At 42.1% G+C, this 144,179-nt stretch overlaps 3 protein-coding genes across 4 annotated transcripts in view; 1 reads left to right on the top strand and 2 right to left on the bottom strand.

Moving 5' to 3' along the window:
* LOC124119582 overlaps positions 1 to 3,743 on the top strand; it is a 7,646-nt gene extending 3,903 nt beyond the window's left edge. The window contains exon 2 of the mRNA XM_046482137.2: positions 2,864 to 3,743. Within this exon, the coding sequence (XP_046338093.2) occupies positions 2,864 to 3,171 (308 nt within the window). The 3' untranslated portion in view covers positions 3,172 to 3,743. The remainder of the gene's footprint in view (positions 1 to 2,863) is intronic.
* Positions 3,744 to 12,996: 9,253 nt separating this feature from the next.
* Positions 12,997 to 16,856, bottom strand: LOC124119580. Its single transcript, XM_046482134.2, has one exon. The coding sequence runs from the start codon at positions 15,650 to 15,652 to the stop codon at positions 14,687 to 14,689; it is 966 nt and encodes a 321-aa protein (XP_046338090.2). The 5' UTR covers positions 15,653 to 16,856; the 3' UTR covers positions 12,997 to 14,686.
* Positions 16,857 to 76,840: 59,984 nt separating this feature from the next.
* LOC124119575 lies at positions 76,841 to 132,811 on the bottom strand. 2 transcript variants are annotated; one of them, XM_048393379.1, is made up of 3 exons: positions 132,197 to 132,811; positions 81,211 to 81,413; positions 76,841 to 80,130 (listed from the first exon to the last, which is right to left on the bottom strand). In XM_048393379.1, exons 2-3 carry the CDS (start codon positions 81,396 to 81,398, stop codon positions 79,482 to 79,484), a joined length of 837 nt encoding a protein of 278 aa, XP_048249336.1. In that variant the 5' UTR covers positions 81,399 to 81,413; positions 132,197 to 132,811; the 3' UTR covers positions 76,841 to 79,481. The 2 variants fall into 2 exon arrangements, with proteins under 2 accessions (XP_048249336.1, XP_046338084.2); XM_046482128.2 differs by lacking the exon at positions 132,197 to 132,811 and adding an exon at positions 93,861 to 94,088.
* Between the last annotated feature and the right edge of the window lie 11,368 nt (positions 132,812 to 144,179).

Genomic DNA, 144,179 nt, shown 5'->3' with positions numbered 1-144,179 from the left:
AATATGTCTAAATCTCAGTATGCACACACTGCTTTAAATCTTCAAAACAAGATCAGCTGCCTTAGCTTATGAAAATGTTGGCCAACATCTTTCAACAAACACCTTTCCCTTGCAAACTCCTCATAAGTATCATCATTCCGGGGGGCACGGGTGGCCCAGTCGTCTAAGGCGCCGCGATTCGCTGTGCAGAGTTGCGTCCCTTGGGCACGCCAGAAACCTATGAATGTGGGTTCGAATCCCGGTTCGCCCCGATTATGTTTCTAAGTTTGTCAGCACCATACCCGTGCTCGTGGGTTTCACCGAAGTGATAAACGTCCGAGACCTGCATCACTTCGGGCCTACCTCCCACATTAAGCTGACACGCCGCGATATAACTGGAATACTGTTAAAAGCGGCGTTAAACCCAACTCACTCATTCACTCATCATTCCGTTTTACCTATATGCCTCAGGCATAAACCTTCAATATGGCCATTTCCACTTCATCACAGTTTGAACTAACTGGTAGTACTGTATAAACTGCCAAACACTTTGCATTAACATTACCCAATGCTACTCTGGCCATTTCAAATTTGTTGAAACCTTCTTAAAGGTTGAAAAGGAGGGACCAATCTGACATTTGTTGTCATATCAAAGTATTTTTGATCATGTTGAGGGGTATTATTTCTATTTTGCAATTCAAATTCCCTTCATTTGAACTCTCTCTTTTAGTTCTCTCTGAACAGCTTTGGAGTTCCTTCTAGCAGCAACGCCAAAGCAGATTCACTTAAAAGTTCCTCCTCAACCATATATTCTAAAAGTTCACCTTTTTTATTGGTAATCAAGGCAAGAACTCTTAGCTGCAGCTAACAATTCCGGTTTGCGGACTGAACAAAAGTCTCAACCTTAGACTCCATGTTACATTCCTTAAAGCAATGAAGATAGATATAATACGGGAAGATAGATATAATTTAGTGCTGGCGAATGCTTTCGTAACAAATTTAGGATTCTCAGTAAATTTAATTCAGATACTGGATGAGGCCCCAATTTCTGAGTTAATTTCCAAGTTACGCGAAGGTTAACCCAGAAAACGGTTCGTACAGAACGTAATTGTGAAATCAGTTAATAGCCAGACAAGATCAATCAACACTCAACAAATTATATTGAAACAGGATTAGGTTTACAATCACAAAAAGGCAATACAATGGGTAAAAAATGTGGCAGCAACAATAATGAACAGGCCCGATTACATAAGTCTGTCCACTCACGAATGTCCAGAATTTGTTACAGTCGAATGTCTTAAATGAAGCACGTGCCCCGTTCTTGAATACAGTGTTGGAAGCAGGCAGAAAAATCAGTGTTTTCAGATAGGTATCCTATACGCATTGGGCAAGTAGAGGAGTTGCAGGTCCTATCGTAGAAGGCCTCGAATAGCCCTCGTTTCACTCATAAAAAAGGTACAGCCAGCCTTCTAGAAACTCTTACCTCAAGAATCTCTCGAATGGAGTGGTCAATCCCGGAAGTAAAATGACAACTGTAAACAAGCTTCCACAGTTGGGTTCTTTACACCGGGAGGTCACAGAATGTCACGTGACAATGGTACATTTAGAAGGCACAGAATATCACGTGACAATGGTACATTTAGAAGGCAGAGGATATCACATGACAATCGTAAACTTAGAAGACACAGATCATCACGTGACAATCGTACATTTAGAAGGCACAGACCATCATGACAATGGTACATTTAGAAGGCACAGAATATCACGTGACAATGGTACATTTAGAAGGCAGAGGATATCACATGACAATCGTACATTTAGAAGACACAGATCATCACGTGACAATCGTACATTTAGAAGGCACAGACCATCATGACAATGGTACATTTTGAAGGCAAAGAATATCACGTGACAATGGTACATGTAGAAGGTACAGATCATCACGTTGCAATTGTACATTTAGAAGCCACGGAATATCACGAGACAATGGTACATTTAGAAGGTACAGATCATCACGTGGCAATTGTACATTTAGAAGCCACAGAATATCACGTGACAATGGTACATTTAGAAGGTACAGATAATCACGTGGCGATGGTACATTTAGAAGACACAGAATATCGCGTGACAATGGTACATTTCGAAGGTACAGATCATCACGTGACAATGGTACATTTAGAAAGCCAGGAACATCATGTGACAATGATTCATTTAGGAGGCACAGAATATCACGTGACAAACGTACATTTAGAAGGCAGAGAATATCACACGATAATGGTACATTTGGAAGCCACAGGATATCACGTGACAATCGTACACTTAGGAGGTACAGATAATCACGTGGCTATGGTACATTTAGAAAACACAGAATATCGCGTGACAATCGTACATTTAGAAGGTACAGATCATCCCGTGGCAATGGTACATTTAGAAGCCACAGAATATCGCGTGACAGTGGTACATTTCGAAGGTACAGATCATCACGTGACAATGGTACATTTAGAAATCAAAGAACATCATGTGACAATGATACATTAAGGAGGCACAGAACATCATATGAGTGATACTTGATGATGGTACGTCAATATCACAGCTGGCAATGAGACTTTACACAGTCACACTGCGTTGTTAAATTTCTTTTAAATTGTCTAAAATGTATATAACCGGATATCTGAAACATAAAAAAATAAGAGGTGGATTTCTGTGTTATAGCGTACAACTGTACATCACAAAGTAGAACATAAAATAGTAACATTTATCATAATAAGCAGCTGAAAGGTTAGCATTTGAGCTCTACCTGGGTATACATGACATTTGTAGCTTATATTGTTAAGGTCGTGGTTTCAAATACACTTGTTAAGACTCGTTTAACTTCATGTTCCAGGTGTGGCACAATTCCTGGTCCCACAGTGTGGAGAACATAACACAAGCACCCGTTCCCCGGATAGTATACACGCCGTTCAAACTGAAGACGAGCAATGCACCGGAAATGACGACACAAAGACAAAGATCACGTGTTCCGGCCTCACACAGGAAGTGCTAACCTCTGGGTTGTATAGTAATTCGGCACGAAAGGAGGACCGGGTTTTTGATTGGTTGGCAGAATGTGATAGTGAACTTGTACCCGCATCGCTTCCAACCCACTTGCCTGAAATAAACAGACAAAAACGCTACAACCCTTCTATTGGATAAACAAAGTAACTCAATTATGAAACCTCTGTCCATAAAGATAATAAATTACGTTAGTTGTTTCAATTCTCAAACTCGGTATTCTTAAAAAAATCGATTGTACAGCAAACCTTTTACAAATTCTAAACCGTTACATTTACCAAAGAAACTGTGTGTTTTTTAGAGAAAATATGAAGATGAAAAAAATAACGTTTCTGTTTCTCATTTATATTTGTTCCATGTGTTTCCGTGTTTTTTCCCCATATGAACAATTGACTTGCCTTTGCATGTGTTTACGACGGAGGCCACGAACATCTGGTATCATAACTATTTGACAGCGATTCATAAATACGTGCTTATGATATAGTCGGAATCGTACAATGCACTCTGCTTTTTTGTCGCTTGTTTATTTATTTCCTTTGAGACTTACAATGCCATGTGTGATTGAAAAGAACTGTTTTTATGATATTCCTCCACTGCTGGAAGGATTGTATTGTTTGTTTGTTTGTTTGTTTGTTGTTTAACGCCGCACTCAACAATATTCCAGCTATGTGGCGGCAGTCTGTAAATAGTCGAGTCTGGACCAGACAATTCAGTGATTGACATCATAAGCATCGATCCACGCAAATGGGATCGATGACAGGCATCAACCAAATCAGCGAGCCTGACCACCCGATCCCGTTAGTCGCCTCTTACTACGGCAAGCATTGGTTGCTGAAGACCTATTCTATCCTGGATCTTCACGGGTCGGAAGGATTGTAATTGAATCGTATGAAGATGTTCTGTGGCAAGATGTATCGCTCGTTATGTTACTATTTTACGACCGCTTCACACCTGAATTATTTTTAACATATTTGATATGTGTTACGTATATAACACTACCAATAGGCACAGCTTGTTTAACACCACTCATACCATGCAGGCTGGTAGTGAACTAAGGAATGTTTACCAATGTTTGTTATAACAATAGGCTAGTTATATAACGCCTTACACCCCTTATAGTACAGATACCATCAATCAAAGGATTCTTTGTCAAGTTCACTGTTCTTGCTCAATAATGTCAAAAAATGTCTAAACGGAAATTTTGAATAACATTAAACTTGTTTCATATTTTCGAACTTTACACGCTCGGGTTTACTTATGTCTCATGCCTTTAGAAACGTTTTGATAAACAAAAGAATAAGTCAGTAGTAGCAAGAAAGATACTAGTCCCGTTAACAACGCTTCCCTAAGCTTAGTTGATTTATCAATTATAGCAGTTAATGATTACCCCTTGTGCAGATAGACAATGCATCTGTTTTACAAGGAAACTAATTTCTACGTCTCGACCTGATTGGAAATAAGTGCCTGACTTTGGTCTCTTGGTCGCAGAAAAAAAATCCCAGCGGCTGCTCTACCATCATGTCTCTCCGCGATCTCTATTAAGGAGACAGGAGTTCTCCCCCTTCGTATTTTACAGATTATTTAATTTTCTTTGCGGTTGAAGGTATCTATTAGTTTTTAAAGTCTTAAGTAATGTAAATCACGGCGAAGTGTTCGACTTTTTGGCTAGGGAAACGTTATTCGTTTAACTATGGGAGCCATGTAAACTGATGTTTGAATTGTTGGAAGGGGCTGTAAAATCTCATTGCAAATTGTTCAGAGATGTCGAGAAGCGTTATCGGTGTTTGTCATAATAAACTGTGTTTTTGTGGCTTTGTGTTATCTTGTGTCACGTACTGGTTCATCTAGAATGCGGACTAGTAAAATCTCTGTTTATATAGAGAGATCGTGGGCGCTTTACAGCGTCGCTTTACCAGTATAGCCGTGGTATCACGGTGTGTCAGCATAATGTTAAGGTAGGCAGAAAGTGGGTTTGTTTACGTTTTCTGCTGTGGTCAAATCCCCGATGACAGGTGCTGACGGATGAATGATTGTTATCGGTGGGAATCTATAAGCCAGTTGTCCGTATCCACCTTTAATGTATATAGTCATGGATCAGACTAGTTTCAAATTCCCAACGTGTACGACACTACAATAAAGACTTTTTGCCCGAAGCCTGTCTTCTTATGTCACAGTCAAAGCTACACCAGCTCTATTTCAACAGCAGGTAAATATTTGGAAGGCATGTATTGGTTCACAGCCCGTTATGTCATGATGTCACACAATAACAACTTACCACACACACACACACACACACACACACACACACACACACACACACACACACACACACACACACACACACACATACGTCGCTATAAGTGCAATAATCTAGGACGCGACGTTAAACCCCATTTCACCTCACCTAAACCATATTGCACCTCACCTCATAAGGTGTCACGACAAACATTATGTATCCCACATGGTAACCACCCAACCTTAGCGTTTCATGTTTTGCAGAGCATATCTATGTTATATAATATTCTAACAGTTGTTGACTGCGCTGTTATAGAATGATATGAAATACACAGCAATCCAAGCAGCTAAGTTATTCACCGCGTCATCATAACTGATACGTGTAAATATATTGTGTAATTTGATCTTTATCCTATTGATTTGGTTGACAAACTCCATTAAAACATAGCCGGGTCCCCACTCGTCGTCAACAGTAGTGTCCCACTCAGTAAATATTTAGATCCCCTGCGAAGGCAATCTTGGACGTTTATGGTTTCTGTGTTGAAAAGGATTACCAACAACTTCTTACAACTTTTTTTTTACAAAGCCCATTTCAAGTGTATATATTCCAACAATGCAAGGGCGAAAAATGTGACGATTATTCATGAGACATTTTACTATCGTAAAGCAACAACTATGGAGCTTATATATATACCGATGCGTTTTGTTTGATATGGGATATGTGTTGATTGGAAATAGCCCCGGCACCTGGCAGCACTCGCGCGAGGATACAATGCACTCACTTCACAGCCGTGCAGGAGTTATCTCCCGTGTATTTCACAAGCTGTGGTGTGATCCAACGATGTCTGTTAACTTCGAAACTCTCTGTGGTAATTGTTTATTACAGCTGGTTAAAGGGGTTTCATATGTGATACACTTGAACTGAAAAATACTAATAAAATAAATAAGGATCATGTCACAGTTATCTGTTCAGTGATGATATAGTAGATTTCTTAGTGTTTACTATTTTAAGGTTTCAAACGTAGATTGTAAACCTGTTAATGTTTGAATTTGAACGTGACTCGTCAGAAAATAATATGCTAAATGGGTTTGTTATTATTGCGTTAAAAAATTGGTATTTTTATATTATTTCGATATTATCGACATTTGAAATTATAATTCAGTATAAACTGCCGGGCCAAAAAATGTGTGATTTTGAAAATTGGATTTGACCAAAAATCTACACACGTTATCAAAACGTCAATAGGCTGAAAACACTTAAACAATCGCCAAAACACTTAAAACTGTGTCCAAAACACAACCAGTATCAAATACATCAGAATCGAATAGCGATTTCTTTTTTATTGCATTCTTAGCCAACAACAAACATGCATGGGGGTGTATACTTTCTTTACGTCAGCTGTTTGACCTGGTCACTGTTATCTTCATATACATGTAGGTAGCGGGTCAAATAAGTGATCTCATGAGGATCACACACAATTTGATGTCAGCGACACCGACGAAACGGCTCGTTGCTCATGAATTCAATCACTGGGTTGTCTGGTCCCTTGTGATAGTACCGTAGTATTAATCCACTTAGTGAACACGTCGGTCGGGGAGATCGGATTTTTCAGGACCGCCTCCCTGGTTTAGTGGTAGAGCGTCCGCCCGGAGAACGGAAGGTCGGGGGTTCGATCCCCGACGGCGTCATACCAAAAGACGTTTAAAGATGGTACTTGTTGTTACCCTGTCTGGCGCTCGGCATTAGGGGGCTAAAACAAGGACTGGTCGGCTTGGAGTCTGAATACTGTGTCTGAGTGGGGTATTCATGTTAATGGTATCTCAGTTAGCTAGCACTATAAATCGGCATCAGTCCGGACTAGTACGAGCAGCCACACAAACACACACACGTACATGCACGTCGCTATATAAGTGCAATAATCTTGGACGCGACGTTAAACCCCATTTCACCTCACCGCACCTCGGAGTTTTCAGTCAGGGTAGTGGGACGTGGTTTGTGCCGCTTTTAGTCACATCATTTCCGTGGATATCAAGAACATTATTAAGCACACTGCCTCGTGTCGTGAATGGAGCCCCCGTCTCATGAGGACGATCGTGTCCGCATTGTGAAGAAGAATATCAAACATGTTTTAATGTTTCTGGGTTATCATGACCCCAACATTAATGTCACGCTGACCAGACGTGTCGGTACTTAATCTCCGTGTGTATAGCGATATGAAACATTCGGTGAACAACAAACTATTTCCCCAAAGACAGGAAAGCAGCCTGTTTATTTCCTTACAAGGCGGCCTCCAGGCACTTCATGGGCTGTTTCTCAAGTAGCAGAGGTGAGGTAAGGTGAAACGGGGTTTAACGTCGCGTTCAGGCTTATTGCACTTATGTACATGCACGTGTGTGCGTGTGCGCGTGCGTGCTTGAGTGTGTGTTTTATGTGCGTGTGCGTGTGTGTGGTGCTGCTTGTACAAATCCATACTAATGCCGGTTTTATAGTGCTAGCCTACTGAGATACCATGCCGCAGTTTAACATAGATACCTCACTCAGACATAGCTTACTGACTCCGAGACCAGTCCTTGTTTTAGCCCCTTAATGCCGAACGCCGGTCAGGGTAAAAAGTATCCTCATTTGTCGTCTTTTGGTGTTCGAACCATCAAACTTCCGCTCTCCGGGCAGACACACCATCCACTATACCTGCTTCGGGCAGCAGAGGGTCGTTGAGGGATAGATGGTGAGTAGGTTTGATACCCTCCATGGAACCACACACCAGTAGGTGTAGATACCAGGTACTCCTACATGCTGATATCAACACAAATACATCACACTTACGGATGGGAGGTCGTGGAATGAGTTTTGTATGTCCTGGGACGCATTGGTATTCAAGAAATAAGTATAATATGTCCTGGGATGGATTGGTAGTCAAGAAATGAGTATAATATGTCCTAGGGTGGATTGGTAGTCAAGAAATGAGTATTGTATGTCCTTGGGTGGGTTGGTAGTCAAGAAAGGAGCATTGTACGTCCTAGGGTGGATTGGTAGTCAAGAAATGAGTATAATATGTCCTGGGATGGATTGGTAGTCAAGAAATGAGAATAATATGTCCTGGGGTGGATTGGTAGTCAAGAAATGAGTATAATATGTCCTGGGGTGGATTGGTAGTCAAGAAATGAGTATAATATGTCCTGGGGTGGATTGGTAGTCAAGAAATGAGTATAATATGTCCTCGGGTGGATTGGTAGTCAAGAAAGGAGTGTTGTATGCCATGGGGTGGATTGGTAGTCAAGAAATGAGTATAATATGTCCTGGGGTGGATTGGTAGTCAAGAAATGAGTATTGTATGTCCTGGGGTGGGTTGGTAGTCCAGAAAAGAGCATTTTACGTACTAGGGTGGATTGGTAGTCAAGAAATGAGTATTGTATGTCCTGGGGTGGATTGGTAGTTACGAAATGAGTATTGTATGTCCTGGGGTGGATTGGTAGTCAAGAAATGAGTATAATATGTCCTGGGGTGGATCGGTAGTCAAGTAATGAGTATTGTATGTCCTGGGGTTGGTATTCAAGAAATGAGTATTGTATGTCCTGGGGTGGATTGGTAGTCAAGACATGAGTATAATATGTCCTGGGGTGGATCGGTAGTCAAGTAATGAATATTGTATGTCCTGGGGTTGGTAGTCAAGAAATGAGTATTGTATGTCCTGGGGTGGATTGGTAGTTACGAAATGAGTATAATATGTCCTGGGGTGGATTGGTAGTCAAGACATGAGTATAATATGTCCTGGGGTGGGTTGGTAGTCAAGAAATGAGTATTGTATGTCCTAGGGTGGATTGGTAGTCCAGAAATGAGTATTGTATGTCCATGGGTTGGTTGGTAGTCAAGAAATGAGCATTGTACGTCCTAGGATGGATTGGTAGTTACGAAATGAGTATTGTATGTCCTGGGGTTGGTATTCAAGAAATTAGTATAATATGTCCTGGGGTGGATTGGTAGTCAAGAAATGAGTATTGTATGTCCTGGGGTGGGTTGGTAGTCAAGAAAGGAGAATTGTATGTCCTAGGGTTGATTGGTAGTCCAGAAATGAGTATTGTATGTCCATGGGTTGGTTGGGAGTTACGAAATGAGTATTGTACGTCCTGGGTTAGTTTGGTAGTTAAGTAATGAGTATAATATGTCCAGGGTTGGGTTGGTAGTCAAGAAAGGATCATTGTATCTCCTGGGGTGGATTGGTAGTCCAGAAATGAGTATTGTATGTCCTGGGGTGGATTGGTAGTCAAGAAAGGAGCATTGTACGTCCTAGGGTGGATTGGTAGTCAAGAAATGAGTATTGTATGTCCTAGGGTGGGTTGGTAGTTACGAAATGAGTATTGTATGTCCTGGGGATGGTTGGTAGTCACGAAAGGAGTAATGTATGTCCTGGGTTGGGTTGGTAGTTAAACGGTGAGTATTGTATGTCCTGGGGTGGATTGGTAGTTAAGAAATGAGTATTGTATGTCCTAGGGTGGGTTGGTAGTTACGAAATGAGTATTGTATGTCCTGGGGATGGTTGGTAGTCACGAAAGGAGTATTGTATGTCCTGGGGTGGATTGGTAGTTACGAAATGAGTATTGTATGTCCTGGGGTTGGTATTCAAGAAATGAGTATTGTATGTCCTGGGGATGGTTGGTAGTCACGAAAGGAGTAATGTATGTCCTGGGTTGGGTTGGTAGTTAAACGGTGAGTATTGTATGTCCTGGGGTGGATTGGTAGTTAAGAAATGAGTATTGTATGTCCTGGGGTGGATTGGTAGTCCAGAAATGAGTATTGTATGTCCTGGGGTGGATTGGTAGTTAAGAAATGAGTATTGTATGTCCTAGGGTGGATTGGTAGTTAAGAAATGAACATTGTATGTCCATGGGTGGGTTGGTAGTTACGAAATGAGTATTGTATGTTCTGGGGTTGGTTGGTAGTCAAGAAAGGAGTATTGTATGTCTTGGGGTGGATTGGTAGTCAAGAAAGGAGTATAATATGTCCTAGGGTGGATTGGTAGTCAAGAAATGAGTATTGTATGTCCTTGGGTGGGTTGGTAGTCAAGAAAGGAGCATTGTACGTCCTAGGGTGGATTGGTAGTCAAGAAATGAGTATAATATGTCCTGGGGTGGATTCGTAGTCAAGAAATGAGTATAATATGTCCTGGGATGGATTGGTAGTCAAGAAATGAGAATAATATGTCCTGGGGTGGATTGGTAGTCAAGAAATGAGTATAATATGTCCTGGGGTGGATTGGTAGTCAAGAAATGAGTATAATATGTCCTGGGGTGGATTGGTAGTCAAGAAATGAGTATAATATGTCCTGGGGTGGATTGGTAGTCAAGAAAGGAGTGTTGTATGCCATGGGGTGGATTGGTAGTCAAGAAATGAGTATAATATGTCCTGGGGTGGATTGGTAGTCAAGAAATGAGTATTGTATGTCCTGGGGTGGGTTGGTAGTCCAGAAAAGAGCATTTTACGTACTAGGGTGGATTGGTAGTCAAGAAATGAGTATTGTATGTCCTGGGGTGGATTGGTAGTTACGAAATGAGTATTGTATGTCCTGGGGTGGATTGGTAGTCAAGAAATGAGTATAATATGTCCTGGGGTGGATCGGTAGTCAAGTAATGAGTATTGTATGTCCTGGGGTTGGTATTCAAGAAATGAGTATTGTATGTCCTGGGGTGGATTGGTAGTCAAGACATGAGTATAATATGTCCTGGGGTGGATCGGTAGTCAAGTAATGAATATTGTATGTCCTGGGGTTGGTAGTCAAGAAATGAGTATTGTATGTCCTGGGGTGGATTGGTAGTTACGAAATGAGTATAATATGTCCTGGGGTGGATTGGTAGTCAAGACATGAGTATAATATGTCCTGGGGTGGGTTGGTAGTCAAGAAATGAGTATTGTATGTCCTAGGGTGGATTGGTAGTCCAGAAATGAGTATTGTATGTCCATGGGTTGGTTGGTAGTCAAGAAATGAGCATTGTACGTCCTAGGATGGATTGGTAGTTACGAAATGAGTATTGTATGTCCTGGGGTTGGTATTCAAGAAATTAGTATAATATGTCCTGGGGTGGATTGGTAGTCAAGAAATGAGTATTGTATGTCCTGGGGTGGGTTGGTAGTCAAGAAAGGAGAATTGTATGTCCAAGGGTTGATTGGTAGTCCAGAAATGAGTATTGTATGTCCATGGGTTGGTTGGGAGTTACGAAATGAGTATTGTACGTCCTGGGTTAGTTTGGTAGTTAAGTAATGAGTATAATATGTCCAGGGTTGGGTTGGTAGTCAAGAAAGGATCATTGTATCTCCTGGGGTGGATTGGTAGTCCAGAAATGAGTATTGTATGTCCTGGGGTGGATTGGTAGTCAAGAAAGGAGCATTGTACGTCCTAGGGTGGATTGGTAGTCAAGAAATGAGTATTGTATGTCCTAGGGTGGGTTGGTAGTTACGAAATGAGTATTGTATGTCCTGGGGATGGTTGGTAGTCACGAAAGGAGTAATGTATGTCCTGGGTTGGGTTGGTAGTTAAACGGTGAGTATTGTATGTCCTGGGGTGGATTGGTAGTTAAGAAATGAGTATTGTATGTCCTAGGGTGGGTTGGTAGTTACGAAATGAGTATTGTATGTCCTGGGGATGGTTGGTAGTCACGAAAGGAGTATTGTATGTCCTGGGGTGGATTGGTAGTTAAGAAAGGAGTATTGTATGTCCTGGGGTTGGTATTCAAGAAATGAGTATTGTATGTCCTGGGGTGGATTGGTAGTTACGAAATGAGTATTGTATGTCCTGGGGTTGGTATTCAAGAAATGAGTATTGTATGTCCTGGGGATGGTTGGTAGTCACGAAAGGAGTAATGTATGTCCTGGGTTGGGTTGGTAGTTAAACGGTGAGTATTGTATGTCCTGGGGTGGATTGGTAGTTAAGAAATGAGTATTGTATGTCCTGGGGTGGATTGGTAGTCCAGAAATGAGTATTGTATGTCCTGGGGTGGATTGGTAGTTAAGAAATGAGTATTGTATGTCCTAGGGTGGATTGGTAGTTAAGAAATGAACATTGTATGTCCATGGGTGGGTTGGTAGTTACGAAATGAGTATTGTATGTTCTGGGGTTGGTTGGTAGTCAAGAAAGGAGTATTGTATGTCTTGGGGTGGATTGGTAGTCAAGAAAGGAGTATTGTATCTCCTGGGGTGGATTGGTAGTCAAAAAAGGAGCATTGTATGTCTTGGGGTGGGTTGGTAGTTAAAAAATGAGTATTGTATGTCCTGGGGTGGATTGGTAGTTAAGAAATGAGAATTGTATGTCCTGGGGTGGGTTGGTAGTTACAAAATGAGTATTGCATGTCTTGGAATGGATTGGTAGTCAAGAAAGGAGTATTGCATGTGTGTGTGTGTGTGTGTGTGGGGGGGGGGGGGGGGGGGGGGGGGGGGTTCGGGAGTCAAGAAATGAGTATTGTATGTCTTGGGGTGGATAAGTTGTCAATTAATTAGTTGTGTCCGTCCCGGGACAGATTGGTACACAGGAAATGACTATCGTATATCCCGGGACGGATTGGTGTGTATTGAGATGACTTGTCAGTGCAGTGAATATAGATGCAATTTGTCCCGAGTTGGATGAGTCATCATTTGAATGAACATTCATTTTTCGAGATGTATCTAGAATCCATCTGGTTGTCGCAGAATTGAATTGAAAGCCACGAGTTGACGTCGGTCTGGTTTGATATATTGCACACGTCTCTCAGATAATGCAGTAAGAAGGATTTATTTGAATATTTGCCTTTTTATCGTTTCAATCAAAAACACATATTCAAAATCTTCAGACACATTTACATCTCAAACAAGAAAGATAGGAAGTCCATTTAACATCATCGTAAATTCATGATGCCTAACCGAAATATTTGTAAAGCAGCTACTAATTCCATGATAGATGCATAAACATTCAAAATAGCCGTAATAATTTGTACTCGCCGGACGGTTACTCTGTGGTTCCAGGAACCTGCACTGTCACGTCGGGCCACTGTCGGGGAAGTCGACACATGGTACCATCTGGTTAAGTCGTACGTCCCCCACACCAAGGTTAAACTTTCCGCAGGGTACATTGTGACAAAACCCATGACATGAATATTGCAGAAAAACGGCTGAAGGCTAACATACTCACTCACTGATTTTAAAGGAATCGAAGGGCCGCTATCGTTCTTGGATTGGTCGTTTGTGGTTTCCAATCTCAGTCTCGCCTGTTTATGACGATTGGTTGGTCGTTGATTATATTATGGTGAAAAACGTCGACAATCTGCGTCACTTTACGTCGGCTTTCATTATTACACGCCATTATATTGGACATAATGTTCAAAGCGGCGTAAAACCCAGCTCACTCACTCACACATTCGTCCACTTCATGTTGAAAGGATCCCAATTATGGACGCGCCTTGACACGGATCGTGCTCGTGATGAAACAAAGATAGTTACAACTTATAGCTGCGTGTCGTCACTTCCGCTCCTGAAGGAAGTGGTTGAACTGCGTGTTCCTTCTTCAGTTTTGGAGATCAACCAATTAATTCCCTTGATAAATGGTAAATGAACACATCATATATGAGGCACACGGTTGTGAGTATTCAACCAGTATTAATACTTTGTACGGTAGTAGTTCACTCATAGGATACATAAATCATTTCTATACATGCATCTAATATCAAGCGATGCAGCAAAACCTTTTGCTTGTTTTTTCACGCCACACTCAGCAATATTCCAGCTATATGACGGCTGTCAGTAAATAATCAAGTCTGGACCAGTCAATCCAGTGATTGATATCATGAGCATCGACCTACGCAATTGGGATACGATGATATACATCGAACAAATCAGCTTCCTGATCACCCGATCAGTCGCGTCTTACAACAAGCAGGGTTGCTGAAGACCTATTCTGATCCGGATGTGGAGCCAATCACTCCGATGTTATATTTCACATGCATGATAGCAATGTTGGTTGATTCCAGGAACTATAACCTCATTCAACCATGTCATGGTTGCTTCAGTTCAACACAGTCACGAGAGGGGGTAACGTAAACCATGGTCAGGCCCTTCCAAGACATTAAGACAGAAGGTCATTACCGTTCCCAATCCAGTATATCCAGTCAGGTATTGTCTAGAGGATTAAGAAAAAGTCTTTTACGGAGCTTCTATCCCATCATCAACACGCCAACACTTCCCTTGAATCCACTTAGTACTACTGTGAGGTTATGACGATGCGTTTGGCCGAAAATAGGCTCTACATTAACCAGTTTAAATCAGGAAGTAAAGCGAAATTCCCATACTTGCGTCCGATTGTTTGAATCGTGGGAGTATGTATACATCTGTGTCTCTTGAGTTGTACGTGCACGACATCCGCTTGCTGTAGAGATAATAAAAGGTCCCACACGCACAACATCCTCAACCACACACTGACAGGAAGTACTCAAAGTCGTTCAGCGCATCCCCGTCATGTAACCAGTCCCAAATGTCCTGGTTCTTCTCGTCCGACAAGAACTGTGACTTGAAGGCACCGGGGATGACAATCCGTGGAGGTTTAGCCGTCCGCAACTCCTCATAGGAGTTGAAGTGTTGTTTCCCGTAGGGCGAATTTTGACACTTCAATGCCAGATTTGACATGCTTTGGATGCCTTCCATCACCATGGTGTCGTCAAGGACGAGCGTTTTTCTCCTGTCTGGAACAGTCGTATCTTGCAGGTGGTCCTCGTGCAGAGCATTTTCAGATTCGTCATATTCACCGTCATCCTCTTGCACACACTTGATGATTTGCTCTACTTCCTTTCTGATTTTAATGGCTTCCGGTGGAATCCGTGCCTTAATAGGCAGGTATAGGTTTGACCTGTTTCTTAACTTACCAGGGTCGATACCCATCCTTCTACTTGCAGTAGCACTGGAGGGAGCAGACCGAGTATACAACTTCCGGACCTGCTCAGAATTAGCATTAAGTTCAACCGGAAGTGATCGTAAGTGATCTTGTGTCCATTTAGTGTCAGCTGTATTTGATGTGAAGTGAACCTTGGCACTAAGTTTAACTCTGCCGTCATCATATTTTAGATCATCACTTGCATATGGCTCCTGAAACATGGCTCTCAGGTCCGTCCTGAAATGACTGTTGATGGAGTTTTTACCCTTGTCTACCGGAAGTAGATATGTAATGCCGTTGCTGACTCGCCTTCTCGTAATGGCATCCTTCATATTGGGGATGGGCGGCAGGTCAGGCCACTCATACTCCAGAAGTTCTATCTCATACTCTCCCGGTCGGGCCTCTTCCCTCCCAACCGCCTGACGGGCACTCAACCTCCCCGCAGAGCTCTGGGTGGTGCGGGGTCGCGAAGAGGACAAACGTCGACTCGCAGACGTTGGCATTATAATGATTTGCAAAATCAAATGTTCAGATACTTCTTTCCTTTTCGTCCTAGCAAGACATGCCTCTTCGGAAGCCTGTCAACATTAATCCTCCTTCTTGTCAAGCGTTTGCCTGAGGATGTTTGTACAAAGCACTTGGTGACCGGTAAACAAGGATTATCACATGGACCCACACCCACAATACAGTCTTCGTGTTTAGTTTACTGGCGTGTCTTGAGCTAATGTGTAATGGCTTGAATAATCCCTGACATAAATCCGGTGACTAGTGACGAATACATGTTTCCCTCACACTCCAGTGAATACAGAAATACCGCCTCAAATAGGTTCCACTTCCTTGTTGGTCAACTGGTCAGTAAGCATTTCACACACACTCTCATGCAATTTCCAGTCCTCTTCTGTGTCCAGACATACCGATATATATGAACCTTTCCTATGGACTTGTCAGTTAGTTATCTCTGTTGTTTTCAATGTTGTAGGGGTTACAGGAGCATAGGTATACATGTAGAAAGTGTACACTTGGCATCAGCGTCAGTAACTGGTGTAGCTCCTCTGGTTCCAAGCCTATAACTGCAAGACGACACAACATTGCAAGGTGGCGGATAAATATAACCTGATATAATGTTACCAGGACCTTGTTCCATTGAATACAACGTTAGCATCAGTGACACGTGTCCTTGTCAAAGTTGTAAACACCTATTGCCAGAAACGTCATTTCCTCTGAAGTATTGTCCCTCAACAATGCACCGCACATTATAGGGCAGGATCCCACACCCTTCACTGATGCTATCTCGCACGTGTTACACTCTGCTTGGGAGAGAGATGGCCCATCTGCCCCGGAACACGTACACCCCTCGTGTGTCCAATACGTTGTATGACTGCCCCTCTAGGCAACAGGGTCGGAGCAAATCTAATCTGGCGAGTTCATTAATCTCCATACAATGTGGTTCCTGCGCCTGCGATAGAGGTGTGGTAGCTGGCCGATCTGCTCGCCTCCCGCACACGCCATATTAATGGTGGGGAATTAATGCCGCAGATTAAGACCTCCATGTTACGATTCCGTGCCTCTTAGTTGTATTTCTCGCCAGCTGAACAATACGTTCTGTAGTGTATCGACATATAAGTACTCCCGTGGTCGTGTAACTTAGTCAAGCTGACGAGAATATCTGATCGTGCATTGTGTTAAATCGTCCATGGCATCAGCCATATTGTGTCCCTATCTAGCCTCGGTTTGGCGGACTGGCTATCGACTTGAATATAAGACCCAGGGCTTACAGCTTATCTCAGATTATCGGCGGTACTTATATGTAATATGTAGCAACATAGAGATCGGTGATATAAAATACCTACAACTGTGATGTGTTTGTGAACTATTGTAAATAACAGCAACAGATTGAACGGGTTGTACCAGAGTCGGAGGGACAATCTAATCTGAAGTGTTGTATGCACTCGCATATTATACACATGTATATCAACATGGATCTGTGTACTATCTATAAGCATTGGAGCGACGCCTTCACAGATCGATGTCTACTGGGCAATGTTTCAAGATATCCATTATATGTTCTTTTAGAATATTAAAACATCCGATAGTGTATGGAGCTTATCTTAAACAACACCACATACGGACTAAGATCTCTCGTTCATGTTGACATTTAATAGGCACAGATTCGAGACACGATCCTGCATTACTACATGTATAATGAGATTACGTGATGTGTCAAAAGCTTCATTTTTACTCCCGTATGTATTATGTCTGAAATATTTATCTAATTAAAGAATGAACACAATTTAAATGATATGTACATGTATATGATTTCGGTGAACTATTATTTGTTTGTTTGTTTGTTGTTTAACGCCGCACTCGGCAATATCCCAGCTATATGACGGCGGTCTGTAAATAATCAAGTCTGGACAAGACAATCCAGTGATTGACACCATGAACATCGATCCAATCGGGGTACGATGACATGCATCAACCAAGTTAGCGAGCCTGACCACCCGATCCTGTTAGTCGCCTCTTACGACAAGCATAGTTGCCTTTGTTGTTTGCCAGTAATTGTGGCTGTGTTGCAATGTTTTGTGTTGAGATTCGGTAGACGCTCGTTGCATTTTGTTTGGACAGTGATCAGTCGTCAGGATGTTACTATATTTGTGCGGTGAGTAAACTTCCGGTCCGGTATACCACCACGGTGATAGTATGTGATGGAAACATGGAGAATGTTTTATGTTGTGATTGCACTATGTGCAACTTTCCAGTAGCTGGTTAGACTGTAAGGGAACAAGAGCGTGTTTACGTATCTCTCACGCATTTTTCACATCGGAACCAGCATTCAGGTGAGGATCACTCATCATCCCTGATTCCCTGCCCAGCCCATCTCGGAAGTTTAACCACTGTCGCCTCTGGGTGAATATATATTATTATCACCACTATCTGGTACTGACCACTGCCATGACTTGCAAACTAAGTTAATTCTGTATTACATTTGTTGATTGTATACCACTTGTTGTTTTGTTCACTGGTTTCACACTAAGTTCTTTTACGTACAGATTTCTGGGTTAACATATTGGTTCAATTTGGGAATCGACACGTAACACTATACGGCTGATCAATGTTACTACCTCTTACCGTCTCCCAGGGAGCGCTGTCCGTGGGCCCCAGTGTCGGGATGTAATGGGGCGTAACAACTCCGCCCTGGGGTGCTACTGGGTGGATCAGGGGGACAATGTGCATGATTGGTATCCATTTACAACCTCAATGGTAAATCCACACAAGGGAATATCACTTGATCTTTCTGTACAAATCGCCGCCATGCGTTTACTCGTTATAGTTAAGCAGTTTCAATGGAAGCACTTGGCTGTGTATTCTCGAGATGTATCTCGTTACAGTGCTCCGGGATCAATCAGCTTTTCTCTCAAAGCGGGATTGAACGAAATCATCCAAACTAAAATCTCCGTGCGGCGCAGTCATATCGAATTCTAAAATGATTCCATTTGAAATGTATATTCATTGTTTAAAAATAGACTTTAATATTGAAACAGCGACATTAAAAAAGTATATCATCATTTGTCAACCTTAAACGGGTGTTGGGGTAACGTAGTGGTTCGCGTTCGCTCTTCACGCAGAAGCCCCGAGTTGGATTCTCCACTAGGGCACGATGTGTCACCCCATTTCTGGTATCCCCTCATTGATATTGCTGCAATATTACAAAGGGCGGCGTAAAATCTAATTCTTTCACTCACTCACCCACTTATAAGTTTACATGTTATGAACCACGTACGTCCTATCAGTTGCAAAAGTTGCACGCATGCTGCAATGTGTGCAACACAATATATCCAGTAGGAGTCGTACCAGCATTGTTCCGTTATAAGCGGAATGAAAGTGTTAGAAAAAGTGTAATAATTAGACAATACAACATGAAGAATGCTTCACTGTATGACGCCGTGTTTATGTTCAGTTAAACCCTGTAACGGTTTAATTAATTTCATCCGGATTAACAGATGTTGAGATTAACGAATAATTTGTGGGGATATAACCGAAAAGGTTATAAATCATGTTAGGATTAGGGTAATCATCATCGCCGAATTAAGGATTATTATAAAATTTGTAAGCAGATCATGACAAGGAAAGACGTGTCCCGAGCGTTGTCACTATAACCAGGACGTTGAAACAACATACCGTGACCGATACTCCATTCCGTGCTGTGTCATCTCCACTTATTATGAACGCCGTGATATGACTGGAATACTGTTAAAAGCGGCGTTAAACCCAACTCACTCACTCACTCACTCACTCCACTTATTATGATGATAAATGCCATGTGTGCGAGAGAAATATCAGAATTTATGGATACGGGAATCTTCCCAAATCGACCTACATGTACCTAACACATTATACAGGCTATTTATCAAAATTGAATGAAAGTGTAATTAGAAAGATTTACCCAATGAGCTGTGGTAGTAGGTCCAGGGTGTTCACCAGCTCGTTGACTTGGTTGATGGATGCGTGGATCGATGCTCATGATGTCAATCACTGGATTCTCCAGTCCAGATTCAATTATTTACAGACTGTCGTCATAAAACTGGAGTACTGCTGAGTGCGGCTTTCAATAACAAACAAACAAACAAACAAACATCATAATAGAATGGAGATATCATACCCTGGATAATCGAGGATGTCGCGTTACGTCATCGTACATAGTGGGCAGGGAAGTAACTTCGGTTGAGCAACTGTTGAAATCTATTCATTTACGTCATGGAAACATTCATCGTATCTCATTTACTCAGATGGCTGTCGAACTTATAGATGCTGGGAAAAATGATGTGTGATGTCATTAAACATTATCTAGATAGGATGATTAGTTTGTTTATTGTTTTTCGCAGCAATGTCACAGCACGTACACAGGGTCGGACAACTCCACCTCATGAGGTCAATCGGGACCACTCGGCTTATTCCGCTTACTATATTCTTCAATACGAGCCGATTGCCAATAAGGTATTTGGCGGCTCTGATGTCATCTTCGTTTGCTGTTTAGGTGTGATTGTCATTTATTGTTTTGACATTTTTTATTGAAAAAGGGTTTGTTTCTTTGTTTGTTTTCTGTTTAACGCCGCTGTATGACGGCGGTCTGGAATGATCAAGTTTGGACCAGACAACCCAGAAATTGACATCATGAGCATCGATCTACGCAATTCGGATACGATGACATGTATTGACCAAGTCAGCGAGCATGACCACCCAATCCCGTTAGTTGCCTCTTACAAGTTGCTGAAGACCAATTGTAACGCGGATCTTCTTTGGGTTTGTGTTTATGCCTAAAGTTGTTGGCCGGTTGTGATTACGGTGCCCCAGTAGATCTCTTGGGATGTAGCTGTAGGCTGACATCATGCGAAATGTCATAATAACTAAAGGTTCAACATCTTTTCTGCACTCTGATAGCTGATAGTTTTGGTCAGAAAATATTTCTGGACCAAAAAGGTATCCTACGTAAGAATAGTTCAGAGACAGCTAAATCGAGGATCGGATGTCCACCAAGTATGACAATTACTTCATTGAGGGAACCGTTACAGAACCAGAATATAGGCTGTTATGATTCATTTAACGTTATAGTTTCCAGTGTCGCTGTGGAAGAAAACTCATGAATTATGCATAATTCAAAACATGCCATGTGAACGTTTTCTTCTTTCAATGTAAGCAATGTCTTTTCGTTTTGTTCGACAAAAGATCCGTTTATAATAGGTTAGGTCAATGTGGGTCAATAAGTTAGGTCAAGAAAGTCCGGACTTTTACCAAATAGTTATATTTATTAAACTTTTGCCGCCATGATCGCATATTATTTTGTTGAACTTATTGCTTCATGAAAACATAAAGGAAAACAAAGATTTGGTGACATTTGCCAATTTGTGAAAAAGGTTCTGATGTGTAAAATCACGGATGGCTTGGGTGACAGGAGTGACCTTGTCGTCTGAGGTGCCACTATTTGCTGTGCAGAGTTGCCTCCCTTGGGCACGCCAGAAACTTACAATTGTGGGTTCGAATCCCGGTTCGTTCCGATTATGTTTTTAGGTTTGTCAGCGGCATACTCGTACTCGTGGGTTTCAGCAGAGTGGTAAGCGTTTAAAACCTGCATCATTTCGGGCTTTCCTCCGAATTCAAGCTGACACGCCGTGATGCTGTAAAAAGGCGTTAAATCCAACTCACTCACTCACTCATTCACTGGCACCAAACATGACTGACATCGTGAAGGCGCACGAAGCAAACATCTCCTCTCACATGTCATACACATATCACACCCTCTTACGTGTTATCAAGCCCGCCTCCTTGGCCTAGTGGTAGAGAGTCCGCCCGGAGAGCGGAAGACCCGGGTACGTCATACCAAAAGACGTTGAAAGATGGTACTTGTTACCCTGTCTGGCAAAAGGTCTTAGCAAAAGGTGGTAATTCGCACGAGGTGCGCCAACATGGCGACGCAGGGATAGCGTGCAAGGAGAGGGGTCATATATGTAGATCAATGCACAAAACTGGATGTCATGGCGAGAACATCACACCAAACTGTTGAAGATTGTAGTGACAGCGGCGCGACACACTGGACATAGCTGTGTTGTCCTATACGGGTGTGTCTCCTGGCTGTTTGACGTTAAGTACAAATGTTAAGTGCGTGCGGTCTTATGGACGGTAAGCCGGTAAACACTGTCTGCATTTTGCTGAGCTCATCAACCCGTATCCTCAGGTTTAGTCTGTGTCTCGATAAGCCTTGATGTCGTTCACGTCTTAAAGGGGCTCTTATCTCCACACGAATTCGACCGGGAATGCTTAATTGATTTGGTTTTCGAGATTATTCTGCATCTAAGTTTGATAACCGTGTTGTGTAGGATGAAGACGGGAATGTGAGGGAGTTTGTTGGATTTAAACCTGCTTTGGTCATTTTTGCAATGTAAACTTAAAGGGTGAGGTGGGGTGATATGGGGTTTAAGTGAGGTGAAATTGGGTTTAACGTCGAGTCCAAGATTATTGCACTTATATAGCGACGTGCAGGCACGTGTGTGGCTGATTGTACTAGTCCGGACTGATGCACATTTAAAGTGCTTGCACACTGAGATACCTTGCCGCAGTTTAACTTGAATATCCCTCTCAGACACACAAACCTGACTCCGAGCCGACCAGTCCTTGTTTTAGCCCCTTAATGTCGAGCGCAAAACAGGTTAACAACAAGTACCATCTTTTAACGTCTTTTGGTATGTCGCGGCCGGGGATCGAACCCCGGACCTTCCGCTCTCCGGGCGACGCTCAACCACTAGACCACGGAGGCGGTCTGTGTGTGCGTGTGTGTGTGTGCTTGTACTAGTCCGGACTGCTGCCGGTTTTAAAGTGCTAGCCAACTGAGATACCATGCCGCATTTTTAACATGAATACCCCACTCGGACACATTATACTGACTCCGAGTTGAAAAGCCCTTGTTTCATCCAGCAGTGAATGGTACCCCGCTGGATGAGATGATAACCTTCTAGCGCATCACGGGCAGCTTGGGTTGTGTACTCCTCCTCATGGAGCTGAGAGTGAAAAGCGAGTGCGCACTAATCCGTTGCCGGTTATAATGTAACGCTTTGAGTATGCTTTAGGGTGTGGATTCTGCGCATTATAAATATGCACGTTTTTCTATTATTACTATAAGTACCAAACAATGTGGTAATAATGAACCACTCGTAATATTGATTGATTGATTGGTTGATTGATTGGTTGGTTGATTGATTGATTGATTGATTGGTTGATTGATTGGTTGATTGATTGGTTGATTGGTTGATTGATTGATTGATTGATTGATTGATAATAGTGTAACGCCTTTTTACCCAATATTCCAGCAATGTCACGAAAGGAGATACAATGCAGGCTTCACACATTGCTCCCATATAGGGAATCGAGCTCACGCCTTCAGAGTGGCTAACGGATGCCTTTCAAAGCGCTAGACCACCTCCTCGTTGTCTTTGGAGCTGAGTACATCATGATGGTATATTAACTACTATGTGTGTTGACTTCTATTTCAGACACAAGACGGATGACATGACACATCGGTCACTGTGACATCGAGACGGGAAGTCGATCATTACCACTCTTGAGCGTTCCAGAAATACATCTGGAGGCCAATGTCACAGTGAAATGTCACAGTTAATTTCAATTATTGCTACAGGGTGCGGAGATTTAGACCACGTGGCCAATTAGATGTCCATTGTCAACAAGCGAACAGACCTAGTTTTGAAAAAAATTGCATAACTGTCGTACATTGAGGTTACAACAAATTGATTTGTTTATTAAGATTGATAAAACATATTTGATGGCGAATTATTGTGGGGCTTAAGATTGATTTAATCGAGCTACAAGATTGCCTCTGGGGACATAAAAGGTTCGGAAGACACTAAAAGTAGTGAATGTGTGCATCCGTTATATTAGGGATTCTAAATATGACTTTTATCGACGTTTTGGTTCTATGTGGTGTGTCAACGCAATTGCAATATGGAGGAAAGTGAGTGAGTGAGTGAGTGAGTATGGTTTTACGCCGCTTTTAGCAATATTCCAGCAATATCACGGCGGGGGACACCAGAAATGGGCTTCACACATTGTACCCATGTCGGGAATCGAACCCGGGTCTTCGGCGTGACGAGCGAACGCTTTAACCACTAGGCTACCCGACCGCCCTATGGAGGAAAGCACGAATTAATGAAGGTCTTAGGCGTTTATCAGTTTGGTGAAAATCTACGAGCATATGGTGATAACAAACCAAGAAACATATTTCAGGCCATTGCAGCTTCCTGGCACGCCCAAGGGGCGCAACTCTGTAAGTAAACATCGTCAGGCAATGTGTAACGACTGGATCATACATAATGATTATAATACGAATACACCAACCGTAGAATGACATATTTCTAAACACCTTGTCAATTAACAAATATATACTCACCGCCAAAAGAAACGCGAACCATAAAAACATATAGAGAAGTATGTACGTTAAGAAGAGATGTTTCCACTTAACGACAAAATTAACAATCAATCCACATCGTGTCTTTATTCTTATCATGAACATGCTGAACGTGATTTCCAAACTTTACACGCTAATCCTGCACGAGACAAATGGTGCATCTCGAGTAATGGATCTATGAAGTCACATGTGATTCGTTCACGTGCCTCGGTTCACACAACATACCAGAATGTTCGTTTGTGCATCGAACCAATCTAATATTTCCTTGATATGAGTTATTCTTCATATTTTTATCAATAGGTGTGGTAGTCGCGTTTCTCTTGGTGGTGAGTATATAAAAAACATGCAAGTCGCATCCAGCTTCTCACTAGGAACCAAACAATCCAGTGAACAAGTAATCACTTCGTGGTGGCCTGCCGTCATCATTAGTGTTGCGTGACATCCTCCTGCCCGGATGAAGATACTCGGTAGTTAACTTATATCGAGCACGTTTAATTGCTTCCTGAAAATAGTACAGTAATAGGTTAGATCATGCCGTCTTGGAATCAACTTCATCAGGGCATATTTCAGAAGTCCTTCCCATTTTTGGTGCCCCCGCCGTGATATTGCTGGATGTGGCGGTCGGGTAGCCTAGTGGTTAAAGCGTTCGCTCGTCACGCCGAAGACTCGGGTTCGATTCCCGACATGGGTACAATGTGTGAAGCCCATTTCTGGTGTCCCCCGCCGTTATATTGCTGGAATATTGCTAAAAGCGGCGTAAAACCATACTCACTCACTCACTATTGCTGAAATATTGCTAAAAGCGGCCAAAAACCAAACTCACTCACTCATTCCTCAGGCCTGTCGATGCTGTCAAACAGACTTTCACTTAGAACTGTCTCTCTAACTCTATGGTCGACAAAAAAATATTCTCTTTTCACACATGCGGTACCAAAATGTGCAGGTTACACCGGATATTGCGCACTATATTACGTCACAATGTCAGTGATTGGTCAGTCGGATAGTGGCAATGTGAAATATAGTTCCAACTGAAACTTGTTTTTAGATACTGATTTTCGGTATCTTTGACAACTATTTCACACAAGGTATGACGTAACAGTATGTTCCAATGAACGATGGGAAACTATCTACAAAGTTTGTTTTTATTCAAATTACTTGACTAAATTCGTATGCTCGAAGATGAGCGTAGGCGAACGTGGGACAGGTGTTATGTTAGTTAAACGGTGGCGTTCAAGTTGTCTATCATCAGTCTCGTCGATCTGAACCCAAAGTGACTTCTTAATTGAACTTAATTCCCTGTAATTTGTCCAGAACTCCGATGGTCAATTCGGACACGATCGCCCGCAGACAAATACCTCTCCCTGTTTATTTGATTTAAGTACACTGACAGTTCTGCTTACTTGACCTCTCTAATTTGCATATTTATCCATAGATTACCGCAACGGATACCGTTTACATCCGTCAAATATATTCTGCCGAACATCTACCCATTATATTATTAAAAAATACATGGCTATAAAAGTGTTGGATTATTTTCCTTTATATGACGCAAATAGAAAGTGAAAATATTTATGAATTAAAACACATCTGTGACGTCATTCTATTGTTTGAACGCTCCATTTTTTCAGGAATGGAGAGTTGCTTGTCAACTGTACATTTTCTTGAAGCAGCATTTGAATTTTTCAAATATTTTCAACTACAGAATATTTTGTCAAAGTGTAAAAGTAGGGAGGAGTTTTAAGTGGGGGAATATCCTCGTAACTCTCCATTCCTTAAAAATAATGGGCCTCGGCCCCTGCGGGGCCTTTGCTCCATTATTTTTAAGGAATGGAGAGTTACTCGGACATTCCCCTCTACGTATGGACACTCAAGCCATTTTGGAAGGGTCATCTTTCTGATGATGTAAAACACATCTTCTTAACCAGACAATTGTATCCTGTAAGAAGACGGTCTTGATTCGTCATATGTGCTTGACATCAATGATGTATATCGCTGCAGCTTTATCCTACATATGTTAGAGTACGGAAAAGTCGAACTCGTGGGACCGATAAGAATTGTTCGTTTTATGAGGTATTCGTTTCAGTATTTTCAGAGTAAGACATACTCTATGGCGCATGAAATGTAGGTTTTAGAAGAGCGCAATCTTTAATTTTAGTTAATCCACATTCGCTTTAGGTTATTTCACACTTTTTTCTACAGCTCTGTTGATTATTCCTTCTTTGAAGAAAACTTGAGCATGCAATTTGTAAAAAAAACAACCTGATGTAATTATGTATGACACACGGAATCTTCACCGAGGCTGTTTGAAAATAGAACAGACACGCAATGTTGTTGAGATGGGGATGATAAACTATTTATAAATGTCTAAGTAAGAAAATACCAACTCGTCGATCTCGACTTTCATGCTGCTTCTGTGCCATCCTCTGTCTTAACCCGTGAGGTTTCTCGGACGCAAACAGTATACGATACAGGGGAGAGCACTCCTGTCGGATTTGTTACAATTCGCACTAGGCCACAACCCGCAATTGATTGTACTCCTGCGCGGAAGCCCCGTGTTGTTGGACAGAAAATTCGGAAATAAAATTCACTCAGGGGTGATTTACTTCTCGCGGTCTCCCTCCAAAATAAGCACTTAAAACATCACAGCGCCAATTTATGTGACAGAAGTGCAGGTTAAGAAAGCCTCTGTAAAGAGGGCGATTTTCTCATTATGCTTTCCCGGTCTGACTGCAGTAAAACTGCTAGCTTGTGCGTGCACATCTCAAATCTCCATCTCCAAACGTAAACAGCCGAAGGACGGCCCCTGAACACTTAAAGCTGTTTCTCAATGACCTGGTTACCCCGTTGCACTGTCCTCGAGAAACCTGTTGTTCCATCTTGAGCAATCAAACTGGAATAGTGTTCTCAGAGAGGGTACCATCTTTCTCGATCACTTCACTTCGAGACCCGTGAAGACCCGGGGTAGAATAGGTCTTCAGCAACCCATGCTTGCCGTAAAAGGTGACTATGCTTGTCGTAAAAGGCGACTAACGGGATCGGGTGGTCAGGCTCGCTGACTTGGTTGATGCATGTCATCGATCCCAATTGCGTGGATCGATGCTCATGATATTAATCACTGGGTTGTCTGGTCCAGACTTGATTATTTACAGACCGCCGTCATATAGCTGGAATATTGCTGAGTGCGGCGTTAACCAACCAACCAACCAACCAACCAACTTCACTTCGTACGCTTTGCCTGTCAGCGATGTTATTTCTGCTTTTCTGTCTCTGGTACCATTTCTTTAAGTTATTACATGAAGGGGAGACATTAATATATTCAGATAGTCAAGTAATCCACAAAGGGCAAGTTTGTTTGTTTGTTGTTTTAGGCCGCACTCACCACATTCTAGCTATCCAGTGATTAATACCATAAACATCGATCAACGCAAATGATACGACGACATGCGTCAAACAGGCCTGACCACCCGATCCCGTTAGTCGCCTCTGTCGACAAACATGGGTTGCTGAAGACCAATTTTAACCCAGATCTTCAAGGGGAAATGGCCAAGTTGTTGATATCGCCGTTCGTTTTCCGCGTCGTGATCCGATGATCGGGGTTTGATTCTGAGACTCACCCCCCATTATGCTCCTTGGTCAGCCTCGTGGTAGTGAGGGACGCCAAAGCAGGGATCACGTGCGGCCTGTTTCACTTTGGACCTTTAGGCTATAACGGAAGTACTGTTGAAAGCAGCGATAAAATCACTTACTCTGTTTGTTGAATACAAAAGAATACGATGTAAGGTTAAGTTGCTCACTCACCAAGTATTTATACAAGTGTAGAACAAAATGAAAATAAAACGAAAATAAACTATTTGCATGCTCTAACGTTCAATTACATCTTTGAGGCAAAAATATGCATAATCCAAAAAATAAATAAAAAATAGAAATATACTACTACTACCACCACCACCACCACTACTACTACTCACTACTACTACTACTACTACTACTACTACTACTACTTCTACTACTACACACCAAGCGCTAAATCAATGCTTTTAGCGTCTGAAGGATACGCATGGACTGAATTTTCTTGAAGTGCGCTAAAATTTGAAATAACGCGAAAAACATTAAACTCGTTCAAAAATGCCTTTAGTTTTAACAGAGACCATATATGGTCTCTGGTTTTAACCCCTTCAAAATATTCCGATTAACGTACAAGAAATTAGTTAAGAACTTAAGTATTTTTCTGCCTTCTGTTAAACCTTCGATGCATTGGGATAGACATGGCTTCAAGACAACACAAGCCGCATCGTTAAAATAGAAACGTACAATGTGGAATTTGTTTTGTGTAAGCTTTCTCTTGAACGAATTCAGCAACAGGAATCGGAATGGTAAACAGTGCCATCATAAGTTGTTGCGTAACACTTAGAGAGTTGAAACAGGCAGCTATAACGCCAAACGATGTTTCGAAATAGGCGTCACTTCAGCTACGTGTGAAGCGAAGAGGTATACTCGCTATCGCTGTTTCCAGACAAGACGTAAACACAGGCTCCAAGAGCGGGGGTACACACGTCACTATTCTGTTCACGTCACCCCTTCTTCTTATCTTGTACTATCACAACAACGAAGACAGACATGATATTTTCCGGTAAAATAAACAACATTAATTTGGTCTTGATTACACCAACTGGCGCCCAATCGTCATGTTTAGAAACAGGTAAACAAAAATTAGAAAAATAATCTCGGGGTTTCTGAGGATAATGACGCAATAGCTCTGTTTTAATGACCAAATGATGTAGTTAGTATGAGTTTTGATCATCAACATCGTAAATCAGAAGGAACACGTTTATTTGTTCTGTAAGGCCACATTGAGCAGTAGTCCAGCTATATGACGGTGGTCTGTAAATAATCGAGTCTTTAACAGACAATCCAGCGATTGACATCATGAGCATCAATCTACACAATTGGGATACGATCACATCAAACAAGTCAGCGAGCGTGACCAACCGACCCCGTTAGTTGCCTCTTATCACAATCATATGTTTCTGGAAGCCTATCTCCTAACCATGAATCCTTTTTAATGTTAAACTATTTGACAATAATAGTGAAGTCTGATGGCTTACTTACTGGGAGCAGGGGGCACGGGTGGCCCAGTCGTCTAAGGCGCCGCGATTCGCTGTGCAGAGTTGCGTCCCTTGGGCAGACCAGAAACTATGATTGTGGGTTCGAATCTCGGTTCGCCCCGATTATGTTTCTAGGTTTGTCAGCACCATACCCGTACTCGTGGGTTTCACCGAAGTGGTAAACGTCTGAGACCTGCATCACTTCGGGCTTTCCTCCCACATTAAGCTGACACGCCGTGATATAACTGGAATACTGTTAAAAGCGGCGTTAAACCCAACTCACTCACTCACTCTTACTGGGAGCATGCTTTGTCGTTTCTGTGGTTTGAAAATAATGTCGAAATTTAATACATTTACACAGTAAAGGTATACCGTATAAGAAATGGAATGGAAAATTGTCAAGTACTTCCTACGTAATACTTTAACGTAATGTGTTTATCGGAACCTGTTACGTACATATAGAATTATCATTCCGTATGTTGTTTAAATTCTGTTGCTTTTCTTTCAATGTGAAGATTCTGGCGCTCCGATAGTCTGTGTTAATATTTACAAATCTCAACTGAAGGCAAGTAAAAATCACTTTAACTTTTGCCCCGTCATAGCACCAGTAAATAATACAGTTTCCTTCCTATCTATTCCTCTCTGTCAAATGCCATTTTGTATGTCAGTCATTTATCATCAAGAACATAGTAAGTACATGTGTATTGTATATTACATCAGGGCCCACTTGCACAAAGTGATCTTTGTGCTAAGATGATCGTAACTCCCATATTTTAACATAGTCTTACTATAGTCGTAGCGCTAAGATCGCTTTGTGCAAGTGGACCCTGAACAGAAATCCTCCAGGGTGTTCCTGCACACCCATTCGGTGCAGTTGTTGCCTTTGGTTCATGGGGATCTTCCTTTCAATTAAATATCGGTCTATTGTTTTCATCCACTGCTGTGTTACTTGTGGAATACTGTGAGATGTAATTTCAGGCCTTTACTGAATTGTTCTGTCATGTTGAAGAGAGGATATGTAGATCTACCCCTTTGGTGAATTGTTCTGTTATGTTGAAGAGAGGATATCTAGATCCACCCCTTTGGTGAATTGTTCTGTTATGTTGAAGAGAGGATATCTAGATCCACCCCTTTAGTGAATTGTTCTGTAAAGATAAAGAGAGGATATCTAGATTCACCCCTTTAGTGAATAGTTCTGTTATGTTGAAGAGAGGATATCCAGATCAACCCCTTTGGTGATTTGTTCTGTTTTGTTGAAGAGAGGATATCTAGATCCACCCCTTTAGTGAATAGTTCTGTTATGTTGAAGAGAGGATATCCAGATCAACCCCTTTGGTGATTTGTTCTGTTTTGTTGAAGAGAGGATATCTAGATCCACCCCTTGGGTGAATCGTTCTATTATGTTGAAGAGAGGATATCTAGATCCACCTCTTTGGTGAATTGTTCTGTTATTTTGAAGAGAGGATATCCAGATCCACCCTTTTACTGAATTGTTCTGTTATGCTGAAGAGAGGATATGTAGATCCACCCCTTTGGTGAATTGTTCTGTCATGTTGAAGAGAGGATATGTAGATCCACCCCTTTGGTGAATTGTTCTATTATGTTGAAGAGAGGATATCTAGATCCACCCCTTTGGTGAATTGTTCTGTTAAGTTGAAGAGAGGATATCTAGATCCACCCCTTTGGTGAATTGTTCTGTTTTGTTGAAGTCAGGATATCTAGATCCACCCCTTTGGTGAAGTGTTCTGTTATGATGAAAACAGGATATCCAGATCAATCCCTTTGGTGAATTGTTCTGTTTTTTGAAGAGAGGATATCAGGATTCGCCCCTTTGGTGAATCGTTCTATTATGTTGAAGAGAGGATATGTAGATCCATCCCTTTGGTGAATCGTTCTGTCATGTTGAAGAGAGGATATCCAGATCCATCCCTTTGGTGAATTGTTCTGTCATGTTGAAGAGGGGATATCTAGATCCACCCCTTTGGTGAATTGTTCTATTATGTTGAAGAGAGGATATGTAGATCCACCCCTTTGGTGAATTGTTCTGTCATGTTGAAGAGAGGATATCCAGATCCACCCCTTTGGTGAATTGTTCTATTATGTTGAAAAGAGGATATCTAGATCCACCCCATTGGTGAATCGTTCTATTATGTTGAAGAGAGGATATCTAGATCCACCCCTTTGGTGAATCGTTCTATTATGTTGAAGAGAGGATATCTAGATCCACCACTTTGGTGAATTGCTCTGTTATGGTGAAGAGAGGATATCTAGATCCACCCCTTTGGTGAATTGTTCTGTTATGTTGAAGAGAGGATATCTAGATCCACCCCTTTGATGAATTATTCTGTTATGGTGAAAACAGGATATCTAGATCCACCCATTTGGTGAATTGTTCTGTTATGGTGAAGAGAGGATATCTAGATCCACCCCTTTGGTGAATTGTTCTGTTATGGTGAAGACAGGATCTCTGTAGCAACTCTTTAAGTGAGTTCTTGTGATACAAGTTCTTTGTCATGAAATTGTGTCGCACTCAGAAATCGGTCTTATTCCGGTGTTCCCAATGTTATGAGTAAGTGAGTGAGTTTGGTTTTACGCCGCTTTTAACAATATTCCAGCAATATCACGGCGGGGAACACCAGAAATGGGCTTCACATATTGTACCCATGTCGGGATTCGAACCCGGGTCTTCGGCATGACGAGCGAACGCTTTAACCACTAGGCTACCCGACCGCCCCCCGAATGTTATGATCCAAAACCGTGAAATGAGTGAGTGAGTGAGTGAGTGAGTGAGTGAGTGAGTGAGTGAGTGAGTGAGTGAGTGAGTGAGTGAGTGAGTGAGTCTTTATCCATATGATCACAGTTAGCGAGTGGCATGTACCCTACTCGTTACCAGCGACACCTGGTCAGACAACTCCAGACATTATTTACAGACCGCAATACAGCTGCAATAATGCTGAGTGCCGCGTTAAACAACAAACAAACAAACAAACAATGGAGCGAACCTCAGATATCAAGCTTGTCCGCCCCCTGCCTTAGTGACGTGAGCTAAAATGTGGTTTAACGTCGCGTTGAAGATTATTATACTTATATAGCGATACACATGACCTCGTATAGTGCTTAGCATATTGGTATACCATGTTAACATGGATTTCCGTCTCAGACACGTTTACTGACCGCCCAGTCCTCGTTTTAGCCCCTTAATGCCGAGCACCAGGCAAGGTAACACCAATTACCATCCTTTAACGTCTTTTGGTATGCCGCGGCCGGGAATCGAACCAAAGACCTTCCGTTCTCCGGACAGACGCGCTATCCATTTGTCCATCGAGGCGGTCTATACAAAACTGACAACTCAATTCAATAACTAATCGAATGGAAGTTGATCTCGTCTTGGTGACAAAGCTCAGTTATTCAAGGCGATAAGTATGGAATCCTAAAAGGGACATTGTCGCGTCGTCGCATTGTTGCATTGACACACTATGGTTAATTTTGACACTTTTTGCATGTTTTTGTAAGGGCGACAACGCGACAATGTCCCGTCTAGGATTCCATAGATAAGACCCTGAAACATTTTTCCTGGTGACTCTGATCTGCATGCTGACAACATGACAAAAACGTACACCGACCGGTTTGACCGGTTAAAACCTTTCATCCGGGGAATTCAGTCTTCATTGCTGAAACATGATCGATATGAAGTTCAACCGAGATTGGTTCTTGTTTAGGTGTTACGACTCTCGAGGATTTCCTGATTGCGTGTTCTATGTTTCTTTATTCGTATCATGTAGTTCCTCTGACATCGGCTAATCCCGTTACATGAAAATAGTCGCAAGAAGGAAGGTCTGTATTGTGAACAACGTCGCTGATATCCCCTGTGTCCGGGCATTCGTTGTGTCTAGTGGCTCTTGTGCTGGAGTGTCTGGAGGGCCCGGGTTTGCTGTTGTCCGGGTGTCTGGGTCCTGTTCCACAACTATAAGCCACAAAACCATCCTCATTAAACATCTCTGCTAAAAGGGGGGCACGGGTGGCCCAGTCGTCTAAGGCGCCGCGATTCGCTGTGCAGAGTTGCGTCCCTTGGGCACGCCAGGAACCTATGATTGTGGGTTCGAATCCCGGTTCGCCCCGATTATGTTTCTAGGTTTGTCAGCACCATACCCGTGCTCGTGGATTTCACCGAAGTGGTAAACGTCTGAGACCTGCATCACTTCGGGCTTTCCTCCCACATTAAGCTGACACGCCGCGATATAACTGGAATACTGTTAAAAGCGGCGTTAAACCCATCTCACTCACTCACTCTCTGCTAAAAGCAGAGTCGACTGTGCGATTCGAGCATGTGTTTATGAACCACTATCAAATAGTGATGACACCAGGTGTTCATTACAAGGTGGGCGTATCTTGCCCCACTGTTGGGACCCGTCACAAGCAGATGCAAGTCAATTGTTCTCCTGAAAAATCATGGGAACATATTACTAGGTCAAATTTGGAATTGCATCGGAAATATTTTTTTATCACTGATGCGTCAAATTTGGAAATGTCCTCAACATGTCTACCATTAAAGTGTTTGAAAGCTTTATTGAGGCAATGAATGTTGTAAACTTGATTAAAAATGAAAGCGATCACCATGAAAGGTGATCGGGGTGAGATGAACTGGGGTCGCGTCCAAGATTATTGCACTTATATTAAGCGACGTGCATGCACGTGTTTGTGTGTGCTGCTGCTTGTGCTAGCACATTGAGATACCATGCCGAAGGTTAACATGAATACACCACTTAGACACAGTATACTGACTCCGACCAGTCCTTGTTTTAGCCCCTTAATGCCAATCGCTAGACAGGGTAACAACAAGTACCATCTTTTAACGTCTTTTGGTATGTCGCGGCCGGGGATCGAACCCCGAACCTTGCGCTCTCCGGGCGGACGCTCTACCACTAGACCACGGAGGCGGTCACAAAGGCGATCGTAAATATCATACCTTACTATTGACGTACGACAGTTGTAGCGCTCCGATCGCTTTGTGGAACGGTGTCACGGGTGTTCCGGATGTTCCTGATATCTGTGTACATGTGTCCATGGTGTTCCGGATGTTCCTGATATCTGTGTACATGTGTCGATGGTGTTCCGGATGTTCCTGATATCTGTGTTCATGTGTCTAGGGTGTCCCGGATGTCCAAGTGTCCATGATGTCGCGGAATAATACAACGTAATATCTTTAATGACAACGTACCATATTGGCAAAATTTCAAAAGCGTCCACGACCCCAGAAAACATAACACCCCCGGCACTGTGCTTAGTGACAATTGATCTGTTGATGGTATTTAATGGCTCAGTTCCGTCCTATTAATGCAATTAGCCATATCTTTAATCTACCACAACGCTACCACATCAACTAATTTGTTTTCTTCAGTACAAGATGATGTTGAGTAAATGATGATAAATGATTATATACATGTATTTCAAGGGACATACATTTTTCGAACTGAGCGTCTGTCTATTAATACATCTCACATGCACGTATAATGACCTTAAACTGGTATACTTCAACAACAGCGCCTCATCGAATGCGTCGTGATGTATGAGAGACACCATATTGTTTCCGGTTCGATGACATGTAGATTAGTGAACATGCTAGAGGGAGACAACATGGCGAGATTCAAGATAATCTGATGTAATGAGTCTCGATGCATCCACACTTGTCGTTTACACCACTCAACATCACCGTCTTATCTGGGAATGCATTAATGATTAGTTCAGCCCTTTGTCTAGGTTAACAGTTGATGCCATTCCAAACCCTATTGTCGCCAGCACTGACCCTCCAACGATGCATAATAAATACTGTAAATAATCCATGTGATAAATGTTTATGTCAAACTACGAGCGCCTCTCAAATGTACAGGGGACCATATGTAAAGATAGCTATCAACAGACATCAAATGTCATCTTTGAATATGGCATGTCCGCCAGACGCCTTCAAACCTGAAGAGATGCCACGGAGAACATCACAAGGATCTAAACAGACGCCATGTCTATTTTAGGACATTCGTCTCTCAATGAGTCTTCTTCTGATCAAAGATAATACAGGCATGTTTATCAATACCTATCAGACCACGCCCGTGTGAGATGCAATTGCAAGACCAACACAGGTCCGGACAAGTGCTTTTTTACCAGTTGTACGCTGTAACGATCGTATTATTGTACGAGACGAGAAGATACATGGTCATGTTGTGATGGACTTGTCAGACAGAATGATACATGGTCATGTTGTGATGGACATGTCAGACAGAATGATACATGGTCATGTTGTGATGGACTTGTCAGACAGGAAGATACATGGTCATGTTGTGATGGACTTGTCAGACAGAATAATACACGGTCATGTTGTGATGGACTTGTCAGACAGAATGGTACATCGTCATGTCGTGATGGACTTGTCAGACAGGAAGATACTCGGTCATGTTGTGATGCACTTGTCAGACAGGAAGATACATAGTCATGTTGTGATGGACTTGTCAGACAGGAAGATACATGGTCATGTCGTGGTGGACTTGTCAGACAGGAAGATACATGGTCATGTTGTGATGGACTTGTCAGACAGAATGATACATTGTCATGTTGTGATGGACTTGTCAGACAGGAAGATACATGGTCATGTTGTGATGGACCTCTCAGACAGGAAGATACATGGTCATGTTGTGATGGACTTGTCAGACAGGAAGATACATGGTCATGTTGTGATGGACTTGTCAGACAGGAAGATACATGGTCATGTCGTGGTGGACTTGTCAGACAGGAAGATACATGGTCATGTTGTGATGGACTTGTCAGACAGGAAGATACATGGTCATGTTGTGATGCACTTGTCAGACAGGAAGATACATGGTCATGTTGAGATGGACTTGTCAGACAGAATGATACATGGTAATGTTGTGATTGACTTGTCAGACAGAATGATACATTGTAATGTTGTGATGGACTTGTCATACAAAATGATACATGGCCATGTTCTGATGGACTTGTCAGATGGGAAGATACATGGTCATGTTGTGATGGACTTGTCAGACAGAATGATACATGGTCATGTTGTGATGGACTTGTCAGACAAAATGATACATGGTCATGTCGTGGTGGACTTGTCAGACAGAATGATACATGGTCATTTTGTGATGGACTTGTCAGACAGAATGATACATGGTCATGTTGTGATGGACTTGTCAGACAGGAAGATACACCGTCATGTCGTGGTGGACTTGTCAGACAGGAAGATACTCGGTCATGTTGTGATGCACTTGTCAGACAGGAAGATACATGGTCATGTTGTGATGGACCTGTCAGACAGGAAGATATATGGTCATGTTGTGATGGACTTGTCAGACAGGAAGATATATGGTCATGTTGTGATGGACTTGTCAGACAGGAAGATACATGGTCATGTTGTGATGGACTTGTCAGACAGGAAGATACATGGTCATGTTGTGATGGACCTCTCAGACAGGAAGATACATGGTCATGTTGTGATGGACTTGTCAGACAGAATGATACATCGTCATATTGTGATGGACCTCTCAGACAGGAAGATACATGGTCATGTCGTGGTGGACTTGTCAGACAGAAGATACATGGTCATGTTGTGATGGACTTGTCAGACAGGAAGATACATGGTCATGTCGTGGTGGACTTGTCAGACAGGAAGATACATGGTCATGTTGTGATGGACCTCTCAGACAGGAAGATACATGGTCATGTTGTGATGGACTTGTCAGACAGGAAGATACATGGTCATGTTGTGATGGACCTCTCAGACAGGAAGATACATGGTCATGTTGTGATGGACTTGTCAGACAGGAAGATACATGGTCATGTTGTGATGGACTTGTCAGACAGAATGATACATGGTAATGTTGTGATTGACTTGTCAGACAGAATGATACATTGTAATGTTGTGATGGACTTGTCAAACAAAATGATACATGGTCATGTTGTGATGGACTTGTCAGATCGGAAGATACATGATCATGTCGTGGTGGACTTGTCAGACGGGAAGATACATGGTCATGTTGTGGTGGACTTGTCAGACAGGAAGATACATGGTCATGTTGTGATGGACTTGTCAGACAGAATGATACATGGTAATGTTGTGATTGACTTGTCAGACAGAATGATACATGGTCATGTTGTGATGGACTTGTCAGACAAAATGATACATGGTCATGTTGTGATGGACTTGTCAGACAGGAAGATACATGGTCATGTCGTGGTGGACTTGTCAGACAGGAAGATACATGGTCATGTTGTGATGGACCTCTCAGACAGGAAGATACATGGTCATGTCGTGGTGGACTTGTCAGACAGAAGATACATGGTCATGTTGTGATGGACTTGTCAGACAGGAAGATACATGGTCATGTCGTGGTGGACTTGTCAGACAGGAAGATACATGGTCATGTTGTGATGGACCTCTCAGACAGGAAGATACTCGGTCATGTCGTGGTGGACTTGTCAGACAGGAAGATACATGGTCATGTTGTGATGGACTTGTCAGACAGGAAGATACATGGTCATGTTGTGATGGACCTCTCAGACAGGAAGATACATGGTCATGTTGTGATGGACTTGTCAGACAGGAAGATACATGGTCATGTTGTGATGGACTTGTCAGACAGAATGATACATGGTAATGTTGTGATTGACTTGTCAGACAGAATGATACATTGTAATGTTGTGATGGACTTGTCAGACAAAATGATACATGGTCATGTTGTGATGGACTTGTCAGATGGGAAGATACATGATCATGTCGTGGTGGACTTGTCAGACGGGAAGATACATGGTCATGTTGTGGTGGACTTGTCAGACGGGAAGATACATGGTCATTTTGTGATGGACTTGTCAGACAGAATGATACATGGTAATGTTGTGATTGACTTGTCAGACAGAATGATACATGGTCATGTTGTGATTGACTTGTCAGACAAAATGATACATGGTCATGTCGTGGTGGACTTGTCAGACAGAATGATACATGGTTATTTTGTGATGGACTTGTCAGACAGAATGATACATCGTCATGTTGTGATGGACTTGTCAGACAGGAAGATACATCGTCATATTGTGATGGACATGTCAGACAGAATGATACATGGTCATGTTGTGATGGACTTGTCAAACAGAAGATACATGGTCATGTTGTGATGGACTTGTCAGACAGAATGATACATGGTCATGTTGTGATGGACATGTCAGACAGAATGATACATGGTCATGTTGTGATGGACTTGTCAGACAGGAAGATACATGGTCATGTTGTGTTGGACTTGTCAGACAGGAAGATACATGGTCATGTTGTGTTGGACTTGTCAGATCGGACGATACATGGTCATGTTGTGTTGGACTTCGCGACATTCAGTCCGTAGGTCATGCAATCGCGACGGCTTGAAACGTGTAAAATTTCAACGATCCTAGAAAGTCTGATTTCCTGTTCTAGTTACACGTCTAAATAGTCGACAGAGTTAGGTGTACAATCTTACACGTCTAAATAGTCGACAGAGCTAGGTGTACAATCTTACACGTCTAAATAGTCGACAGAGTTAGGTGTACAATCTTACACGTCTAAATAGTCGACAGAGTTAGGTGTACAATCTTACACGTCTAAATAATCGACAGAGTTAGGTGTACAATCTTACACGTCTAAATAGTCGACAGAGTTAGGTGTACAATATTACACGTCTAAATAGTCGACAGAGCTAGGTGTACAATCTTACACGTCTAAATAGTCGACAGAGCTAGGTGTACAATCTTACACGTCTAAATAGTCGACAGAGTTAGGTGTACAATCTTACACGTCTAAATAGTCGACAGAGTTAGGTGTACAATCTTACACGTCTAAATAGTCGACAGAGTTAGGTGTACAATCACGGAAAACTGCTTTATCAAAATTACTGTAAATAGGATGTGAGCATGGCACGACAAGTATCATCACGTCTTAAGCTCGAAAACTACTCTACTTGTACTTATAATAAGTGATACATACATCAACATTATCAATTATATAGATAATAAAAAGAAGTAATATTATACTTCCATAATGAATGAGGTAAAAAATCTAATCAGATTCAAAAGAATATACTTTGAAGTTACCCAAGTTGAAAATAGACTCTTTACCAAGGTTGTAACTAAGCAAACGTTTATTTACGAGACAATACACATAGGTTGAGTGAGTGAGTGAGTGAGTGAGTGAGTGAGTTGGGTTTAACGCCGCTTTTAACAGTATTCCAGTTATATCACAGCTTGTCAGCTTAATGTGGGAGGAAAGCCCCAAGTGATGCAGGACTCAGACGTTTACCACTTCGGGGAAACCCACGAGCACGGGTTTGGTGCTAACAAACTTAGAAGCATAATCGGGGAGAACCGGGATTCGAACCCACAATCATAGGTTCCTGGCGTGCCCAAGGGACGCAACTCTGCACAGCGAATCGCGGCGCCTTAGACGACTGGGCCACCCGTGCCCCCAAATAAACATAGGATGCATACATGTGATCAAACTGTTTTTCTATTTGATTTTGAAAAGGAATTGTGTCCTCACGCCTAACCAAAGAACAATGGGAGTTCAATAATGAAAACGTGCCAGGTCCGTATTTTGTCAAATCGACAATGACCTGAAGAAGTCCATCACAACATGACGATGTATCTTCTTGTCTGACCTGAAGAAGCAATGTCCTCAGCACTGTGATAGTCGCAATCGATCTATTGATGGCATTGCCAATGTTTGGCGGACATTCTGGTCAATGCAATTAACACAAATAGACAAATGGTTAATCTAACAATACGCTACCGTGTCAACTGATTGGACTTCTTGAGTACAGGAGACTGATAGTGTTGAATAAATGATAGGTAATTATGTACATGTGTTTATACAACTTTCAGACGACCTACATATTTCGAACTGGGCGTCTGTCTAGTAATACAACCTCTCACATTATGACCTTAAACTGGTTTGCTTATTCTAAACAGCAGATCTGAGGACATCTCCACAAATGTCGCATCAGGTGAACTCTGAGAAAACCTTGTCTACACAATCTACATCAAGGGTGCGTGGGATCTTGTGCTATTAGATGTTTTCTAAAACGATTCTGTTTAATTTAATTACCCGTTCGATTAGAAAATGTCTATCGTGGCTACGAGAAAACATAAGCATAACGCACAAAAAAACGACATGATGTATAAGAAAACATCACAAGAATATAATGGCGCTGCTTTATATATTTACTTTCGGAACTCCCCGATTGTTTTCGTTTTGGATACACACAAATCAGATATGTTTGTCTGAATGACTCACTCACTTGTACCGCGAACTTCGAATCCTGATTAAAAGCTGATTAAATGTCAAAGTTAACCTGACGTGACCTAGTTCCCCGATTGCGATGTGGTCAGATCACGGGGACAGGTATCGTTTTCTCAGAAAACGATCTGATTGTAATGAAACTAAATTTAAAGGGGCTTCACAGTCGACATCCTACACCAACACCACGGCGGGCTGGAATATAACCGCGTCTGGTCTATCCAAACTAGAGATTGACGGTATGAGCACACCACAAACAGGTTACAGATGAGAGTGTCCATTAAGGGCCATGCTTTGATTAATTATTCATATTCAAGATCGATGTCATCCATCCGATCCTCATCGGGTAGGGACGGTCGGGTAGCCTAGTGGTTAAAGCGTTCGCTCGTCACGCCAAAGACCCGGGTTCGATTCCCGACATGGGTACAATGTCTGAATCCCATTTCTGGTGTCACCCGCCGTGATGTTGCTGGAATATTGCTTAAAGCGGCGTAAAACCAAACTCACTCGCTCTCATCCCTTGTGAAAAGCATTGGATACCTCATCAGTCAGATTAGAGCAGTAATGAAGGACGGATGTTCAAGGTACCATAAGGGTTGTCCAGTCACCGGGGGACGAAGGTCACAGACGACCCAAGGGCTTGTCTTGACATTCAGAGTCTATCACTGACTTCTAGGGTGATGGCAGTGTTGTACTTCTGTCTAAAGCCACTTTTCTACGGTTGCTTTTGTACAACTGGGTGTTGTGTAAAGTCTTTCCAGGGGTCCGGGGCAGAAAAGGGTCCTCATATTCCTTTTTAGTCATGGCAGCCCACAACAATAGAGACCGTATGATTGAAATGTGTGATTGAGTGAGTGTGGATTTACGGCGCATTTAGCAATATGCCAGCAATATCATGGCGGGAACACCAGAATGGGCTTCACACAAACCCATTTGGAGAATCTAACTCGGGCCTTCTGCGTAACGAGCCAACACTTTAACCACTAGGCTACCCGTCGCTTTAGATGTAAAAATGTATGACCTGTCATCATGTCATAACGATGTGGAGCGATGCTCATGCAATCAGCCCCAGGTTTATATAGATCGGACTGGATTATTTCCAAGCGGCCTTTATATACAACAGGGCCGGTCGGATAGCCTAGTGGTGAAAGCTTTCGCTCGTCACGCCGAAGACCCGGGTTCGATTCTCGACATAGGTATAATGTGTGAATTTCAGTTGTCCCCCGCCGTGATATTGCTTGAATATTGCTAAAAGCGGCGTAAAACCATACTCACTCACTATATACAATACTGCTTACGGCGAAATACATTCATTCGTTCACCTATCTCTGTGTCTAATATTACCGACGTGGCCTTACAGTCACCTAAAGCGGTTGGAAAGTCCAATGGGATGCAGGTCATAGTCGTTAAAAACCTTCCCGACAACTTCGAATACACCCAGGGATCATGACACATGACACTGACATACCATGCCGCAGTTTAACATGAAAACCCCACTCAGACACAGTATACTGACACCGAGCCGACCTGTACTTGTTTTAGCTCTTTAATGCAGGGTAACTATCTTTTAACGTCTTTTGGTAAGACGCGGCCGGGGATCGAACCCCGGACCTTCCGCTCTCCGGGCGGACGCCCTACCACTAGACCACGGAGGCGGTCTTCAGTACAAGGAAACCTAACTGAATATTGTTTGCTCGTGACTAATTTCCTCAATGCATCTAACGACAAAGTCTGACGTAATTCCTACACATTAACATCAACTATCGATACTCGTGGCATGAAGAATTGGGTCACCTTGGAAACGGTGAATTAAAAATGCTTTTTTAAACGGACATGGGTTTTTTGGTTTTGTTCAGATCACACAAAAAATAATCTTTCTTCTCTTCAGTTGGACCACCGCTTCTAAAGAGGAACACCTCTTCAGAGTTGATTACAGAACAAGCGAAACGTCAGCCAGTATTTTGGAAGTTGCCGAGGGCCCTTGGCGCTGATTACAGGACGGATACGTTAAGCACCCTAGTGCCTGCTCTAGCATTACCTTCGTTTGCTGAAGCGAATGGCATCACTCTAGAAGTCAGTGATGGACTCTGAATGTCAAGACAAGCCCTTGGGTCGTCTGTGACCTTCGTCCCCCGGTGACTGAGCAAGCAAGAAACAGACATTGGGCTGCTGGCTGGACAAGCAGGACAGAGGTAGCTAGCTGGGCAGGCTACACGTCAAAGGTCTTCTGATGACATTTACGACAAAAACCCAGACTGCCTGACTGGACATGTACAAAATAGACACCACCTAGCCGAGGAGACGCGTGTGACAGTGAACCGTAGAAGATCCTTATTATAGTAGACTGACTTGACATACACCGCACCTAGCTGCAGATACCTATGTCTGATATTCATATTGACTGAATGAGAAATATAAACAAATGCCCGCTAGGTTAATGTGGACATATACATGCCTTGCGTCTGAGCGAGAGATATAGAAATATGTTGGTCAATTCAGACATAGGCATATGTACGTCGCTTGACTGTGAAATATAGAAACATGCCTATTCATTGATTGTGAAATATAGACAGATGCCTGTTTATTGAATGTAAAATATATAGAAACATTCTTGTTCATTGATTGTGAAATATAGACAGATGCCTGTTTATTGAAAGTGAAATATAGAAACATGCCTGTTTATTGAAAGTGAAATATAGAAACATGCCTGTTTATTGAATGTGAAATATAAACAGATGCCTGTTTATTGAATGTGAAATATAGAAACATGCCTGTTTATTAAATGTGAAATATAGGAACATGCCTGTTTATTGAATGTGAAATAGACACACGTACGTTGATTGAATGTGAAAATGCATATTGTCTAAATGAAAGCTATAAACACATGTCTGTTCTTTGAATGCGAAATATAGATACATGCCTGTTAATTGAATGTGAAATATAGACAGATGCCTGTTTATTGAATGTGAAATAATAGAAACATGCCTGTTTATTGAATGTGAAATAGACACACGTACGTTGATTGAATGTGAAAATGCATATTGTCTAAATGAAAGATATAAACACATGTCTGTTCTTTGAATGTGAAATATAGATACATGCCTGTTAATTGAATGTGAAGTATAGACAGATGCCTGTTTATTGTATGTGAAATAATAGAAACATGCCTGTTTATTGAATGTGAAATAGACACACGTACGTTGATTGAATGTGAAAATGCATATTGTCTAAATGAAAGATATAAACACATGTCTGTTCCTTGAATGTGAAATATAGATACATGCCTGTTAATTGAATGTGAAGTATAGACAGATGCCTGTTTATTGAATGTGAAATAATAGAAACATGCCTGTTTATTGAATGTGAATTTGACACACGTACGTTGATTGAATGTAGAAATGCATATTGTCTCAATGAAAGATATAAACACATGTCTGTTCTTTGAATGTGAAATATAGATACATGAGTGTTTATTGAATGTGAAATATAGACACATGCCTGTTTATTGAATTGTCGCGCTTTGGTTAATTTTGACACTTTGCTCTTGTAAGGGCGGCAATGCGACAATGTCCCGTCTAGGATTCCATACACAGCAGTATCTTTCCGTCACGACTTCACTGACGCGCTGCACACAGTCGGTGTGTGGTAGGGGGCTACGCGCCCAACCAGGGAGCCTCATAATTAGCAGTGGCATCACCTGTACAAGTGCGCCCCCCCCCCCCCCCCCCCCCCCCCCCCCCTCCACGTGTGGGGCTCAGGTGTATTTCTGTAACGGAGTTTTTTAGGGTCAACATTACTTATGAAGGTATTGGAGAAATACAACTAAAACAGTTAAGGATCACTCGATTCTTTCACATCACTATAATTAATGTTGTCATGAGAGGACAGCTATAGTAATATGAATGAATTGATTGATCCTTACCTTGATATTTGCTGATATTTGAGAAACGCCTTAATTGACCAATTTCAGTCGTTATAATTTCTAATAGGTACTTAACACCTTTATCACATTTATAATTTTAGTGTTATGTTATATATATGCCTACAAAATTATCGCCGTGCAAAATAACCCTTAGCAGGTCGGTATGAAGAGACCATTAAGCTATCCTACTTTTAAATACATTTTAGTGCGTAATTCGGGGAAACTTATCCCTGTTACAGTAAACAGATGTTTACATTGATGCTATTTCCATTATTAATGTGTCAGGTACCAACCAGAAAACGAAGACCAACGTTTCTGACGAACAAATAATCTATTAATTATTGACTGATCCAAATTGAAAGTTTAGTGTTTTGTAGATTACGAATCTTAGTTTTTAGTAATGACTTATGTTGGCCACACTCTACGGAAACCGCAAATTTCAAATTCAATATTCTCTCTGCTCTGACACAGGTGAGGTGGCTCCAAAGGTCTGGTTAGGTTATGACGATTGTAGTTCGAATCCAAGATTCTTTGATTGTGATGCTTGATTTATCAGCCCACACTCAACTCACGTTCTCAGCCGTGATACGACTGAATTTTGTTACAAGCGGCATTAAACCTCGACTCACACACTGTAATGACTCAGCGTCATGCATATCCCATACTTAAACACTGACTATCGAGACACTGGATTGTCTGATCCATCACTTGATTGTCTGGTCAAGACGCGATTGTATACAAGCGCCGTCGTATGTCAGGAGCGCTGCAAGACACTCTTAGCCTTTTCGCGAACACCTGGTGTCACTGCATTCGTGACCAACTCGTGTTATTCCGGGACAAGCCGAAAAGCGACTCGTGCCCATTTTTGCGACTGGGTTCCGTCTAAGCGCAAACGGGCATACCTAAAACAATTGTCAACTCGGTTCACATATATTTCCCCATGCATTATATGTCTTTCAAATGCAATGTAAAGCACATCGTGACATGCGGAATTATACAGTATTATTAAACACATTTAACTGTGTCTTGGGTAGATTTTTAGATGCAAGACATATGTAAAATCAAAATATATTTCTGAGGGATTCTTTGACGAAGAACTTGAAATTATATGCGCATTCTGATTGGTTTGTCGTATTTTCGCATTCATCGATATGGGGGAGGAGTCTTCTTGCAGGTTACGGAAAGGGGCGAGTGGTGACGAATGGTGTCATTACTGACTTCCAGTGATCCATTCATATTATTGTCACCGTTATTTGGCCTTTTACGCCCAATGGAATCTGTTTCGCCAGATAATCGCGACATTCGTGACCAACTCGTGTTATTCCGGGACAAGCCGAATCCAGGTTACGGAAAGGGGCGAGTGGTGACGGAAAGGGGCGAGTGGTGACGAATGGTAATCGAGACTGATTATTCTCTGGCGTTGACGTCCTCTGTTTGCGACAGTCGTAGCGTTAAGATCGCTTTGTGGAATAGATCCTTGTCGTCAACATACTCGAACTACCGCAGGCACTACCAACACACCAATCACACAGGTATTTGAAGCTCATGACGGGGACGTGAGCGCAGCATAATACACAGTGTCAGGCCACGCGGCCAATCAGGTAAAATCAATTCTAAATTAGCGTTATTCATGGTTTAAGCACGCACGTCCACGCGTAATTGACATCGGTTCTATGAGCACTCATTGTGCTTTATGTAGGACTGCAGCAAATTAAAGTTATGTATGCCGCGCTACGTGCAAGCATTAATCAACAGTGGCCCCGACTGTGAATGTGTAGTTTTCAACTTATATCCAGGTTTTATATTTCGTAAATTGACACCAATGCCCTGATGTGAAATATCCGTTCTGAACGAGTATTTCGTAATTCTAACAGTGAGCAAATATTGCCTCAAGGAGTCCGAAATGTAAGTACAGTTAAACCCCAGTAAGTCGAAGTCATAGAGGCCTCGTATTTCGAGACACGCGGATTATTGATAAAGATGTTGTCTGGACCAAATACTAAACGATGAATGGACATCGAATTAACAAGTTAAAATAGAGTTGGTCCCGGGACCCAACAAATAACATCGAGTTATCAGTATTTCGAGACAAATAAAAATGCTGTCTGGACCAAATAGTAAACGATAGGACGAGTAAACGGGCATCGAATTAACGAATGATAATAGTGAAGAATGTACTTAGAGTAATGTTTAATATTTTCATTATTTTTTCCAACGCTCCAATGAATCTTTTGTATCAATGCAAAAATCGTCATGGATCAAAGTTAACCAAGGAAAAATAGTTTTCATTAAAATCTATGGCTTTCAGTGTTTGCATCTTTTACAGCAATGTCAAGTCGATTTCTAAACGTACTGTTTACATAAAGTAAGGTATGGTGTTTCTTGTTCAATAGTAATTGTCAATTTAGAGCAAAGCTTAGTTGACAAATAAACCCTAGATGGGGTCATTATACAATTCTATTTGGGTGTCAAGCCCCTTGCTTTGACGCAGCCACTGCACGTGACAAAATGGTCATGTTGGTATTTCATAATACTTCACGTGACTGAGATCCTGAGACAAGGTAGGTCTTTTTTATGAATGTCAGCGGAGTTCTAAACACAGCAGAAACATTCGAGTGACGTTCTCGAAACGTCTTTTATGGTGTACGACTATGTTTTTCATAAATTCGTATCCTGATACATCTTGACTATTCCTCTGATTGATTTCAAGATATGAACAATCAATGGATTAATGATTTACATGCTGTTTAAATGTTTAATATCCCTTTATTGTTATTTCCCTTTTTGTTGTCATAAAACGAACTTACAAGAGGCTTACGTCATCTACCAGGCGCCGTGTCGCGGCCTGTCGGACGTCCGAGGATGTCACACAAGATATTGACGCCATTACCAGACAAACTTTATTTTAACTCAAGCCATGTACACAAGATACATACATGTAGGATGTCTGGGGTGATGGACATAATTATAATTAAAATACATTATCATATGTACAGAATTAAGTTCAGAACTAGATCGTTGATAAAGAAATATATATATTTAACTTAACTGTTGTTTCTTAATTTTAAAGATTCAAAGATATATTTGGCTAAATTTCTTTGACAACCAACATTATCAGATGTAAATAACTGAACAAATTTGAGTGAGTGAGTGAGTTTAACGCCGCTTTAAACAATATTCCAGTTATGTCGCTGCGTGTCAGCTTAATGTGGAAGAAAAGCCCGAAATGATGCAGGTCTCAGACGTTTACCACTTCGGTGAAACCCACGAGCACGGGTATGGTGCTGACAAACCTAGAAATAAATCGGGGCGAACTGTGATTCGAACCCACAATCATAGGTTTCAGGCGTGCCCAAGGGACGCAACTCTGCACAGCGAATCGCGGGACGACTGGGCCACCCGTGCCCCCGACCAAATTTGAACACTGATGGGTTTACATAATAATATTTCTTAATAAACAAACATAACAATTTCCTATAGAAAGACAAATTAATAGAAGTGAAATTTATCTTCCAAGTCGTTGATATTACATTTTATACAGTTTCTCTCCCCTCGGGGAATTCCTAATGCTGCCATGTCTCCCAGTTTTAATACGAGGGGGGTGAGATGATGCGCAGTGAAAATGTTCAGAAACTATCAGACAATCATCATCTGATTTTATTGTGAAAAGTGACAGTTATAACCTCAGATGTGTTTGATTGCTTTTTGTTAATTCATCCCAAGTGCTATGTCTGTGTTCAATAGCGATTGGTCTTCAAAATACATTTCAAATAAAAAATGTATTCAATTTCTCGTGTTCTTTATAAGTTGTCTATGTCGATTGATATTTTCTTTAGATCAGTAGTTTTATATCCTCCCAACACCGACATTAATGTCAAATAAACTCCCGATGGTCGTCAGATGTGATCCTACATGTATTTATACCTGATGTCGCAAGACCGTGTCACGTTTCATATACCAGATATTAATAAAATCGCAGCGTGATGAGTATGTATCTCAGGTGGCACGGGAAGTGCTAAAAAAATAACATAACTGACATCTTCTGACATTTAGCATTACTTTGACTTCCACTCACAACGGCCAAGTTCCATGGCGCTAGTTCTTCACATCATGTGAACTGAAGCAAATGTGACACATACGGCGTCTCCTTGGGCAAGTGCCTCTGTTCACCCAACAGTGAGTGGGTACCCGGTAGGATGAGATGGCAAAACGGTAGTTAGCGTTCGCGCGCCTAACTGGCAGCTTGGGTTGTATACTCCTCGGGGAGCTGAGAATGATTCTTGAGTGCACATTGACCCAGTGACCAGGGTAATAATACCGCTTTAAGCATGCCCCTGAGATGCAGTGTACCATCATAATATAGAGAACACACGTTTCAACAACCTAATACATGGCTGTACTCCCTAGATGGAGCATTCGCGCCACATATATAGGTACAGGTTCAGTTAGACACGTCCCCTCGCTCTCCGCCCAAGCGGTCAAAGACGCCGCAATTATATGTGTTAGAGTTGCACGTCATGCGTCCTTCTGGTTATTTGGTCGATTTTCTGATTATGACCTTTGGCGTGGCACCCTTGTTTCTGTTTCACTAAACTGGTAACCATTCAACCAATGCCAATCCGACTTTCCTACAACATTAAGCTGACGCTCTGTTATGAAACTGACCTACCTCAAAGCTACTGTTGAACTCAATTCATTCTTAACCCTGAAATACATGATTATTTTTTTAAAGAAACGCACTCTACGTTTTGAGACCAGCCCCGAAGAAAGATAGATCGTCAGGTGGTGTGAGTACCCCACAATAGATGTCAGTGTGCCATGGATGTATCCCTCTGTCTTCTAAGTAAGGATACGGATACTGTAGGTTCAGGAGACACTATGTCTGCTGATGGAAGCCACAGCAGCGAGGCTGATACTTGTACAGGCCATCCGGTCATTATGTGGACATATCGTGCCGGTGATGTATTATATGTGTTTTGTTCGTGCAACGCTGTTCCGTTTCCGTCACTCGCTACAGTCTGAATGGACAAATTCGTCATGGTGATACGGAACCGGAGCATTGAATATTATTTTTTGGATGAATGAATGAATGGGGTTTTACGCTGATTGTTGCAATAGTTTTTACCGATTAATCACAGGCTACTCCATGTTACCTGGATAAAAAGTCGCACTGTGATCGCGTACAGTCATTTTGTGACTTACTGAGCATGAGGTCTCCACCGAGGTGACATAGGAAGTGAAAGAAATAGTTGGTCACAGCTAGGACGGGTGATATAGTTGGTCACAGCTAGGACGGGTGATATAGTTGGTCACAGCTAGGACGGGTGATATAGTTGGTCACAGCTAGGTCGGGTGATATAGTTGGTCACAGCTAGGACGGGTGATATAGTTGGTCACAGCTAGGACGGGTGATATAGTTGGTCACAGCTAGGACGGGTGATATAGTTGGTTACAGCTAGGACGGGTGTTATAGTTGGTCACAGCTAGGACGGATGAAATAGTTGGTTACAGCTAGGACGGGTGATATAGTTGGTCACAGCTAGGACGGGTGATATAGTTGGTCACAGCTAGGTCGGGTGATATAGTTGGTCACAGCTAGGACGGGTGATATAGTTGGTCACAGCTAGGACGGGTGATATAGTTGATCACGGCTAGGACGGGTGATATAGTTGGTTACAGCTAGTACGGCTGATATAGTTGGTTACAGCTAGGACGGGTGATATAGTTGATTACAGCTAGGACGGGTGATATAGTTGGTTACAGCTAGGACGGCTGATACAGTTGGTTACAGCTAGGACGGGTGATTTAGTTGATTACAGCTAGGACGGGTGATATAGTTGGTTACAGCTAGGACGGGTGATATAGTTGGTTACAGCTAGGACGGGTGATATAGTTTGTTACAGCTAGGATGGGTGATATACATGTAGTTGGTGACAGCTAGGACGGGTGAAAGAGTTGGACTCAGCTAGGACGGGTGGTATAGTTGGTGACAGCTAGGACGGGTGATATAGTTGGTCACAGCTAGGACGGGTGATATAGTTGGTCACAGCTAGGACGGGTGATATAGTTGGTCACAGCTAGGACGGGTGACAGAGTTGGACTCAGCTAGGACGGGTGAAAGAGTTAGACTCAGCTAGGAAGGGGGAACTAGTTGGTCACAGCTAGGACGGGTGATATAGTTGGTCACAGCTAGGACGGGTGATATAGTTGGTTACAGCTAGGACGGGTGATATAGTTGGTCACAGCTAGGACGGGTGATACAGTTGATTACAGCTAGGACGGCTGATATAGTTGGTTACAGCTAGGACGGGTGATATAGTTGATTACAGCTAGGACGGGTGATATAGTTGGTTACAGCTAGGACGGGTGATATAGTTGGTCACAGCTAGGACGGGTGATATAGTTGGTTACAGCTAGGACGGGTGGTATAGTTGGTTACAGCTAGGACGGGGAAATTAGTTGGTCACAGCTAGGACGGGTGATATAGTTGGTCTCAGCTAAGATGGTTGGTTTTAGCTAGGACGGGTGATATAGTTGGTCTCAGCTAGGACGGGGGAAATAGTTGGTCACAGCTAGGACGGGTGATATAGTTGGTTACAGCTAGGACGGGTGATATAGTTGGTCACAGCTAGGACGGGTGATATAGTTGGTTACAGCTAGGACGGGTGATATAGTTGGTTACAGCTAGGACGGGTGTAATAGTTGGTCTCAACTAGGACGGGTGAAATAGTTGGTCTCAGCCAGGACGGATGAAATAGTTGGTCACAGCTAGGAAGGAAGATATAGTTGGTCACAGCTAGGTCGGATGATATGGAAGGACACAAGCCGAATGGTATAGGGTCATTGGACGGAAGAGAGAGGAGTGTGTGTATGTGTGGCTACTTGTACTAGTCCGGACAAGGTCGGTGTTATGGTGCCAGCCCACTGAGATACAGTCCGGACACCCTGTACCCCGCCCATGTGCTTTTTGGTTTCATGTTTAGCCTTCATCAAACATGGTCATATATTTTCTTTGATCGACAGTTTAGATATTGAGGAAACACCATATGGGAAAACAATAGGACAAAAAAACCTCTGATGTAAAAAAGCTCATGACTGGGATAATAGAGGTCCCAAGGTATGGGATATAAGAGGAAACGGGACCTGGGTTAAAGGAAACATATATGAGATATACAGACCCAACACTGATGTGAGCACACATGAATGGCGATTTAAGAGTATCCGGGACCGGCGATAAAAACTGACACAGGAAATAAGCGAAGATGAGGCCATATAATAGAGTTGACTGATAGAATGTAATCTACCACTTCATTGACTGGATGCAAATGTCGGCAATTCCTGACATTGCTGTCGCCAATCGTCTTCTGCTCCATTGCCTCTGTGATGTATGAAGACGGTTGCATTACCACTCGATCCTTGAAATAATCGGCAGAATGTTCTTAAGCATGATAATTGCCTAAGACGTACATCAATTTCGGCTGTCCCACTTTAGACAAAGACGTGTGCCGTGAAAGATTGAATAAATCCTCATTCGATGTTTCGACAATATAGAGTCGTACATTTACAGAAAGCTAAAGAAAATGGTCATATGTCTCGTTTCGTTTCCAAAGAGAAATTAAAATATTACCTATGGTGATTTCCAAATTTTACAATACCTCTTAGCCAAACAAATATATCTACAAATTAATAAGTGAATCAGCAACTTCTTATCGTGATATTCCGTCAGTTGGTGAGCTGCCGAGAAAATCGAAATCGTTCATCCTTCAATTATATCCTGATATATTTTATTTAAGAAATAAACGACGCGTGGGAGTTGTTTATTATACAATAAAACTCAGCAGGGAGAATAAACCATGAGGGGCGCAGTATCGTGAAATATGAGAAAGCTCATGGTTTATTCTCCCTGCAGTGTTTTATTGTACGATAAACAGCTTCCACTCGTCGTTTATTTCTTAAATAACCCACACTTCGTTCTTCATTGTTCTTTGCGATTTATCGCGTAGGTATCTTATCTAAATGTTTAATAGAATTGCAAGGCCTTGACATTGGGTGACTTTCTCAGAATCAAAATTCTCTATCTCACAATGACTGTGATCATCGTTGGACGCTATAAACCTGGCTCTGTCTCTACATATCACATGATGAGGAGGCGCGGGGAGAGCCGGAACCAGATTCGTTACAGGTTTATTCCAGGTTGCATCAAACAGGAAGCGAACTGTACCCACAATGCAACACTGAGGGGAACATGTAAAAAGCGGTACATGAAACTATGGCAGCTGGGGTCTGATCGCTGTTTCAAACTAAAAAAGGCCACAAGTACTGACCTGACCAAACGAGAGGACATAAAATAGATTTGAATAATTTCACTTAACTGAGTTTCAGCTACTCTCCTAAAAAAATTGGAGTGGAAATAAATAGGATCGGGACAATTGAACCACAGGTACATGGGAGGCTTAGTCACAAGCAGCTGATTGCGTATAGAAATACCAATTTCTATGTAAATAAGTGGCCCAAATAGAACTTGATCTACATACTCTTCACAAAGGGTACACGGAAATGGAATATCCTCCACGGGATGACTGACAGGTTGAATGTGAAGCAGTGCCCAGTCTAATTCCCTGCACACGACCGGAACATTCACTACCGGAGTCTCTAGCATTGTTAAGCCGTTTCTTGTGAACGGTGTGTGGACAAAGTCAGATCCAAAACGCGCTTTCCCCATTGTCCTATTCTTACTGGGAGCAGCAAGACTAATTGTCAGATCAACATTCACGATTCTTGACGTGTAAATTAAACACCACTGTCAGCTATTCCCACATCTCTTTTACATACATGTGTCCCCATGAATATCCGGGTTAGAATTGGTCTTCAGCAACGGGGGCACGGGTGGTCCAGTCGTCTAAGGCGCCGCGATTCGATGTGCAGAGTTGCGTCCCTTTTGCACGCCAGAAACCTATGATTGTGGGGTCGAATCCCGGTTCGCCCCGATAATGTTTCTAGGTTTGTCAGCACCATACCCGTGCTCGTGGGTTTCCCCGAAGTGGTAAACGCCTGAGACCTGCATCACTTCGGGCTTTCCTCCCACATTAAGCTGACACGCCGTGATATAACTGGAATACTGTTAAAAGCGGCGTTTAACACAACTCACTCACTCACTCTTCAGTTACCCTTGCGTGTCGTAAAAGGCGACTAACGGGATTGAGTGGTCAGGCTGACTTGGTTGATACATCGCTTCGTGTCAATCACTGGATTGTCTGATCCAGATTCGATTATTTACAGACCGCCGTCATATAGCTGGAATATTGCGTCATACAACTCTTGCTCAGAAGTTGTTTGAACAAGGTTACAACGTTCAAGGCTTTCACAGTAAAGCTTTCAAAACGTTTCGTTGTAGACATGTGGAGGAAATTTCCAAAGTTGACACTTCGGTGACAAACAATATGTCTGAAGCAATTCCCTGTTTTGACTCGTACCATATGTTCCATGTTTTCATTCAAGTGAACATTTGACTTGCCTTTGCATGTGTTTGTGATGGGTGCCACCGGTGGGTCAGGATACGCTTACCTTTTCGCGAACACCTGATATCATCACTATTTGATAGTTATATTAATTAAAATATGTTGGTGATATAGTCGGAGTCTCGCAATGGACATCAGCATTATATTTCTTATGATTATGGAAATGATTTTGTTGTTGATATTTACAGAAAGTGGGGTTTCCGGGTGGCGGAGTTTCCCTGTAATGGTAATTAGATTGACGACACCGGGTGTCATTGCATCGATGACAACGTCCAGGGCCCACTTGCACAAAGCGATCTTAGCACTAAGACTATTGAAAGCCTATGTTAAAGTATGGGAGTTAAGATCATCTTAGCGCTAAGATCGCTTTGTGCGAGTGGGTCCAGGACTAACCTGCGCCTACACAAAGTGATCATCACGCTATGTCAAGTATATGTTAAAGTGGAGCCCATGATCGATTTGGGATTGTAGACCACCCTTATCTACAGTCGCTTCCACTATTCAGTAGGATCCAGAATAATATCAACCTCATCATATTCAGATTTTTTCTCAGATTTGACAGCTGCCTCCGCCAAGCTCTGACAACCCCTCCATATGCGATCACGTCGAGTGAACCCAGAGCGCCCAGTAAAAATGAGCAAATCGGCTCAAAGTACGTCACGTCTCTTCCCAGTTATGGGGCATGGGTCTCTATTCGCTCTATCGAGACCAACTCGTGTTATTCCGGGACAAGCCGAACAGGGACTCGTGCCTCTCTTTTTGCGACTGGGTTCCGTCTAAGCGGAAAAAGGCATGGGTAAAAGAATTGTCAACTCGTTGTGTATATATATAATTCCAGATACTATTGAAAACATATCGGGACTAACAGTATTATATGGTATGATTAAACACATTTAACTGTATTTTGGGAATATTTTTAAATGCAAAACATATGTAAAGCCAAACATTATACCTGAGGGATTCTTTGACTGAAGTACTTGAATTCATACGCGCATTCTGATTGGTTTGACGTAGTTTCGCACATAACATTAAACGAAAGGGTGTTGTGTACTGGTTTTCGCACATAACATTCATCGATAGGGGTGTCATGTAGGTTTATCTCGTCTCGGGAGCTCTTCTGATTACGTTTATTCAGCCATGTACCGCCATTGCCCGGTTTCTCCAAAGGTTCGACAGGCAAACTCAACTGATGGGTTATCATTGGTTATAATGAAAGGTGGGAATTGACCGAAATATTTCAAACCCCTTTCCGTTCGCACTTTTGAATAAGCTGGTTATTATGAAAACTTTAGATAACATGTAAATGAGCATTTAACGAAAAAACAGATGAACAACATGGACGGATTTCACCACATGTTTGCGATGGATCTGTTAAAGCCACTGTCTGTATAAAGGTCAGTGTAATGTTCGTTCTTCTGAAAAGAAATAAATTGGCATTGATTCGAAAATGCCCTGTGAAGAGTCTGAAAATATGTACACTGAAAACAGATTCACACAGATTCACACTTTGGCACTGATTTGAAGTCTATGTAACATAGTCTTTGTACTTTGCAGGTGGCACCACTATTCCTGCTCTACCTGTCATCTGTAAGTTGTCTGGCTACTGTAGATCTACTTGCTGACTAATGTTGACTGCAGAATTTTACAAGTTCTCTCCTGTCGTATTGCCTGATGAAGTCTGTGTCTCAGTTCTTTCCATGTCCTCTGCTGCAGCACTCGTTGGTTTCAAGTGGCTCCTGTTTCAGCGGAAGTCACGGCCATCGGGGGTCTCCAGTACATAGGATCGAGTTGTCGCATGGTAACGCATCACCTCTGCACTCACCCACTTCTTATTAACTTTTTCAATAATCACCGGATCCCCCTGGTGTAAGGGAGATAATTCACACTTGCCAGGGTAATGGGAGAGTTGCTTATGTTGCCTTGCTTGTAGTTTCTGCTTCATGTCCTCCAGACCCTGTGGCTTTAACAGAGGTGATATCACAGTCAGTGTAGTGTTCAGTCTCCTACCTAGGATCATCTGTGCCGGGGACTTGTTCAAGCCTTCAAGTGGACTGTCTCTGTAAGTCGTCAATGCTTTGTATAGATCCTTTGCTTTCCGTTACACATTTTGTACCGTCTGTACCATGCGCTCCGCTTGTCCATTTGGCTGGGGGTAATGTGGGTTAGATGTCAGATGCCTGGAACCATATGAACTTGCGAAAACCTTAAAATCAGCATTTGGATACTAAGGTCCATTGTCACTGAAAACAATGTCTGGCATTCCATATTTGGAAAACTGGCTCTTTAATTGGTCGATTACTTGAGAGATTGTGGTTCTTTGGGGCTTAGCGATTTCTGGCAATTTGGAGTAGTAGTGAACAGTCAACAGATATTGGTTGCCATTGAATTCGAACATGTCATTTCCTATTTTGGACCATGGGCGATCAGGCAGTCCAACCTGTATTTGGATTTTCTATCTGATCCTGTGCACACACTGCTCATTTTCCAACAATGTCCTCTATCTGTGAGGCCATTCCACACTAGAACAATACTTCTCTTACATGGCTTTTACATTTTACTATACCAGTATGTGACTCATGGAGCTTCTTCAGCATCACACCCTGAAGAGATTTGGGAACAGTCAGTCTGTGGCCTTTGAAGAGGAGTCCATCTAATCCATGATATTTCTTCCTTGAAGTGTATTGTCTTAAAGCTCTTGAAAGTTTGTCTTTGGTACCTGACAATCCATCCATTACCAAAGGTCGGACTTCTCTTAAACTCTCATCCTCATTCGTAGCTCTTTTGAAGTGGTCATATGTTTCTTCCGTGATTGGCAGGTAGCTGAGCATATCTACCTCCAAGTCTGGTAGCAGCTTATCCTCCATGATTGGGATATATGACAGACCTAGCTGGTCTAAAATATGCATCTCTGATCCTGGCTTGTAGGATACCTCAAGGTCATAACTTTGTAGCACTATCAACAGCTTTTGTAGTCGTAAAGGAGCGTGGTGTAGTGGTTTTCTGAAAATACCCTCGAGGGGCTAATGGTCAGTCTCCGTCTTCACAGCCTAACCACAAGGAGGACGAGTCTTATTGCAAGTTAAGGAAAGGGGCGAGTGGTGACGGATGATAATTCGCTATGCAGAATTGTGCCCCAAAGGTACCTGGATCCACAGGTGTGTTTTCAAATTCGAAATTCGTCTCTATAAGGCTCGTTGGCTGGGCAGATCCAAACTGGCAAACGTATAAATCTTGCATGACTCTTACCATAAACCGACAGACCGTGTTGTAATTGAAATAGCGTTCACAACAGCATTAAATTATTAAACCATCTTTGAGCAGATGCAGTGTGCTTGTGGAAAGTACCAACATTTATTGGGTCGATAAAACAATTTAACGTGTGTTACTGAGGATTTGCTGCCTGGCAATTTATACTTAATATTTCAGCGATACACGCCACGATAATGGACAAACACATTTTCGTACCCCCGATATTGGAAAACGGACAGGTGTGATGAAAGGCCCTATCTGACCCGCTTGAGCTGCCCAATTTCATCACTGTAGAATCGGTGTGTGTTTTTTTGCTTTATAAAACGTTCACTTATTACAACACCAAATCCTAGTAAGTTAATGGTCTTTCTTTGAGCGGTTTGTCTCATTTTCTCATCTTCCCGAGGAAAGGGAGTTAACTGGCTGTAAAAGTCCAGTTTCCACCCTTGCCTAACTAGCTTGGAATTCAATCAATCATTTTATTTCTAATACATGTAGGCCACAGGCCTTTGTGTACAAAAGTTCAGTCCAGACAAGTTTTAAACATTCAGTTTCGCATTTCTTACTTCATTTGCATAATACAGATATTTTGCTAGATTTGTAATAATATAATTATGTATCTGGTGATGACAGAAGCATATTAAATTTATGAACGTTAGGATGACAATAGAACTTTGTTTTGAGATATAGTTGCCGTAACTTGACATACGATGGACAAAAAAGTAGGAAGTGGTACTCGGTTAAAACACAGTCTAATTTACAAAATTTGCATTTTCTTAAAATTCTTGGGATTTTATAATGACGTCCATTCTCAATTTCCAAAGTATGACAACTCAGTCTGAATCTCGTGATGGTTGTTTTCATATTTTGCGAATTCAAGAATGACAAATAAGGTTCACATTTAACATAAGTCTTAAAATAAGCATAATGTGACATTTTTGAACTTGCAAGAAGTTCGCTTTGCCAGATTTGCTGAAAATGGTCTTTCAGACGTTGTTTAAACATATTAAGAAAAACCTTTCGGTTTCCATACATTTGGAACCTCCAAACATCTCCGAAACCAAGTTTGCAAAGGCAATTCCTTAATTTAGCTACCCAATTGACCAGACCATGTTCATCATACAGGTACAATATATTGTAGCACTTTCTTGGTAAACTAAAGTCTAGCATCTTTAGGACCGCCTCCGTGGTCTAGTGGTAGAGCGTCCGCCCGGAGAGCGGAAGGTCCGGGGTTTGATCCCCGGCCGCGTCATACCAAAAGGCGTTAAAAGATGGTACTTGTTGTTACCCTGTCTGGCGCTCGGCATTAAGGGGCTAAAACAAGGACTGGTCGGTTCGGAGTCAGTATACTGTGTCTGAGTGGGTTATTCATGTTAAACTGCGGCATGGTATCTCAGTGAGCTAGCACTATAAATCGGCATCAGTCCGGACTAGTACAAGCAGCCACACACACACATACACGTATATGCACGTCGCTATATAAGAGCAATAATCTTGGACGCGACGTTAAACCCCATTTCACCTCACCTCACCTGGCATCTTTGGTATGTTCAGCCAATATTTCACACATCTGGTCAAAGCAAATACTTGAATAGGGTATCTGCCACACTCGCCCAATACAGCATTGTTTGATGCGGATAACGTTAAACCCCAAAACCGTTTACAAGCATATAACTGCCCAGCTTCCAATTTTTCAACATTTTCAATCCCTAGACCTCGGCACCATACAAAAGCGTTGGCATGATCTTCGCATCGAAACTTTGGAAGTAGAAATCTGGTGAAAAAGGTTGTAGCGAATGTATACCTCTCAGGATAGTTATACATACCCTTTTCGCCTGCAGGGCAATCTTATCAAGAGTTTTAGACCAGTTAAGTCCTATTGTTAAACTACAAACCCAAGTAAGTATAACCGCAAGCAACTTCAACCCTTTTCCCTTTGTAAAACCACTTTTCGAAATGTGACAAACAACCGCCATTTTTTAATACAACTTTTGGTCTTGGACATATTTACTGACATTTTCCGAGTGTTACAAAGTTTTTTAAGGACGCTTAGTTTCTTCTGAAGGTTAGAAACACTATCACCAACGAGTATCAAATCATCTGCAAATAGAAGTAACAGGAAGTGGATAATGTCTGGATGGAGCTGTACACCAAACGGACACTCCTCTTCCATCTTAAGAACTGGAACAAGAATTGGCTAAGTACACAGCCTTGCCTGACACCCAAAGGGAAATCGAATGCCTCAGACATACGATTGTTAGACCTTACACTTGCCTCAACGTCCTTGTAGATTTACTGCAACATTCTACCCATTTTTGTACTTAATCCCCGTTTATAAAGCAAACTCCAAAGAAGGTTACGGTGTGTGGAATCGAACGCCTTAGAGAAGTCAATAAAAGTCACGTAAAACTTACCCCCTTTACGTGAAAGGAATCGTTGTATAAGAGCATTAAGGACGAAACAGTTATCAACAGTGCAATGACCCTTCCGAAAGCCTGACTGGCATTCAGAAATATCACAAAGTGTGTCTGTCCAGAAAACTAATCTCTTGCATAGAATTGAAGTGAATACTTTGCTAAGGAGACTTTGCTAAGAAGGCGTATGGCTCGATAGATATCTGGAACTGTTGCGTTACTTTCTTATGTAATGGAATGATAATTCCTAATGACCAATTGTTCAGAAAAAGCACCATTTTCATACATGCTATTGAATATAATCTCCAAGTGAGGAGAAATAACATCTGATGAGTGTTTTATGTATTCGCTTATGATATGGTCAACTCCAGCTGAAGTCACGAATACTGTCTGTGATTTCTGATCTTGTTATAGGGCAGTAGAATATCTTCTATCAATTCATGAGATTCACATAAGTACAGACTTTTATCGTCACTGTCAAGAGGATCAATATTTGTGTATAATGTTGAGAAATATTTGACTATCCTCAGGTTCGAACGCATCTCCCTTATGACTAATGCTCACACGGATTGGTAAAAAATCACTTTCTGAGCGGGACATTATGCCAAAGTCTGCAATATGTTGAAATATATCTGTTGATGCTAACGCATAGTCTATGACGCTGCATCCCAAATGGCCTATGAAAGTGAAGCCGCCGGAGTTTGCCCCAACCCTTCCATTGTTAATATGGATGTCCAGAAGTGAGCACATTTCCAGGAGAGATCTACCGAACGTATTCACCTTCTGGTCACTAGATATTCGTGGCATGTCGAACTTGGTTAAAAGGTGGGTATAATGTTCATCCCCTTCCACATAGTGAATGATATCATCTCCGACGTAGTTTTGTTCTGTGCCAGTTCTGCTGTTTAAATCCCCGAACAATAAAATGGAAACATCTGGATACTTTTCCAACACACAAAAGTAAGTCAACACCATTGCGACTGTCTTTGTCATCATACCATGACGAGCCTTCTGGCTGAATGTAACTAAAAACACATAAGACATTTAAGTCATAACTTAATATGTCCTTGTCAAACAACACGGTAACTGCATTATCACCAACCTTAAAATCAAGAATGTACCTTGCTAATTGAGCTTTAACTAAAACTAGTATTCCCTCAGAATATCGACCATACTGAGATAACTTATTTAGAGAAATAAGGGAAGTCATGAAAGTGGGTGCCAATGAAGCCGATTTCTGACGTCCTTGTTTCATATATCGGGATGACCTCATGGTTGTATATGAAAGAACAAAAGTCACTATCCTTAAGTTTATTTAGTAAGCCTCCAATATTTATTACTTCAGGAGAGAAATCTATAGGTGTTGGGTAAAGCATCACGGTCACAGACTTGGGTCTAGGGCGTAGCAGGGGTCTCAGTAGGCGGTGGTGATTGTCTGTTATCTGTCGACTGCGCAGTTGGTGACATACCTTCCACCATCAGTTTGCCACCTTTGAAGTAACCTCGCTTGTTATCAGCACGTAGGGCCCGTAATGTTTCCCGCTGACGTAAGGTAAGATAATTTGATACCCCAATGTTTTTTGTAGCAAGTTCAGATCTATTTTTCAATGCCGCTATCTTCTGGTCTGAATCTTTAACTTTAGCGATGAGAGTCTTGATTTCCCCTGAACAGGTTAACGAATTCTATGGGCACGTGCAGTATCAGATACTGTCAACAGTTGTGATGGCGTAGTCGAGTTGAGTGCATCTACAACTTTCTGTTTACAAACATCGCAGGTTCCATTTATGCCTTCCTCAATACCATATATGACTAGATTGCCACGCCTATTAAAGGTCTCGAGCCAAACAACGTCACCCTGAAGTCGTGTGATGAGCTCGTGCAATCCGTGTATTGAGTCCGTAGGCTGGAATTATGGAGTTATATTTTGACTGGACTGTCGAGTCTATGCATAGTCCAATCTAATTCGCGTGAAGAAATCAACATCCGGTGCGTAAACTGCCGTGCAGATTTCGGTCGATTGCAGGATTTGCAAGGCATGTGTACCGTCAACTTAGCATCAACAGATACATCGTTTCATGTTTTTTAATAAATGTGCTCACGTGATTTAAAGCAGTTTTCGAAGAAAATCACGTTTTGTTACAATATAAATCTTGATTATCAATCCTTTCGTCTTCACTTCGCGGCGCCATTTTGTTTCAAGCACATGCAACCGATATCAGAGGTGGAATCTGATTGGTCAATAGGAAGGACATAGAAGGGCCATAACTCGTCATAGCCACTGGTGGCGCTACGATCGAACCCAGAAATGCCGGCCTAGTTCGGCAAGGATGGAAACTGGACTTTAACAGTTAGTTAACTCGGGATGATGCTTTTTCTTTATCAAGGCACATAATTTTAGGAGACTTCATCTGTCATTTGGGGCCACGGACTTTCTCATCGTTATTTGTCATACTTCTATGCTATAAAAAGTGCAAAATTAAATTATAATGCAGAAAATAATATAGTTGTCACAATATTTTGTGAACACCTTATAAAATGTCCTTTTTACTGACTAGAGAGTCTTTATCATACCCAACCCTTGTTGGCATACATAAACGTGATGAACAATGAAAAACTGAAGGGGTCGATGTGTCACAGGTACCTTTCTGTATACTTACCTAAATTGGAATACGCAAATGTACCTACATGTAGCTCGACATTAGGGCTGTGACGAGACTGTTCTATAATACACGAAAACTGGCGTATTTGTTGACGTACTTAGCCAAGGCTTCGAGTTTTACGCATTGTTAAAAGGACATTTAGTGTCAAGTTGTGAGTATCTGTGTACAGTAAATCGAAATTATCGTGGCTTCAAATAGATTTTTGTTCAGGAGAAAATTTGTTGACACATTTTTTTCAAAATATTGTCCTTTAAAATGGCACAGGTTCATTGTCCTGGAAGAGTAGCATCTGAATGGAGTATTCATGTTTTTTCCTTGATAGCTTACCTCAACTGAAACCGAGAATTTGAAAAAGAAAACTTTCAGGCTGGACCCGATAAATAGGGTCGGTCTGTGATCAGAAAAAAATGTAGTCCAAGACTCCTTTATGTAAGGGTCGCATGTGTTCCTCGTGGGGCGGTCGGGAAGCCTAGTGGTTAAAGCGTTCGCTCGTCATGCCGAAGTCTCGGGTTCGACTCCCGACATGTGTAAAGCCCCTTTCTGGTTCCCCCCGCCGTGATATTGCTGGAATATTGCTAAAAGCGGCGTAAAACCATACTCACTCACTCCTCGTGAGTCGTCAAGTAGTACGTCTGTTAGTACAACTAAGAACACAACTCAAACTGAGAGAACTACACAACGCTAACATGTAAATCAACTGTTATCTGTAATTAGCGCTGATAAGCTATTTACAACTCTCGAGTTGCTTCGCTTGTTAAACATGAGTCTTAGCAGAGCATCGCCCATCGACGAGTGATTGTCGGGACCGTAGATGGATAAAGACCTCTTTAGAGAAGCAGGCTGTAAGTAGCGGCCAGATTGTTTTGGAGTATGATCGGTTTTCGATCACCATGGTTGTGATTGATGATGGCGGGGTATTGATTGTGGATTTAGTGGCTAGGTTGATAAACAGACCACGTTGTCAGGAACACAGCGATCAGGGGGAATCGCCACACTACGGTACAGGCCTTGTGTAACGTTTAGATGAAACAACGCCAACCCATGTGGTTTTCAAGGTCATCAGCTGGTCGTTGTATTTCTAAGCCAGTCGGGGGCACGGGTGGCCCAGTCGTCTAAGGCGCCGCGATTCGCTGTGCAGAGTTGCGTCCCTTGGGCACGCCAGAAACCTATGATTGTGGGTTCGAATCCCGGTTCGCCCCGATTATGTTTCTAGGTTTGTCAGCACCATACCCGTGCTCGTGGGTTTCACCGAAGTGGTAAACGTCTGAGACCTGCATCACTTCGGGCTTTCCTCCCACATTAAGCTGACACGCCGCGATATAACTGGAATATTGTTAAAAGCGGCGTTAAACCCAACTCACTCACTCACTCACTCACTCTAAGCCAGTCAGTAATGGGTCAGTACATTCACGCATATTCAATTTCCCCTTTCTTCTCGTTTTACGAAAAATGTAAAAAGACATTTTGAATTATGTGTTTGCCATTTGGGTAGTTCAACGACCTTCTACCTTCAAAATACCTTTCAGGAGAACAGAGCTGTGTATTGTCAGAACTTTTGAACAATCAGACATCTGACGACGAAATGATTGTATTAATTTTGTTTGTTGGCCGTTTTCCGCCTTATTCAGCAATATTCAGCGATCTGTGTAAAGGAAAGTCTGGGCCAGTCTGGGTTGATAAGTTGAGCACCGTACCACGCTGTCGGGGTTTACCAACCACCGAAATCATAGAGCCTGACCTCCTTATCTAATAACGTCGCCTCTCACCACCAGCATGGGCGGAGACATCGAAATAACATACATAGCCCCGTTATCGATACCATGTACTATTTTGGCACAACTCGCCTAACAATCAACAGAAATACACAAAACAAATTCAAATGATCAAGACGACTTTTTAAATACTATTGCAAGTTTGCTTTTTTTCACGCAAAATACAAGGGATAGATAGAGAGAGAATGTCAAAGTTTCCTTACTCCACGAGGGTGGGTGGGTAGCTTGTTGGTTACCGTTTTTCCTTATAGGGCTACAGTTCTAGTTTCGAATTCCTTTGTGGGTATCAGTTGTGTATTCTTGTCGTGCACGATACCAGTGCATCTAGAGTCGCACGATACCAGTATATGGTCAAGAGGGATCTCGGAGCCGAAGTGATCAACGTCGTAAAGAGCGGAGTTACGCCTGACGTACATCGTTGAGCGGGAAGGCCGTTTCAGATTGTGAATCTTGGTAAGTCAACACCATATCCGTTCTCATGGGTTTTACCAAAGTGAGTAAGTGAATATGGTTTTACGCCGCTTTTAGCAATATTCCAGCAAAAGCACGGCGGGGGACACCAGAAATGGGTTTCACACTTTGTACCCATGTCGGAAATCGAACCCTGGTCGAACGAGCTAACGCTTTAACCGCCAGGCTACCCCACCGCCCCTTTTACCAATGTGGTAACATCTAAGAACTTCGTAACCCATGGGAATTCCGGGTGAGAATAGGTCCCCGGCTTGTTGCGGGAGGCGACTAGATTGGCCGGGTGGTCAGGCTGGTGAGTCGGTTTGTAGTGTGTCATCATGCCCCGATAGCATGAGACGCTACACATAATATCTATGACTGGTTTGTCAGGTCCAGACTCGATTATTTACAATCGCCGTCGTATGGACAAAATATTTGCGTTAAACAAACAAACAAACAAACAAACGGACAGCGTTACGTTGGGCTTTGATATGACTGAAATGTTGGATAAATATCAATCACTGGTTTGTCTGGACCTGACTCGATTATTTACAATTCGCCATAATATGGATAAAATATTGACGTTAAACAAACAAACAATCCAACAAACCAACCAACAAACCAACAAACAAACAAACGGACAGCGTTACTTTGGGCTTTGATATGACTTAAATATTGAATTAATATCAATCACAGGTTTGTCTGGTCCAGACTCGATTATTTACAATAGCCATCATATCGATAAACAATTGGCGATAAACAAACAAACAAATAAACAAAAAAACAAAAACAAAACGGACGGCGTTACTTTGGTCTTTGATATGACTGAAACATAGAAAGCGACGTTACCCCAAACACACATAACAAATTAAATCTGTATGTGATGAATAGAAACTTGAATAAATTTTTTATCTTCATACCAGACAAAACACTTTCCGTGAGGAGCAATCTCCCAACTTCACACAGACAGTCAATAACGATTTGCAAAGAATCCTGTGTACTGAATTATTCATATCACTGATTTCAGACCCATTTAACTCTCACATCAGACCTATCTAAGTAAATCGGATCATATCTCACCCCTGATCACCCACTCACTGTCCGCGGTCAGCTTGACCCGACCATGAAGTCATCGCCAAATCTGGTTTCCTTTCCCGCAATGGTAACGTTCTGTCTTGGTCTTGTGAAGTCGATTGGCGGACAAAACCACAAGTTGTCTGGACTATACAATTGCCTAACCATGTTGTGGGCGGAGTTGGACTCAGTTATACATGATTACCCAAGCCGCTGTTTAAATACAATATTGAAAAACGATGACACATCAGTAATAAATCATTTCATGTTTGATCTTGTTTATGATGAACACGTAATTCAGACAATGAAATATAGATTGAACATCTAAACATACAGATTGGAAGGCTGTAGGACCCCCTGCGAATGTTTCGATTATGAGCGTAATTATATTTCGACAATTTCGTTGACATTTATGTGTTGAATTTAATTTCCGGGGTTGGCGTATTTATGAGTTCATGGACAATTCAGTTCGCTATATTTCAATAATGATCGAGTTATACTTGGAAGATGATGTCGTAAGAGGTTTCAAATCGTTCCCGCTAACTCCAAATGATAAATTGTCGGGAGGCCAATCGATGAACTGTTGGTAGTTTTGTCAGATTCGTTCTCATCAATAAAGTCGTGTTCACACTGTGGGATTGGCTATTGTGTCTTTTAGAACTGTATGAAATAAACAAATATCTTGAACAAATCTCTGACTCAGCCATAAAATAACATTAATTACTCACTCCTGAAACTGGGACACGGCCTGTACTTTGGCTAGCATTTCCACAAAGTCAAACTATCCAACACCTTGTACTGCTTTTAGTACTTATGACTTTGTCGCTTTATTTATAGTTAACGTTCCCTTAAAAACTCATGGAAGAAATAATGTTTCAGGACATGTTAAACCCAAGTAGATTAAGAATAAGTCTCTCGTGAAACCTGACACCGAGCACGTCTGTTGTATATAACAGCATGTGGCATACCCCGCGGTAGCCTAGCATGTACGCGTGGATGAAGACATTTCTTCACTGATGAGAGCCAGATAGACGTAGGTATCCTGCAGTATTCCACCTTCCAGTGTGTTCGCCAGGCAATTCATTACACCAGTATTGTGGTTTTATGTGTGAAGAACGCTTCTCCTCGTAACATGCTTGCGCAAGCTCGAAAAACATACGGCGACAAGTGTGTCTTCTTTCCTTCTAATGTTTGCTAAATGTACATTCGTAACAATTTACGTAACGCTACCGTAACCATTATACCACATACACCGTGGTATTTAAGAGAAAAAATATGAGGCACATAGTCTGTTTATTATTAAAGAAGGTATTACTTTCAAGAGAGCAGCTTTGTCTATTATGCTCATAAAGAACACCGTAGGAAGGTAACCTAGCATTAAGGACGCTTGTTTTACGTAATTCCCAGGACATACAACACATAATGGGACATGGTTTCTCTTAACCTAGTCACACCATAAAGCCACACACATTATCAATTCCATTGCTGATGCGTTTCCATAATGTGATTGTGGCCCTAATTCCTCTGAACTTCTGCGTCTGGAACGGGACAGGCTAATGTTATATCACCTGACATATATCACGGTCTGCAAATGCAAATATATAAATATATATATATGAAAGATAAGGGGTGTCATCAATCATATTAACTCCTAATTTCACGTCTCCTGCGTGCATTAATCTTACTGATAAAACCGTGATGGTGTGCGTTAATGTGTGTGAGTTATGGTCGTCGCTTCCAATTGTTAAGCTACTACATGTATGTGTTACTGTTTGAATTTGTTGATCAGTGGGAGTTATATGATCACCTATCAGCTTAATAGAAGACACGTGAAGTGATACTAGATATTTATACATTTTGTGAGGGTGAGGAACAGAGGTTCCAAGGATGATAATCTGTGACAAACTGTAGGAATCTTTATCACTTCTCGTAATAAAATTCAGCTATCTGATTAGCTAGTTACCGTCTTGTAAACACCATACACCGAAAATAATTCTTTGAAACGTGTGAATGATAAACTCGTTACATATGTCAATGAGGTGAGGTGAGGTTTAACGTTGCGTGCAAGATTATTGCAATTGCACTTATATAGCGATGCGCGTGCGTGCGTGCGTGTGTTTATGTGTGTGCGTGTGTGCTTGTACTAGTCCAGACTGATGCCCATTTATAGTGCTAGGCCACTGAGATACTATGCGGCAGCTTAACATGAATGCCCCACTCAGACACAGTGTACTGACTTCGAGCCGACCAGTACTTGTTTTAGTGTTTTATGCCGGGCGCCAGGCAGGGTAACAACAAGTACCATCTTTTTACGTCTTTTGGTATTACACGGCCGGGGATAGAACTCCGGACCTTCCGCTCTCCGGGAGGACGCTTTACCAATAGACCACGAAGGCGGTCGTTACATGTGTCAATAGCGGGTGAACGGGACTCGTAAACCAACATTCGTGCGGAAAGGGGGGTGTTTGGATTAAGGGGATTCTGAGTAACGAGCGTTTACTATACGAATCTGTACAGTTATGGAGTGAGTGAATAGGGTTTACGCTGCTTTTAGCAATATTCCAACAATTTCAAGGCGGGCACCAGATAAAGGCGTCCCATACGGTATTGCAACTAAAACATTATAATTTAAACATTTTTAAGTGCTTGAAGATGGATCCTAAAATAATCCCGCATAAAACGTAAATGAAGAGCATCTAGTTGCCATGCGTCACCGGATTCTGTGCACGTTGTCTGTGTTGTAAGGTTGATTTTAAAATACAAATAACGGCAGAAATTGAAAAGAATGTGTGATAGTGTGCGCCAGAAACTGTAACATTCAACATGCATCTGATACAGGCTCAAGCAGTGCAGTGTGTATATAGCCCACGTAGGCACGTGTTTCACATCGTCATGCAGACGGATGTCTGTAAATTTCAAACTCGGGAATTTGGCCAAGGAATTTAACCTAAGCTTCAGACATATCGATGATTTTACAAGGTTTAATAATTGTTAAAAAGCTTTCACTGATTTACCTCCCTGATCGAACTAGAAATAAAAGAGACCAGTGAGACCGCCTCATCTGTTTCATATTTAGATCTGTGCCTTAAAGATTCAGAGTGACTATAGCATCCACAAGGCTGTATGACAAGAGGGATGATTTCAAGTTTCCAATAGTCAATTTCCCCGTTATGCAGAGCAACATTCCAGTAACTCCAGCCCTTGGAAATGCAGCTGAGGATACTGGCATACGACTCTTGCTCGAGTGGGTGAGTTGGGTTTAACGCCGCTTTTAACAGTATTAATACCCCAGTTATATCACGGCGTGTCAGCTTAATGTTGGAGGAAAGCCCGAAGTGATGCAGGTCTCAAACGTTTACCATTTCGGTGAATCTCACGAGCACGGGTATGTTACTGACATACCTAGAATCATAATCGTGGCGAACTGGGATTCGAACCCGCAATCATAGGTTTCCGGTGTGCGCAAGGCACGCAACTCTGCACAGCGGACCGCGGCGCCTTTGACGACTGGGCCCCCCGTGCCCCCCGACTCTTGCTCGTAAGTTGGTGTCGTTGATGTGTGGAAGAATCTTGTCGCATCAGTGACCAAAACGATGTCCGGTGCAATTCTCTTTTTTGACTCATACCACGTGTTCCATCAGATGAACACTTGACTTACCTTTGCATGTGTTTGTGACGGGTGAGGATTCGCTCATCTTTTTGTGAACATCTGGTACATCGCTATTTGATAATGAATCATAAACCCATGCTTATGATATAGTCTTAATCGTACAACAGACTTTTTAGGCAGAGAATTGTTTTGATAACCGAAATGGTTTTTATTTAAGCGCCAGCTGTATGTCCAATCGGATAAGATTTGTTGGCTAGTAATAGTACCATGCTCCTTGCCTTGTGGGTGTCAACTGTATGATATTCAGCTTATTTGTATCGGTATAGAGACGCGTATACAAACGTCGATCCGTGATAGTTAAATAAGGAAGTTAATACCCCCTCCCCCCCCTGCAGATCCACACAGAGTCTATCATCTATGTCGATATGCACCTGAGTACCAGGTGTTTCCAAGTAAAGTCTCAACGCCTATTAACCAACGCCCTTGTCCTGTTTCAACTTAATCCATGGCCTTATAATTAATATCTGCAGTACAGAATGTTACACACATCGCTGCGATCGCCCTAAATGCACATACACTCTGCAGTAGTTGCACCAAGTACACACGTTAAACACGAACAAACATTGCAACAACAGAATATATTTGGGTAAGATAAGACAACATGAGGTCAGTTTGTTATTTGTTAAACAACACAATATGTAGAGTAGGACATGCTTAAAATACCCTTTACCGATCAGTGATCCATTCATATAATTTTCATCACCATTTTGCCTTTTTTTAAACCCAATTATACCTGTTTCGTCACATACTAGAGAAAGAGTATTCCCTGGCGTTGCCGTGATATTTTTTACAATACACTGGTAATGAATCTATGGACACAGATATGGATTACTATATGTCCCTAGCGTAGATTAGTCAGCATACAAGATGAAGAAGGGTAATGAATCTATGGACACAGATATGGATTACTATATGTCCCTAGCGTAGATTAGTCAGCATACAAGATGAAGAAGGGTAATGAATCTATGGACACAGATATGGATTACTATATGTCCCTAGCGTAGATTAGTCAGCATACAAGATGAAGAAGGGTAATGAATCTATGGACACAGATATGGATTACTATATGTCCCTAGCGTAGATTAGTCAGCATACAAGATGAAGAAGGGTAATGAATCTATGGACACAGATATGGATTACTATATGTCCCTAGCGTAGATTAGTCAGCATACAAGATGAAGAAGGGTAATGAATCTATGGACACAGATATGGATTACTATATGTCCCTAGCGTAGATTAGTCAGCATACAAGATGAAGAAGGGTAATGAATCTATGGACACAGATATGGATTACTATATGTCCCTAGCGTAGATTAGTCAGCATACAAGATGAAGAAGGGTAATGAATCTATGGACACAGATATGGATTACTATATGTCCCTAGCGTAGATTAGTCAGCATACAAGATGAAGAAGGGTAATGAATCTATGGACACAGATATGGAATACTCTATGTCCCTAGCGTAGATTAGTCAGCATACAAGATGAAGAAGGGTAATGAATCTTAGGAATATGACGGCTTGACTTTGACAGCAGCATCTTCCCTGTTCAATAGTGTAAAAGTATAATTTATCCATTGCATTGATGATCCTTGAGACAAACTACATCGGGATATCTCTGAATGACTGTCTCTACCAAGATGTACCTGCTGTTATTAATAGAGACTTTAGTGGTGTGGTAAAATACCATTATCTGAAGTACAAGCAGGCTTTAGGCCCAACGTTTATCTGTTTACCAAATCCTTTGTCTAAGGGCTATGAGATATATCTGTCAAGGACATATGGCAGAATTTACACTGTATGTTTATCGATTTCAGGAAAGCGTTTGATTGTATTAACTATAAAGTTCTTTTTCAAAGTGTAGCAGATAATAACGCATCTGCCCGAGGCAAGGGCGTTAACTGGCTACAAACGTTCCATATAGTCAGTTAACGCCCTTGCCTCGGGCAGATGATAATAACGTTAAAGGCAACTTGTAAAGTTTATTATGTGGCAGTATTCGCCACTCTGCCTGTGTTTTAGCATCGGACACATTGATGACGTTTAGTGATACCCGTCAAGAACGTATCTTGAGCCCACTGATAATGGTCACTTTTATAAACCAGAAAGCTTATTTGCTTGATAGGAATTGATGAAATGCTATTTCCATCTCAACTGATTATCCAATTGTTAGGTCGTTCTCAGTTTCTGGAGGACTCTATACTGCAGTTCAAATACAGACGAAAGTAAGCTTTATTCCTAACTACATTTTTAAAAATACATGGATGAATGTCCAATCTCATTAAAATCAGACCTTAGTTCTCGCTATCGCTAAACATAGATCTGAAGACATCCCATTTGGAGTTACGTCAGAACGACCTTTCATGCGACCAATCAGAGCGTCGCTTACCATATCATGAAAGTGACAGTCGGAATGGGATTTCTAATCATACAACCTCGAAAACTTTAACACGGGGTATTCCGAACGATAGATACGGGTTTAACGATTGAATCCATACAATCTAGATCATCTATTAGCCATTCCAGAATGTTCTTTTGTTCAGGTTTCAAATTTGTAATCGAGAGTTTGTCAAAATATGTAAGTTTCGAAGCGGAGTCGCCAATTTGAAATTAGTGCCGTAAAGCACGAGAAAGCTGCCTTCTGATTGGTTATTCCATTGGTCGGTCAAAGTTCGCGCAAGGTCGGTCTGACGTGACCCGTAATGGGATGTCCTCAGATCTTTGTTTAGCGGTAGCGAGAACTAAGATCTGATTTTAATGAGATTGATGAATGTCATTCTGAACATTTCATACGGATGTATGGAAGCGTCTTGGTGCCACATGGAACAGAGTTTTATCTTTTCCGTAGGAAACCAAAAGCCTACGTGGGACTTTCAGGCTCCATCCTGTGACTTTTTGTATCACCCAAGTAGGACTTTTAATCTCGTACGTAGGGTTTAAATCTCCTAAATAGGAGTTTTATCTCATAAACAGCACGTTTTATCGCCTACGTAGGCTTTTGTATCTCCTAAGTGTAATTCTCTAGCTCCTACGTCGACTTTTTCATGAAGCTGACGATGCCGAAGGCAGGCAGTAATTTGTCTTTCCAAATTACCGCAGGTAAACCTTTGCCACATCTGATGCAGTCACGGTGGTTTGCAATATATAATTCTACCATTTACAATGTCCAAAACGACCAAGGACCACGTTTAAGTTAATTTCTATAGTTGCACGTTTCGTCCAAAGTTTGAACATAAGCTTTAAGTCGACTCGGACATCTTTTCATAACTGAAGACTTCGTTTTTGTATGGGATTTGATATAACGTTATATATTGGCGAATTTAGCAATAAAATAATGGTATGCGAGTTATGAAAATATGTTAACCGCCTCTAAACGAACTCTTTATCACTATGGCTATAATCAGAATGAGATAGGAATGAATAAGAGGCGAAGCGAGCTGAAATTTGGTTTAACGTCGCGTTCAAGATTATTGCACTTATATAGCGACGTGCATGCACGTGTGTTTGTGTGGCTGCTTGTACTAGTCCGGACTGATGCCGATTTATAGTGCTAGCTCACTGAGATACCATGCCGCAGTTTAACATGAATATCCCACTCAGACACAGTATACTGACTCCGAGCCGACCTGTCCTTGTTTTAGCCCTTTAATGCCGAGCGCAAGACAGGGTAACAACAAGTACCATCTTTTAACGTCTTTTGGTATGACGCGGCCGGGGATCGAATCACTAGACCCGTGGGAGGTTGAGTGAATAAGAGAAAACCAGGAACATGACGACATAAATATTTTGTAACATATGGGACAAAACCGATTCAAAATGCTTTGTTTTGCTTGTTTCTTTGTCATGCAGATACCTACATGTACATTAACAATTTGTATCTGTGTTGTCTTAAGACGCGCCATCTTTTTAGAAGAGGCGTTTTCTTTCCAAACCCAGGCCGCTCTGTTCATTCCCGCTTAAGTCATCTGTTAAATGAAACCATACAAATACAACCTTGTGAGCAATTAAACAATGCACGGAAACTTTAATTGTTGTCAGTAATATTTCCCTGTAAGGTTAAAATGCATTAATAGCTCCGCATTATAAGTATATATACCTAAGATATCACAATTAGATTCTATGAGCTGAATATCTATGTTTACCTTAAATATTTTAATATTTTGACATAACTTGCAGCCTTATATTTTCCCCAAAATATTCTGTTTGTTTTTATTATGTTTGTTTAAATGCTTTCTCTCATTTGGCTTTAATTCACTTGAAATATAACAAGCTTCCTCTCAGTAGGTGAGGTGAGGTGAAATGGGGTTTAACGTCGCGTCCAAGATTATTGCACTTATACAGCGACGTGCATGAACGTGTGTGTGTTTGTGTGGCTGCTTGTACTAGTCCGGACTGATGCCGATTTATAGTGCTAGCTCACTGAGATACCATGCCGCAGTTTAACATGAATATCCCACTCAGACACAGTATACTGACACCGAGCGGACCAGTCCTTCTTTTAGCCCCTTAATGCCGAGCGCCAGACAGGATAACAACAAGTACAACCTTTCAACGTCTTTTGGTATGACGCGGCCGGGGATCGAACCCCGGACCTTCCGCTCTCCGGGCGGACGCTCTACCACTAGATCACGGAGGCGGTCCTTCCTCTCAGTAAAATAAAAGCCAAATGAAGTGACATATTACCCTTTCTATACCAAAGACATCTCTGTTAAATGCAGAGTCCATTGTACGATTCCGACTGTACCATTAATATGTCATCATGAATCACTAGCAGGCAGTGATGACACCAGGTGTTCGCGAACAGGTGAGCGCATCCTGCCCAGTGGATTGCACAGGTCACAAATGTATCGGCGTATATATGTGTGTGGAAAGGTATTCTTGTATCTTAACGCTCAAGCACCAAGTTGCGCATTCATCCAGTCAAATGAACTGAAATATTCCCCAAAGCAGCACATTATCAAAACATAATAATTATTATGACGACAATATTATTAACATTTAAGTATGGTGGCAGACCTATGCACATGAACATTTTGTATAAGATCACAGTGTGGACCAGTATGGTTTGGCGTGGTATGGTTATTGTAGTATTAGTGATACAAATACAATTCCTCTTGCTTCTTAAATTCAGAGTATGAAATGGTCTTTTTCAAGAAAGATATTACTCTGTCGATCCTTCATACAAAAGTGTACACGTTATTCTCATTGTAAAGCATTTTTGAATGTTGGAAGACTTTGTCTCATCCATATTTAGACGCCTCCTCTGACATCGTTTAGCTCTATACATATCTCTTTAAATGATACATATCACCATATACGGTACCAAGACCTTGTACGGCAGTACTGTGTAAGGTCGAGTTCGCTACTGTTAACTAAATGTCATGCTAGTCTATAACTATCATGGAATATTGTCTTTTAGGCGTGACGTCATACGAATTTCATCGTTCCAATCAATAATTCTTTTTTAAGTGAAACCAAACCTATCGCATTATTTTCAGGGTTTTCTCAAGCTTTTGAAATATCAGAGTGTCATTGCGAGTCACATGAGGTGAGGTGAGGTGAGGTGAGGTGAGGTGGGGTGAGGTGAGGTGGGGTGAGGTGAGGTGAAATTGGGTTGAACGTCGCGTCCGCGAGTCACATGAAAAATGCTGATACATCTGGATCCCGTGTAACTCATATTCCAGATGTGAGCGCGTGCGTGTGTGTCGGATTAAACGTATTATTTAAGTTATTTTGGGTTTTATTTCGTTTTTAATGTGGGAAGAAAACCCGATGTAATGCAGACGTTCGACCTTTACCACTTTGGGCAAATCCGCGAACACGAACGTGGTGGTACCAAACCAAAAATCATAATCAGAGCGATACTGGATTCGAACCGACAATAATCGAATCCTGACACGACAAAGGGACGCAATTCTTCACAATAAATTGCAGCGGCTAAGGAAGCGGGGCCACCCGTGCACTCTTTTCCTGACGAACATGCGTCAGATATTACGCGGATCTTAATAACGAGAGTCATTTCCTTGTCCGATGTCCAACATACGCGGAATTCTTGTGCCAAGGAAATCCATGTTGTTATTACGGGCTTGAAGGTGCACTGACTATCTGGCTATAGTAAAACATGTCTTTAATAACAAGGGGCGGTCGGGTAGCCTAGTGGTTAAAGCGTTCGTTCGTCACGCCGAAGTCCCGGGCTCGATTCCCGACATGGGTACAATGTGTGAAGCCCATGTGTCCCCCGCCGTGATATTGCTGGAATATTGCTAAAAGCGGCGTAAAAACATACTCATTCACTCACTTTAATGACATTCATCCCGCGTCTTAGCGTGTTATATATCACCTATATATAGAAAAGGGCTATATATAGTCTGTAGCGTGACTGTGAACCACTGGTTTGTTAATGCTGGTTCTCCAGGTCACGCCATAGTCTATTATAGGACGGAGTATCAAAATTAATGTCACACGTAAGCATTATACCAGACTAAGAATGTTCTGATATCCCCTCGTATGTAATTTAAGCACAAAAGGCTTTCGCCGAGTTTCATACGACTTACATGTAATAGTCTGAGCGTGTGCTTCATCCAACTTGTCATAACGTGTTTTATATGTAATAGTAAATACGTACATGTGTATTCTTGAGACATAAGTACGATAAGTGATCAGTTTCTGCTCGCCCTGTTTCAAGCTGCAAAGGCCCCTAATACTCAACACTTCTACCACGCGGAACCTGCATGGGCCTGTTCCAAAAAGCGATATTTGGGCTACAACTGTCGCAAGCCCAGATATATGTTATAGCATGGGAGTTACTGACGAAATGAAAATTTACACAAGTGGCATATATAATCTTCCCGAGGCAATGGAGTTACGTGAGATATAAGTCCAGTTTCCACACTTGCCGAACTAGGATGGACTTGTGGAGATATATCTTGGCTTGACTAACGAGGCTATGTATAGTCCAATCAAAATAGCGTCACGAAATCAACATCCGGTCCAAAGCTGCTGTGCACATTTCGGTCGTTTGCAATATTTGCAAAACATGTGTAACGTCAAAAGATATCCTCCAAATCTCTTCATGTTTTTGATCAAGGTGCTCGCGAAATAAGACCCGTTTTATTACAATATCGATATGGATTATCGATCAGATCGTCTTCACTGGACGCCGCCATTTTGTTTGAAGCAAATGCAAGTGAAATGAGAGGTGGAATCTGATTGGTCAATAGGAGGGACATAGCAGGGAACTCGTAATAGCCACGGGTGGCGCTACGATCGAACCCAGAACTTCCGGCCTAGTTTGGTAAGGGGTGGAAACTGGACTTTCACAGTCAGTTGACACCCTTGCCTCGGTAATATGTATTTATAGTATTATCTACATTTGTGAAGTATAATTATGTATACACACGTATATATTTTCCCACACTAAAGTACTTTGTTCACATAAGTACATAGGTATATAGAGGATTCCTCAACAGCTGCATCAAATATGGGCTCTCCGGGATCATATTTATTCAACTTCTTCAATACTTTCAGTGGAACAATGTTTGAAATAATATGAAAACGTGAGGTCTTTTCATCCATATTTATTCACATAACGTGAATATATTGCATTAACTTACAACATGTGTCAAAGACGCAATACTTTCAATAACAGGTAATAGTTTTGTGAACAAGTGTACGTGCGTACACGTACATCACCAGTGGAGTATGTCACTAAGTAACTGACAATGTAGGGAACATATTTCCATATAGATACATGTAGTACAAGCATAAGGCCACAACAGATTGATTTTTTGTTTGTCTGAGGAAGAATTGGGTTCGTGGAAATGGAAACATTTTGTCACGCTCAACCCTGCTTGAATATTGCTGCTGCGGCGTAAAACAAAATTCGCTCACTCCTCTACTTGAGTTGTTTATGGGCCTTTATATGTTTTTGAAAGCCATTTTTGCACAGGAAGCCCTCCCCAACCTCCCAAAAATGACCACGGTGGAGATTAGAAACATAATACCTTTTTGTGCCTAAGTCATGACTTAGTCAATGCTGTAGCTTATTATTGGTCAGGCTGTACACACAGGGACATGCCAACCTCAATAAATCGTAATGCTTGGTTTCAAAAAGTAGGGAATTTAGGATGCGAATTCGAAAATGTTGTCAAAAGAAAGCATAAAGTCATAGAAATGAATTTACGGGTGCTGGGATATTGTCCAACGGATTTAAACTCGCCCATTCATTATATTTTATTGTTTGTTTGATGGTCAACACCGCAATCAGCAATATTCCAGCTATATGACGGCGGTCAGAAAATAACCCAGTCTGGACCAGACAATCCATTAATTGAACATCGACCTACGCAATTGGGATACGATGATACGCAAGTCAACCGATCCCGTTAATCGCCTCTTACGACAAACATGGGTTGCTGATGATCAATTTTAACCCGGATCTTCTCGGGTTCACCATGTGAAGACATCCAGATACATGAGATATGACACGCGCATACGGAAAACGGTTCCCAAAGGGGCCATTGCTGCACAAGCAGCTCTTAATGGCTCTGGCATAGTAATTCATTTACATCATGTAAAATGTCTTCATGGTAGAGTATAGAAGCAGTCTTAGGCTTCGTCTTACACGAGCTTTCTGAGAAAGATGGCCCCCTGAATGGGTCTTAAATACCTCAATGTCTTAATATAATATGATCAAAGGCGACAATGCATTATAGGGGCATTAGATTTTCTCAATTGAATCAATCGCCTGATATATTTTATTTTAAGACTGATGCCACTACACCATCGTTTAGATTTAGATTCAAATTATGATAAATAGACTACAATTTAAAGTTCACTTGTCAAGCAAATAAAAGTAGCCCTGAGTGAAGGAGCGAGTTAGGGATGAACCGACCGGGAACAATATTTGAGTCATATCACTACACGAAATGATGCAGGTTTACCACTGTGTGAAAACTACGGTGCCGACAGGCAAAGGATCATAATCTAGGATTAAAACCATCGACCAGAGGATCCTGGCACAACTAAGGAACTTAACACCATAAACCATAAACGACTTTTTTGTGTGCACCGAGTTACCTATTATTGCTGTCGAAAGATTGTCATATTCTGTGCGTTTCTATTACAGGCTTTATATAACCTTCCAACAAGTTAAAAACAGCTTATCTTCTGCGAGCGAATACATTCGGTCAAAACAAATACATGAAATTATACAAATCCAACAAATTTAAACAATAAAGTACTGTCGACAAGACAATGATTGTCATGGGTACGGGAGACTTCAACAAAAGCCAGTTTTAAGTGGGTGTTATGCATATGCATCAGGAATTGGGAATTTCAAATGTGAAACGTGAGACCATTCGTGTTTTACAATTCTGTTCTGCGAAGGGATCTCTTGTATGTACAAGGAAAACACATCTAAGTTTGATCTGCTGGGAAATGAATGAAAATGAGTCCATATCGTTTCAGGACATTGCAAGGATGTGGTAAGTGGAAGATGGTGAATTCGGTGGATTGGTTTCAATAAAGACGGCGTCGTAACACCACACGCACTAAAAGTACACTCCAAACGCTACAAAAACACGTGGTTGAGCAATACGGTCGTATCAAGCCAATCGAAACACATCCTTTCATCTTCATCAAAGCTGAACACTGATTATACATCCCCTGATTCACGATGATGCACATAAATAGTTCAGTCATATCCTTTAACCAGGATGATGAATTCGTTATACAGCATGAATATATTCCTGTGCCATACACAAAGATCAGTTAACAGCTTTACACACACACACATATATATATATATATATATATATATATATATATATATATATATATATGGCAACCATCCCTTTCCTTTGTGATAATGCTGCCGATCTGTGATCTGTGATCTGTGATCTGTGAACACCGTACAGTGTTAATCCCCGGTGACGCTACAACTGTGATACAGCGTTAAGCTACACTGCGACATACCAGCAACAACAAAATACTACTACACATATGATGCTGCAGGCACCGTCACGGTCATCACATTCACTGCATCTTCAGTGCATCTTAACTGCATCCTCGGAGTTATCACAGATCAAAGGATAATCCTCCCGCTACATTATCGCTACTCTTCACTCTCCATACAGATACCACACGTTTCAATCATAGGAAGAGATATGAAATTTGGTAACGTGCTTTCTACGCCACGCCGGTCATATAGGTGGCAGTTGGATATGGCTCCGGGATTTGATTCGGTCGGCTCGGGTGATCTTAAGGCTCTGAAGCCAGCGTTGGCACTTGTCGTGGCTGTCGTCGCTAACGGCGTGATGGGAATGATGATGATGGTAACGATGCTGGGCGGAGGAAGGGCGTTCACTGTCCTCGATGTCGCTCAATCTGTCCTCAATGTTTATCTCTGGAGGACCCTCAAACATGTCTGACTGTGGCTTGGAAAATCTATCACTGAAGTCGTCCGACCTCAGGACATTTTCATCTCTGAGTGAGATCTGTACTCCTGTGGAAGAAAAAGACATGTGGTCCTGCGTGGCGCTGTCTCCAGAGGAAGTCCGGCCAACATGCTTAAAGTCACGCATGGAACGCCGGGATAGCTTTGGTGTTGATGTAGGCGACAAACCGGAAACGCGGTTAGAACTTTCCTTCAGAGACAAGTGGCTCCGTCTACTTCCGGGTGTTGATGGAGGGGTAGGCGTGGTTGAGCGTCTGTCGAGGTCCTCTATGTGTAGACGTTGTCGCAAAGTAGGAGAAGCTGTAGCTGCGGCGTCGTCGTCAAGGCTGACGACGTCCATGCCAGGGGATATCTGTTCCTGGGCCACTGCTGCGAGCTGGGGACATGACCGGAACCTACAGGGAGAAAAGCAAGTAAATCAGTCTGGTGGATAAAGTTATGGGCGACCAAAGTTCTACATCTGAAACGACTGAACAGAATTCCTGTACGATACGAATTGCTTAAATGGGGTCAATTTGAACGCCTATTATCCCTGAAAATGAGCAATGACATCGAAATCAGCGAGAAACATTTCAGTAATGTCACGGCTAGTTGTGGGATTGTAGAAAGGGAGTGCTTGAGCTGGGATTAAGGCCGCGATGAACAAAAATACAAAACAATACAAAAATATACCAAGGATCATTATTGAAATGAATGTGGGAATCGAGCCTATGATATGCGGAACCTGGCATATAAGGGACGTAACTCTTTATCTGTTCGTGCTGAAAGATGTCTAGATTGAGCCTACGATATGCGGATCCTGTCATATAAGGGACGTAACTATTTATCTGTTCTTGCTCAAAGATGTCTAGATCGAGCCTGCGATATGCGGATCCTGACATATAAGGTACGTAACTATTTATCTGTTCTTGCTCAAAGATGTCTAGATTGAGCCTGCGATATGCGGATCCTGTCATATAAGGTACGTTACTCTTTATCTGTCCTTGCTCAAAGATGTCTAGATCGAGCCTGCGATATGCGTGTCCTGGCATATAAGGTACGTAACTATTTATCTGTTCTTGCTCAAAGATGTCTATATCGAGCCTGCGATCTGCGGATCCTGTCATATAAGGGACGTAGCTCTTTATCTGTTCGTGCTGAAAGATGTCTAGATTGAGCCTACGATATGCGTGTCCTGGCATATAAAGTACGTAACTTTTTATCAGTTCTTGCTCAAAGATGTCTAGATCGAGCCTGCGATATGCGGATCCTGACATATAAGGGACGTAACTCTTTATCTGTTCTTGCTCAAAGATGTCTAGATGAACGAGAGGTACTTTACCCGTTTCAGTGGTTTGTGTACACAAGCAGTAAATGTCGAAAGGCCCGAAAGCTCGTATATTGGTGTGATTCTATTAATGGCACGTTCCCTATCAGATACTACTCCAGGTTTCTGTTGTCCCCTCAGGTTTCACGCCCAAGCCTAGCTACCTCACCTTGATAGAGAGCAGGTCGACGGTCGCCGTGAGGCGGTGGAACCCTCCTCCAGCATGTCATCATCGTCGTCAGGTTCAAGCAGCTCAAGGCGCATGCCCGACTTTCGTCGACCAATCAGCTGCTTGCTAGACGCCGCCGGGGACTCCAGCGAAAGGTTCTGCTCCCCATGTTTATCTTGTGAAGCCATGATCACTAAGAGGCTCTGAAATAGGAGGGGTGAATGTTATGTTGAGGTACAAATCACCTTGTATAGAATGCTACTTGGACGTTACTCTCCACTCCTCAGATTGTAATGACAGATGTGAGGTCCCGTGAAGATTCCGGGATAAAAGTGGTCTTCAGCAACTCATGCTTGTCGTAAGAGGCGACTAACGGCATCGGATGGTCAGGCTCAGTACATCAACAGCAATATAAAGTTATATTATACACAAATGAACGTACAAGTTTAATAGCGATTGACAATAAACTGTGCACTACGCTCTAGGGGCCAAATATTCGTATCAACAAATGTCGAATAATGCATGGTACAAAGCAGTTTTCCTTTTGCAAAAAACCAACGTTTCCAACACGATTGCCCAATCTTCACGAGGCAAGCGCGTCCACTAGCCTTTTTATCAATGTCTTGTTTCCACCCTTGCCACACCATGCCCACTTTCCTGTGCTAAATATGATTCATCTTCCCGAGGCAAGTCAGTTAACTGACTTTAGTCCAGTTTCCACCCTTGCCGAACCAGGCTGGTATCATGGAGTTAGATTTTGGCCAGACTAACGAGTCTATGCATAGTCCAATCAAAATTTGCCCAACGAAATCGAAATCCGGTTCGTAAAATGTCATGCAGATTTTAGGTCGATTGCAGGATTTGCAAAGCATGTGCACCGCAAATCGTTGTCAACAGATATTTTCCAAATCTTTTCATGTTTTTAATCAAGATGCTCACGTGATTCAATGTAAGACCCGTTTTATTACAATATAGACCTTGATTATCGATCAGATCGTCTTGACTGGGCGCCGCCATTTTGTTTGAAGCAAATGCAAGAGATACGAGAGGTGGAATCTGATTGGTTCATAGGAGAGGCAAAGAAGGGACATAACTCGTAATAGCCACTGGTTGCGCTACGCTAAAGCCCGGGAATTCCAGCCTAGTAGACTTTTAACTCCCTTGCCTCGGGAAGATGAATATGATTGGACTATCGCACATATCTGTAGTCCAATCAGAACGTTTCACAAAATCAACATCCACGAATGTACACTTTCGTATGAAAGTGATTTACCGCTGCATGCCTTTGTTGACACGAATATGTTTTTTTCATCGTTTAAATCCCCCAACGATTTCCTATGTTTTTGTGTCAGGGATGAAATCGCGAATGTTTTCGTATTCAGATCGACATGGTCGTCGCCTATGGTAGTGGCCTTCTTTGTGAAGCTCTACGAGATGACAGCGATCTGATTGGATATCGCGTTTGCATTCCTGAGGGGCACAACTCGTGATCTAAGCGAGGTGGTCCCAGGGTCTAGCCAAGAAAAGTGGCCTTGATGTGGAAAGGGTAGAAACTAGGCTTTGATATAGGCTCGTGGACACGCTTGCCTCGGGAAGATGAGATTGACCGGAAAGCGGAGATTTCGGATTATCGGGATCCGGATTAACGAGTGGTCACTGTGGCTACTAACTGTGTTGGTGTGCCAGAATGACAACTTCAGTTCACTCTGGGGTTCACACATGCCTACAAGCGGGTGAAGTGCGTCTCAGATTCGATTCCCTTCATGACTACAATATGTAAAGCCCACCAAATTGACAGCATTATTGGACATTACGGTGTGAAGACGTACTAACTTACGTTCTCTATCGCACAGCCCGGAGATAGGTCTTTGTTTACACACTTCTTATTCCGCGTGTTTGGGTAATCGAGTTTCAAGATTACGTGTAAAGCCGAACATAGGGTCAAGCCTGCACGTGCCGGTCTGAAGGCAGGGCATCACACCATGGGTCGAGTTCAATATGGCATTAAAGACAACAGGACAAGCCGCCGTCTAAGCTGCCACTGATTGTTGATATAAGTAAATCGATATCACAAGTCTCTGTTGGGCTTGACGAGACCGCCGGCAGCCATCGCATATGATACCATTTACATGGATTTAGAGGCTAGGAAACCAATACTGGTTGTATTTAGGAGATCAAAGGCAATTAAAGTACAGACAATAATAGCCCGACGAGGCAATAAACCTCACTTGTTGATGGCTCGGTGACGTCAGAGCATTGCGTCAGGGCTGGAGGAACATGTGAGGCTGGGTGTGTGGTTGAATGTCAACAGCATGTATATGCACAGTCATCATTGTTATGTACAAAGGATGCGATGACAGGTGCGCGGATGAAGGAGGGATACACGTCTAATTACTGTGATGCTGTCGGTGAATGATGTCTGTGGATTGTTGCTGATGCTGCAGTATTGTGTTATGAATGCCATATCACGCTAGTGCGGTGCGGAGACGTTAATAAAAGCTACAGTTAAGCTGCGACAGACAACGAGGACCAACTGGCGGATATGACGAACCCATCATACACCAGTTCCAATATTGTATATAACGACTGAATTTCAATTCAGCAAATATGATATATCGTGAACTAATTCTTCCCTTTCGTACGTGTTAGTTTTATCCGACATGCGGAGACTTTAATGAACCCTACAATTACGCTGTAAAAGACGACGAGGACAAACTGGGGGAGGTAAGAAACTTCAGAAGCCAGTCTCCATACTGTATATTACGGCCGATTTCCAACAAGTATGACATATGATATATCGTGAACTATTTTTATCCTCCCGTTCGTACGAGTCAGTTTCACCCATTCTGTACAGGATAATTTATATTTAGACACATCTTTACATATATGTTTCCCACGAAGTACCTCGAAAAACACACACTGAAACGATGCACCATCGATGGCGCACTAACAGCGGCGTAATTGCAACGACATATACAACGACGCACCAACAACGGCACGCTAAAAGAGGTGCACCGTCAACGGTGCATCGAGACTCACATTCAACAATGAACAAAAACGACGCATTGACAAAGAGGCAAATACAACGACGCACAAACATGGCACCAACGGAGCATTGGACTCACTTAGAACACTTCATATTCACTGATAATGGAACGCTTTCAGTCACGCTCCAACAACGGCACAAGGCAACTACGCAATTACAGCAACACGTGTACAGCATCAATACCAACTGTACAGCGTACTAATGTACCATTATTCACCCAGAGGTAACGGGGAGAACAGGCCTCCCAATCACACGAATGGCGCCTAATGGCTCCTAAAACGGAGATATGTTCAAGTACATGGTCAGTTCTTGGATGGATGCCATAGGGCAGTGTAAGTCGTAAACTGGGTGTCAATGCATATATTTCCACACCTGTGACGCTATCGCTAAATAGCTTGCTTGTTCGTACCCAAAACATATACAGGTCACAAAAATATTAAAGAACCACCTAATCAAAAGCTTGATATTTGGCTGTGTCATTAATTGGCTTTCACGCCATTTCTCGAGGAGAACCGTGCTGTCTAAGTACGCATGTTCTATTGACTCAATAGAATGAAGTGTTTAGTGAAATATTACATATGTTTGCAGATCTTTGCACGCATGTTTTCCTTAACAATGGTATGGTTATCAATGCAAAGGAACGACCATGTTTAAAACAAGATCAGATTTCTTTTTGTAGTTTTGGCGATCTCATTGCAAGGATCAACCATAAAACGTTCAGCTACAGATATCATGATGAAATCTAGACGTAGAGGACCACATGAATTCACAGAAACATAAACCTTTGGTTAGGGTCAGCTTAACATGGTGTAGCTGCCATACAATGTCCTAGTCCTGTGATGGGATTCGGACCAGCGACCTTCTGATCAGAGGCCAGACGCCTTGTCCACATGCCTCAAACTTTAACCCTAAGCTGATAAGGTAGGGGTGTCATCAACTGGATGACTCCACGCCCTGCTAAACATGGGATGGAGCTTAACGTTTAAATGTTGCTGAGGTATGTCCTGTGCTGACTTTCTCTGTGTTCCTCTGGTTTGTCTGACTTTGGAATAACACTAGCCTGTCTCTCAGACCCTAGAAAATAAATTATAAAAGGAATCCTACTCAAGTCTTGAATGACTTGGCATGTGAAATACAGCATTGTTCTGGGATCCATTTGAATTTTATTTAATATTTCATGTATAAGATAACTTTATTGTGGGGACTAAATGCTCGTCTAGAGTCACACCTAATCATTCAATACTTCTTCCAGACCACTGTAGAAGCGGGTCAGCATGAACAGATGGTCGAGAGGAAACACAAGCTGCAGTTATAGCTGAGTGTAATTTTGTCCTAAAAATAACTCTGCAATTTGGCTCGTCGATACCGTCTGTTAATGTGAAAAATAACGTTTGTGTTTCTTTTGTCCGAATGACGAGTAATTCATCACACTAATTCGATAACAATCGAGTTTTTCCATGAGCCTGGCAGTGTCGATTGAACAAACCTTTGTGTGCCTGATACAGTCAATGATACCGATGTGACGCGTTGACCTCACGCTTTGATTCAGCTACATTTATATATGTACTGAAAACTAAAATAACACAAATATAATGACAGGGATCCTTACAAACAGATACCGTCGGCATGGCAACCAGTAAAACATCACGCGAAGCACCAATAAAAACTTAAATCATGCAAAGAAGCAAAAAATCAAACTCTTCAACAAGAAGAATGATTTCATAACAGTGTACACAGATATCCGATTTAGCGAGGATATTATCTGTATTGGGCGTTTCTATGACAAAACATACTAGCATCCCCTTTATACGATGAAGCGGAATCAAAGTGTTAAGCTGAACCAATAGCGATGATTGCATTGTCAAACTGCATATTGAAGGTAAACGTGTGGAATGGCGTAACGGAAACAGCCAGCTGGGTTTCCACGGGATCACAGGAAGTGCGATGACGTCATAAATAAAAGCGTTCCTTGGCAACAGCAACCGCTCGCGTAAACTTATCTGAACCACAAGGCATCTAAACACGTTTCTCATTACAGAGCCTTGCGTAAACGCTCCGTGCAAAATACTTCTCCATGAAACCATTCTCCCCCAGTTTCCCCATTCCTTTTTCATTGCGCTCAGTGACACCTATTTATATAAGGATCAATAGATGCGATCTCTGAAAACAACATCAAATCAATTATCTTTGAGAGAGTTGGGCCAATAAGTAGGTGTCTACTCATATATTGAATTAAACTCTGTTGATGAAGATTGATAGAGTACTGTACGTCATCGGTTTACCATTAATCACAACCTGAGCGATCATATTCAAGAAGTTGTTGACTAGCACTGACATTTGAATGGCGATCAGCCACAACACTTACCACCAAATTATTAACCGTAAATGCCACTTTCTAGTCCGTTCATGACGAGAACTAATTAATAAATCATCTCGGACAATAACACCAATTCCCCGTGGTTTGCACTTCACAACGTGTCCCTATTCTACACTCCCATCGTTCCACTGTAACTGTCCCGCTTACCGTTCAGTCCTCGTTTGTTAATGCCACTTTCTTACCCCAAGTTGGTATTGATTTTGACCCGAAACTTAGGAAAACTGAGCGACAATGTCACAGAGATAGACGTTCTGACATATTGATCTTTATTCTATTCCAAGATGCAGAAAAGTGACACTTCAGACAAAAATTACCAGATTCTATTAAAAGTCTCTGTGATATTATTGATGAAATGTTCCGGGCGAAGGAAAGCGACTGCAGCGCCCAACACATATCTCACTACACAGACATTGCAGTAGAAATAGTGTTTGGAACGTTCCACCAAAGAATTAAGTTAAGCTGAATTCAAACCTTAGCGGTAATCAAAAGAAAATGCAAGACTCGTTAAGTGTGTGGGGTGGGTATATGACAAGACATGTACATATGAATGAAATGCCAAGTCTACTCTACTAAGTGAGCGCCTGATCTCCATAAACGTTTTTTAAAGCACAACCGCCAGCGTTATATTGGACCAGCCGTGCCTGGTGCGACAAGGGTGTTTAGGATTTCATGGTCTCTAATACAGTTCTAATTTGGGAGTATTGCAGAACCATGTCGTGAGATGAATATAAGTTAGGACTGTTGCTCTGTATGGCCCTTTCGTGGCCTCTTACATTGCAGCGATCTTAAGCATTGAGAATTCAGAGACCAAGACACCTCGTAATGAACATTGGTATCCTAATCCAAGATTTAAAGATCACTTAATGTCCAGTGATATCACACTCCAAGATCTAGATCTAGTGGTCATTTATTGTTCAGTGATATCACTCTGAGATCTAGATCTAGAGATAACTTTGTGTTCAGTGATATCACTCTACGAGATCTAGATCTAGAGATAACTTAATGTTTGTTGATATCCCTCTACGAGACAAAAGAGAGATGTTCAAGAGGATTACGAATTTCGAGATATCTTAACACAAACATCCATCTCAGTGTGCCGCCAATGTCTCGTGGGTCGTAACCAAACTATGTATGTCATACTACAATAATGGTATGACGTCATAACCTATTGCACATGTATTGCAGATAATCCTACCTGTATGAACGACGCTGCACAGCCATTATTTCTAAGCAACATACTCTCTGCACGATAACAGGCACTAGAATATGCATGAGATTTAGGATTCAGGCACCCACAATCGATAATCTGTTTGATATTTGATGACAGGATGTCTAACTGATAAATAAGACAGACATTGCGAAACGCCACTGTGACGTCAATGGATGGTTAATGAGTCATTGTGTAACTCTATACTTGACATGCATGTTCATTACCAATAATAAGAAATATAATAATAAGAAGGTGATTGAAATAGAAACAAATTACATTCGCACATGATATCTCCACGTGAACATTGTGAAAATGCACCTGTGTCACTCCGTATCTGTCATGACAAATACTTAGTTGCATCTCTCCACGAATGATGTATGAAGAAATATTCCGTTTCATCTTGGACCCTTAGGCCATATGGGGAAAAATGACTGATTGTTCTTGTTTCGGGAACACGTCAGAATTTGTGATTGATATCGGTCGGGATGGTTACCATTTGCCATTTTTTCATTGGTTCGTGAGGCTGAGTGAGTGGGCTAATGCGTGAATGAGTCAGAAGGTTGAGAGTGACAGAGTGAGGGTGATGTGAGTGAGTGTTGGTGAGTATTGCTTAACGCCATATCAAAGCCATACTGTAAATAGGCAACATAGGTTCCACTACATCATTGTACGTTCTGTGACATGGTTCATCGGGTGTAGCCATGGAGACACAAGTGCATGCCGACAAGTGCCAAGATCACAACACACGCCTATCTTGACAACGGCAGGTGTTGCTCAGATAACAATACACATGTACCGTGACGATAACACCCGCTGCTCAAATCACAATACACATCTACCGTGACGACATCTCTGTCCCAAATCACAATACTATTCTACTGTGACGATAACATCTCCTGCTCTGATCCTCATACAGGTCTAGTAAAGCGACAGCGTGTTGAGTTCAGATCACAAAATACGTCACTAAAGCGACTCCGTCTCGGGTTCAGATCACAAAATACTTCTACCAAAGCGACAGCGTCTTGAGCTCAGATCACAAAATACGTCTAGTAAAGCGACAGCATGTTGAGTTCAGATCACAAAATACGTCTCCCAAAGCGACACCGTTTCGGGTTCAGATCACAAAATACTTCTACCAAAGCGACAGCGTCTTGAGTTAAGATCAAAACAAACGTCTACCAAAGCGACAGCGCCTTGAGTTCAGATCACAACAAACGTCTACTAAACAGCGTCACCTGTCTAAACATGCTCGTTGTAAATATCAGAAACGTGATAATATATGGAATATTTCGCATGACTCCTTTGTCATGAGAATTGAGTTCTTGATAAATCAAATTTACCACACATATTGGTATTCATACACCGTCAATAGGAACACTTACTCAAAGGAGGGCGAGCTGATACGAACACATAGTGATTTACATAACCAAATCGCAGTAGAGATTACAATGTGTATTTACTTAACATTTTGTAAAATCCCATTTGTTGATGTAAGTCACGTCAGATCAGAGCCACATAGTCTGGATCGCTCGCGTTCCCATGTCAATTAATAGTAAACAGAATGTCATAACATTAGCAGAGATATACCACTTATGTCCTAACGTCCTAATGCATTAATGTTCAATGTCAAATTATGATAATAGATTTCTTCTGGAAGAACATTCATCCATATCAACTATTAAACAACTGCAATTATCAGTGTTTATATACATAAAGTTGCTTAGCACAGTTAACTCATTTACACGCGAATGTACAAGATTGTTCCTTACGTGGGGCGCATTTGACGGATTAATGTACACGTGAATGCACAGAATAGATTGTTCGTTCATATGATACACGTGAGGTATATGTCCATGGACTCTTCTCCACGTGGAGAACATACCGGATTGTTCTACACGTGGCAGACGGAATGGATTATGGATTGTTCTACACGTGGGTCCACAGGGAGATTGTTCAGCACATGGAGTGCATCGAATGATTTGTTTTACACATGGGCCTACAGGACAAAAAACGATCAACACTTGGAGTGAACAGAATGGATTGCTCTTTACGTTGGCCAACAGAAAGATTGTTCAGTATGTGAAGTGCTCAGGGTGGATTGTTCTACACGTGGGCCCACAGGAAGATTTTTCCAAACGTGCTACACAGATGGATCATATGATGGACTATTCTACACAGGTGGCACATATGATGGACTATTCTACACAAGTTGTACATATGATGGACTATTCTCCACACGTGGCACATATGATGGACTATTCTACACAAGTTGTACATATGATGAACTATTCTACACAGGTGGCACATATGATGGACTATTCTACACAGGTGGCACATATGATGGACTATTCTACACAGGTGGCACATATGATGGACTGTTCTACACAGGTGGCACATATGATGGACTATTCTAGACAAGTGGTACATATGATGGACTGTTCTGCACAGGTGGTACATATGATGGACTATTCAACACAGATGGCACATATGATGGACTATTCTAGACAAGTGGTACATATGATGGACTATTCTACACAGGTGGTACATATGATGGACTATTCTACACAGGTGGTACATATGGTGGACTGTTCTGCACAGGTGGTACATATGATGGACTATTCAACACAGATGGCACATATGATGGACTATTCTAGACAAGTGGTACATATGATGGACTGTTCTGCACAGGTGGTACATATGATGGACTATTCAACACAGATGGCACATATGATGGACTATTCTAGACAAGTGGTACATATGATGGACTATTCTACACAGGTGGTACATATGATGGACTATTCTACACAGGTGGTACATATGATGGACTATTCTACACAGGTGGTACATATGGTGGACTGTTCTGCACAGGTGGCTCATCTACACGTGTACGTGGACATACCACCGCAAAAACACGCAAGATAGGAATCAGTATAAATAATCAATACACATTGACTTGGTATTGAGAAGGCAAATATACTAATTAGGCAAATCGCACAGTAATAACATGCATTATTCAGCTCTAGCGTCAAATTAAACTTAACTTCAAAGGTAGATACCTTCGCCTCTTGCTTCTTAATAGCATACTTTACAATGTCAAATATTAAGCGTGTCTAGTCGAGGAGAAAAATAACTGACCGCTTTGGTTCTGCATACAATATAGATTGATAATATCTCCCTATTGTTTGATCTGAACAGATGCTTGGAGCTGAAGATACATGACTCGCTTTAATTACGATACCGTCTGTTTTAGATCATGTAGCAGGTCGGCTGACCGCCATGAGCATACACCGCGGCAACTGGCGATACCTTTCTCTAAATATTTCCCTAAACCTATATGCCTAAACCTCAGCCAGCCTCTACAATCCTCCCCACACGAATTAGTGCCACACCATAGCACCCTTTCCAACTCTCAGTTTTCTGTAGAGGCTGACACAAATATGTTTAGTCGCAGGCCGTCCTTTGGAATGTCTTACGTTTTATACTCGCCCAACATCTAGACGGCTAGTCCACGTCTCCATCCTGCCCTAGACGGTTATCCCCATTCTTCGACCTACCCTAGACGGTTACCCCCCTTCTCCCACCTGCCCTAGACGGTTATCCCATTTCACCCACCTGCCCTAGACGGTTGTCCCCCTTCTTCGACCTGCCCTAGACGGTTATCCCGCTTCTCCGACCTGCCCTAGACGGTTATCCCCCTTCTTCGACCTGCCCTAGACGGTTGTCCCCCTTCCTCGACCTGCCCTAGACGGTTATCCCCCTTCTCCCATCTGCCCTAGACGGTTATCCCCCTTCCTCGACCTGCCCTAGACGGTTATTCCCCTTCTCCCATCTGCTCTAGACGGTTATCCCTCTTCTCCCACCTGCCCTAGACGGTTATCCCCCTTCCTCGACCTGCCCTAGACGGTTATCCCCCTTCTCCCATCTGCCCTGGACGGTTATCCAACTTCTCCCACCTGCCCTAGACGGCTATCCCCCTTCTCCGACCTGCCCTAGACGGTTATCCCCCTTCTTCGACCTGCCCTAGACGGTTATCCCCCTTCTCTGACCTGCCCTAGACGGTTATCCCCCTTCTCCGACCTGCCCTAGACGGTTATCTCCATTCTTCGACCTGCCCTAGACGGCTATCCCCCTTCTCCGACCTGCCCTAGGCGGTTATCCCCATTCTTCGACATGCCCTAGACGGTTATCCCCCTTCTCCGACCTGCCCTAGACGGTTATCTCCCTTCTTCGACCTGCCCTTGACGGCTATCCCCCTTCTCCGACCAGCCCTAGGCGGTTATCCCCCTTCTCCGACCTGCCCTAGGCGGTTATCCCCCTTCTTCGACCTGCACTAGGCGGTTATCCCCATTCTTCGACATGCCCTAGACGGTTATCCCCCTTCTCCGACCTGCCCTAGACAGTTATCTCCCTTCTTCGACCTGCCCTAGACGGCTTTCCCCCTTCTCCGACCTGCCCTAGGCGGTTATCCCCCTTCTTCGACCTGCACTAGACGGTTATCCCCCTTCTTCGACCTGTCCTAGACGGTTACCCCCCTTCTCCGACCTGCACTAGGCGGTTATCCCCCTTCTTCGACATGCCCTAGACGGTTATCCCCCTTCTCCGACCTGCCCTAGACGGTTATCTCCCTTCTTCGACCTGCCCAAGACGGCTATCCCCCTTCTCCGACCTGCCCTAGGCGGTTATCCCCCTTCTTCGACCTGCCCTAGACGGTTATCCCCCTTCTTCGACCTGTCCTAGACGGTTACCCCCCTTCTCCGACCTGCCCTAGACGGTTATCCCCCTTCTTCGACCTGCCCTAGACGGTTATCCCCCTTCTTCGACCACCCCTAGACGGTTATCCTCCTTCTTCGACCTACCCTAGACGGTTATCCCCTTTCTTCGACCTGCCCTAGACGGTTATCCCCTTTCTTCGACCTGCCCTAGACGGTTATCCCCCTTCTTCGACCTGCCCTAGACGGTTATCCCCTTTCTTCGACCTGCCCTAGACGGTTATCCCCCTTCTTCGACCACCCCTAGACGGTAATCCTACTTTCTTCGACCTGCCCTAGACGGTTATCCCCTTTCTTCGACCTGCCCTAGACGGTTATCCCCATTCTTCGACCACCCCTCAACGGTAATCCTACTTCTTCGACCTGCCCTAGACGGTTATCCCCCTTCACCCACCTGCCCCAGACGGTTACCCCTCATCTCCTACCTGTCTTAGACGGTAACCCCTTCTCCTACCTGGCCTGGACGAATATCCTCCTTCTCCGACCTGCCCTAGACGATTATCTCCTCTTCCCGACTCGCGCTAGACGATAACGCCTTCCCTGGTTTAATTTAAATTCGTAAGTAGATATTTGTCCCAAATGATTTTATATCATTTATCTCCTTACCGAACAGTTGGCATCTTCTATAATGTATATCAAACGCCTTATTAAAGTTCCACCAATTAAAGCTTCGGATGTCACTTGCAATACATAATTGCGGCTACAGAAGAGAGAAGCTTTATTTAACGATCAAAACCTATTTGCACATGACTTCAGCACATACGACACGTATGTTATATTGTTAACCCTTTGAACTGCTACACTTACTTGATATCAGTCATGAAACTGCACACATAAAATGCTAGTCCTTTGAGTCTCCTTTTACAGTCTACTTGATCCATTAAAAGTCAATAGCGACCAAATGTACCATTTGAACAGTATTCACTGAGAGTCTGAAGCACGTAGTTCACTTAAACATACTCTATAGAGCTATCAATTATTCAGTCCCACTCCTGCATTACAAGACGCTGTTTCGCATGTAGTTAGTGCAATCTTGATAGCCCACGATGGAAATAAACTGCCTTGAATACCCGTTCGAGAATCACACAATGCAAGCTATAAGACAGGCGCATGCCGGCCATTGATCATGGTAGCTAACGACGCCACGAAGGGGAAACATATATCCGCAATAAAATCATGACTTTGAATAAGTGAAATCTGAATATCAACTATGTTCGTCTATGTTAAGTCTATGTGAAGTCTCCTCACCTGTTCGGATGTAAAGCCAATGTCTGCTATCCCATACCGAGGTCTCCCACCAGACCAAGTGTGCTGGCACGGGCTAGCGTCATCAGCAGGGACAACGTCCGACTCCGTGTGTATCAACTGGTCTCCGTGCCGCCCCGTCCTGTAGTGGGCTGTTGTAATGCAGTGAGGCACTGACTGTGTGAGTGGGCGGGAGGGAGAACGTCGCGGGGGGATAACAGCCGGCGTTAATCAGCCCTACTCTATCACTGGGAGATACGGGACCGATGGGGTAGTTGTATCGATACTTCAGCTTACAGGGCACAGCGGTAATAGATGATGGAGTAACATATTCTTTAGCTCAAGAGGAAGTCAGACAACAACTCGGCTTCCATGTAGATGTGTTCTATACTTGGGTGAAGCGTTGTTAACACACTTTCTGATAACTGGAGACATGAGGCTAAGCAAAGTTGAGTACAGGTGCAAGAAGAAGGCACGTTGTATCGGCAGACAGTCGTACAGGTGAAAGGTGAACACATGTCGTATCGGCAGACAGTCGTACAGGTGATAGGTGAACACATGTCGTATCGGCAGACACCCGTACAGGTGCAAGAAGAACGCACGTTGTATCGGCAGAAACTAGTACAGGTGATAGGTGAAGACATGTCGTATCGGCAGACACTCGTACAGGTGCAAGAAGAACGCACGTTGTATCGGCAGACACTCGCACAGGTGATAGGTGAACACATGTCGTAACGGCAGACACTCGTACAGGTGCAAGAAGAACGCACGTTGTATCGGCAGAAACTAGTACAGGTGATAGGTGAACACATGTCGTAATGGCAGACACTCGTACAGGTGTAAGAAGAACGCACGTTGTATCGGCACAAACTAGTACAGGTGATAGGTGAACACATGTCGTAATGGCAGACACTCGTACAGGTGCAAGAAGAACGCACGTTGTATCGGCAGAAACTAGTACAGGTGATAGGTGAACACATGTCGTAACGGCAGACTCGTACAGGTGCAAGAAGAACGCACGTTGTATCGGCACAAACTAGTACAGGTGATAGGTGAAGACATGTCGTATCGGCAGACACTCGTACAGGTGCAAGAAGACCGCACGTTGTATCGGCAGAAACTAGTACAGGTGATAGGTGAACACATGTCGTAACGGCAGACACTCGTACAGGTGCAAGAAGAACGCACGTTGTATCGGCAGAAACTAGTACAGGTGATAGGTGAACACATGTCGTAACGGCAGACACTCGTACAGGTGCAAGAAGAACGCACGTTGTATCGGCAGACACTCGCACAGGTGATAGGTGAACACATGTCGTAACGGCAGACACTCGTACAGGTGGAAGAAGAACGCACGTTGTATCGGCAGACACTCGCACAGGTGATAGGTGAAGACATGTCGTATCGGCAGACACTCGTACAGGTGCAAGAAGAACGCACGTTGTATCGGCAGAAACTAGTACAGGTGATAGGTGAAGACATGTCGTATCGGCAGACACTCGTACAGGTGCAAGAAGAACGCACGTTGTATCGGCAGACACTCGCACAGGTGATAGGTGAACACATGTCGTGATGGCAGACACTCGTACAGGTGCAAGAAGAACGCACGTTGTATCGGCAGACACTCGCACAGGTGATAGGTGAACACATGTCGTATCGGCAGACACTCGTACAGGTGCAAGAAGAACGCACGTTGTATCGGCAGACACTCGCACAGGTGATAGGTGAACACGTGTCGTATCGGCAGACACTCGTACAGGTGCAAGAAGAACGCACGTTGTATCGGCACAAACTAGTACAGGTGATAGGTGAAGACATGTCGTATCGGCAGACACTCGTACAGGTGATACATGAACACACGTATTATCGGCAGACAACCATACAGGTGAAAGGTGAACACACGTTGTATAGGCATAGACTCGTACAGGGGATAGGCCAACGAAAATTGTATAGGCATGCACTCGTACACGCACAGGTGATACATGAACGCACGTTGTATCGGGATACATTCGTACAAGTGCTAAAAGAACGCACGCTGTTGGGCCTTCAGTGGTATTTGTCATAGATGGACGCATTCTGCCGGGTATACAGTGCTACATGCATCTCCGGATATCAACCAATCTTCCTTATTTTGTATTCCTGAAATCGGCCATTCATAAGACCTCTATTGGCAGTTGCTCGAACTATCTGAACATACACACTGGCCTTCTAAAAGTTGACTTAAATTTTTCTTGGACTGGAGGGTTATCAGAATTTCCATCTAATAAAGCCACTTCTGGAGTTGGAGTCGGAAATAGCGTCCAATCGGTTTTTAACCGAATTAATAAATCTAGAAGGTAAAACAAACGTTGTATTCATGTGAACAACGAACTGGACAATTAGGGTACGATCTGTGTCAGTGTGAATGTTTTGTACACCTCTGACAAATACCTGATCAGGACACCTGCATCAATTTGTAAGCGTGGTACAAATATGTAAAATTATGTATTTTCATTCGTGCAGAGTGGATTCGCTTAGGAAGCTAAAAACCTAGGATCATGGGTTCGAATCCCGGTTCGACCCGATTATGTTTCTAGATTTTTCAACACCATACCGTGCTCGTGTGTTTCACCGAAGTGGTAAACGTCTGGGACCTGCATCACTTCGGGCTTTTCTCTACATTAAGCTCACACGCCGTGATATAACTGGAATACTGTTCAAAATGAGTGAGTGAGCTGGTTTAACGCCGCTTTTAACAGTATTCCAGTTATATCACGGCGTGTCAGCTTCATGTGGGAGGAAAGCCCGAAGTGATGCAGGTCTCAGACGTTTACCACTTCGATGAAACCCACGAGCACGGGTATGGTGCTGACAAACCTAGAAACATAATCGGGGTGAACTGGGATTCGAACCCACAATCATAGGTTTCTTGCGTGCCCAAGGGACGCAACTCTGCACAGCGAATCGCGGCGCCTTAGACGACTGGGCCACCGTGCCCCCCACTGTTCAAAGCGGCGTTAAGCACCCGTGTCGTTGTCTCATCAGGATGAACATGTCTCAATGTATATGAAAAAAAACCACGTCTCAATATACATGGAGGTTACAATCTCAACCCTATTAACAGAACCCTTAATATTCAAGCAACATAGGCATCGACTAAGAAATTCAACGTTAGTTTTTATTGGCCTTGATAAGAACATCTAAAACTGGTTATGGTGTATTTTCGGTTCCATGTGACACCTCTGCTCAACATCTTACAAAAAGGCAACACGGTACTTAGGCAACATGGTTAGCCAAAGTCCAGGGTAACGGCTTCAAAAGAACTCCTTGAAACTACATCAGCGTCGTTAAATACCACTTAGCATTGGCTGAGGACCACACCTTTGACTATTTTGGTCTTAAGCAAGTGTTGAGTAGTATAAATATATTCATTGTTATTTCAGTGCCTATTGCATTACTTTAGACATCATCGATGAAATAATTGCAACCACAATAAAGTATTAAGCTACACTGACATTCGGACAATATACTTTCATAATGACGACACAGCCTGCGTATATGCTCTTGCCTTCTTCGTCTCGTTTTGGCGCTCCTACTGAATGTAGGCTAACTGTGGCTGGTATTTTCTTATCGATTTTACTGGTTGAATGCATTATATATCTACAATTTCGGTAAAGAATTGTCTTGATATTCACTGATAAAATCCAAAGAGGATGCGTGGAAAGTCGGTTTTATATTTGAGATTGGGAGATAACAAAACATGACTTCTTTAATTTGTTTAAATAACATTTTGAAAGAAATCGCGAGAGATCAAATATGTATGGGTTGAACATATGGGAGTCGAATGTCCTCTACATTTAGCACGAGAAAGCTACTAAGGGTAACATCCTACGTCTTTGATGTGAACGCTCTATTTTCGAGACACGGCCTCGTGAGATTTGAATCCAAATGAATTAAGAGATGAAGACGGCACATCAATGACGATACGGCACGTCGAGATGATGAAAGTCAGTGGCGATTAGGACCACGTGCTTCAGATACCGCACAAGGTGTACCTGCTCCGTCTCGTCCAAACCATCGCTGGCACACTGAAGCGTTCAAATATAAACAAGAAAATCTTCAGCTATTCACAAAAGCAATACAACTGTTTCTTTGCCCAATATGGTGCCAGTAATATGGCCCGATGGTACGTGTGGTACATCTGGGTTCGAATCTACAAATGGATATGATATCTGAAACCCTTTGCAAAGTGCCCTACAAAAATGTGTAAAAAAATATAATTGATAAAGTTTTAGTTAATCAATATACAGAAGGTATCGTACTGCTTTACCGATATGGTAGAGCGGTGGCCCGTTGGTGCTGGTGGTCGCTTGTTAGGCAAGTTCGATTCTACAATGGATACAGTGCCTGAGAACCCATTATTAGTGCACTACTTCGACATGCGGGGCGGTGGGATAGCCTAGTGGTTAAAGCGTTCGCTCGTCACGCCGGGTTCCATTCCCAACATGGGTACAATGTGAAGCCATTTCTGGTGTCCCCCCGCCATGATATTGCTTGACTATCGCTAAAGGCAGCGTAAAATCATACTCACTCACTCACTTCGACATGCCGGAGGAACAATCGTGGAGAAAGCCCCAACCCTACTTGCACGATAATTCACCAAATAAGATGAATTCTCTCGTAAACAAACGTTACATTTTAGCGTAAGCCTTAACGGACTGTGAGTCTGTGTGTCCTTTGTTCTAATTGCCAAAGGAAGCAATGTCTGTGGTGTAATCAGCTTGCGCAACTCCAGCGTTTTCTCCTGCCTTACCAGTGACCGCAGGGGGAGTTGTGAGAGACGCAGGTTATTTTCAGTATAAACTATCGACTTGTATCACACCTCATTACAGCTTTATCGCAGGGACCCGCAGTCAGGTCGGGGCACAACCACTTCGGTACAAACACGCAGGAAAATATCTTAAGAAAAATACCAAATGGTTGGACTAACTATATAATTATACATTCAGTTCCTAAAAATGTGGGACTTCGTTTTAATCAGAACAAGTGAACACTTAGTTTGAAGAAGTAAATGAAAGCGACAAAGACAAAGAAGCTTCTTCTAAAAGCAGAGTCCATTGTATGATTCCGACTATATCACAATCATGTGTTTATGAATCAGTTTCAAATAGTGATGATACCATGTGTTCGCCATGAGGTAAACATAGGTGGCATCCGTCAAAAACACATGCAAAGGCAAGTCAATTGTTCACCAGAATATACACAGGAACATATATTACAAATCAAAATGCATTGTTATTTAAAATTGCAGGCTTTCATGCAAAAGGAAAAGCACATCCTTGACGTAGGTATGCATTATCTACTTCAGACCCAAGATTAAGACATCTCGCTGCCAATAGAATTTTGCTGATGCGGCGGTAAGCAATATTCAATCAGACCCCAACACTGTCAGCATAACCTTCATCAACTTAATCTCCTTTTCAGTCATTAATATTAATATTGTCACTGTGTGATCAGTATGCGGCTGTACGGCGAAGTTATTGCTGTCAGAATAACAAAGGACAATACAGTAAAGTACGGTTATAACGAACTCAAAGCGACGACTAATTTTAGTTCGTTATAACCGTAGTTTGTTATAAGCATATATACAGCATATATGTCCGGGACTGAAAAATAAGTTCGTTATATCGGTCAGCTCGTTCTAAGCGTGTTCGTTATAACCGTAGTTTACTGTACTAGCGAAATATGACACAGACACAACACATTCGGCAAAGCACATCAGTTTGCCAATAAACCCTTTCCTCAATTTTCTTTTTCCGTAAAATTGCATTTAAGTCGAGGTAAGCAGTGGCTTCCAATGACATGCACTCATAAAGACTTGCGGTAAGCTCAGAATCATCAACACTGTTGTTGAACATCTCGCGGTGCATCGGGCGCTAATACATGTATGTCTCACAGGCAAAGGTAATATCATTTGTCAGCGTCACAAATTCCCTCAAAAACCAGTTCATTAAAATAACGGAAGAAGTGGGCACTCTACGGCGTAAAACTGCAATAACGGCAGTAATAATTTAATATGAGGAGATTGGATTGCAATTCTGTTGATGTCATTGGTCCCCAAAGGCGTTGTCGTGATGCTAAGACGTCACTGTGTTGTTCAGGATGCAAACCACTGTCGATAATAGTAATTGTCATACATCTTTCGGTAATTCCACGTGCTTGAAACACGACTCAGTGTGGCCATGTAAACCTTCAAAATGGGTCCTTTCTGGAGTGGGCAGGTCTATGTTTAATGCCTATAAGAGGAACATTAATGTAGCGGGTCTGAGGTCAGAGGCTGTTAGTTCCTGTTCCTTGAGGCTCTAGAAGAGGAACCTTGTGTGGCGTGCGATTCCCGACAACCCCCTCCCCCCATCTCCCATCAGTGATGGTGAAAGACGGACGAGAGAGATCCTTAGCAAAGATTGAATCAATTGTTGCTGTGGAGCCTGAATGGAATGAGACGATCAATTAGAGAAGTCGAAATAAGAAACCATACCGTTGCTGGAATCAGGAAGTGGGATAGATTGGTTCTAGCGCTCTTTCTAGGCTAGCAAAGCCCAATTCGGCGCACCACTGGTGCTCCGCTGTGTTCTAATTATAAACCTAATGTAACCGACGAAGCCATGATTGTATTGGGTATACACGTCAAACGTCCTCCCCCACCCGCTCTGTCAAGCTGCACAATACGTGCGGCATCCATAATGACAAGACGGATATCGTTTTCTCTACTTTTCTTGTCACAGTGGTAAAAGAAGTGAAAATTGATTGGCTGTTTTATACATTGATGTAACTGATACTGCTTCATGACGAATTTCCACACGTTATCCCCAGAGGTTGTTTGGAATATTTATGAGGAGGGGAATTAAATGACTTGTTGGTTTTCCTCGCACAAATAAATCTAATATGTCTCCGTACAATGAAGCGACGGAACCTAAAGGTTGCTGCACATATATCTATGTCACATGGGGGCATTGTCTCCTGTCTTCCCTTGGGCACCATGCCCGTGCACGCGGGTTTCACCAAGGTGGTAAGCGGCTGAGACCTGCATTACTTCGGTCATTTCGTCCACATTAAGCTGACACGCCGTGATATAACTCGTGGAATACTGTAACAGTAACAGTTCAAAGCAACGTTAAAATCCATCTCACTCACTCACTCTATGTCACATACCAATAAACAGAATGGGTTTACACATTGATTCAATCCACCTTACACAGAATCAACAAAGCCTCCGCATTCAATCATCTTGTTACTTTCTTCGGTGTTTCGGATCCTTTCGTCGGTAATTTATTTTGGCAGAATTAATGTGCGATAAAATAATTTAATATATACCAATTTCGAGAGGAAAGATTATGATTACGGGATGCGTGTCCTGTATTAGTGAGTGAGTTAGGTTTAATGCCGTATTCCAGTTTTATTACGGCGTGTCAGCTTAATGTGGAAGAAACGCCCGAAGTGATGCAGGTCTTAGACGTTCAGCACTTTAGTGAAACCCACGAGCACGGGTATGGTGCTGACAAACCGGGATTCGACCTCACGACCATAGGTTTCTAGCGTGCCCAAGGGACGCAACTCTGCACAACGATTTGCGGCGTCTTAGTCGACTGGGCCAACCGTGGCTCCTAATGTCGGAGAATTGACGCAAGTTGTAGACATTTACGTCTTTTGTAAAATCCAAAAACAAATCAGTATATTTCTACGAATTTTGCCTATTTATTCGCTAATGGGATTAAGTTGCTTTTTCAGTTACATGTACTACGCGTTTTAAATGAAATGTCACTGAAACCTACCACACGTCCACGCTATATTGTCCAGGGCGTCATATCAGCAACTCGGGACCTTCTATCAAATCAGGCCTTCTACAGATAATCAGAAAACTAATAATCAAGAAAACGTATATGTGCCTAATCTCCCAACAATCTCATCCATCGGTCTCCCTGTCTCTACAGAGCTGGAGTTCTGCTGAGATGTTTAAATCAACTTCTTGCAGCTTAGTGGCTATTCAGCACAACGTGGTGCTAACGACCAATAATCCGCAAGTACTGGTCACTCGGATGGTTTCTCAGTGTGACCACAGACGTCGATGTCCCACGTCCACAACTTCAAGGACATGTTATATTGGTCTATCTTGTGTACTGCCCACAGACACATACATTGGTTTCCTTGTTATAAATCGACAGTGATATCTGCCGCATGAGGGCTTATTTGTTGTCCGAATCTCTCCTACTGCAATGTGTATCGACCCAAGAGAAGAGAGATTAGACACGACGACATCGTTCTGTATTTCGGCACCATGAAGCTCTACATTACACGTACATGAAGCCTTGGGTGTGTGTGGAGATTCGGATGAGTCGTGTGCCGCATTTTGCCATCTTTCTAGAGCGAATAATCAGGCCTGTATCATCTCCTAAAATGTTTCCGCGCTTTTTGTCACAGTAGAGTTGTCGATTTTGTGTCTGTAGTCATGTGATATGACGGCAGAAGATGATATAGAAGCGTTTCATTTATCAGGGATCCAATTGGGACAATTTCGATGTATATGGTGGAATTCTATCTTGTCGAGATACATTTAGATCGTTGTTATTTATCTGGTAGAAAAAGATTGTGGTATCTTATCTTGTCGAAATAGATCGTGGTATTTTATCTTGCCGAAGTAGATCATGGTATTTTATCTTGTCGAAATCCATATAGATCGTTGTTATTTATCTGGTCGAAATAGGTCGTGGTATTTTATCTCGACGAGATACATTTAGATCGTCGTTATTTATCTGGTCGAAATTGATTGTGGTATTTTATTTTGTCGAAATAGATCGTGGTATTTTATCTTGCCGAAGTAGATCATGGTATTTTATCTTGTCGAAATCCATATAGATCGTTGTTATTTATCTGGTCGAAATAGGTCGTGGTATGTTATCGTGTCGAAATAGATCGTGGTACTTTATCTTGCCGAAATAGATCATGGTATTTTTTTCTTGTCGAGATCCATGTAAATAGTTGTTATTTATCTTGTCGAAATAGAATATGTATTTTATCATGTCGACATATATCGTGATCATGTAACTCGTCGAGATATGCCCTGGTCATATTTTGTGAAACTAAACAAATATTGAGACACAAAGCGATGTCGACTGTCCCTTGTCGTGATGCATAGAAGTCGATGGTCGAGATGGATATGTCGCGTGTTCGCGTGTTCCTGTCCAGATATAAAAGGGTGTATCCATTGTAGAGATACGTGGAAGTGGTTTATCTTCATAAGTTGATCTAAAATTAGAAATAACATTTCGGTTTCTACAATAACTGAAATTGGTATCCTATTATCTGAAACCACATAAACTGCCGGACAAAAGATAGACAACAATATTTAACCATTCACTTAAAAAAAATATTGGCCCCAAAAATTACAAACGCTATCAAAACGTGACAAGGCTGAAAACAAGTCGCCGAAACACAGCCAACTTGAAGTCCAAAATACAACAAAGATAACCGTATAAACATCAACCATGACAACCATTTCTTGTTATTTCATTTTAAGAGTGAGTGAGTGAGTGAGTGAGGTTTTACGCCGCTTTTAGCAATATTCCGGCAATATCACGGCGGGGGACACCAGAAATGGGCTTCACACATTGTACTCATGTCGGGAATCGAACCCGGGTCTTCGGCGTGACGAGCTAACGCTTTAACCACTAGGCTACCCGACCGCCCCCTCATTTTAAGAAACAACTACGCGAAGTAACAGAAATGCGATTAAAAGCGGCGTATAACCGAACTCCCTCACTCCCACAGAAATCAGACACCATGGTCATACTTAAGTGACCTGCGGGCTCGGACTATAACGTTCTTGCAAGCAACCCTATATCTTAATTCGGGCTATCTATTTGAAGAAGCAAGCCTTGGACAAACGCCAATACAGAAAAGGCAATCGATTATAAATATCCGCTTGACTTGTCCAAACAGTCTGTCGCTTGCAAGTGTAAGCTATAATAGGAGAATATTTGATATAATCAGTTTAAATACATCTGAAAGTAGCGTGTATTTCACGCTTACTGTGACAATCCTATGACCCGGGTAGTACGATCGCTCAGACTCCTTGGCGTCCAGAGTATCTTAATATAGTTCCAGTAATCACGTCTCCATACTGTTTGAGTGGTCATGTCAAACATTAGCATAACGGCATGTTGCAATATGATCACGTTCGACCCCTTTTCGAACAATCTTTTTTCAAATTCAATTTCGAAGTAAATTTCAAGCCTGATTTATCGAGCTAGCGTTTCAAGCCGACATCGAACAACTTTTTCTTAATATTTTTGTGAATGAACCGGACAATGAATTTAAAGCCATGACTCGCATGTAAGTTTTGAAAAGGTGCCATTGTTTCTGAAGCCGAAATATACATGTAGGTAATTCTTAGATCAGGGAGCTAACGACCAGGGCAAGTGAGTGTTTAATGCCGTTTTTCGACCGCCTCCGTGGTCTAGTGGTAGAGCGTCCGCCCGGAGAGCGGAAGGTCCGGTGTTCGATCCCCGGCCGCGTCATACCAAAAGACGTTAAAAGATGGTACTTGTTGTTACCCTGTCTGGCGCTCAGCATTAAGGGGCTAAAACAAGGACTGGTCGGCTCGGAGTCAGTATACTGTGTCTGAGTGGGGTATTCCTGTTAAACTGCGTCATGGCATCTCAGTGGGCTAGCACTATAAATCGGCATCAGTCCGGACTAGTACAAGCAGCCACACACACACATACACACATGCACGTCGCTATATAAGTGCAATAGTCTTGGACGCGACGCTAAACCCAATTTCACCTCACCTTTAATGCCGTTTTTCACTGTTTTTCAGTTAATAACAGAACAAAGCGTCGGTAAGGGTAGACACTAATACCCTGGAGAAGTGACGGTAGTAGACCGGTGTATGTAGGGATAGGTTTGGTATGTTTCTTGTTTAACGTCACCGCACTCAGCAATAGTCCAGATATATGACGGCGGTCTGTAAATAATCGACACACGATCCACTGATTGACATCACGTGATCGATTTACACAATTGGGATACGATGACATGCAATCAACTAAAACAGCGAGCCTGACAACCTGATCCCGGTAGTCGCCTTTTACGACAAGCATGGGTTGGGGTAGGCGACAAACACCAGGGTGTATAAAGGTAGGGGCCAAAGACCACTGCAGGTAAAGGTAGGCACTACAAATTGCTGTAGATAGAGGTAGGCACTAAAGACCATTGAAGGTAAAAGTAGGTACTGAAGACCACTGTAGATAAAGGTAGGCACTAAAGACCACTGCAGGTTAAGGTAGGCACTGCAAATTACTGTAGATAGAGGTATGCACTAAAGACCATTGTAGGTAAAAGCAGGCACTGAAGACCACTGTAGATAAAGGTAGGCACTAAAGACCACTGCAGGTAAAGGTAGGCACTACATATTACTGTAGATAAAGGTATGCACTAAAGACCACTGAAGGTAAAGGTAGGCTCTAAAGATCACTGTAGATAAAGGTAGGCACTAAAGACCACTGTAGATAAAGGTATGCACTAAATACCACTGTAGGTAAAGGTAGGCACTAAAGACCACTGAAGGTAAAGGTAGGCACTAAAGACCACTGTAGGTAAAGGAAGGCACTAAAGACCACTGTAAATAAAGGGAGGCACTAAAGACCACTGCACGTAAAGGTCGGCACTAAAGACCACTGTAGATAGAGGTAGGTACTAAAGACCACTGCACGTAAAGGTCGGCACTAAAGACCACTGTAGATAGAGGTAGGCACTAAAGACCACTGTAGATAAAGGAAGGCACTTAAGACCACTGTAGATAGAGGTAGGCACTAAAGACCACAAAAGGTAAAGGGAGGCCCTCAAGACCACTGTAAATAGAGGTAGGCACTAAAGACCACTGAAGGTAAAGACAGACAGACAGACAGAAGTTTATTCAATATTTTAGGCCATATGACCTATAGTACAGTAGTGTTGTTTTTTTGTATCAACATTGTACAGTCACGTGTAGGTAATAATAAGTTTACATAAAATATTAACGTCTAATTTCTTCTTCAGGAATATTGACAGAGATGATATTGTATTTGCATTGCAGGAGATCAACAAATTTCTCATCAGTTGTTCATCTTTGTACATAGTTGAAATCATAGGGAGGTATCTATTTCTAAGAAACTGATAATGTTTACAAATGAGAAGTACATGAAACTCATCCTCAACATAGCCTTCATTACAATAACGGCATAAACTACTTTCTTTATCTTGTACATTTTTCTTTCTGAGATTGTTAACATTAAAATTATGTAATGATATACGTAATTTACACAAAGATCTTCTCAAAGTTCTATCCTGAAGTACAGATACATATTTTTCAGGAACAAGTAAAGATTTTATATTCGTATAATGGCATAAAAACCTTGAGGATGATATTTGACAGCGCCAATCTTGTGAAAATATATCAACTAATCTTTCCTTAAGCATGAAGATAAATAATTTATCATTTCCAACATCTTGAGATATCCATACAAGAGAAAAACCAGACATACAAAGAATATTTCTGATATCAGACACCCATAAACAATATTTACCCTTTTCATCCAAGGCTTTTAACATATTATAACAATAACTGAAGGTAAAGGTAGGCACTAAAGACCACTGTAGGTAAAGGAAGGCATTAAAGACCACTTTAGATAGAGGTAGGCACTAAAGACCACTGTAGATAGAGGGGGGCACTAAAGACCACTGGAGGTAAAGGTAGGCACTTAAGACCACTGTAGATAGAGGTGGGCACTAAAGACCACTGTAGGTAAAGGTAGGTACGAAAGACCACTGTAGATAGAGGTGGGCACTAAAGACCACTGTAGATAGAGGTAGGCACTAAAGACCACAAAAGGTAAAAGTAGGCACTAAAGACCACTGTAGATAGAGGTGGGCACTAAAGTCCACTCTAGATAGAGGTAGGCACTAAAGACCACTGTAGAAAGAGGTAGGCACTAAAGACCACTTTAGATAGAGGTTGCCACTAAAGACCATTGGAGGTAAAGGTAGGCACTAAAGACCACTGTAGATAGAGGTGGGCACTAAAGACCACTGGAGGTAAAGGTAGGCACTAAAGACCACTGTAGGTAAAGGTAGGCACTATAGACCACTGTAGGTAAAGGTAGGCACTAAAGACCACTGTAGATAATGGTAGGCATTAAAGTCCACTGTAGGTAAAAGTAGGCACCGAAGACCAGGTTGGGGTAGATAAGGAAACAAACACAAGGGTATATTCAAGACAAGGGAGTCTAAAGGTAGGCACTGAAGACAAGGGTACATTGGTATCGGCGCCAAAGACAAATGCAGGTAAGTGAAGAGTCCAAAGGTTCCATATATTCAAACCTGATTATTTTCAACACAACGATGTCTCCCGTACTAAGAAACAGACATCTCTTACATGCAAAGCGAAACGACAGAATCAATCTTCTCATTCCTTAGTGAAATCACTGTGAAGCTTTGAACATCATGTCTCCGTGACAGCTAATCCATTAATACAGAAGCCTATGCCGGTGTGCTAATTATCGCAAAACGAGTAAAGGACGTAACTTTTACTGTCATGAAAATCATGGTGGTGAATCTCACGACGGCATAAACATATAGAGCCACAAAAGTATGTTGGTAAATACATTATTAAATGCTCATATCGAGTGACACTGACGATGATAATGGTTTATAATATTCTAAATGTAAACACACACCTCTATCTGCATGACATGGGCGACGATAATCGTGATATTACAGGACGGCAAATTCTCGTTAATTTTACCTGACATTTTGACATTTGTCACTAACGTGATAACACCATCACTGGTCCATGTAACACTCTCTACTTTAACACGTCCAGACGTACTGGCTTACATCTCTAATACCATAAACTGGGGAGCAAAAGAAACTATATATGTACCTCTAAGTTAATTTTATCTTATCTTTGATTTTCAATTGAAGCGATATTTTATCCAAAAAACTGTACTTGCGCTTAATCAGCACTCAAAAATACTTAGAAATGCTTTGTATTTGAAAAATCCTTAAAACCTTTTAAACAAAATTACAAATTTACAACATTCCAAGTATAGTAGGGGTTATGCGGTTGCAAAACAAAAATTTCTACCCCAGTCTTCATTGAGTGAGTGAGTGAGTGAGTATGGTTTTACGCCACTTTTAGCAATATTCCAGCAATATCACGGCGCGGGACACCAGAAATGGGCTTCACACATTGTACCCATGTCGGGAATCGAACCCTGGTCTTCGACGTGACGAGCGAACGCTTTAACCACTAGGCTACCCGACCGCCCCCAGTCTTTATTGAACCAGTCTAAGTTGACACAAGATTACCGAGCTTCACTGATGACCTTTTACAGTCTATTGCAGGGATGAGTGATGGTTAAATAGACCTAATCAAGTTTAACAACAGTTAATTCAATTTTCAATTACATAAAGATAATCCTACATCTACCTTCTCTTCCGATAAAGGTAGTTCCGATATGTCAATGTCACATTAAGCGAATACGGGAATACGTATCTTTCGGACCTTTACTATACGGATACAAATTTGTACTTCATCATTTTGAATATTTAACGAAATTAGGAAGGTGACATTTCTTCTCGAATTCACTTTAGGTCTTTGACATTAGCAGAAGCATGGGATAATGGTAAAGGAAAATGGAACATTATAGATATTTCTGTAATGAATTCTATACTCAATGAACTCGGATGACTTCCAGACACAGAAAATGCATTGTTTAACCACTGTTATGAATATGATTGAGTATATTAAGTATACGCTTAATTAAAAAATAGCCAAAATCAGATTCAAAGTCCGCATGTACGCGTACAATTTATGTACGTAGACCCGAGGAGCAAACGTATAGTGTCATTATGAAAAGGTATGTAATATACAGTCAAGGATTTGAACGCAACACATCGGTGTTATTCTTGGAACCCATGTGATTTCACAGAATATGAAATAAATATAAAACATCAAGAATAATCAGTATCGATTATGTGCTGAAACAGATTCCATTGGACGTAAAAAGCAAATTTTAAATAACATTATTTGACAGAGAGGCAGTACTGAATCGGTAAGCATACTGACATGAAACTCATCAAGGTGTTATCCAAGTTTGTTCTTTTCACGGTTTCTCTCGACCAACATTTCTTTTGTAGGCGTATGTGTAGGCGAAGAGTTTTCACATACAGCTTACTGCTGAGTTGAAGTTATTGTTCCAGATATTCTGTCAAAGATTAATATTTCAGGAAGTTAAATGCCAACAGGAAGAGGACAAATGTTCCCAGTTGGTTACGTCATTATCGAAGTCATTTGTTATCGAAATAGAAAGCAAACGACACCGATTACAATAATATATACGAATATATCCTAGTAGCGAGGCAACAAGTATTTAGTTATGATATACAAATTAATTATTTATATTGAATACAAAAGACGCCACGGTACAACTGAAAGGTTTTGCTGATTCGCCTATGGCTTAAGGGCAAATTGAATCGATTCAGGGGCAAAATAATAAACGCCGGCCATTTGAAATAGAAAATACTTTGCTGCTTCAATAGCTTTGATGATTCTTCCAAACAAAAGATATCCGGTGACACGCAAATGAAATCTAATTTGAAAAGACAAGTATATATGTTTTTTCGCTGACATGAATACGGAATGATTAAGCTGTAATATGGGCGAGTGTGGGTTTATGCTGGTTCAGCAATTTTGACGTGTAGGTAGAACCTAACAATGTGGGTCAAACCAGTCTGAGACCTGTCTGAGAGTGAGATTCTGTACATACCGAACTACCGTCAATGTTCACCAGTGAGTGAGTGAGTGAGTGAGTGAGTGTGTGAGTGAGTGAGCCTAATGAACGATTATCTGATACAAATATCAAAGGGAGACAATGAAACTTCAAGGTAAGATGTTGTTGAGCTTATGAACACTGGGCCACCCCAGTCCTCTCTGGTTCGTGTTTAACCTGGTTAATAAATGGTATTATCATAGTGCTCACGTAAATATAGTTTGAACAAACTGCACTGAGACATTAATGTGAAATATTCTTGGAAAACATATGTTTTAAATAAATACTAATCAAAATGCGATAAAACTGTAAGTTTTGTCAGTGTTGTGAAAAAAAATAAATTTTGAGCTGAAAACACCTGCCCACTGCCCTCCAACTGGCAGTAGAGATTGTAGAAAATTTATTTGTGGTGATTATCAGTGGCAGCAACTGAATGAAGCGTTAGTAAAATGTTGAGGGTAGTCGTGACCAGATTGTTTGCGGTACTATGCGGCAGCGAGTAATTTAGAGTTATCCGCCTTTGTTTGAGTGGCCTTAAACATGACGCAACTGATCGTTCGAGACATTTCGGGATTGGACAGTATCTCGAAGTCTAACTGTACATACATAAGAGCGACGCAAAGGAGATGCGAGGCCTTGTAATGCCTGACATGGGTGTTGTCTACTTGCCAAGCGCGAACTTGATACCAGTCTGAAAACAACGATAGCATCATACACCGTTCTGGAGTCAAGAACGGAGACTATTTCAAATAAGTCGACGGTGACAAAATTCGTGACATCATGAGTGTACTGTCATGTTTAAAAGGAACTGTTACTTATTACTGCTGCCACGTATAAGACCCATTGTAGTGCCTATTTTGATTGTAAACCTTACCCTGTGTGTTTCAGTATAATTTGATCATTCATTGATCTTGTGTGGTTATTTACTGATTTCACAACATATAGTTTTGAAATCATCTCGTAATACTACCTATGGCTCACATGCAATGTTTTTTTTATGATTATTTACTTTAAAGTACTATACGTTGTTACCCCCGAAAATTGTAGTTTGTCAACACCTTCCACATTTTTACAACATAAAATATTAGAGTGTCCATAGTTGAGCTTCCATAGAGAAATCTGTGTGTGTTAGAGGCAGGCTTGACGACTTGCTTGGGTCGTACCTCTACATCCATGTACATTTCACCCTGGATTATCAAGGGTATTAAATCTCCATTCTATTACGATACATACCATGCGTTTAACATCGTATTCGAAAGATACACCGATAAGAATAGTCGTTCAATCAGATTCCACTCCTGCGCTAACTTAGCGGTAATCGAATAGAGATGGTGACGTCACTTCCGTAACGAAGCATTGGTAGCGAGCGAATGGGTCCCGTGTATTGATCACAATAGAATGGACTTGAATTAACTGGATAGTCAAGGATGGGCGTATTAATGATAAACTTAATATGTTAAATTAGCTATTGAGGAATCTTAATAATACATTTCTTCTTTTCTCCAACGTCCTATATTTATTACAGTTTCCATAACCATAAGCAACTGCTAAAAGCAGTGTCCATTGTAAATATTCCGACATTATCATAAGCATGTGTTCAAGAATAATTATTAAATAGTGATGATACTAGGTGTTCAAGGAAAGGTGTTCGTATCCGGTCACTCTTGTGGCACCCTTCACAAACACATGCAAAGGCAAGTCAAGTGTTCACTTGTACAAAATACACGGTTAACATATGATACAAGTCAAAATATGGAACTTCATCGGACATTATTTTCATTACTGATGCGTGAAATTTGGAAATGTCATCCACATGTCTACTATAAAACGTTTTGAAAGCTTTGCTGAGGCCTTGAATGGTTACTAATATAATCAAACACCTTATTCAATTATTCAACGCTCCTCGAAATCTTCGTACCGACGTTGACAGTATGATGCATGTTTAATGTGTATTTCCGATTCAAATTTGATACACATTAATTTTTGTTTCAAATTAGCAATTTCAACATTGTTACTTAGCCCTTGGTTCCACGCGTCCGTTAATAAGAGACGCATAACCACAAGGGTTTCAGTCCTGAACGTGTTAATTGTGTGGCTGACCTCGTTACCTCCTCTCACCCACGGGCGAGGCATTAAAGGTCACCCAGATGCGCCGAGCGTCATCACACCTGTCACCCGCTGCCTGCGATACACAAATCCGTTACAGTACATAAGCCACTTTCACCTCTAAGTTATGTTACCTAAATATACAACACCGACATCTTGTTTCTGAATGAGTGAGTGGGTTAGATTTCGAACAGTATGTCATTTTAATAATTATATCACGTCGTTTGAGCTTTAACGTGGGCGGGAAGCCCAAATTGACGCAAGCTCTAGATGTTTATCGCTTTTGTGAAAGCCACGAGCAATGTCTGACACCTGGGCATGATCTAGTATCACACTGCTCGTAAACATCTTAAATCACTGTCGTTGTCTTCATAGTGCCTGATATCATAAAACTAAAGTTCCTTGAGGTATACTGTTTTATAGGTCATAGTCATAAATGTGTACCTTGTGACTATCTATGGTTAACGCAGATGTTATTATAATATCTCCCTGGCCTTGTAGTTTGTGTTCTTAAATAAATCTCATCACCCATACAATTTCACTCTGAAAAAGATGGAAATAGATTAATTGCTCTCGTACAGACTTGTGTAATAGGTCGGAAATACATCCTGATATGGCTACAAGGCAGAATTGAAAAAATAAGACTAAAACGTTCAAAAACATCTTTGGTGATGTCTTGTGGTAAACATGTGGATGATATTTGTAATAGTGACAAACATGACATCCGATGTAATTCTTTATATTGATATGTACATGCCGTGTATTTCTCAGGTGAACAATTGACTTGCCTTTGCATGTGTGTGAAGGGTGCCACCGGTGGGGCAAGATACGCACACCTTTTCCCGAACACTTATCAATGGTACAATCGATTTCTTATGACAACTTAAATGACAATGTCGCATTTATATACGGTATGTATGTCTGTAATTGTGTAACAAGGTTATTTTTCTTTAATTTACCCACATGTATATATTTCGTCTCATTGCATACGCCCACATGTTGTGTGGAGCACATGTGAGGTGGGCACCAGCTATATATAACCGTGCCCACAACACAGACCCCCTAACATTTACCAGGTGCTAAATTTAGGTGGCAGGTGCATACAGACACATACACGTGAACGCTCAGGTAAATATGGCGGCCAGGTGAGACACAGAGGGGAAAGGGTTTGGCAACACAGATTTGTCAGTCTGAAAAACCGTTTTGATAAGTGTGTATTACATGAATGCACCTAATCGTGTCACAGTACTAACACAGTGTTAAGTGTGATATGATTCCATATATACATATCAGCCTGGTTAAACAAACGCCTTCTGTATCTCCTAGGCAAAGAACAGTCATTGTATATACACAGTGTCATTATTGAAGGGTCACCTCGGTATGTAGAGTGTCAAACATGAACATATGCCAACAAGCGTCAATAGGTCTGATTATGGTGACAATGTGATCAACAGGTGGAGAACATGGTGTTCATGCCTGCGTCACACTGACTGGATGCTTTTATGAAACTAAAAAATGGACAACGACTATTAAGAACAACGAAAGGTGCGAGATTGAAGGAGTGGAAAAAGCTCACCAAAACACTCTTCTGAACGCAACCAGCCCATGCACGTGCAATACATAACAAGCAACAGTCAAGTGGGTATAAAATGGTTCATTCCAGCTGCATCAGAACTGCACTTTTGGAAGTCTTGGAATCTTAGAAAGGCATTAAGAAGTGATACTCATAAGGAAGAGAATTTATGGATATCAACTTCTTGATTATGAGGATCATAACGTTTCGGACTATGTACCTACTCCTTCACCAGGTGTATGAGACATTTAGAAGTGATACACATAAGGAAGAGAATTTATGGATATCAACTTCTTTATTATGAGGAACATAACGTTTCGGAGTATGCACTTACTCCTTCACCAGGTGTATGAGACATTTAGAAGTGATACACATAAGGAAGAGATCTAGAATTTATGGATGTCACCTTCTTTGTTGATGAGGAACACAACGTTTCGGAGTATGCACTTACTCCTCCATCAGGTGAATGAGGCATTTAGAAGTGATACATATAAGGAAGAGAATTTATGGATATCAACTTCTTTATTATGAGGAACATAACGTTTCGGAGTGTGCGCTTACTCCTTCATCAGGTGAATGAGGCATTTGAAGTGATACACATAAGAAAGAAAATCTATGGTTATGAACTTCTTTTTTATTTGAGGAACACAACGTTTCGGAGTATGCACTTACTCCTTCACCAGGTGTATGAGACATTTAGAAGTGATACACATAAGGAAGAGATCTAGAATTTATGGATGTCACCTTCTTTGTGGATGAGGAACACAACGTTTCGGAGTATGCACTTACTCCTCCATCAGGTGAATGAGGCATTTAGAAGTGATACATATAAGGAAGAGAATTTATGGATGTCAACTTCTTTATTATGAGGAACACAACGTTTCGGAGTATGCGCTTACTCCTTCATCGGCTGAATACATGCTATAAGGCGGAGAGCATTCATTAATCTGATGAAGGAATAAGAAACTCCGAAACGTTGTGTTCCTCATAATAAAGAAGTTGACATCCATAAATTCTCTTCCCCCTTGCACTCTTGGAAGTTGAAAATGTGACGTTTTATCTCTTATTACCCCTCAGTAATGACGCCTGGTATATATTACCCCATAGAGCATAAGTATATGTTAAATTATTTTTAGTAATTCTCACTGAGATGCATATTGTTTTATTCATGATGGGTGGGTAGTGCGTTCCATTGTTTGTTGCCAATAATTGAATATGAAGTCATCCATTGTCGCAAACGATGTAACGTGGCGTCGCTCCAACAACAGGCCAAATAACGGATGTATAAACTTGGAATCAGGAAACTCACATTTTCTGAAGAAAAACAAATTATGGGTAATATTTATATAGGCCATTGCTCGGAACTTGCAAAAATAATTCACACCGGTAATGCTTAATTCCTCGTAGCTCGAAGATATTTCTGTACATGATATGCGTCACATCACTTAAATAATCAAAACTGGTATTTACAAAAACAGATTCTAGATTTTTTCATAGCGGAATTAATATGTTTTCTAAAAACGATTTTATTTCTGACATTTACGAAGACGATTATATCGCTGTAGCCATTTGAAACAGGGTATTTTTTACGATCTTGAAATATATTTCTATATCCACTCTGTAAGATCAAATATGTTCATTTTTCTAAAGGACGCAGTTGGAAAAGATTCAGGTAATCAGTTTTCTGGTCTTGTACGAGGGTTTCACGTCATTGCGAGGATTGTCTGTTTTGTTGTTTAAAGCCACACTCAGCAATATTCCAGTTTTATGACGGCGGTCTGTAAATAATCGAGTCTGGACCAGACAATCCAGTGATTAACATCAGGAGAATCGATCCACGCAATTGGGATACGATGACATGCTCCAACCAAGTCAGCGAGCCTGATCATCCGGTCACGTTAGTCGCCTCTTACGACAAGCATAGTCGCAAACATGGGTTGCTGATGACCTATACTAACCCGGATCTTCACGGATAGTAATTGCGAGTGTTACACTTCGACTCGCACAACCACGAGGTCAGAACTCTACCAAACACGTAGCAGTCTGTACTGCCCGAGGTGACCCAGTCCTCTCAGGTCCCTCGTTTGCTGTGCAGAAGTTCGTCCCTTTACTGTAACAGGATCCACTAACATATTCACCTCGATCGTGAGCCTTTGGTTGTCATTTTACACTTGCACGTGGACTAAAATATTAAACACCAATGATCTGTGTCACTTTTTCCTTGTTGTTTCAACGTTGAGTATTATTTTTACAAAGCGACGTTTAACCCAAGCTGACGCACTGAATGTAGAGAGAGTAGAATGGACCGATCCCTTGGTGTGCTTTTTTACACCATATCAAAATGTATATTAAGTAACTTGTACATATCTAAAAAAAAATTCAATAGCATCTTAAAATAAATATCAAAAACAGACAATGACTTTGTGCAATGTTACATTGCTGAAAAATTTAACATATTTTACTGCAACTTGAACACTAGGAGCTGTTCTGTTTCAGATTGTGTAGTATTATTCTTCAAGTGACTGGGACCAGTCAAGGGAAAGGTATTTGTAGCATTCACATATCATTATGGGAACATTTTCTGTAGTGAAGTTGAAATGTTAAGGACAATCACACACGGGTTCCATGAAGGCAGCCGAGGAATCGTTTATGGCATTTAATGATGCCCTGGCAACCAGATGATGGCAGTAAGGCTAACGACACCAGACAGAGCCCCCTGGCGTTTACGATACACTGCCAGAATCAAAGAGAATGTCAGGAATAACTCCCATTCTCAACACAAATATGTCTGATTTCATATAGTAGACCATTTGGAGATCATTAGTCAGAAAAGATTTGGTGAAACTCTGATATTGTAATTTTGACTGAGGATTTGCACACAATAAGAGACTGCCTCCGTGGTCTAGTGGTAGAGAGTCTGCCCAGAGAGCGGAAGGTCGGGGGTTCGATCCCCATTCCCCGGTCACGTCATTCCCAAAGACACGAAAAGGTGGTACTTGTTGTTACCCCGCCTGGCGCTCGGCATTAAGGGGAAAAAACAACGCTGATCGGCTCGGAGTCAGTACACTGTGTCTGAGTTGGGTATTCGAGTTAAACTGCGGCATAGTATCTCAGTGTGCTAGCACTATTCAATCGGCATTAGTCCGGACTAGTACAAGCATCCAACACGTTGCACGTTGCTGCATAAGTGTAATAATCTTAAACGCGACGTTAAACCCCATTTCACCTCACCTCACCACACAAAAACATTTGCGGTGAGAATGTAGGAGGAGAAGAAGAACGGAGAGTTGCTGGTTAGGTTGGGTGAGAAATGGTGGTGGTATTTCATTGGTATTAAGCTCATGTTTTAGGGCAATACTTGCATCAAAAACAGAATCTGAGGTTAACATCTAATTAACTACGCGCAATACCGCTTTGATATACCTAATCCAATACATATTCTATGATATACACTTCTCGTTACCATTCCTGACCCGAAACTGGCAGTACTCGTTGTTTTGAGTTAAATCAAACGGAACATTACACTCTCACATACACACGGCCATACGCTCTCCAATAATTCCATATATAGACCAGACCAGCTCCGATTTGTGCGTATGGTTGAAGGGCAGCTATCAAATTCCAGCGCCAATCTGATCAATTGAACTTAGTCAACAAGTACCAGCAATGGTAAAGCACGTCAAATATGGGGAATGAAATACCATCCGGGGTGAAGTTGATTGTATGGATGACGTTCCCAAGGGCAGCACGGCAAGTGGGACGTGGTTGGAGTCAAGGGGCTAGTCGGGCTCATGATGGAATGGACAATTATTGTGATTGGCTGTGATTGGTTCTTAGTATGACTATTGGACTTGAATCAGCGATGGCGGAATTGTGGTGTCTGAGACAGTAGTAAACGATGTTGTGACGTCAATGTGTTAGTGTGTTGGTAGAGGGGATGGGTGTATAATTTACACTCTATATTTACACTGCGTTCCCTCAACTGCACGTTACCATATTGAGAAAGGTGAAAGTTGTTTGTTCAAAACATGAAAAGTCTCCATTCATATTAAACGTACTTCTTGTGAAATGAAGGGCGTTCAAACATAGTCCTTTACCCTGAAGATCATGTCATGATTATTGGGAAGAATGAAGCATTAACTTTGGGACTAAGTGTACAGGAAAACCGAATATCATGTCATGTCTTTTTTTAAATAATGAACAGTTAACTATGGGACTAAGTTACAGGAAAGCCGAATATGATGTCATGCTTTTTAAAATATCGAACAGTTAACTATGGGACAAAGTTAACAGGAAAGCCGAATATGATGTCATGTTTTTTTTAATAATGAACAGTTAACTATGGGACTAAGTTACAGGAAAGCCGAATATGATGTCATGCTTTTTTAAAAATAATGAGCAGTTAACTATGGGACTCAGTGTACAGGAAAGCCGAATATCATATGTCATGCTTTTTAAAAAATAATGAGCAGTTAACTATGGGACTAAGCTAACAGGAAAGCCGAATATCATGTCATGATAAATAATGAACAGTTAACTATGGGACTAAGTGTACAGGAAAGCCGAATATCATGCCATATATATTGGGAATAATGAGATTAAATTGCAGAAAACCCTCAAATGATGTCATGTATATTGGGAAGAAAGAACTAGTTACTCTGCGACTTGCTGGTTCCGCAAGAAAGACAGTAGTTTCATCAGTGCTTTTAATGAACACCCCACAAGACGCCGTGAGCGTCAAACACGCCAGACATCACCACACGAAACTCTACATTGACAGGCTCCATCCGGGATGTGTGATGATCGATTACACATGACAATACTTTCAAAGAAATCGCTAATATGGCTGTTTTCTCAAATGCAATCACAGCGCATTATGACAATCGTTGAACTTTGATTGATACAAAAAATGGATTCCGTTGTTTTAAGCAACACGAATAGATTTCATAAAGATATCACGCAAACCAAGCCCAGATACTCTCTGTTCTGCACTTCAACGTTCTATTCTTGTGAGACATAAAAAACCGACAAACGTTTTCCTGTTGAATCATTAATGCAAAGACAATTTTCCTCAAGTTTCTATTAAAATCAATAACACGTGACTGAGCAGGTGCTTGCATAACAATGCCGGTGTCCCATTTGCCATCACGTTGCTTTTTTAGTTGATATGAAGTGTTAAGTAATACAGTACAATGTCCGTGATGTCTTTGCCATGCATCGGAGTGGCAATCAGGTTATTCAGAGCTAGTTGCCATAACTCTAACACAAAGCAAACATTGAGGTCAATACTTTGATTCAATGACAAAATGACAAAAATAGAGTGAGAATTAGTGGCAAAAAAATGCTATTACACATGGTCAAATATTTACATGCACATCATTTTACACGGCTAATTTTAAGAGTTACCAAGTATAGAAGCTGAATCTATGTGAGACACGCAGCAAAGAGGTGGCATTTTAGTCCATTGGTATCTGAGATACGTAGTGTAGTAGAGAAACTGCAGCTCACTGTGATCCATAGTATAATAGAGAAACTGCAGCTCATTGAGACACTTAGTGTAGTGGAGAAACTGCAGCTCATTGAGACACTTAGTGTAGTGGAGAAACTGCAGCTCACTGAGACACGTAGTGTAGTATAGAAACTGCAACTCACTGTGATCCATAGTATAATAGAGAAACTGCAGCTCATTGAGACACTTAGTGTAGTGGAGAAACTGCAGCTCATTGAGACACTTAGTGTAGTGGAGAAACTGCAGCTCACTGACACACGTAGTGTAGTATAGAAACTGCAACTCACTGTGATCCATAGTATAATAGAGAAACTGCAGCTCATTGAGACACTTAGTGTAGTGGAGAAACTGCAGCTCACTGAGACACTTAGTGTAGTGGAGAAACTGCAGCTCACTGAGGCACGTAGCGTAGTATAGAAACTGCAACTCACTGTGATCCATAGTATAATAGAGAAACTGCAGCTCATTGAGACACTTAGTGTAGTGGAGAAACTGCAGCTCACTGAGACACGTAGTGTAGTAGAGAAACTGCAGTTCACTGAGACACGTAGTTTAATAGAGAAACTACAGCTCACTGAGACACTTAGTGTAGGGGAGAAACTGCAGCTCACTGAGACACGGAGTGTAGTAGAGAAACTGCAGCTCACTGAGACACGTAGTGTAGTAGAGAAACTGCAGCTCACTGAGACACTTAGTTTAATAGAGAAACTACAGCTCACTGAGACACTTAGTGTAGTAGAGAAACTGCAGCTCACTGAGACACGTAGTTTAATAGAGAAACTACAGCTCTCTTAGACAATAAGTGTAGTGGAGAAACTGCAGCTCACTGAGACACGGAGTGTAGTAGAGAAACTACAGCTCACTGAGACACTTAGGGTAGTAGAGAAACTGCAGCTCACTGAGACACGTAGTGTAGTAGAGAAACTGCAGCTCACTGAGACACGTAGTGTAGTAGAGAAACTGCAGCTCACTGAGACACGTAGTTTAATAGAGAAACTACAGCTCACTGAGACACTTAGTGTAGTAGAGAAACTGCAGCTCTCTTAGACACTTAGTGTAGTGGAGAAACTGCAGCTCACTGAGACACTTAGTGTAGTAGAGAAACTACAGCTCTCTTAGACAATTAGTGTAGTGGAGAAACTGCAGCTCACTGAGACACGGAGTGTAGTAGAGAAACTACAGCTCACTGAGACACTTAGGGTAGTGGAGAAACTGCAGCTCACTGAGACACGTAGTGTAGTAGAGAAACTACAGCTCTCTTAGACACTTAGTGTAGTGGAGAAACTGCAGCTCACTGAGACACTTAGTGTAGGGGAGAAACTGCAGCTCACTGAGACACGTAGTGTAGTAGAGAAACTGCAGCTCACTGAGACACGTAGTGTAGTAGAGAAACTGCAGCTCACTGAGACACGTAGTTTAATAGAGAAACTACAGCTCACTGAGACACGGAGTGTAGTAGAGAAACTGCAGCTCACTGAGACACGTAGTTTAATAGAGAAACTACAGCTCTCTTAGACACTTAGTGTAGTGGAGAAACTGCAGCTCACTGAGACACGTAGTGTAGTAGAGAAACTACAGCTCTCTTAGACACTTAGTGTAGTGGAGAAACTGCAGCTCACTGAGACACTTAGTGTAGGGGAGAAACTGCAGCTCACTGAGACACGTAGTGTAGTAGAGAAACTGCAGCTCACTGAGACACGTAGTGTAGTAGAGAAACTGCAGCTCACTGAGACACGTAGTTTAATAGAGAAACTACAGCTCACTGAGACACGGAGTGTAGTAGAGAAACTGCAGCTCACTGAGACACGTAGTTTAATAGAGAAACTACAGCTCTCTTAGACACTTAGTGTAGTGGAGAAACTGCAGCTCACTGAGACACGTAGTGTAGTAGAGAAACTACAGCTCTCTTAGACACTTAGTGTAGTGGAGAAACTGCAGCTCACTGAGACACTTAGTGTAGGGGAGAAACTGCAGCTCACTGAGACACGTAGTGTAGTAGAGAAACTACAGCTCTCTTAGACACTTAGTGTAGTGGAGAAACTGCAGCTCACTGAGACACGTAGTGTAGTAGAGAAACTACAGCTCTCTTAGACACTTAGTGTAGGGGAGAAACTGCAGCTCACTGAGACACGTAGTGTAGTAGAGAAACTACAGCTCTCTTAGACACTTAGTGTAGTGGAGAAACTGCAGCTCACTGAGACACTTAGTGTAGGGGAGAAACTGCAGCTCACTGAGACACGTAGTGTAGTAGAGAAACTGCAGCTCACTGAGACACGGAGTGTAGTAGAGAAACTGCAGCTCACTGAGACACGGAGTGTAGTAGAGAAACTGCAGCTCACTGAGACACGTAGTGTAGTAGAGAAACTGCAGCTCACTGAGACACTTAGTGTAGGGGAGAAACTGCAGCTCACTGAGACACGTAGTGTAGTAGAGAAACTACAGCTCACTGAGACACTTAGTGTAGTAGAGAAACTGCAGCTCTCTTAGACACTTAGTGTAGTGGAGAAACTGCAGCTCACTGAGACACGGAGTGTAGTAGAGAAACTACAGCTCTCTTAGACAATTAGTGTAGTGGAGAAACTGCAGCTCACTGAGACACGGAGTGTAGTAGAGAAACTACAGCTCACTGAGACACTTAGGGTAGTGGAGAAACTGCAGCTCACTGAGACACGTAGTTTAATAGAGAAACTACAGCTCTCTTAGACACTTAGTGTAGTGGAGAAACTACAGCTCACTGAGACACGTAGTGTAGTAGAGAAACTGCAGCTCACTGAGACACGTAGTGTAGTAGAGAAACTGCAGCTCACTGAGACACGTAGTTTAATAGAGAAACTACAGCTCACTGAGACACGGAGTGTAGTAGAGAAACTGCAGCTCACTGAGACACGTAGTTTAATAGAGAAACTACAGCTCTCTTAGACACTTAGTGTAGTGGAGAAACTGCAGCTCACTGAGACACGTAGTGTAGTAGAGAAACTACAGCTCTCTTAGACACTTAGTGTAGTGGAGAAACTGCAGCTCACTGAGACACTTAGGGTAGTGAAGAAACTGCAGCTCACTGAGACACGTAGTGTAGTAGAGAAACTGCAGCTCACTGAGACACGTAGTTTAATAGAGAAACTACAGCTCACTGAGACACTTAGTGTAGGGGAGAAACTGCAGCTCACTGAGACACGGAGTGTAGTAGAGAAACTGCAGCTCACTGAGACACTTAGTGTAGGGGAGAAACTGCAGCTCACTGAGACACGGAGTGTAGTAGAGAAACTGCAGCTCACTGAGACACGTAGTGTAGTAGAGAAACTGCAGCTCACTGAGACACGTAGTTTAATAGAGAAACTACAGCTCACTGAGACACTTAGTGTAGGGGAGAAACTGCAGCTCACTGAGACACGGAGTGTAGTAGAGAAACTGCAGCTCACTGAGACACGTAGTTTAATAGAGAAACTACAGCTCACTGAGACACTTAGTGTAGGGGAGAAACTGCAGCTCACTGAGATACGTAGTGTAGTAGAGAAACTGCAGCTCACTGAGAAAATCGTAAGATTAGTCAATTATTTGTGAGATACGCAGGGATGCACAGGAACCGATTCTAAGCAAAGCAAACGCAACTGATACGCTACATGCAAATGAGACAAGCTTAGAGAGCCCGGGTCTTGGTGAATCACAACATGGAATCGCAGTCATATGCATGCGAATACGCAATCGGCTTTATGCATAGTTATTATTCCGCCTGGATGTATCTCAGTAACGAGTGCGCCTGTGACAGTAGTGACGGCCTGCAGAGCGCCGCGATGGACTCACCACTCCCTGTATGACATTATCCATCACGTACCCAATGTCCCCGGTCCCGAAGCAATAAATAATAATGGCCTGTCCAGATGGACAAATGTTTCATGTTCTACGGGCCGGCTACAAAGCCTCAGCTCCCTTGCCCCGAGGATGGCAGTGTGGATGATGAATATAAAAGGGATTCCAGGGTGATTGAAGACTCCACCACAGCATAATGATGTGAAATACACAAGGACATTGCGGAACATGAATATAATCTATTATTCCATCGACGGAAGCTATTTGGAAGGCCAATCCAATGTCATGCAGTTTTACCATACACCAATACAGCATCAGGACGAAACAAAACAAAATTGTATTATCAATAGGAGCTACTGGGAGACCCCTTGTTACTATAGCTGGCACAGTTCTTAACTGTTTAATCACACCCAATACGTAAATCTACCCGTTAAGATCCGGGTTAGAATAGGTCTTCAGAAACCCATGCTTGCCGTTAAAGGCGACTATGCTTGTCGTCAGAGGCGACTGACGGGATTGGGTGGTAAGGCTCGTTGCCTTGGTTGATGCATGTCATCGTATCCCAATTGCGTGGATCAATTCTCATGATATCAATCACTGGATTGTCTGGTCCAGAGTCGATGATTTACAGACCGCCGTCATGTAGCAGGAATATTGCTGAGTGCGGCGTTAAACAACAAACAAACAAACAAACAAACAAACAAACAAACAAACGTGACGTTTTGTGCTCTTCAATACAGATTACACTCCGATCTGTACAACGTATTCTCGCATCATAAAGATATCTATAATGGAATATCTGCCCGGAGCCCTCTCAGATCGATACCCGCATGCCATGTTCTCGTATATATTTATACTAAGAGACGCATAACATAGTGTTAGATCATACAACCTTCACTGAGACAAGCAGTACATATTCTCAGGGGACATAATTAACACCAACGTCTGTGTAAGATATCCCTGCTGGGCTTCGGAGGATGTTGTACAGAGAGGCTTAATTAATCGGGAGGCCTGACTCGGTGACCTGGTTGATTGCGGCTCGACGACGTTTCACAAATGATAAATTAAAGGTTTGTCTGGTCCAGAGTCGATTATGTACAGGCCGCATTCAATAAGCTGGAATATTGCTGAGTGCGGCTTGAACAACATATAAAAACATATTATTAACATACACTTACACTTTATTATGTAAACGCACATGTCCAAGGGTATATGTTCTTAGCCTCACAAAGTAAAACGTGACCTAAGGACATTACAATTTTATTTTTAAGATAATCCCTTTTCCTCTTCCCGAGGCAAGGGAGTTAACTGAGTTAACTGACTGTAAATGACGTTTATAGTCAGTTATATAATTAACGCTCTGGCCTCGGGAAGATGATCCCCTTCCAAATTGATACACTTTTGCCAAAGATGTTGGGGGCATTTTATCTCAGTTTTGTAGAAGTTCTTCCCTTGCATGTCCAAAATGTTTTCCACTGCTGCTATGACGTCATCGTTCGAGTCGAAATGGGTTCCTGATAAAGCTTTCTTAATGATTGGGAACAGATAGGGGTCTGATAGTGCAAGATCAGGAGACAAAGGTGGGTGCTGAAGGGGTTCAAAGCCTCACTCCTGATATGTAGCCATGGCAAAACTGATTTGTGTATTGGCGCACTGTCCTGGTGGAAGGGCACACCTTTTGTTAGCTTCCCATGCCTCTTAGCCTGAGTTTCATCTCGTAATTGCCTCGAAAGTGCATCATAATATCCTCCGTTTATTGTCTGGCCTGTTGGAAGATGATGACACCTTCTGAATTCAATATCACCAACTAATAGACCAGACTTTGCCACTGTTGTAGGTGTTAATTGGACTCACAAACCATTTCAAGAACCTTTCTGGATCAGCTTCAAAGAGAGCTAGATTATCATGTCATGTGCCTGGTGCGTTTCTGATCAGGGCCCACTCGCACAAAGCGATCTTAGCGATCTAAGACTATCGTAAAACTATGTTAACATATGGGAGTTACGATCATCTCAGCGCTAAGACGGCTTTGTGCAAGTGGGCCCTGATGTCAGACGCTTTGGAACCCAACGAGCTGATACTTTCGACACTGTCAAACTTTCTGTGATAATGGAATGTATTCTCTCCCGGGAAATGCCTACGGAACTACCAATAGGACGCTCAGTTAGTTATTCGTCGGTCAGTCATCACCATATCGTGTATTCTCTGGATCATTTCAGGTGTTGCTGACGTCACAGGTCTCCCAAGACGGGGTCGTTTTGAAGGTCCCCGTAGTTTAACTAATTACAGTTGAAGAACCGTGTATCGGTTATCTCACATTCACCTTTCTGTACCCTAAGATCACAGTTCAATTTGTCAGACTATAACGTTTTGGTGTATTAAATCCCCTCTAAAAAGTATTGCGTCAATCAACCATCGTATATTAGGGGGCGTTTGGGCAGTTTAAAGGTTAACGCGTAGGCTCGTCTAGCCGAAGATCCGGGTTCGAAACCCTACATGGGCACAATGTGTGAAGTCCATTTCTGGTGTCCCCCGCCGTGATAATCCTGGAATATTGCTAAAAAGCGGCATAAAACCATACTCACTCACTCGTATATTAGGCCCAACGTGGTATTCCCTCATCCCATAGGGGACCTTATCAGTGATTAATAAGAGCATGTTACATGATATATACACCATAGCATGCTCTGCATAGGGTTATATCGCAGCGTGTCAGCTTAGGTTGGATGACGACTAAAGGTCTGCTCTGCACGGGTATTGTGCTGATAAAACCAGAAACATAATTAGGCCGAAGCGATCCCACGTTGATAGTTTTCTGGCAAGCGTCCAAACAATATGAGTAACTGCACGCCTCACTGTCGGACACTGCAATATGAATAACTGCACGCCTCACTGTCGGCACTGCAATATGAATAACTGCACGCCCCACTGTCGGACACTGCAATATGAAAGCTGCACGCCTCAGCGTCGGCACTGCAATATGAATAACTGCACGCCTCACTGTCGGCACTGCAATATGAATAACTGCACGCCTCATTGTCGGACACTGCAATATGAATAACTGCACGCCTCACTGTCGGACACTGCAATATGAATAACTGCACGCCTCATTGTCGGACACTGCAATATGAATAACTGCACGCCTCACTGTCGGCACTGCAATAGGAATAACTGCACGCCTCTCTGTCGGCACTGCAATATGAAAACCTGCACGCCTCACTGTCGGCACTGCAATATAAAAACCTGCACGCCTCAGCGTCGGACACTGCAATACGAATAACTGCACGCCTCACTGTCGGACTCGCAATATGAATAACTGCACGCCTCACTGTCGGCACTGCAACTTGAATAACTGCATGCCTCACTGTCGGACACTGCAATATGAAAACCTGCACGCCTCACTGTCGGACTCGCAATATGAATAACTGCACGCCTCACTGTCGGACACTGCAATATGAATAACTGCACGCCTCAGCGTCGGACACTGCAATATGAAGAACTGCACGCCTCACTGTCGGACACTGCAATATGAAAACCTGCACGCCTCAGCGTCGGACACTGCAATATGAATAACTGCACGCCTCACTGTCGGCACTGCAATATGAATAACTGCACGCCTCACTGTCGGCACTGCAATATGAAAACCTGCACGCCTCAGCGTCGGACACTGCAATACGAATAACTGCACGCCTCACTGTCGGACACTGCAATATGAATAACTGCACGCCTCACTGTCGGACTAGCAATATGAATAACTGCACGCCTCACTGTCGGACACTGCAATACGAATAACTGCACGCCTCACTGTCGGACACTGCAATATGAATAACTGCACGCCTCACTGTCGGACTAGCAATATGAATAACTGCATGCCTCACTGTCGGACACTGCAATATGAATAACTGCACGCCTCACTGTCGGACTAGCAATATGAATAACTGCACGCCTCACTGTCGGACACTGCAATACGAAAACCTGCACGCCTCACTGTCGGCACTGCAATATGAATAACTGCACGCCTCACTGTCGGCACTACAATATGAAAACCTGCACGCCTCAGCGTCGGACACTGCAATATGAATAACTGCACGCCTCACTGTTGGACACTGCAATATGAATAACTGCACGCCTCACTGTCGGCACTGCAATATGAAAACCTGCACGCCTCAGCGTCGGACACTGCAATATGAATAACTGCACGCCTCAGCGTCGGACACTGCAATATGAATAACTGCACGCCTCACTGTCGGACACTGCAATATGAATAACTGCACGCCTCACTGTCGGACTCGCAATATGAATAACTGCACGCCTCACTGTCGGACACTGCAATATGAAAGCTGCACGCCTCACTGTCGGACACTGCAATATGAAAACCCGCACGCCTCACTGTCGGACTCGCAATATGAATAACTGCACGCCTCACTGTCGGACACTGCAATATGAATAACTGCACGCCTCAGCGTCGGACACTGCAATATGAAGAACTGCACGCCTCACTGTCGGACACTGCAATATGAAAACCTGCACGCCTCAGCGTCGGACACTGCAATATGAATAACTGCACGCCTCACTGTCGGCACTGCAATAGGAATAACTGCACGCCTCTCTGTCGGCACTGCAATATGAAAACCTGCACGCCTCACTGTCGGCACTGCAATATAAAAACCTGCACGCCTCACCGTCGGACACTGCAATACGAATAACTGCACGCCTCACTGTCGGACTCGCAATATGAATAACTGCACGCCTCACTGTCGGCACTGCAACTTGAATAACTGCATGCCTCACTGTCGGACACTGCAATATGAAAACCTGCACGCCTCACTGTCGGTTCGCAATATGAATAACTGCACGCCTCACTGTCGGACACTGCAATATGAATAACTGCACGCCTCAGCGTCGGACACTGCAATATGAAGAACTGCACGCCTCACTGTCGGACACTGCAATATGAAAACCTGCACGCCTCAGCGTCGGACACTGCAATATGAATAACTGCACGCCTCACTGTCGGCACTGCAATATGAATAACTGCACGCCTCACTGTCGGCACTGCAATATGAAAACCTGCACGCCTCAGCGTCGGACACTGCAATACGAATAACTGCACGCCTCACTGTCGGACACTGCAATATGAATAACTGCACGCCTCACTGTCGGACTAGCAATATGAATAACTGCACGCCTCACTGTCGGACACTGCAATACGAATAACTGCACGCCTCACTGTCGGACACTGCAATATGAATAACTGCACGCCTCACTGTCGGACTAGCAATATGAATAACTGCATGCCTCACTGTCGGACACTGCAATATGAATAACTGCACGCCTCACTGTCGGACTAGCAATATGAATAACTGCACGCCTCACTGTCGGACACTGCAATATGAAAACCTGCACGCCTCACTGTCGGCACTGCAATATGAATAACTGCACGCCTCACTGTCGGCACTACAATATGAAAACCTGCACGCCTCAGCGTCGGACACTGCAATATGAATAACTGCACGCCTCACTGTTGGACACTGCAATATGAATAACTGCACGCCTCACTGTCGGCACTGCAATATGAAAACCTGCACGCCTCAGCGTCGGACACTGCAATATGAATAACTGCACGCCTCAGCGTCGGACACTGCAATATGAATAACTGCACGCCTCACTGTCGGACACTGCAATATGAAAACCCGCACGCCTCACTGTCGGACTCGCAATATGAATAACTGCACGCCTCACTGTCGGCACTGCAATATGAATAACTGCACGCCTCACTGTCGGACTCGCAATATGAATAACTGCACGCCTCACTGTCGGACACTGCAATATGAAAACCCGCACGCCTCACTGTCGGACTCGCAATATGAATAACTGCACGCCTCACTGTCGGCACTGCAATATGAAAACCTGCACGCCTCAGCGTCGGACACTGCAATATGAATAACTGCACGCCTCACTGTCGCACTGCAATATGAAAGCTGCACGCCTCACTGTCGGCACTGCAATATTAATAACTGCAAGCCTCACTGTCGCACTGCAATATGAAAGCTGCACGCCTCACTGTTGAGACATTGCATTGCAAATAACCCGAAACATTACTGTCGTACAGTGCAATAAGACTGAATTCATGCTTTTCATGAAGTGAACATAGATACGTAACTGCATGCTTTTCTGTATGCTTTAGTATCGGGCACTGCAATATGAATGTCGGCACGCCTTAATGTCGAACATTGCAATACGTATGTCACCATACCTAAATGTCGGACCATGCAATAAGAATACCAACATGTGTTTTAATGTCCGGCCATGCAATATGAATGCAGTGGATATTGTACCGTTTGTCAATATAGTGTACGTGTGTAACTTGGTACTGTCCTGTCGGTCCATTCACAGACACTTCGTATCAGTTACAACCATGAGTTGCAATATGATTATCCAACAAAGCATCTTCAATAGCTGACTGTTCAAACATGGGCATATTTAATCAATCACAGAAAGCTTTAGAAGTCGATCTTGACGCAAAATCAATAACAGCAATCCTGTTTGATTTTCTGTCTGAATTTGTAAACCTCGGTATTGGCACATCCATATTCACCATTCCGAGCGTCAAGACACCGAGGACAGAGAGCACTCTATCTGAATAACATTGCATACGTGTGAAGCTAATCAAGCCGTATGATCACTTCTATAGCCTGGCTACTGTCACCCTTGAACGTCCCCATCTAGGCATAACGCTGAATATGACTCATTTCATACTCCAAAAACAGATGGGGTCAGTGCCCCATACGTTCCGATCCCGATCCCTGAGAATTGAAACAGTTCTGTTTCCTGCACATGTCAGCAAGGATACTCATCCTGGACAATACTGTTCCCATTCCTACAACAACAACCGCACCTACTGCCACTGCCCCTACAACTACCACCACCACAAAGGCCATTCAACAAAAACATCATTTTGACGTATCCCAAAGACTATCGGGTTTCACTGTACTACTACTACTACTACTACTACTACTACTACTACACTATTCTCACTCGGGTGGTCAGGCTCACAATATCAATCACTGGATTGTCTGGTTGAGACACGAATATTTACAGGCCGCCGTCGCATATCAAGAATATTGCCGTGTGCGGTGTTAAATAACAAACTACCACTACTACCACTACTACTACTACTACTACTACTACTACTGAAGTACTACTACTACTACTACTACTACTACTACTACAATTACTACAACTGAAGATCCGGGGTAGAATAGGTCTTTAGAAACCCATGCTTACCGTAAGAGGCGACAAAGGGGATCGGGTGGTCAGGCTCGCTCACTTGGTTGATGCATGTCATTGTATCCCAATTGCGTGGATCGATGCTCATGATGTCAAACACTGGATTGTCTGGTCCAGACTCGATTATTTAAAGACCGAACTACTTCTACTACTACTGCCAAGCTCGATATGGTTTTACCTAATTACAAGAACCACTTAACAAACAATATTAAATGAATCAAACCTTTAAAACATTCAAACAAATGCTAATTGTACCAATTTCTTTTATTTGCTAAACGAAATATGTCCTACATACATATGCTTACCTAAAAAATAAACTAAGGAAAATTGGTCCAACTATTAACGAAATTATTTTATTTATTATGTCATTGTCATTAATTATCATTAATCATCACTAGTACCACCACGATAATTGTGTCATTATTATTGCGTATATGACAGCTACATGTGTCATCTGTCTAGATATTATTGCTCCCACAAACGTCGTTTTACCCAGAGGTGGGTTGGTTGGGGTCAAAGCGCAGTACAGTGTCGTGTAACGCACCAAGAGTCTGCTTATCTCGTGTTTGAATCCCAAGTAACGATCAGTTTTTCACGTCCATATGTTTCACCAAAGTGATCGCCTACGACCTATGTAACTGTGTGCCTTACTCCCATACCTAGCTGATCTCACTGATATAAGTACAAAAAGCGGCACCCACTCACTCACTCGAAATACACCTCTCTTGGTCTACATAATTCCAGAATTAGAAATCACCTTTAGGCCGTTAATCACTCATCTCAGCCACCATCACACATGGAAGTTCAGGCAAAGTGGTTCATAAAAATGTCATCCAATGGTTGCTTTGATCGTCGGAAATCAGCGGCGGGTCCCGCTGCAACACCTGGGCTGCGTTACATATATAGACGGTGTTCTAGTCGATAACATGAGGCAATTAGTAGGAGCGTTAGGGCGTGGGTAGTGTGGTTATGACTGCTGAAGTGTACTAGGAGAGCATAATTGCTGTGAGGCAGTGCTGAAAAGGTTGTCATGTGTATATGTTGGTGTTTAATGGTAGAGTTGTCTCCTTAAACTGGGCGAGTGCTGCCTAAGTGACACAGCTCTCACGTGTATGATAAACTTGTCCAACACATCATTAACAACATGCACTCAGTGGTGTTTTTGTGATCCCTATTTCAAACGGCCGTCTGAACAAACAGTCTGCAGTAGGCGGCAGACAGTGTGAAACGACTAGAAACAGACAGCACACAGTCTGAATCTATCCTGGTACAGACAACAGATCTTCTGAATCATGACTGTAACAGACATCAGACAGTATGAACAGAAACACGAAACAATCAGAAAGTATGAACCTAAACTGGAATCAGACATCAGACAATTTGAATCTAGACAGGAAACAGACATCAGACAGTCTGAATCTAGACTTGAAACAGACATCAGACAGTCTGAATCTAAAATGGACACCCCTTTAACCACCGGAACAAATGACTGCGCAAGGCCCTAATGGCGGCCACTAGTATATGTGCAGTGTTCCGTGTAACACAATGTCATAATCCAACCAAATAGGTTCGTACAATCACAAACATCGGAAAATAACATGAAAGAGAACGCCCCGATTTGCATTCTAAAGACCATTTCGCTCGTTATGCAGATCTTCTTGCTCGGGAAGCAACAGGTTGTAACTGATAGGACGTGATCCATCTTGTGTACCTAGCGGACACAGTGTTTTCATGACAATGACAAATGGCAGGGATCTGTGTTTATTATCAAAGACAGATAACTAAGATACATTTTCAGCCCATAAAGACTAATTACGAACATTCCGTAGATTTGTATTGTAGCATTTGTCATCCCAACCAAACACACAGGACATAACCAGATGGTATTCTTGTATTCCAATTATTCTCCGTTAACTGGACCCTGTCAATTTGTTTGCGAATCTCTAGTCATGCTCAGAATATCGTCGTCAGTAACTCCGTCTGCGGGCTCCCAACTAGGTATTTATCGTCATTTATTCGTGGCGTAATACCCAGATACGAGGAAGAAAATCAAGTACTAAGGTCAATGTTTCGCACGCACTGACGCGGTAATATACACGTATATGTTTAATTACCATGAATCTGCCTCTAGTTGATTCATGCAGCATGGCGTTAAATGTCCTGTATGAGGACAAGTATAAATGGAAGGATGGCATGGAGTACTTACCTATTGACACGTACCACCTGTTGAACTGATATACGTGTAGTTTTCTTCAGTGTCTTAGAATCACACCCATGTTTCCAATGTAGTTACTTCGTAGCTCTTGAGGGAGAATCAGCTTGCCTGACCGGTCAATCACATTGATCTATCGATCTCTCAGACGTAGCAACAGCGTGCTCGGAATCACTGGCAGAGTGTTCTACTGGTGATTGTTGCGGATATAAGACAGTTTGCGTCACTGCAGTTGCTGCCGCTAGCCGTGCAGACGACACTAAGGCTTGAAGAACACAGGATAAACAGGCGTTGGTGGTTAACGGTGAAGAGATAAAACAGTCTCAAAGGGAGGTAACTGGCGTTGAGATTTCACTAACGGGGACTTCCCGGCTGTTGACGATTCTCCTTTTCTTCGCCACAGAGAAACCACCTCGCCTGATCAATAAACGCACGGCTCACGTGCAAATATTACCGACACCATTTTGTTAGTTGAGGCCAGTTGCTGTTAGCCCCTGTTATTAGTCTGTTCTCGCAAACACGACTCACTTCAAGGTTGGACCAAGGTGTACTGTGTTTATTCCAGAAGGAACTGACGACGTATCGCCACCGGGACGCCCCTCTCATCCTCTCCCCCCTCCCACCTGCAACCCTAACACACCGCCCTACCGCTTTCGTCACTTAATGGAGAATTTGTTCAGGTGTGATTCGTCAATGAAGTATACAATACGATACCACGGCATTTTTCACCGTGTATCTATATACTTCGTTTCAGAATGCACTTTTTCATTTTAAAGTAACCTGAAAATTAATCATTTGAAGGTAAACAACATTGATTGATTTTCTACGTGTCAACCACGTATGGCCTGATTGTGTGGTTGTCTGCAAGGGCATTGCTACTTGCACTATTGAAGGCGTGTCAGCTACTTAGCGGTGTAAAGCTATGACGTGTCCTATTAAGTTATATCTGGGACATTTACTCACTGTAAGAAGTTTAATAACTCATTTGACACACATTTCCTAGGGGATGTGTGTGACACTATACACAGCGTGAGTCAGACCCAGCCGAGCGTACTTGGCGAACTATAAGGTCAAACAACATGACGAGACATTATTTTGCATAAGTGAGCCTGTAAACAATCTAAACGCCTCGTATATAGTAACACCTGCCGTTCAGCCAGAAATGTTAACAGTCTTGTAAGCCTTGACAGTAAATAGACAAACTTTTATATATTTGGGGATGCGAGGTTGATTTTTGTTTGCTTGTTTGTTGTTTTGTTGTTTTGTATTTATTTATTTATTTATAAAAAAGATTCACCGCGGTCGTCAATACACGCTATCGGGGTATAATACACCGACATACACAAACTGTAAATTATCCAATAACACTGGTAGATGACGCTGTCGTTCATGGCAAACTTGAGATAATTAAAATTAATCTGTAATGTCGTGTTACATATGTAACCTTAAAACATAGCAGTCTAATAATACACGTTTGGTCGATGATCTCTATTCCTTAAAAAGTAAAGCAAACTTATTTTTTGGCCCCACAACGTGTGTATAATGTTTTCTTTTCATCAAACCACAGAGTGTTTTTATTTGATTTGTTGTTCTGTTTAAATGGGACAGCCATTAGGCCCACATGACGTATCCGCAAGTCGCTGTCTCTACGGGCGCATTTAGGGCACGGTGGATAAAAAAACATGTCAATAAAAACGAGTGATACGAAACAGTTAAGATTTGTGTTGCTCTAGGACGTCAGGTCGCCTGGCAATTCACGGTATCCCAGAGGCGACAAGGCCAGGCCTTCAACACAGCACCGCAACCATTAATAAACTATACTTAATGAATAATGAATACCCTTTCCCAATACCATACACTAACCTTATCCTGAATAAATATAATTCAAGCCTCGGCATTGATATCAGATTTAAAAGAGTTGATTCATTTCACGTCATATACCTGTCTGTAATGTTTGTTTGTTTGTTTGTTGTTTAACGCTGCACTCCAGCTATATGACGGCGGTCTGAAAATAATCGAGCCTGGACCAGACAATCCAGTGACTGATGTCATGAGCATCGATCCACGCAATTGGGACACGATGACATGCATCAACCAAGTCAGCGAGCCTGACATTTCATATGTGATGTTGCATCACAACACAACTAGGACAGAGACCTAGGTAAGCCGATTATCACTCATATTACAGTAACCTACAACGCCCCAGGTCAGAATCACTTCCTGGTCCACGCAGCGTTTGCACTGGAGGGAAGGGAGCCAACTACGGGTGACTCATCAAACGACAGTGTGAACTATACATAGGCACATCTGTGAACAAGCCTTGCACCCATAAATTTAGATACACAATTCCAATTTGTGTGTCGTTATATCAATTATTGCGATAAATTCGTTTAAAACTTAATTTGGGGAACATTTATACAGATTCAAAGTACTAATACTTGCTCTCAATAACAGAGCCTAATTCAAATAGGTGATCTCAGCGCTACGATTGTCGTACCTCTATGTTAAAGTATGGAAGTTGCGATGGTATTCGCGCTACGCTCACTTTGTGGAACGGGGCCCTGAAGAGTAAACCTGGAGAAGCCTAGGTACATACAACGTTTAAACAGTCTATAGATACGAACACATAGGTGCAAGCGACTTCAGGACTTTAACAACAAATTGATATATAGGTACATACGACTTCAGAACAGAAACAACATATTGATACATAGGTACATACGTCTTCAAAAGAGTAACAACATATGACACATAGGTACAAACGACTTCAGACCTCTAACAACATATTGATACATAGGTACATACGACTTCAGAACAGAAACATCATATGATACATAAGTACATACGTCTCCATAACAGAAACAACATATGATAGATAGGTACAAACGACTTCAGATCAGAAACAACATATGACACATAGGTACATACGACGTCAGAACAGAAACCACATATGATGAATAGAAACATACGTCTTCATAAGAGAAACAACATATGATAGATAGGTACAAACGACTTCAGATCAGAAACAACATATGACACATAGGTACATACGACTTCAGAGCTGGCGGTCTGTAAATAATCGAGTCTGAACCAGACAATTCAGTCATTGACATCGTAAGTATCGATCCACGCAATTGGAATACGATGACATACATCAACCAAGTCAGCGAGCCTGACCACCCGATCTCATTAGTCGCCTCTTACGACAAGCATAGTCGCCTTTTGCGGCAAACATGGGTTGCTGAAGACCTATTCTACCCCTGATCTTCTCGAGTCAGTGGTAGATGTGTGAGATAGTAGAAGTTGCATGTGTAACCCCGTGCAAAACAACATTGTACGTTAAAGAACGGATGGTAAACCTTGCTACAGTGAATCAGAGTGACTGTTATTTTTCGCCCCTTTTCATAAGATTCCAATCACATGGCGAGAGACACATTATGTCCATGTGGGGAATCACTTACGAGCGTTCGGCTGATAAACTAACGCTTTAACCACTAGGCTACCCACCACCCTTTACCACCACAGTCGCTGTATATGCTCTTTTTGAAACATACCTATCAGCCTTAGTTTGATTTCCAGGCGTTAAGCGGTAGATATTTAGGCGAAAATAATTCAGCGCGTGCATAATCCAGTCGCTTATAGCAAAAGCGCAGATAAGAGTGTTCCTTCAAGCCTTGATACAGTTCACCAAACTTTCTATACGCCATCATTTAATCTTGAATATCAAGCTTGTTTTGCAAAATACTGTCTTTTTAACTAATATACAGAAATACAGCTTTCTAATGGCAAATAAAACATGTGTTTCAACATTGCCAAAACGCTCCATCATAATGCCAACCGTCGAGCATTAATCTATTATTGATGGAAATGTATAGCGCCTTATAGATTTCATGCATATTTCAAACAGATATTTTTACTTTCATGTGAAGAAAGGTATTGTTTCATTCTGTATATACTGGTCCCTGGCGGTATACATTTGTATGTTTTAAACTGTTTATCAAAGAGCTGTACCTAAGGTTAGACTTAAATAAACTATCTGTCTGTTTGTCTGCCAAAATTACAGATTAAAACAACAAAATGGTCCAATGAAATCCAGGGTAGAATTGGTCTGCAGCAACCAATGCAACCCAGGATAGCAAGCGCCAGGTGCTGAGATCGTATACGGCTCGTGACCAGGTTGTTATTCAGCCTTGGGACCAACTATGTTTACAGGTCTTTACAGTGTTGTCAGTACCCCTAGTGTACAGTACATACACCATGTACACTCAAAAGAGTGAGTGAGTGAGTTAGTTGTGTTTAACGCCGCTTTTAACAGTATTCCAGTCATATCACGGCGTGTCAGCTTCATGTGGGAGGAAAGGCCCAAGTGATGCAGGTCTTAGACGTTTACCACTTCGGTGAAACCCACGAGCACGGGTATGGTGCTGACAAACCTAGAAACATAATCGGGGCGAACCGGGATTCGAACCCACAATCATAGGTTTCTGGCGTGCCCAAGGGACGCAACTCTGCACAGCGAATTGCGGCGCCTTAGACGACTGGGCCACCCTGTACACTCAAAAGAACCCAGTCGTCCGATGGTGGAAACACGAATACGTGTATATCACCCGAAACACTAGTGTCATAACTTGTGGTGACTTAGTTCAAATGTGTCTCTGTTCACCGAGCATGGAATGGGTGACCGATATGTGAGGTGGATGGTAAAACCCTTTAGCGCCCCTAGGCAGCTTGGGTTGTATACTCCCCAGGGAGTTGAGAATGATAAAACTGGAATGCAAACGGATCCACTGGTCGGGGAACAAATAAAATCGCATTTGAGCAGATACCGGGATACCTGTGTTATATAAATGTATATTGCATAAGAAAAAGAGGTAACTAACTGGATCGGGTGGTCAGGCTTGCATTGCGAAGATCGATGTTCATGACGTCAGTCGTGTCCCTTAGTCACGCCAGAAACCTATGATTGTGGGTTCGAATCCAGGTTCGTCCCGATTATGTTTCAAGGTTTGTCAGCACCATACCCGTGCTCGTGGGTTTCACCGAAATGGTAAACGTCTGAGACCTGCATCACTTGGGGCTTTCCTCCCACATTAAGCTGACACGACGTGATATAACTGGAATACTGTTTTAAGCGGCGTTAAACCCAACTCACTCACTCATGATGACAGTCACTTGGTTGTTTGTGTTTTGCGCCTCACAAGTCGTGTCCCTGTATGTCAATTTACAAGTATGTGTCATGGTGATGTTTACACGTCCATTTTACTGTCACATAGGTCGTGTCCCTGTATGTCAATTTACAAGTATGTGTCATGGTGATGTTTACACGTCCATTTTACTGTCACATAGGTCGTGTGCCTGTATGTCAATTTACAAGTATGTGTCATGGTGATGTTTACACGTCCATTTTACTGTCACATAGGTCGTGTGCCTGTATGACAATTTACAAGTATGGTGATGTTTACACGTCCATTTTACTTTCTCATAGGTCGTGTGCCTGTATGACAATTTACAAGTATGGTGATGTTTACACGTCCATTTTACTTTCTCATAGGTCGTGTGCCTGTATGACAATTTACAAGTATGGTGATGTTTACACGTCCATTTTACTTTCTCATAGGTGGTGTGCCTGTATGTCAATTTACAAGTATGGTGATGTTTACACGTCCATTTTACTTTCTCATAGGTGGTGTGCCTGTATGTCAATTTACAAGTATGGTGATGTTTACACGTCCATTTTACTGTCACATAGGTGGTGTGCCTGTATGTCAATTTACAAGTATGGTGATGTTTACACGTCCATTTTACTTTCTCATAGGTGGTGTCCCTGTATGTCAATTTACAAGTATGTGTCATGGTGATGTTTACACGTCCATTTTACTTTCTCATAGGTGGTGTGCCTGTATGTCAATTTACAAGTATGGTGATGTTTACACGTCCATTTTACTTTCTCATAGGTGGTGTCCCTGTATGTCAATTTACAAGTATGGTGATGTTTACACGTCCATTTTACTTTCTCATAGGTGGTGTCCCTGTATGTCAATTTACAAGTATGGTGATGTTTACACGTCCATTTTACTTTCTCATAGGTGGTGTGCCTGTATGACAATTTACAAGTATGGTGATGTTTACACGTCCATTTTACTTTCTCATAGGTCGTGTGCCTGTATGTCAATTTACAAGTATGTGTCATGATTAAACTTTACATGGCCATAATAATGCCCCCTGAGCCATTAGTCGGACGGATGTTAAATTAATTGTTCATTCACACACGTTTTTAATACTGCTATATATATCACGTGATATTTAAATAAGAATTATTCTCTGAGAATAGCCGCTGTGAGAAGGTACAAGATTCACATCAGATCAATACAGGATGCAAGCATCAAGTGACATAGATCTTTGCTGTCACCACTAAAAATCAAAGAACTCAGTGACGCCAGAATAATTCAACTTACGACACCATTATCCAACTCTATCAGAATATAAAATGAAACATCTCCCTTGTGACCAGTTATAGACTACCCTCATAGTGAAAAGAACCCGCTTTCTATTATTAATCAGAAAAACCGACTGTGACTGTCCTGGGGAGAGTTTAACTCAGTTCATAGTAACAGCACGACCGCGACGTAAGTCTTAAAGAATAGGCGTTAGGAACTGTCACCTTGTGGGAATCGAACACAGGCAACGCACCAACCAAAGGGTTATTTTCGCGTCCTGGGTTATTGAGTTCTTGAATGATTTATCAAATCTCAGACTACAAAGAGGGACTTGATTCAGATCGAGGAACTGGATCGATTGTCGACAGAAGCTAAAACACAATGGAATTATGCACAACGTAACACCCGTCGTGCGTGAAGGTGAGGGTGCTATAGAATTTGTTGAGGAAATCTCAAAGGTTTTAATCAGCTAGGTACAATGGACAGTTCACGCGTTTTTGATAAAACGTAGTCCCGATTGCAGACATGTAGTTGGAGAATGCGAAATTGTTTCATGCGGCCATGTCAGTTTAGCAGCTTAAAATCATTTGTTTTTATCATGGTAATATCCTGAAAAATTCGAGTTAATGTGCGATTTGTTTGTCTGGAGTCTGGAGCAGACAGTCTAGTGATTGGCATCATAAACATCGATCTATGCAATTGGGAAACGATGACACACATCAACCAAGTCAGCGAGTCAAACCAACCGATCCCGTTTGTCACCTCTTACGACAATCATGTATTGCTGATGACCCAATTCCAACCCGGATCTTTACGGGGGACTTATTGTTACGACATTGCTCAGCATTTCAGTTATATCACTGCGTGTGAGCTTAATATGGAGGAAGAAAGTCCAAACGTAGGTTTTAGACGAGTCCACATGAGTCCCTGCGGGCTAGTGTATGGCGCTGGGAAACAAAGGATTATAAGCGGGGCGAGTCACTGTGGTTCGAACCCCGATCAAGAAATCATCGATCAAGGGGAGAGAGAGAGAGAGAGAGAGAGAGAGAGAGAGAGAGAGAGAGAGAGAGAGCAAGGGGGAGAGAGAGAGAGAGAGAAAGAGAGAGAGAGAGAGAGAGAGAGAGAGAGAGAGAGAGAGAGAGAGAGAGAGAGAGAGTGTGTGTCACTGCACACTGCAAAATTGTGTTATGATAAAGATACTAGAAAGGTACAATACGTCATACAATACGTTAAGCAGGGTGTAACCATAAAAAAAATAACGTGGAGTCATTGTAAAAATATAATTTATTGCCAAGTGCATCAACAACAGTGCACAATATCACACGCACAATCATTCAATAAGATGCATGTAAAACGTTACCAGCTTTATATTACAGCATTAGTTGCCCATCCTACCAAGTTCATTACGCCTATGGGTCGAAAATATCCGAAATAATCATATTCCCCGATAAAAAATCATGTTGATTTTGCAGATTTAACTAAATACAGGTACATCGAATGTGTAACGGCTGCGCACCGTCTCGGATGTAGACGCTCTTGGGAATAGGAGCTAAATGCGATGTACTCGCTCGACTGAGTGTGTTTAATCATAGCGAATGGGAGCAGGGAGTGGGTACACGACTTTTTAAAGTCATCTTATATTTGTCAACGAATGTCAGTCACTCTATAAAACCTTTCAAACTCCCGGATGCGCCTCTGAATATTGTGACATTTCGATATTTTCGACTCTTGCGCGACATATTATAATTTCCATGAAGCAACAACGATTGACGATTCAGGGGAGATAACTAGCGCACAGTCGTCAACATCCACGCACAGTAAAAGAAATTCTTTTGGCCCTGTTTGTTTAAAACTAACAGAATTGATCCCTACTGCGTTATGCTTTGGTTCAGACGTTGGTTCATCTGTGTTGTAAAATGAAATACAACAATAGTACTAAAAATATTTTCCCAGGAAGACAAGGATGCTACCCCCTCTATGTGATCACCTTGCTGATGGATGTGGACTGTACCCAATTGGTTTGATCAGACTTATGAAGAGAGACATAACTGTAAATATGCAGGGAGGTTGGACTTCATTCTCCACACAAGTCTGTGTGGTAATTTTACCCAAAGTTTCTGTCATTCCTTTACATTCTTGTGACAATTAATGTTTCATATCAATCAAATGGTGAAAAAATGTAAAATATCAATCATTAATGAATACATGGTCAATATATACACCCTGTACTGAGACTATGGTGGATGTGATGATCTTCTCAATCGAAGATACCACAGAACCACTTCACCTAATACACGTAATTCACATGTGTTTCTACCAAACAGGTGCCAGTTCAGCATGCTTGACAGTAGTAGGACAAATCTGAAATCGGTGAATGAAAGGTGGTTCCTAGAGTAAAACACATGTCGTAACATGATTGTCTATTCCACAATACAAGTGTGAGTGAATTAGTGAATGTTATTTTATGCCACATACATATTCCAGGGGGCTTTTAAAATATAGAGCTGGACCAGGCAAAACAAAGCTGGATCAAGGCCACCTACATTCAGCTTACAACTCAGAGCATGGGCTACTACAAGGGCAGCAATTGAAACTAACATTTCTAGTCTACTAGTCCACTAGTCCAGTAGCCCTTATACTAATAACCTATAACCCCCCCCCAAAAAAAAATAAAAATAAATAAAAATAATAATAATAATAAATAAATAAATAAAAATAAATAAATAAAAATAATATTAAAATAATAATAATAATAATAAAATAAATAAATAAATAAAATAAAAAATGAAAAACAAAATGGCAAATTTCCACCTTCCTTATGATACCTTACTATTGGGCAGTTTGGCTACGACTAGACTATAGGACTAGTGCCTAGTATCTATCACTGCAAGGGGGGGTTGCAATAAATAAATCATCTCTCCATGAATAACTGATACAGTGACATGACTGAAGCAATTACTCTGCCAATAATACTCTCACAGAGTTCAAATGAGTATCACTGACAGTGTGAATGAACATCTGCCATATACAATGTGCCCCTGTACATAAAACACATGAAAATAGCAACTGAAAGACTTATTGATGTTGCCATGATAACAGAAAATGTTTGACTGAAGAAGACTTGAATATATATTGTGGCTCATATGTGACCCCAGTTAGTAGTCATGTAGAAAATATAAATAAAAGATTAATGCAACCTCGCCTGTCCAGAAAAGAGGTGAACTGCATAAAAATATACACACATGTTGATTGTAGAGATAGGTACAAGAATAATATGGTTAAGGCCACAGTAACCAATACATAAATAAGACATGATTGTGGTTCAACAAGTAACCACAGGAACAGTTCAAGTAAACAACAGTATCACATGTCTGGTGATAATCTTCACACAGCAGCACTCATAATGCAGGCACTCTCAACAGCTATCAAATAATATTACAAGCACATGTAGTAACACTGACACTGTCAACAGCCATGTGCAGACACTGAGAGTCAATAGCCATGTGCAGACACTGTCAGTCAACAGCCATGTGCAGACACTGTCAGTCAACAGCCATGTGCAGACACTGTCAACAGCCATGTGCAGACACTGTCAACAGCCACACGGACACTTACACTGTCAACAGTCATGTGCAAATACTGACACTGTCAACAGCCATGTGCAGATACTGACACTGTCAACAGCCATGTGCAGACACTGACACTGCCAACACCAACACAAGACAGCAATATATAGACACTGGCAACAGCAATACCATACAATCTCAGCAACATATACAGACAGTGACGTTGTCAACAGCAATACCAAACATTCTCGGCAATATATACACACAGAGACACTGTCAACAGCAATGCAAGACACAGCAATATATAGACAGTGACAACAGCAATATCATACAATCTCAGCAAAATATACAGACAGTGACACTGTTAACAGCAATACAGGATAACCTCAGCAATATATATATAGACATTAACACTGTCCAAATCCACACACAGAGACACTAACATTGTCAACAGCCACAGACCCAAACCCCAAGACTTTCAACAGCCACATATAGAGTCTCTGACAGTGTTACCAACCACATATACATACCATGTATACAGACACTAACACTGTCAACAGCTGTCTACAGCCGCACAGATGCAACAACATTGTCATCAGCTATCAACTGCCACACATTGATACAATCATACTGTCAACAGTATCAACAATCAACAGACACACAGTCATACTTCAGTGACTTACAAACTGGAGATGGTGTTCGTTATCAGGACAACCAGGTATCAGTTTCTGCAGTGCAGTCTACATCAGAATATAATGATTTGCAGCTCTAAGCTACAGAGTAACCAGGTCCTACATAACAGTACCCTTTGACAATTTTTTTCGAAGTCTTTTTTGGTTTTTATTGACAAAACCAACTACAGTCCTACTGTTCAAACAATATACTGAGGGCATTTATTACAATGAAAATAGTTACTAAATTCCATTACAAACCCTCATCTGTCTATCAATCTCTGCTATTGGCACTAGATCACCCTCAGTTACATCCTCTTAGATAGGAGTCAGAAAGTTTATACAGATATGATGGGTACGTGAGTTTCTTGTCCCTTTTATAGAACTGCAACATTCAATGCTGTGAGGTGAGGTGAAATGGGGTTTAACGTTGCGTCCAAGATTATTGCACTTATAGAGCGACGGGCATACACGTGTGTGTGCGTGTGTGTGGCTGCTTGTACTAGTCCGGACCGATGCTGATTTATAGTGCTAGACTACTGAGATATCATGCCGCAGTTTAACATGAATACCAACACTCAGACACAGTACACTGACTCCGAGCCGACCAGTCTGTGTTTTAGCCCCTTAATGCCGAGTGCCAGGCAGGGTAACAACAAGTACCATCTTTTAAAGTCTTTTAGTGAGACACGGCCGGGGATTGATCCCCCGACCTTCTGCTCTCTGGCAGACGCTCTACCACAGAGGCAGTCCATCAATGCTGTTAGCCCTGTGTGACCTAGGTTTTGTTTTGTTTTGTTTGTTTGTTGTTCAACGCCACACTCAGCAATATTGCAGCTATATGATGGCGGTTTGTAAATAACTGAGTCGGGACCAGACAATCCTGTGATTGACATCACGAGCATCAATCCACGCAATTGGGATCGATCATGACTTAGGTATTATGTGCCCCTCAGTTTTCAAAATCCTGAACCTGCCTATGTATTGTACATATGAAACTCAGCTCTCAGCTGCAACAACCAACCGCTTCCACCACAAGGCCACCATGCTGCTCTGAGAACATTCATAATATACATCATGGCCCATGACATACTTTTGTTCCATGCAGATACCCAGATAAATGATTACATTGAAAATAACTGTTGTACATTTAAGAAATTATCTCTGTGGAAATATGAGAGAAAAAATTATAGATATAGAATGAATTCAGATCTTTTAAAAATGTTCTGAAATGTGGCAGTGTATACATGCTCTGGATACAATTATTACATTAGTGGACATTAGTTACTAGTGACCAGTGACC

The sequence above is a fragment of the Haliotis rufescens genome, unplaced genomic scaffold (genome assembly GCF_023055435.1).
Source record: "Haliotis rufescens isolate VD_foot unplaced genomic scaffold, xgHalRufe1.0.p SCAF_12, whole genome shotgun sequence".
Classification (NCBI taxonomy): Eukaryota; Metazoa; Mollusca; class Gastropoda; order Lepetellida; family Haliotidae; genus Haliotis; species Haliotis rufescens.
Note: the sequence above shows the minus strand (reverse complement) of the source record. Positions and strands in the feature narration are given on the sequence as shown.

Bases quoted from the DNA above. Each gene is read 5' to 3' on its own strand.
- LOC124119580 (XM_046482134.2), bottom strand. From the start codon at position 15,652: ATGCCAACGTCTGCGAGTCGACGTTTGTCCTCTTCGCGACCCCGCACC.
- LOC124119575 (XM_048393379.1), bottom strand. From the start codon at position 81,398: ATGGCTTCACAAGATAAACATGGGGAGCAGAACCTTTCGCTGGAGTCC. The intron at 80,131-81,210 runs GTGAGGTAGCTA...TTCTCCCTGTAG, and splicing joins TCGACCTGCTCTCTATCAAG to GTTCCGGTCATGTCCCCAGC.